This window comes from Heterocephalus glaber, unplaced genomic scaffold, assembly GCF_053883595.1.
Source record: "Heterocephalus glaber isolate CG9 unplaced genomic scaffold, H.glaber_assembly_v1.0 deba00001608, whole genome shotgun sequence".
NCBI lineage: Eukaryota > Metazoa > Chordata > Mammalia > Rodentia > Bathyergidae > Heterocephalus > Heterocephalus glaber.
In genome coordinates this window covers 21,373,405-21,517,583 of record NW_028258379.1, presented here as the reverse complement: position 1 = coordinate 21,517,583, position 144,179 = coordinate 21,373,405, and the positions used below count along the sequence as shown (strand labels likewise).

The following is a 144,179-nucleotide window of genomic DNA, read 5'->3' as shown; positions in this document are numbered from 1 at the left end:
AGACTTCTCAATGCAAAGCCTCAAGGCAAGAAGAGCTTGGAGTGATGTATTTCAAGCCCTAAAGGAAAACAGCCTCCAACCTAGATTGATGTACCCTCCAAAACTATCTTTCAAAATTGATGGAGAAATAAGATACTTTCATGACAAAGAGCACCCTAGGAACTTCATGGATACCAAACTAGCATTCCAGAAAATTTGAGACAATACCCTAGGAAAAGACAATGAGGATCACAATCCCAGGAAACCCAGCAGAGTGAATCCATTGGGCATGACAAATTAAACGCAAAGGGGGAGAATCCAACAAAAAGAAAAAGTCATGACAAGGCTTTTAAAACTTTTGACTTCATCTCCCTAATGAGTGTATAATTCAATCTTGTTATTGTGCTGATTAGTATTTTTCTGATTCTAGAATTGCACACCATTCCTTGTGCTATACTGGCTATTTATCATCTTCTTATGTTTACATTTTAATTGGGTTGTCTATTAATGAGCTCTAAGAATTCTTTATATATTCTGCTCATAGGTTCTATGCATTGTAAACATGGTCTGTTTAAGGACTACTTTTCATTTTAACGATGTCATTTAAAGTTCTAAATTTTGATGGAATCTCATTTATCAATTTTTTTTCTTTTATACATCATGTTTTTTGTATCCTAGGTAGTTCTTGCCTACCCTGAATTCATACATATTTTCCCTTATAATTTCTTCTTAAAGTTTTATACTTTTAGGTTTTCTTATTTAGGTTCATAGATCCCTTCAAGTTATTTTCATGTATGGAAAAAAAGGGTTGAGGTTAATTTTTTATGTACAGATACCAGGTGTTCTAGTGCCATTTGCTGAAGACACTATCTCTTCCTCGGTTCTTGAATCGAGTTTATATTCTATAAAATGCTAATGTTAAATAATCTTTCAAAACTCAGTGGACCATATATGTGTGGTTTTATTTCTAGAGTCTCTGTTTTATTCAAATGATCTGTATGTCTTTCCTTACACCAACACTGCCTTGATTACTGTAGCTTTAAAAGAAGTCTTAAAATTGGGTGCTAAATGTCTTCCAACACTGTTTTTGTTTTTGTTTTTGGCTTTTCTGGGTCCTTTGTACTCCTACATAACTTTTAAATTTCAATATCCAGTTCTTCATTTATAGCAAGTATACACAGACCTGAATTTTTATATATACATTGTGTTTTCTAATCCTGCTAAATTCAAGAACAAGTTCTAGGGGCTTCTAGAGATTTCTTAGTATTTTCTCTGTAGATGATCATTTCATCTACATATAAAGATTTTGCTTCTGCTGTGCCAATCCTATCCTAGTTGTGTCATTTTATTGCCAGACTATTTTGGTTTATACCTATGTTTCAAAGTCTAATGGACAGATGAAGAGTAGGCATATATGCCCTTGCTCCCCGCTTTAGGGAGAAAGCATTGTATCGTCTCCATTCATAGAAGGAGTTTTTGTTGAAAGTATGGAGTACACGTCTTTGATCTGTTCAGAAGGTTCTGTTCTATTTCTTGTCTCCTGATAGCTTTTACCATGAACAGCTGTAGAATTTAGTCCAATACTCTTTCTCCAACTAGTGACAGGATCATATAACTTTCTCTTTTCCTCTGTTAAAATGATTACTTTTGGGGGTGGATCTTTCAATGCTGAACCAACACTGCCATCCCTATAATAAAACCACTTTCTAATACTGCCAGATCTGACTTCTAAGAGTTTGTTTTGTTAAACAAATTTCTATCTATGTTCATACTTTTTTCTTCTATTATCTTTATCCAGTTTTAGGATTAGCACAATGTTGATTTCCTAAAATGAGGGGAGAAGTGTTCCTTCTTTTTTCTGCTTTAAATGTTTGATATAATTTATCAGTTAAAATGTTTATGAGCCTGCTGTTGTCATATAGGTAGGTTTTCAAGCTAGGAATATACTTTCTTTAATAGGTGCTATTCAAATTTTGTATTTCCTCCAGAGTTACTTTCATTAATGTGTCTTCTAAATTACTTCTTAGAAGTTGTCAAATTTACTTCAAAAATGATTTTTGTAATATGCTTTCTATATCCTTTTAAATTCTGTAAAATCTGTGGTAATGTCTCCTAGATCTTAATATTGTAATTTAAAAAATGTATAACTGATATTGTGTAACAGGAAGAAAAGGTCTAAAAGAGTAGGGGAATTGGGAGGGATAGGGGAAGGGAAAAAAGGGAAAGGAAAAAATATGAGAAGAGGAAAAAAATGGAAACAAGTACTTTCCAAATAGGGAAGGGTGGAGGGGGTGAAGGGAGGGCAAGGGAAGGGGAAAAAAATAAGAACCAAGATACTCATGTAAAGGTACAAGATCCCAATGATGAATGTAACTGCATTTTATACCTAAAATGTACCAATAAAGTTAATGGGGAATAAAAAAAAAAGAAAAAAGAAATGTTTGCTGACTATTGACACTCTCTCCAGTTTTCACAAAGAGTAGGGTAGTGGAACCTAAATATGTTTATTAAAATATCCACATCCATGTGGAGGGAGACAAACTTAAGGATCTGGTTCTTTGTTCTATCCAGTTTAATAGCTTTACTTAAAGCTTAAATTTAGATAGAAATATAAAACTTATCAAATGGAAGATGACAGAAATTTTCACTGGAGAATAGACTCAAACCATCAGGAATCCCTAAAGGATCGGGGGGGGGGGGGTACAAAACTGAACATGATGAAATTTAGCAGGAATAAAAGTCAAGTACTCCATTTAGTATTTGAGGTTATTTCATCAAATACTTTGTATACCACAGTAAGTGAGGTTCAGGAAGTCAAGTCCTGAAGGTCCTAGCTGACTGCACTCTAAGTCATTAGTTCCAGCTTCATTTTATTCAACAGATTTTGATTTGAAGCTGCCTTTAAAGAACTATACTGGCATGTTCAATAAAAATTTATTCCCTATTTACAAAGTGTTTGTAAATAGGGAGGGATTGTGGGATTGAAGAGAGGGCAGGGGAAGGGGAAAAAAATAAGAACCAAGAGAGATTATGCAAAGGTGCAAATTTCCATTGATGAATGTCATCATATTGTATACCTAAAATGTACCAATAAAATAAAATTTAAAAAGAAGAAAAATTTAGTCACTCCAAATTCTCTAGAGTTCGTGCAAAAGGAGAGCCAGAGTCTTACAGTCTAGCAAGGAAGAAAAGAGAGGCAGCCACAGAAAGAGGTTGGATAACATGAACCAATCTATAGTTACTTACAAGGAATGTTGCAATGTTCTATGTCACATTAGGGTTACTGTAGATAAAAAAAATATAGTATGTTTTTGTGAAGAACTATAAAAGAGGAACTTGAAGGTTTTAACACAAGGAAGTGATACATTTTTTAAGGAGATGGAAAGGCTAATTACTCTTATTTGATGATCATACATTGAGTACATGTGAACCATCATATTGATCATAAATATGTATGATTATTATGTGTCATTTTTTTTAAAAAGGGAGAATATTGTACAAATAACATGTCAATTTAAGAAAAAGAGAAAATGACTCTCTTCCTGTCCCTTTCTCTTTGAGAACTTATGTTTAAAGGAAACATTGAATACCTAAGGTTGATTTTGAAGATGGCCAAAAGAATAAGGTGGGGGGAGGGGGAATCCTCATTTCAATTCAGCACAAGGCAAAAAGGAAGGAAGAGAAGACAAATACACATAAATTATATGCTAATTGGCACAATATGAATTCTAAATGGAAGATGAAAATAAAGTACTTTGGAATTGTTTCTGTGAGGAATGGAGATTTCTGTTTAGCCTCGAGGAAAGACTGATAGAGGACATGATAGTGAGAATCAGTTATTTCAAGGACAGCAGTTGTAAGAAAGATGAATTGAACCCATTCTGTGTTACTCAAGAGGATAGAATGAGGACCATTGGGTACAAGTTATGGGAAGCATATTTAAATTCAATAGAAAGAAGGATTTCCTAATAATTAGCTCTGTTCTAAAGTGAGATGAGACCCCTCCATAGAGCAATCATCTCTCTCGGTGAGATGTTAGACAGAAGCCGTATGTCCATAGCACTTAAGAAGTTCTCCAGCCAAGGGGGCAAGATTGAACCAGATAACCTCTAACAACCTTTCCCCTTCTGAAATTCTATGACTGCTTTCCTCTTCCTCTCACCTGCACTAATCCTACTTTGTGAATAACTCAAGAGCAGCCAGTTGACTCAACAGAGGGTCCTAAATCAGACTTTCCACTGTTCTTCACCCTCTCCCTGTCTCCAGGCGAGATAATGTGTCTGCCTTCGCAAAGCCTGCAATATGTAGGAGTTTGTGATGTGTTGGACTATTTGTTTCTTAGATTTATTTGGCTTTTGTATGAACAATTTAATTTCTCTCACTTTCCCTCGTCTCTTGGACACAACACATCACGGGGTTGTTTAACCCTTTTTTAAATGTTAAATGTAAGCTGAAAGCACAAGAAAACCTTCCAGTACAAAATGTAATGCAAACTAAGGCATGTGTTGCAATTTGGAACTTTAACTGTTTGATTAAATGAATATTTATAGGGTACTTGCTTGAGTATGTTCTGTTACATGTAAAATATCTTAACTTTTTAAACTGGCACCTAATTAAGAACCTAGCCAAAGGACCAAAGTTCTTACCAAGGGGCTTTGAGATTCTAGTACATCAAAAATAATTATTAACACCTTCTATTTATAAGATTCTTTACTAATCACTAAAGAAAACATAAATGTGAGTAATACAGAGACCTTTCCATGAAGACACTTTCTGTCTAATGGTATACAAATTATTGAAGCAAGACAGAATCTGAGTGCCTGAATAGAGCTATATAGATCTCTCTAGAGAAAGTTCATATCTGGCCATGGAAAATCAAAACCAAGTTCATCAAAAAGGAGAACAAAGTATGAAAGGCCATAATTCTGGAATCATCTATTTCCCCATGGAAGGGGAAGTCAATAAAAGAGATTCTCATAATAAGAATTATATTTAGGAAACATTTATGTATCAGCAATGTACAAATTATTTAGAGAGTAGAGGGATAAATTTGTTGGTCCTTATTGAGAAAAAGTAAGGAGACCTACAAATTACATGATAGAATTAAGACTACAAGGGAGTGGCTAAACTGGACACTATGTCACTTAATAACATTTGGAAATTAATAGGAAGGAGTGGAGAAGATTATGAACTCAAAATAGAGAGGACTGATTGATAGAATTTCTAGGTATCCTGGGCTTGAATAAACATGGATACCTTGTTGGCTGGAGTAAATAAATGGAAGTTGAAGGATAATAAAATGTAGGCACGTAGAAAGGGAAACTTTGGAATACCAATTCCAGACTGATATGCAGCATGTTAATCTAATTGTCTTAGTTACTTTTCTCATTGCTGAGACAAAATATCCAACACCCAGAGTTAAAGGAGGAAATGTTTATTTGGCTTACAGTTTGTAGAAGTTTCAGTCCATAATTGGCTGGCTTCAAGGCAGGGTGTCATGGCAGGAGAGAATCACGGGGAGAAATAATTCATGGTCAGCAGAAGACAGCAAAAACAAGTGACCAGTAACAAACGACCATAGCAGGTTCTTTCTCCCCCTTTTATATTCTATCTAGACTACCCATTTTAGGTAGGGTACCAAACCAAACAGTGGACTAATATAGTAATCACAAACCCTTAATCCTAGTATTGCACACATTCTAGATCCAGCCACCTGTAAAAAGCCCCCCTTCCGTGACTGCATGAGACTTTGGGTGGAACATCTAAATACAAGCCATAACACTAATATAGTTCTTCATCTGGTAATTTAAGCAAACGTGGTCATCACTGGACTAGGGTAGAGTAGAGGTTTGGGGATGAGCTGAAAGTTAAACTCACAAGTATGAAAACAGAAAATCAAGAATCAAGTTAACTGAGTAGAAATGGGAAGGATATGGTTAAGTGAGGAGTAAGACAAGCAGACCAGTAAGACAAGAAGCAGATCATTAAGAGATCTGGAGAAAATCTAGGATCATTCTTAATTTTTATTTTTTCTGATGGTTAGCATTTAGACCTTATTGATCTTTAAGAGACCTCCCCTCCTCTGGCCAAACAACTTCTAGAGAAGTAAAAGACTCCTACTAACCTAATTTTCACATGCAAACAAAATCCAATCCAAAGCCCATATCCCTTAACTATTGGTCTTATTTAACTCTTATGATCCATGCATGCCACTATCTGTAAGCTCTAATCACCTTAGGGTGAAGTACTAGACCAATAGGATCACCCCTGTCCTTCAGAGCCTGCTGAAATAATTCAAACCGGGCGATTCTCTACCTGCTTCCTTTGCTTCACCCATTCCTTCCATAGAAAGAATAATAATAACACTTGCTCATGTTTTTCCCTCCTCCTTCTGTCTCTTGACTGACTTTAGTGCTTCTACATGTAGCTTTACCTGCTGTAGCATGTCCGTCTTCTTAGGAACTGCACATCATAAGCTAATGGCCATCTTCTTATCTATGGGCCTTGTCAAACCTGAATAATAATCAAGCCTACATTTTAAAACATGAGAGATCAGCAAAATGAGGAGAGAGAGAGGTAAGTTAGTGGATAGCAAGGGTATCAAAATGGGGTATAGTATTGTATGAAAACATTAAATCAAAGGCAGAGAGTACAGCCTGTTGGGAAGATTTGGAAGGCCTTTGTAAATGAATTGTCACTTGGGAAATACAAGGAAGGTAAAAATCTGTGTGTTGTGAGAAATATATCAAACCCTAACTTGGTCCCTAATGTTCTGGGGAAAGCCAAGGGATTGTCAGAGAATGAAGTTACCAGATATTTATCTGGTATTTATTTGGTGTCTGGGGGCAATTTGAAGTTTAGATTAAACCTCAATAGATGTCTGCAGATTAAATAAGATTTAACCCCAGAGAGGCTTGCCAAGAGCAGAGTACTACTGAAGGAAAATTCAATTGTAGTTATGATGGTCAGACAGAAGAGCTGTTGAAATTAGGTTTCCAAATGATACAGTGGTAGAGTGAAATAATGTGGCAGATACTGTTGCATTAGTCGAATAAGAGTAAGAAAGAGATAAGTGTATGGAAAGAAATGGAGGAAGAAGGGTTGATATCTGTGGTTTAACTATCAGTAAGAAGAATTATAGAAAAAAGAATTCATAGTGCGGCAAGGAGAATGCCAGGTGAACAGAGCTTCAATCCTAGAAGAATTTATAGGGCCATCGGAATCTCTATGGTTTTGAACAGGCTTCTCCAAAAGACAGGCTAAGACAAGGAGGCATACTTGCTGACATCTTTAATTCAAAAGAAAAAAACCAAAACTACTCATTCATAATGTGGCTATAATCTGTCCTTAGGGATAATCATAGTTAGGAATAAAGAAATTGAACTTGCAGGAAAACATAAAAGATATTAAAAAGTCATTAGATATTTATCTGGTAATTATCACGTGGGCGTGAACTGCTCAGTAGAAAATATTCAACCATGATAATGTAGGAATGTCTGCAGCTTAGACGTTTTCAGTTTTTAATTTTGGGGAGAAAAAAACACGATTTTCGTGAAAAGCAGCTTTCTCCCCATTTCAGCATCTATTTTATTACCACCATAGAACCTATATTTTAAAACAACTGTAATATATCAGACTATTACATATGTCCCATAGAATAAAAAAGAGCAAAGCAGACAGGTCAGGAGTGTCAATTCAGTCATGAGATGGGGAGCAGGCTGGAGTATTGTGGGAAGCTTCACTGTTAAGGTGTAACAATAGGTGAGGGCAGACGCCAAGCGTATACATGGGAGACACATGTTCTGGGTGCCAGGCACTGTGCTGAGTGCATCACAGGCATTTCATTTTTACCCCTGTGAAACATTTATTACCATTATGATCCATTCAACACGTGAGCCACTGGAGCAAATAGATGAGAACTAGCTTTGCCAGGCACAGCTAGTAAGGGTCAGTCTGAATGTAGACCTAGGTGTAGTCTGAGTGTTAAAACCCAAATGCCTTTTAAAATTCCTGCTTCTTGCTTAAGCTCAAACTTCAATTGGATTCCAACTCAGTTGTCTCACCCTGGGAGGAAAAAACCCCAGGAAGAGTGTTAGAAAGTTGGTTACTTACCAGGGTGCTGTCCCTGCACCGGTTTACAACTCACCACAGCAAATGCAAAGAAAGTCCTGAGCACCAGCAGGAGAGCACCACACTCCAGCTACAACTCCTACTGCAGTGAGCTCCAGGACTTTGATTGGGTCCTTCAGCTCTCCAGTGTGCAGACAGACCCTCTGCACTCCTCCACACCTGACGCTGTGGGTGGCCATTGAAAGCCAATCTGTAAATTCTTACGTATTTGTATATCTTGCATTAAATCTGATTCTCTACTAAGCCCTTTTACCTGATGTTTTTCTCATGCTTGGACTGGAGTTGTGGGTTTGGGGGAGGAAGATCACAGAGATGAAGTGCTATTTTCATTACATCATATTGAGAGTGAATATGATCAATATGATTTATGACTGTTGATATAGACTTTCATACTCTGGCTAAAGTAGACTTTGTCTGATTTCTTAGCTTTAAAGTCATTCTTTTCTCCCTTTTTCATAACGTACTCTTTGGAAGGAAGTCACTGTGAAGTTCACACTTTAAAAAGTAAGGAGTTATGTTCCACTTTGAGGATACAACTAACCATATAAACTTCTTTGAATTTTTCTCAAGAGATTTAATTAATAACTTTTAATATACTTAACTTTTTTTAGTTACCAAAGCCCTCCAAATTCTGATTTTGTGTCATCTTCTGCCCTTTGATTACAAACCAAAACAGTGCCATGAGAAACTCATTCCACGGGAAAAGTATAATAGAAATCAAGAAAAAATCATAATGCAAAAGTTATCATTTCAGGGAAAGAATTCATCAGTTCTGTCAAGAATTGAGCAGCCATTTTCAGATGACCTCAATTCTAGTCATTTTTCCCAACAAAGGTATATTTGATTCAGCTCAAGGTTTTGAGAGCAAGTCACACAATTCTGTCTCACCTCTTACTAAGCCTGTTCCCCTTGTCCAGATGTCAGGAACTGGGTGACAATCTTCAGTTTTGAACACCAAAATCTCCAGAGTGCTTCAAACTTGCACAATTTTTGACATGAGCAGCAAGACTAAGAACATCTGCAGCATTTAATTTTCTTTTTGTATTACTAGTGTAGTCTACAGTGACAATATTTGGCACAGCTTTACTAACCTGGAGGAAAAAAATAAAATGAAATTTCAAGTTGGATGGACAGAAGAAATCAACCTCCCAACTTCAGTGCAATATGGAGTACTGACTGACCTTGCTTCAGTGTCAAGCTGCAAATCCAAGCCACTAGTCAGGAAGAAAAAATGAAGAAATTCCACCAGGCCTGCTGCCTCTGCAGGATTTTCAGTTCTATCTGGAGGCAGAAGGGCCAGAAATGCTGAGAGACTCTGCCTACCTATGAAGTGGAGAGGCTTGATCAGCTTCAGCAATGTCTTAGAGGAACATCTGCACTTCAAAGGTTCAGCTGAGAAGGCCCTAGCCCTTCCTTTGGTGCCTTACTAGTTACCCACTGATTGTGAATGAGACAACAGTGAGAGCAATAGGGAGTGTTGACATCCTCTTAGGTTTTCCCACTAGAACAGGAAAATGAAATTAAGCTATGGATACAGGATAGGAAACAGAAGAGAAGAGCCAAATAATTTTTAAGAGCATGTAATATAAAAAATCCAAAATCCAGGTATAATAAGACCTAAATCAAGTGTTTGCTTTATGCATGAAAATTCATTCATGAAAGAGAAAAGGATTCCAAATTCTAAGGATTAACATCACCAGTTTTTCCCCAGAATAATCTAGTCAACTGTCCTTTTTCTTATTTCCAAGATGTACCAAAAAAATCTTCAAAGGTTAGCTATACTTGTCATCACTCAGTATTTGGCTCTGATTTAGCCTATGAATACATTATCAGTACTAGGGCTTCCTCTGCAGTACTTGTATAACTTTATGTCCTGGGATAAATTAACAGACAAAGGCAGGTCTGGCTTACTGGCTGATGGTTATTATCTTAGGTTAAGGTAAGTAAGAGGCAGCAAAGCACATGAGAAACAGGATTTGGGCATGTCATGCCTACCTCAAATGTCTACAAAAATTTTTCTCACAGTATACACACTACAAGAAACCTCCAGAACCATATCATGCAATTGTCTTCTAATTCCAGCCTTCTCTCAAAAAAGGCAGTGTGATTACCTACCGCTTATAACATGTTGTAAAGAGAATGGGGAAATAAGTACTCTTGCTATGCTATAGCACTCAATAACAATAATGATAATAATAAAAAGCTTTAAATGACTATACCTCAGTGCTATTCCAATCATTGCATGCATTAATTCACGTTGCCTTTATAGAACAATGGATTGAAAAGGAATTGCTATTATTGTTCTTGTTTGACAAGTAAAAAAGTTAGACACAAATGGTTAGGTGACTTGGTCAAGTTTTCAATACTAGCAAGTGAGGGACTAGGTTTCATCTTTGGAAATTTGTCACAAAAGTTCGTATTCTTAGCTAGTAAACCATTCTCCCTCATAAACTAGTCTAATTGTTATCTGATTTGACAGTCTCTCCTAGGACTCTGTACCTTGATTAGGAGAAAAGAAAATCAGTAGATAACTACATGAGTGAACCAACAGAAAGACTATGCTGACAATTCAATGCTTAAGTGTAGAACCTAGAATTTCACCTGGAAATACTTTAAGACACCAGAGAAAAATAAATGATTATTAACCAACCATCTGACTTGATCTCAGCCACTTGTCAACATGGTCATTTGGATTAGTCAGGTTTCTAAAGATTATTCAGTTTGGGCAATTTATAAAGCAAAAGGGATTATTTAACTTGTAGTTTTGGAGGCTGAAAAACCAAAAAGTACAGTGCTGTCTTTGTCCAGGGCTTCGTGTGACAGAATACCATAGTGACTGAGAGGTCAGGCTAATTCTAACACCTCACTCACTAGAACTAACCAACATTATACAAGAACTACATCAATTCCTTCCTAAAGCAACACCATCAATGACCTAATTACATCTCACTGAGCTCCACCTCTGAAAGTTCCATTCTACCTCTCACATCACAAAACCAAGGGCCAAGTTCCCAACACATGAATCTTTTGGGGACACACTCCATATCCAAATCATAACACTGTTCTAAATATTATCCTTCAAATTCTATTTTGTCATTCGTGCACATGCCATTTGTTGTGGTCTCAAAATCTGACTCGGTGCTATATATAAGTATCCAGCAGACAGGAAATATTCTTCTAGACTACATATGGCTGAGAGAGGCAATCTTATCTGTAAGGTAGAAAATACAGATTATACACCAGAATCATTAAATCAGAGGAGTTTGCAGATAGCGGCTGAGGTTTCTGGATAAACCGATGTCCTACCTACAAGGTCGCTTTCTGAGGGTTATTAAAACCTGTGCACAGGCTCAAGAGTCTGGAAATGGGAAATTAGATCATCACTTGAACAAAGGAAAAATATGAAAGAGAAATATGAGAGAAGGTATAAGATTGTCTTATCTGTTCCTTTTTTCCCAGTGTTGCAAGTCAGGATATTGCTGTGCTTTCACTTGTCTCTAAAACTAGAAGTCCTATCATTCCAATGGATCTTTTCAGTCTTGCCTCCAGTCTTCTGTTCTTGCCCTTCTCTATGATGTGTCCTTCCATAAACTGACTCCAAGATCAAATATAACTTCTAACTTTTAGCAGATTTCACTTCTCTTTCTCACAATGTTAGTAGAGCAATGGGGCAGAAGTCTACCATATACTATTTGGGTTTGGTGACACTAGGAGAATTAATACAGTTTGTAGAGATGGGCTTTCTCACAAGCAAAGCCAATTTCCAAAAAGAGGAAAGCTGAGCTTCATATGTTTGATGAGAGGGAGTTCAAAAAAGCAATCAAGGAAGGAACGGAAGACAATGCAGGGGACTACAGAAAAAGAAGGGTTAATCTGCTGAAGGAAAAGGTGAGATTATTACAATCTTCAGGTAAAGGCTCACAAGGGATTAAACATGTTTGAGAAACTTAGATACCCATTTACCTCCCAGGGCCACTTCCAAGAAAATGGTACTTTCTCACCTTCATAATGGGAATGGATATGTGCAGTTGAGAAGAAAACATGTGTTCTTGCCTCCTGGGTATAAAGATGAAAATTATACTGAATTAAATCACTTTGTGGAAAATGCACATATGTAAGGAAAATGCTCATATGAAAGGGTTTCATTTGCTTGATTTGAAATGCCCAATGTGCTCCCTAAAAATGAAAATATAACTGCACACACTACAAAGATAAATATGCTGCAGGTACTGTTATATATGACCCAAGGGAAGGAAAGATACAAAGAAGAAGCATAGATTTTTAAGCACCTCATTCATTCATTTTCTAGATGGGTCAGAAAATCTGTGAATTGCCCCTGTAGACCTGTGAATATTTTCAAGTACTGTCAAGTCAGGGAAGCAAGTAGTTGAGATTTTTTTAAAAAGCATGTACCCTAAGCACACAATATTTCTTGAAGAATAAAACTGCACAATTTCACAGGAAGGAAAATTCTGACCTTAGCAATATGTGATGTCCCAGTGGATACGAGGATTGAGTGTCTGAACAAGCTGTTGTAATACAGCAGGGAACTTACAACAACCACTGAGGCATGAAATGTGAGAGGAATAACAAAGTGTGTTCAGGTTATAAAAGGCAGCATTAAATGTTTGCTGATCTAATTGTAAGAGCTGAAGGTTTAGCATAATACACTCTATATACATTTTTTTTTAAAAAGTAAAGATGAGATTTTTTTCAGTGAGTATGAACACTGAAATATGAGCCAAAGAGACCACGGGGACAGAGGCAGAATATGGTGAATTTAAAAAAAAAAAAAAAAGGCAACACTGGTAAGATCTACTTGATTGCAGTAGGAGAGAACACAGATGGCAATTTGAGGATTTGTAAGGCTCTAAAAGAGCCAAATGAAACTGTCAAAGGGGAATGTTTTCATCTGCCAACACAAAGTGTAACAGTGGAGCAGTGGCAAGAGGGTATGGCTTTCTCAAACAGATGCTGCTGCTGGTTCCTGGCCCATGTTCCTGACTGGACTCAGGTCTAGAATACAACATGGAATTCACCAGTGTTGGAGTCTGCCTGGGGGAACAACCTAGAGCATTCTATGAGCTAAACAGGTCAGTAAGAAAGCGAGAGGGAGAGAGACCAATCCTACCTGGATGTCCATGTTGTTAAAGTTAATACAGGAGAGAAATTTGAGTTAAGTTCCTGGATTGTCTTCCATATTGTGAAGTCTCTATCTAGTCATTTGGTCACCTCTGGCTTTTGCTTATCAGAGATGGAGAGACTTGGTGTTATCGTTTAGGTCTAGAATGTCCCCCCAAAAGCCTTGTGTATTCAGAGGTAGGGCTTTTGGAAGTTGATTGGCTCATGGGGGCACTATACTTACTCATCACTGGATTAATTCTCCGATGAGGTCATAGCTGAATGTGCTATTAAGAGGTAGGCTTGGTGGGATGAGGTAGGTCACTGGGAGAGTGACCTGGAAGGGTGTATCTCCCTCTGTAGCACTTCCCTTCTCTCTCACTTCCTGACTGCCATGGAATGGGCAACTTTACTCCTCCCAGGCCCTTCCACTAAGCTGTTTTTGGAGCCAGTCTACTATGGACTGAAGCCTTTAAAACCTATGAGCCAAAATAAATCTCTCCTCCCTTAAATTGAGGGTGTCGGGTATTGTGTCTCAGCAACGAGAAAGTGACAGAAACACTCGGTAATGAGTTCTTAGTGCACAGAAACGCTACAAGGGTAGGAGAAAAAGTGCTGTAAAATCAGTCACTTAAACCCTTGTTAAAGTACACAACCTATATTGTTGAATAATGGCAGGAATCCCACTTAAAAAGTGAGTATTATAAGAAGATTTTAAGATTAAGCAAAAATAATGCTTTGGTCTGGTCTCAGGATGTGGGAACTGTGTGAGTCAAAGGAAGCCAAACTTGACAGTGCAAAAATGAAAGCACTTCAAAAACAGGTTTGCTACAAAATTCTCAGTGGCAGTTCAGGCTTTAGATGAATGCTTAATCTTTTGGGAAATACATGCTAGTGGCAAATCTAGATCAGGTAAGTTTCATCTCTGCTAGGATTAGATACAAAAGGGTGGGAAATCACATAGTGCTTTTATACATAAGAATGTCCTTTCATTGCAAACGACAGTAAAGATGTAGAAGATGGAGGTGAAAGGGAAATGTATCCCATGGATGTAGATGGAAAGGTAAAGTCAAAATTTAAAACTTGGCAGTTTGGGTGTCTAAGCAGTAGGAAATATCTGAAGAGCTTCTACTACTGAAATGATTGCACCCAATCATTTTTCCTGCCTTATGTCCCTCTGCTCAAGATTTCTAGTCCCAGGAAGGATCCTATGAGGTTAGTTTGAATTATATGTCAGCCCTCAGGAAGAGAAAAGTAAGGCACCTTTACTTACAGTTCCCTTAAAGAGCAAGCAGTTCCAGAGTGGTAATTCCATAATAGGTTATGAGGAATCAGTAAAAACAAAAAGGAGAATGAATATTGAGTGATGTAAAACAAACAAAAGCAAACATCTGCCTCCATTTTTAAGGAATTATGTTGGGTGTGGTGTGGCAAACTTGTAATACCAGACCTCAGGAGGCTGAGCCAGGAGGATTTTGACTTGCCTGGACTACATGGTGAAACTCTGCCAAAAGGAAGGTGGGAGAGCGGGAGAGAGAGAAAAAGAGAGAAATAGAGAAAAAGAGATTGACTGCCCAGACATTTGGTCAAGTACGAGACTGTCTGTGAAGGTGTTTTTTGAATGAAATTATCATTTGAATCCAAAGATTGAGTAAAGGCCCAGCATCCTGGTGCATGGTCTGTAAACCCAGGACTCAGGAACCGAGGCAGGAGGATCACCATGAGTTCAAGACCAGCCTGAACTACACTGCAAGACCCTGTCAAACAACAACAACAACAAAGACAGAGTAAAGTAAATTTCCCTTCCTAGTGTGAATGTGCCTCATTCAGTCGGTTGAGAGCCTAAATAAAACAAAAAGGATTATCTGCCCACAAACAAGAAAACTCGACCTTCAGCTGAGGCATCAGTTCTTTGCTGCCTTCATACTCGAACTGAGACCACTAGCACTGAGACTGACCTCTTCTGGCCTCTTCCAGGTCGCCAGCTTGCTAACTGCAAATCTTGTGACATCTCAGCCTCTGGAATCATGTGGCCAATTTTTTATGATAGGTATCTCTAAGTTCAATAGATAGATGATAGATAGATAGATAGATAGATAGATAGATAGATAGATAGATGGAAGAGGGTAAGATAGAATGAATGCATACTTAGGAGATAGATGTATGTGGTTCTATTTCTCTGGAGTACCCTAACCCATTCACTTCCTCAAAAGTAGAGATATGGAAGTATATGTTTCTCCTCTTCTACTATATTTAGAGTAACTTGCCCTGTTCTATAATCATTTCATTCATCTTTTGCATCATTTGTTTTCCTGTGGTCTAGTAATATAGACGCTAGACTTGAGATGAGAAGCTCCAGTTTAATATGTAAGGAAATCTCAGAGAAATTACAAGAACTTCCAACCCTCAGTTTTCTCATCTGGTAGATTTGCTCAGTAACACCTTTAAAGCATGATGGGTTTGAAGAATAAATGGCACAAATAAAGGAAAAGTGTCCAGCCTAGTAAACATTAGGTGCCGAATTAATGTTTATTACATCTAATGTACAGTGTAAATTGGGGCAGGGTCCATGTTGTTTGTTCTCTACATTAGTCAAATTATTGGGAATAGAAGATTCTTAATAAATATCTGTGAGTGACAATGAAGGGTGCTGATATAAATACTTTCTTGGCTTCCAAAATTATATACTGTGTTACCTGCATAGAAAGAAGAGTGTGAATGAATCGATTCAACCAAAATGATATCAACAACCACCACACAGTATGGGATTGTAACACAGGAATGGGCAACTGGACAAGGTAACTACTATCTTCTAGAAAGAGAAATTCAACATCCTGCTGATAACGGTGTGCTCCGCAAAATAAATGACAGAGCCGATATTGTGTGTTGGAAATGTATGTTAGGAGAAGAAGTTTTCTATCATCCTCAAAATACCAAAATTGAGGTCAAAGCTGGTCTTTAAAACAAATATTACTGACATAAACTCCAAGGAACATGCCATAGTTCATTATCTCCACTAAGGAGATAATGGAAAATAATCTGCTGAAAATTGAGAAAATTAATATTTGTATCTCATATCCCAATATTTTAAGCCTCAACTATTCCAGTTTAATCTTGAACTATTCATTTGAATTGTGTTTCCACAATCTGAAAATAAGCATACTTTTTGTGATGTCAATTACATAAAGAAAGATGCAGAGTACTAACTCCTGATCCCAATATTATGATACTTTTTGTATGGAACAAAGTTTGAAGCTAGTGGAGAGAAAAATCTGAATCAAATCAAAAAATTTAAGTATACCAGTTAAGATTTCAATCCCTTCATTTTATGAAAACTGACCCCAAGAAAGAATATGAAAATTTCCCCTTTTTACAGAAGTAGTTTTGAACATGATCCAGACTACCTGCATCATTCTTTAATCTGTTCTCTTACCAAATACTACTTAAGCATCACTTTCTGTCTGGCATTGATCTAAAAGCTAAGAACACAGACACTTTTCATTTCACAAGGCACAAATAAAAAATAAAATACATGAGAGAGTCTTGGATAATGAAGAGATACAAAATAATGTATCAGAGGGTGAGGTGGGTGTCTCTTTACAAGGAGTTGTCTGCACAAAAACAAAAAACAAAAAACACTTCCAAGAAAGCAACATTTGAACTAAAGCAGTGATCACAAAGAACCAGTCTTGTGAAGATGTGGTGAAAGAAATGTGCCAGACAAGGGAACAAAAAGGACAAAGACCCTGGAATGGCACACACTTGAGGGACAGAGAAAGCCAGTGTGCCTAGAAGTGTGCATGAGAGAGAAAGTACCATGAGAATGAGGTGCTTAGAGCACGAAGAAATTGGGATTTTATTTGTAAAGGAGGGGATGCTCCCAGTCCAGTGCTCTCTAAGCCCAGTGTTTTCCATCCCTACAATGCTGACCTTTTTCTAGCAACAAAGGGCTACACTGCTTGGAAAATAACTAAAAAGCTCCTTTGCTGGGAGATTTTATTTATCTGTAACAGGAGGCTGTTCAGTAAGCTAAATGATTCCAGAAAATAAATTCCCTTGCATGGCCCGATCCATTTAATCTACTGAAAGGGGGCCATTTGTTTCCCCTGGGCTGATGCAGAGTTCTATGTACAACTTGGATGCTATGTAGTCGTCTGGAAAGGGAAAGCCCAGCAAGTGAGTAATGATGGATGGCTTGCCTCTGAGGAGCACACTTCCTCAATACATCTGCATCAGCAGCACGGGTCCTTCCAGCTTCTTCTCTGGAACAAAGGCCACCTCCACAGACTCCTTACAGACAGGAAAAAAATTTGGTCACATTTTTTTTCTGACAGAGGAACACAGAGAGACAGCTGTGTTTTAAATCAAGTCCCCGTTTCAAGTCTTACTTGGATCCCATACTGGGAAGTAAATGCAACAAGTGAAAATCGTTTCAACTTGCAATGGAGCTAGAAACTCACTCAGGCATTCAGTGAATTCATTCAGTGGATTCAGTCATGATCACACAACTGAACAGGTGAAGATGTTATCTTAGGTCAGTCTCATTTTCCTCCCCTGGCAAATCTTTTGTTAGAGGAAATAGGAACCCTTTGTATGTCAGAATTTTCTACCAGACTCACATCTTGTTAAATTCCTCCACAATATCAATTCTCTCTATAGATGAGGGCCTGTTTGATAAATCTTAATTCTGTCTATCTCTGCTGAGCAAGAGAAAGGGAGAAACAAATCCAGAAACATGTGTTGTTTTGTTTTGTTTTTTCGAGGCAGTTTTGCTCTGTAGCCCAGGCTGGACTTGAACTCACAGTGATCCTCCTGCCTCAGACTCTCTAGTGCTAGGATCACAGCCATGAGCCACCACATCCTGCCAGAAGCATGTGTTCTGATCTGGGGTCAACTTGATGTAAGAAAACACACCTTTTTAAATTCCAGTCATATCTAGTCTATAAAACTTAATTATCAATCTCATAACATCTCAGAATAAATTAGACACTAAATAAAAAACAGATAATGTCAAGGAAGTGACTATAAAACAATATTCCATGGGAAATAACAACGAAGTACTTAGACAATTACTAAGGGCTAGTTATAGCATTACAAATGCATTCAATACCTTTTCGTATTTAGTCCTTGAAATAGCCTAGAAAGTAGCAAAAGTGAAATTTTGGTCTTTATAACTGCAAAGCTTATATTCTTAAACAAAATTAGAAAATACATTATTGATAAGATTTTTATCAGAAATTAAAAATTAAGGTTATTTTAGGAAGATAAATTAGAAACATTGATTATTTTTCTCTGTTTTATCCTTTATATTGGAGGTAAGAAGACTATAGCCTGAGGCCAAATCTAGTTACCCAACTGATTTTTGTCTGTAAAATTTTATTGAAACAGAACCTTTTCCATTAGCTTATATGCTGTCTTTAGACTGTTATAGGGCTGTTTTAATTCTACAACAGCAGAGCTGATGAGTTTCAACAAAGACCACCTGGTCCACAAAGTGTAACATATTTGTTATCTAGCCCCTTAGGGTAAATTTTGCAGGTTCCTGCTCTCTATCCCCAATAATTCTCTTCACACAAAGATTTAGCTTATTATAGTAGGTCCTGGGGTACCCCTGTCATGAACAAATCACTAGACAAGATGGGTGTTTTGCATGGTGTAAGGGACACTCCTCAGGCTCATATTGGCAAGATTGGTTTTAACTAATAGTGCCTCCATCCCCTTCCATGTTTCCAGTTTAGCTGTTCACAGTGCATGGGTTCATTGATCCCATGAGAATTGCCTTCAGGAGCCAGCCTAGAGCCACCTCCCGAGGAGAGTTTAAATTTCTGGTCTCCTTCCAGGGGCAGCCCATACCCAGTGGCTGACTAATGTTAGAATATAAAATGCTTCCTTGCTTTAAGGTAGGACAAACATGCCATGCCATGGTCCAGATCCAGGGTTCCCTTAGTTGAACTCCCATGTGGTTCTTTCTCATGCTCTCCTGCTTCCTCCCTTCTTTCCAGGTTTCACCTGGGAGCTGTCTCTCAAATCCCTTGCAGAGGAACCCCAATCTTAGGCTCTGCTTCTTAGTTAACCTCCTTGGCACATGGTGATGATAATGGGGAATATTTTTTTTGCCCAAACACAAGTTCAATGAAATGTATGGCAATATGCTGTTATTACGTGACGACCCTGGGAAGTTGAGAAGGAAGAAGTGGGGGGATGTGTGCCATCTAGTGCTATCCTATGCTAAATTAGTGTAAGACCCTGGGCAGGTGATAAATCTAAAGGACTCTCCATATTCTTGGTTTCCCCACCAGAAACACTGATGACCACCAGCTCATTTTCTGGCTCCAGCTTTTGAGACTGCTTGACATCTTTTCATCATTTGACTCCATGGACTGATGCTGAAGACTTTGTCAATCTGCTCCCATTCGGCCAAGGACTCAGAAAGCAGCAAATAAGAATTGAACAGAAAAGAAATGGTCCGTTTAAAAATTTTAGTATTTAGTATCCAGATCCTAGCCTGACACCTTCCCTGCCATGTGAACTTCAGAAGCCTACTGGAGGGAAGAAAATAAGTACAGTTTTCTTCTTTAAATCACTCCACAATTTGTCATACACCTTCTAGCTAAATTGTGTTCTTTGCACTGGTGATTTGCTTAGAGTTCTAAGAGGCTTGAAAAAAATAACTAACTTTCTTGGGGTCCCTCCATTCTGCAACAATCACCCCTCCCCCACGGCACCCCGTGGATCCTCTGCTCTCCTCTCACCCCATTCACACACCCCAGAATCCACAGCCCACTGCAATGTCTGTTAATAAACGCCCTGAGGCGTTCTCTTTAGCTGAACGATTAAGAAAGATTTCTAAGAGACTGAACCATGTGTGACCTAAATTGGCTTTAAAAATGCTTTTCAGAGCCGAGGGAGCAGCATTTGCTGCATAATCACCTTCCACCTTGACATTAATTATGCACCATGGTGTTCTGAGAGCAACTTTGAGCCAGGAATATAAGTGTTTGTAAAGCAAACATGTCAAGCAAACCAGAACATTGTAAAATGAAGGAAATTTTAAATCCAACGCTGTTATGATCCATTTCTCTACTCTTTTTTTCCTTCATAAATCTTCTATATTCAACCTACAAAAGGATGGCATTTCCCTCTTTAATGAGAGATTAGGTGACTTAACAATACTTATATGGATTTCTTGAAAGAGAAAAAGTGAAAAGGAGTTGCTTTTTTCCACTTTGTGATTGAAAATAAAAAGGGCTTGCTGATTTAAAGAGCTGCACAGCTTTGGGGGACCTTTAGAAAGCATTCTCTATACGAACAATGCTGTTTCTATACAGCCATGTGAACTGTAATTTCATTCCCCTTTCTTCATTATCAAGGACATTTGCATGGCAGCAGGATCCTAGCAGTTCCTGGGTTTACCTATTCCTAATTCTCACTTCTTCAATTAGTGTCATTAGCCCTTGTAGGTGGCATCTTTATTCATTGTTGTACATAAAATTCCATGTCACAAAGGATCCCAGTTTTAACAAAAAGATTAATGAAAATATTCCACTATTTCTAAGGAAAGTTTTTGAAAGTTTCCAATGGTTTTTTAAATAAATTTAGCATATTTTCAACTAGACCTTATGACAAAAGTGAATTTGCAAAAAAAAAAAAGGTGAAAATAGCCTCAATTGAAGTAGGTGTTGACCCTTGTACCCGCATCCTCCATCATGGTTGTGTGTTTAACTGCAAGGAACTCTTAGGGCTCCTGCCAAGCTCAGTTTGTAAACCATTGATTTAACCTACTCATAATACATCATTGTCTTCTGGATAAAGTATTCATGCTCACTGACAGTGGAACCATTAACTTTCCCTTTAAAGCCATCCTACAGAAACCATCCCCATCCAGTAAGATTTCACTCACTGAAACACAGTTGAAACACATTTTTCCAGGAACCATTGCTTTTACATCTTTAGAGAACCCATTGATAAGACATCTCTGCCAGGACTCTCAAGTTGGTGGAGTTTGTGAACATATTAGAAGATCATACCATTGAACAGAAGAGGAGATATCAAGGAATACCTTACTGCAGGTGAAACAGAGCACTTAAGGTCAGAGCTCTCTATGGGTCATGTGTATCTAAAATGTACCGATAAACTTAATAAACAAAAAAAAATGAGAGGGGTGAAGGGCATTATTGAATAGATCTGGTGCTTGGGTTCAAAACTTTACAACTCCTTGTTAATGGCATGTACACACACACAATTTTATAAAGTACTAGCAGAAATTAAAACATCATCTATCAAATGTCAATATCAAGAATCCTCTAAGCTTTCAATTGAATGGATGTTACAAAATCCTACATAAAACATAGTTAAGGAAATATCAGGAGTATCTTTGATAACCTAAAATGACAGTAAAGTTTCTCCCTCAATATTGAAAGCACTCATATCTGGTCATAGTACATCTTATAAACAAGGATAATAATCATATCTGTCACTCTTTTCTAACGTAAACACATAAGTGAAGTTGTTTCTCCAACTGAAAGTATACCTTGAGGGTTAGGGGACACGGACGGACACACACACACACACACACACACACACACACACAAAGGGAGAAAATAGCATTAAATCATAAAACCCCTGAATTGTGTTTTCCCCCACACTCTAAATATGTGTTTTAAAAATCCTTATCATATTGTTTTGTTTTAATTGGGTTCCATTTCACCTCCTGTTGGAAACAACAACTTCCTCCTCTGTAGGCACCCTCTTCTATTCAGATCCCAAACCAAATATATCCTCCTTGGAGAGGTGCTTCTTAACCACTGAAGATAAAGAAGCACTCTCTTTCATTTATTAATGTGTTCTTGTCTTATTCTTTGCCTAAATAATTGATTTCTTTGCTTAATCTCTGAGTCTGGACTAGATTAAAAGTTCTATATTTGTTTTTCCCATAACTGTAAGTTCAATATGAAAACCAAAGAATTATTAATAAATATTTACTGAGAGAATAAACAAGTTTAAATTATGCAGAAAACTTTAGTAAGGGCAATTACTGAAAATCTCTTTTTAAACTTTTTAAAACTTACAACCATTTATTTTCAAGTATTGTGGGTTAACTTCAGTTATTATTATTTTAAAAATTTAATTATGATTAAGTAATTGAATAATTATAATGTGCTGATGTTAGGTGTTGAGTGGAATATTAGTGAATGTTCTGGATAATATGTACTTAAAACAGATTCTATTTGGATTTATAATATATTAGACAACTTGTGGTGAAATCAGGCAGCAAATGATATCATAGAGACAGGAAGCATGGTACTGTGGTACCACAGGACAAAGATGAGAGGCATCCAACAAGTTTCTAGGTTTTCTATTTTTTTCATCTGATATATACCATATAACATACTTATGCATATATATATTGTGTGAGTGTGTGTGTGTGCATATATGCATGGATCTGTAGAGAGACAGATATGATAGGTATGTAAAAGACTAATAGTGCAGTGGGGTACATAACCCAGGATATATGACCATTATAAAATAATTTGATTTTATATATAAATTTCAATGGATCAGCAGTCTTCAACTTATTAAATAATTAGACTTATTTAAGGAAAATTTTCAAAAGAGAAGCACAGATTGATGCATATATCAAATTAATCCAGTGAGAGCCTCTATTTCTTGTTTTTATATCTCCAGTATGGTTACTGTGAGAGAATGTCATATGAAATCCAGAAGTGACCTTCACTCGGTTAAAAGGAGGATCCTTAAAAGTTAAGGACTTGCCTGTCAAAGGACAGCTGAAATGATAGTAAGATTTTTTGTTTACAGAAATTCACAATATTTGTCAATGTTCATCAATGGAAATGAACCCTACAAAAATTGTAAGAAAGGAATCGGACACCCAGACACGCACTTTTGTTTATTGAATATCTTTCTTACATAAGCATCTATCTATTGATATTGCTAGATCATGTATACCTTCTGACTGAGCCCTGGTCTTCTGTGACCAATAGAAAACGTCTAAAGGCCACCATGTAACACTCTTTCACTTCAAGTAAAATCTCATGTTCTGAACAAGCAAGGTAACACATGACCAGTGCTTTTCCATGATACTTTGCTTCTGAACTTTTAAGTATAAGCCAAATGTACAACAGAGTATGGTTTTTGCCTGGGGTTAGAGAGCTTATCCCATGCACCATGAACCAGGCTCATTACTTGAGGCTCCCTCCCTTTCTCTGCAACAAATTTAGATCTGTGCACCATATTGTGAAGATTATATACCCTTTTTTCAAAAGCATTATTAGGAACTTTGCAGTATTTACTTGTAAAATCACTCAAATATTAAGAAGTACTCAAATCATCTATGCCATTTTAAGGTCATGTCTACCAACAGGAAATGATTTAAAAAATTAAAGAATTATATGGACAAGCAGCTGGGAGTGACTCTATCAGATCTTTTACGTTGTCTTACTCCCTCAAAAATGGTGACTGCAACACTGATACAACATTGTCAATACACTACTTACATGACAGTGTAGAAGCTTTGCAAAGCTAACGAACCTCTATTGGCTTGGAACTATGGTTTCTGAAAGAATCAGGCTTTGTAGGAAACCACCGCTGAGTCTGAAATTTGCAAAAAAAAAAAAAAAAACCCATTTTATACTCTATTGGCATGTGGTTCTCTCTAAACTTCCAAGAAAGGAACCCAGGTGTTGACAGCTACTTGGTTGTAGTCATATTCATTTTCATCAATTGCAGAGTTTCCAGTGTGGTTAAGGGGTACCATATGAAATTAATGCAAACATTTTCCCCAGTGTCTCTAGCACTGAAAGCAAAGAAATCACAATATCAAAGATTTACCATTTTCTGGAAACATAATGATTTTGCAATACTCCAAATGAAATAAGGTTTTTCTAAATGGTTTTGCCAGTGTTACAGGGGAAAAATGCTGTGCCAGACTTACTTAAAATAGAAACAGAAATTTAAGAGTTCTTTGAAGAGTGCAAGGATTGAGGCCCTATTCTTTTTTAAAATTAATTTAATTGGTACATTTTAGGTATACAATATAATGACATTCATCATTGGAAATTTGCACCTTATATAATTCATCTTGGTTCTTACTTTTCCCCCTTCCCCTGCCCTCCCTTCAACTCCTCCACACCTCCCTATCTACAAAGACTTTGTTTCCATTTTTTCTTTTTCTCATATTAATTCCATTCCCTTCTTTCCTTTCCCTACCCCTCCCACTTCACCTTCCCCTCTGCATCTTTTCTTCCTTTTTCATGCTATCTATTATACCTTTTAGTCTTTATTTACACTTTCAGTTTCTCACACTAGAGAAGCTATTCGGTATTTACACATGTGTCCTATTTATTTCATTTAAAAGTATGGCCTCAATGTGCATCCATTTAGCTATAAATGTCTCTAGTTTCTCATTCTCCAAAACTGCTATATAGATTCAATGCAATCCCAATTGAAATCCCAGCAGCATACTTCACAGACCTGGAGAAAATAATCTAAAAATTCATTTGGAACAAGAAGAGACCTAGACTAGCAAAAGCAATACTAGACAATGAAGACAGTGTAAGGGGTATCACAATCCCCAACTTGAAACTATACCACAAAGCTACTGTGAGGCCCTATTCTTATAATCATCTTACCTACAAACCTACATCTTCCTTAGCTTTGTCTTGGTGGAGAAATACAGCTGGCTGAGGTGACCTAAGCAATTACACTTTCCAAAATAGTGTGGTTTACATACACTTGCTTTTACATAGGGTTTTTTTCCTCCTTTTCTTTCCATAAGTGACAGTGTCCATTGTGTCTTCCACCCATTGCTACAAGAAATTATCATCAAAAATACTTTAAAATTAATGATTGAGAGGTCTGTGACACCTAGTATCAAGAGAATGTAAATAATCTTGCTACATTTATTTTGCTTTTTCCAGTGCTATTAAAAGCTCTTCAAATATATTTATTATGAATATACTATTGTGTACCTAAATATTTGCTTACTATTGGCTGTTTTCATTTCCAATGATTCACAATTATTTTTAAAAACCTACAGGGAATTCATAATCACCAAAAACAGAAGCAATAAAGATGTCCTTTAATAATTAAATGGATAAGTGTGGTATGTCCATATAAAGTCACAATATTTAGCAATAAAAGGAAGCACTATATAGACACAAATGAATTTTCAATTCACAATGCATATTACTAAAATGTTGGGGCAAGATTTTAACCTAAATAACTTTAGAAATGAGTGAAGTATGTAAGACTAAAGGCAAAAGGAAATATATATAATGTATCAATCAGTGCTTAACAAGAAAAACAGATTTAATGCAAGATATACAAATGTATAAGAATTTACAAGATTAGCTTACAATGGTCACCCACAAAATCAGGTGTGGAAGAGTGGAAAAGGTCTGTCTGCACACTAGAAATATGAAGGATCCAGTTTAAGGCCTGGAGCTCCCTATAGTGTCCCTTGCAAATCCATTATCAGGAGGCCGAAGGGTCTGTGCTGGAACCAGGAGACAATGTCCAAGGTGAAGGCTGGAGCTCCTTCAAAGATACAGAAGCAATCCTTCCTTCTTCATTTCCCCTTATACCATTCAAGTGACAAGCCACCCTTGGGTGGGTCTGCTACCTTCAGTAAATTCTCTCAGCCACACTCAGAACTATGCTGATCCAAATTTAGCTGGACATATCTTACTCAAGTTGACACAACCAGTTAACCATCATACATGAGCTTTACATTCTCAATAAAACTGTCTCCACTGGAGTATGGATTGACAATTCTGAAATCCCTATACATGTATACTGGAACTGAATTCTAGATAAATTGATGGTGAGTAGTGAGTGTTAGGTTATAGAAAAGTAAGAGATGGAGTCTAAAATGAACCATGAGATAATAGAGTTGAAAACATCAGTATGAACTCATATTTAGCTTAATATAGGCATAGATGTTACATCTAGAAATATTTACAGTGTGTATATACATAAGTTAGTATGTATTCACCTATTTTGCTATGCTGTCAGCTGAAAGGGCTTACCAGCACTGATACTCCAGTACCAACAAGCATACCTAGTACTTAAATCATGATTTCCCATGCCATTCATAAGCAAAAGGAATTAGGGCTCCTCAGAGGAATGGCTGATTATGGGATCGGAACAGGAAATATGCAAGGCAAGCCTGGAACATCTAGCAGTGCTGAAAAATAAGGAACTGACTGAAAAAACCAAAATGATGGGCTATGTCAAAGGGATCCAGAAATCAACCAAAAAAAAAAGCTAATGGTCAAAGCCAGAACAATTTGAGCAAGGAAAAAAAAGCAATATTGGATTAAAACCTAAAGTACAACATAAATATCTATGAGTCTACACTCTCATAAATTAGTCACATCTTGCACACAAAAACATTCCAAATAAATTGCAAACTCTGTCCTCAAGGTAGACACATTAATTCCCTGATCCTTTAAATATGTTCACATTCACTGGCACTGGAGAAAACTGACCACTCCTCGACTAGATCAAGGTTCACCTCAACATGATATCATAGTGACACTTATACCCTTGGTAAGATGTGAAGAGAAAGCACTTGACCTCTGTGATTTTCCTCCCCCAAGCCCTTAACGTCAACCTAAATATATGGAAAATATTCAGAAACATTACAGGACAGGATCATCCCACAAAACCTGGGATCCATATTGCTCAAAACTGTCAAGGTGATCAAAAACAAGGCAAGACTCAGAGACAGCTTAAAAGAGCCTAAAACGACAGGATGAATAAATGTACTAATATCCTGGATAGATACCCAGAACAGTAAAAAGGCATTAGGTAAAAAATGAGGAAATCTGAATAAAGCATCCATTTGAATTAATATTAATGTATCAGTATTGTTTTTTCATTGTGATAAATGTACCATAATAATACAAAATGTTCACACTAGAGGAAAAGGGATGAAGTATATATGAAAACTCTCCTATCTTTACAATTTTCTAAAAGTTAAAATTATTCTAAAGTTATTTTTCAAACATTAGATATATTTTGGCTCCAAAATGTCCATATGTCTGATTATTTCTAAGAACTGGAGTTACTCATTGAAAGTAAATGTATATTTTGGCACCACATTGTCAATTGTTTATCATTAATTTTGTACTAATTTAATGTGACTGTTTTAAGTGTATCCCTTGATAGTAGCCCTGAATAAAAAATTTGTTTTGTTTCGTTTGTTTTGTATCATTCTGTTTTGTTCTTGAGTCAAAACCTTATTTTGCAGTTCAGGCTGGTCTTAAACTCACCATGTAGTCCAGGCTGGCCTTGAACTCAGAGTGATCCTCCTACCTCAGCCTCCCCAGTGCTTAGATTACAGGCAAGCTCCACCGAATAAAAGTGACTTTGATCTTGAATCTTCCCCATAGAAGCCAACACTGCAACTACTGCTACTTTTAATCAATCTGAAAGGAATATAAGTCAGTATAAGGTAGAAAATAAGAGTTCAAGGAAGAGTAATGCTACATAAATTTGTATATGATTGCATACCTTCTCATGTGATTTTGATCAAGTTGCTTAACTACCCTAAGCCTCCATTTTTCTAATCTGTAAAATGATGGTAATTAAATATTACTACCATAGAGTTTTTAGGAAAATTAAATAGGGTAATGCATATAAACCAATTAGTATGGTAAGTACTCACTGCCAGTTATAATTACTCTTTTTAACTGTTCACTCATTTACTCAACAATATTTGTTGAAGAACTGCTGTGTGAGAAGCTTTCTGCAAGGTTCTGGAAAGACAATGATGAACAAGACACACAGTCCCTACCATTAACAGACTTAACAGTCTAGCAGCACTCAGAGACTTGCATAGGAAGTCATATGGAAAAGCATACAAGCAGGCAAAGAAATCTCAGCAATGGAACTACCTAGCATGCTGGAGAAAGCAGCCTTGGAGAAGGTGTATGCTGAACCAGAATCTGAAAGATCTGTAGAATTTAGCCCAATAGTGCTGCAGCCAACAGGCACCCACTCTTCTCTAGAGCCTATTGTGCCCATTTCTTTCCAGTTCCATGTTCAATGGCATCACGTGGGCAGCTTTACATTAGCCAAGGTAAAAGTATTTACATCGTGAAAATCATCAAGCTAATCAAAGCTCTTCCCTTGCACCACCTCCAAAAGGCAGTTGTTACATAGTTGACAGCACAACACAGCTGTAGTCAATCAGATTAAAAGGGAAGAATGCAGAGGGTAAGAACATGGCGAATTTGAGAAACTAAAAGAAACTAACTAAACTAAACTTAGCCAAACAGCTAAGCTAAGGGGTGAAGGGTTTGTGAGGACAGCAGTAAATGGAGACCACATCACATAGCTCTTTATAAGCCGAATAAGACATTTAGAGCTTATCCCAAGGCAGTGGGGAGGAGCCACTGAAAAGTGCAGAACATTTTTCAATATGGAGCAGGTTTTGTGGATTAGAAAGATTCCCTGTGCCTTCAGGAAGCACAGTAAAAATGAAAATAGACATGGTGTGCTCAAAATTTATCTGACATATAGATAATTTGGATTTGATCATTGTCTTTTTCTCCACAGGATAGTGTAATTGAAGTGTCATTATCGGTTGACATTTCAAAATGTTTACATTGTTTCCCCTTTGTATTTTCTACCTGGATATTTTTAAGTTATTTTTTTTAAAAAACTATCAGAAAACAGTAAGTTGAAACTTAGCACTTTTGAAAGCTTTATTACATTTCTAACTGTTCCTAGAAAGTTTTCTTCTTCCCAACCCTATAGTTATAAAAGGAGACTGAAATAAATGAAGAGATCGTTGGGAAATAACAGTGTGAGAAATAATAGTGCTCTGAACTTATGCAGTAGTTGTGATGATCATGGTAAATGGCTTTGAAAAATACTTAGGAGGTAGCTCACGGTGATGGAATGAATGAGGACAGTGAGAGACAAGGAAAAGTGATCAAAGATCTTCCAATATCTAGCTGCTCAGTGGTTACTTATACAACAAAATAGGAACCAGAAGAGAAATAGTAACTTAGGGCACCAGATAAGTTGTCCAGAAAACTAGTGGACATAGCAGTGGTAAGGGGGAAAAGAACATGTTCAATTTATTGTGTTTGAAATGTCTTTACAAGTTCTAAGAGGAGATGTGTAGAAATCAGTTATGTACATGATTCTGGAGCTAAAGAAAAGAGAAAAGAAAAACTCACTTTAAAGAAGGAAGGAAAGGGCCGGGAATGTAGCTCAGCAGTGCAGCATCTGCCTGGCAAGTGTGAGGTCCTGAGTTCAATTCTGATACCAAAAAAAGGCAGGAAAGGTATTTTAAAAGGCAGGAAAGGTCTTCGTCCAGAGGCTGGAGACACAGAAAGAGACTAAAGCCTTACAGAGTAAAGGAAGCAAACACATCTTCAAGAAAAAATGGCCAGGTAGCAGTGCCCAACAACATGCTTTTATCAATAAAAATAAGGACTGAGACATTCTCTCTTTGTTGCATCTACTGTGAGAATAAAGACCGTTCCCGTGAATCAGACTTTAAACATTCTAGACAACAACAATAAAGAATAAAACATCAGTGTAAAATTATCTGCTTGGAAAGAAAAAGGAGAAGCTTCAAGTTGACAAATGGTGGGGAAACAGACAGGAATTGGTTCTGATTAACATGCTGTGGTCATGTACTGAACACAATAAAGGGCCTTACACAGAGCTTCTGTTATGACACGAGGTCAGCGTAGGCTTGGTTCCCCATCAATGTCATTTTTCAGAAGAACGATTCTCTGGTTGAAACCAGAAATTTCTTATGTGAAAAATGCATCTTCAGAGTTCTGCTGAAGCCACGTATTGCTTGTGTAGCTTCTCAAGTTCAGAGAGATAGAGTTAATTCTCAATGGAATGGTTGCATTTGTATCAAATCCAACTTCTTTGATTCATCAAGTCACAGGAGTTAAAAGCAAGAATATCAGAAAAGTTTCAATGGTATCTATATCTCTGAAAAAAGAACAGTTTAGCAGTCTGAGCAATAAGATCCAAGATTTATCCATCTATGGAAACAAAATGACGATTGATGATTCCTGAGACCTATCTGTGATATTTTAAAGATGCAGTAAAGCCCTATAATAATAGGAAAGGGTAGGCACCGATGGAAGGAGGGGAGAATTAACCATCAGATTCTCCACTAAGGCTCTCTTTAGCAGCCACTTACAGAACATTTTTTTTCCTATGGAGTAGCTGGGGCAAAGATCAGGTTGTAGAAGCAAAAAAAATAGCAAAGGTAGACTATTTTTGGCTTTAACTTATGGTTTCTCCATAGAAAGATAAATCACAGATGTCCTTTGTAACAAAAGTATGACCTAATCCAGTACTTCTGACTCTTGCATATATATTTTTTTATCTTAGTAATGCTTCAAATTTATACTTGTTATAATATAAGAAGTCATTTTTCTTAACCCTTCCCCCAAAAAACTTTTGAAAAAAACTTAAAATCTCAGGAAAAAGTAAGATAATTTACTATAAAGGTAGAATAAAATAAAGATCATAGATAAAGATACAAGCCACATGCACAAGGGACAACTGGGTTTGACTGGGATCTTTTGATGGAGAAGATGATATTCTTTGGATAGTCCTACAGAAGAGTTTGTTTACAACTGGCACAAAAGAAATAAGGATCTCTTATGATGGAACAATTGAAACAAAGAAAATGAAACCTGAATGTACATACTATTAAGAAACAGTGAATAATACGTGCAACAAGTCCACATATTTAAATGCTCTTAAATAAACAATTAATTTATGACCCCGTGAAATTTATCTTTATGTTTACTAGAATGATGTTGAGGGTATTGGTCATAGCGACTCTCTTTAAGGACTTCAGGGAGAAAGTTCTGTCTACTCAGCATCAGGGACAGCTATGTGTTTTCTAGGTATGCCATCATTCTAAAGCATATATAAAATCCAAATTATCCAATGAACCAAATTTACTTTGGGGATTGCTTACTTAAAAGCAGAACCCTCAGACTCAAATTGCCTGGAATCAAATACAAAATTTTTTATGGTATGAATATGCTTTCCATAACAAAGTATAAATTGGTAAACATTTATAAACTACTTTTAGAATTTTCAAGACTGTCATATTCACCTTATTAAAACTTTATAACAGTTAGTCTCTTTATTTTAATAGATGAAATATTGAGGGTTAGAACAACTAAATGATTTGCCTGTTATCACTCAATCATTGGAAATCTAGAATTTTACACACACATTCTAACTCTAAATCTAGTCCTCTTTCATTCTCAAGTTATGAATATATATATATTCCAGAAATACATTAAATTTTATTTAATCTTTATAACAATTTCAAGAAAGAGTTTATGTTACTTACCCAAAGGTTTCACAGATCTGAGACTTTCAGATGTGTCAGAATTTACCTAAAATCAGTCAGCTCAAATAATGAGGGTAAGACTCAAACCCAACATTTATAATGTCTAATTCTGAGTTTTCCCTTAAACTCTTCACACATTTTGCAGTGCTCTAGGGTAATCTTATAATCTCCCTCCCTAGGAAGAAGTTCAGAATTTAAATTCCTAATTTCTTCTACTAAATAATTTAATATTTATTATATTTATTAAAATAAAAAACAATAACCCAGGCTTTAGGAAATCATAGCCATCTCATACAATATAGTGTTATTAAATGAATGTCCACTGAACACCTTCACCATCTGGCTAAGGAAGGACTTGAAATGAAGCAAGAATTCTACTATGCCTGTTCCCTTTCCCTCTTTTCTGTGAAATGAGAAAAAAAAAAAAAAAGCTAGTTGATTTGCCAATGGTGTTGCTTTGTCAAGAGCCTAACTAGTCCCTTTCTAGTATTTTATTGTTCTTAAAATAATGATCTGGGAAAGATGAAATTCACCAAATAATTTTTAGTTTTTAACAGAGCATTCCCACAAGATGTGTGTATGTGTGGGCTTTTAGTCTCCCCGTCCTAGCTTATTGGCACTGCAAGTCATGTTTCCAAGCAGACTGTCCGGATGACTCATAAAAGATTGCACTAGGGTATGAATGTGGACTAAGTAGAAATGCAGGGCTAACCTGTCAGGTCCAACAAAGATAAATATCCCAGCGGCACTGCCATATTTCACAGTGTATAGTATTCACTATAGATCTCTTGACATGATAAATTTTATGGCCAAATGTGGTGGCATTTAGCAACCCCAGGTCTTCTAATGATGGTTGGTCCTCCTCTGATGGGGTCAATTGTGATAAATCGCCCTGTTGAACTCCCCATGAAATATGACATTTCATGTTAGTCAAATTCTCTTTGATGTGCATGCCCCAGTTAGCCTGAAAACATTTGCCAAAGGAGTTTTCTAGTTAGAAGGATGAAATGGTACCAGGTATGACCTTCTGGATTCCCTTATTATTTTGTCAGTAACTACAAGGAAGGTTGCAGAATCTGTTTCCTGGGAACAATGTGGACAGGTTATCTTCTAGCATGGAGAGAGATGGAGACCACTGCCCATAAGGAGAGGGAGAAATAAGGTAGTTTCTTTGATATCCTGCTTCTTTTGTGAATTCCCTTAGTATAAAGCCATCACTCCACTTCTCTTTGGTTTATCTTCCCACATACATAAGACACCTGAGCAGCCATGTATTTCTGATGCCATATATTTCCTCCAAGGAAACTGGAACTCACAGAGCTTGAAAGAATGATGTTTCCATTCACAGAATTACTTAATTGTCCTGTATAAGGAAAGAAAGCTAAATACTTGTGTTATGGTTTATATCTAGATGTCCCACCAAAGCTCACGCTCTCATAACTGGGGCTTTTGGGAGGTGATTGGACCATGGGTGCGTGATACTTGCCACTAGATTAGTCCGCTGATAAGTTTATAGGTGGTTTTGATGTTGGGAGGTAAAGCCTGGAGGGAAGAGGTATGTCACTAGGGCATGGCCTAAAAGAGTATTTATCCCTTTTCCTCCCTTGATCCCTTTCTGCTTCCTGCCTGCCATGCCATGAGCAAGCCTCCTTTCCAGGCCCTTCTGCCATGCTGTCCTGCCTCAGAGCCAGGCAGCTATGTACTGAAACCTCTACAAACTGTGAACAAAAAAATTAACCTTTCCTCCTTTATCTTCAGAGTGTTGGGTATTTTGTCCCAGTGATGAAAGATTAGCTAAGACAACTTGTATAGGTCACCCCATTTCCCCAGCTTTTCAAGAATTACTTATGAATGAGAACAATAATGAAAATACACTGTACCTGCAGGGGACTATCACCATGACTTGGCTGCAAATAATTCAGTCTTTCACACAAGAACACAGTGTCATAGTTCAAACACTGTCATGAAATAATTATGAGACCCTAGACAAGTCACTAGTCTTCTCTGAACTTGAGGTTTCTCCCCTGTACAATAAAGGTTTTTATACTGCATTCCTAGATTTCTTTCTACAGCAGAGCTTCTGGTGGCTAGCACAACAGTGCACCTAAAACCACAGCCTTGAGATCAGACTGCCTGAGTTTAGGTCCCCCACATACTAGCTGAGTGATCTTGAGCAATTTAATCTATTCTGTGAAATAGAAATAATCAAAATAGCAGAGACCTATGTAATGAAGGTAAAATTATTAAAAGTACATAAATCATATAATCACAAATGGAAGACAGTAAATTTTCAATAAATGTTAGTTATTATTATCCTAGCTTTCTCTATTATTGATATTGAAAAATTGTGGCAGGTATAAGGCATGGACTGTTATACCATAAAATAATTAATATTTTTCACCACCTCATTTTCACCTATAACTGGACTCCTACATGTTGGCAAACTATTATCTGAGCCAAAAGGCAAAAAGCAGCAGGCAAATTATTATCAACAAATAATAGGATAGAACTATCTAGAGTTAGTATTGATTACTATTACTTCCATTTTCTTTATATGTCAGCACCATGTTTGTAAGTGGTAATGCCTTACATTCCTTCCTTCTTTTATTTAGGCACAAATCCATTTCCTTCTTTGGTAGACACACATATATACATACAATCAAACTTCAATTATTACACAAATTTCTTTTAATTTCAAAAGTCCAATACTCTTCACCATAGGTATTCTTTTCCATCATATTACAAATATCTATGGGATAAATTTAATAAACTTCATTGAGGATGGCACTGACATGAGTATGAGGATAGTGGTCTTAGGTTAATAAATTGTTTATTTTCAAAGTATATACGTAAGTCATCCATCTCTTCATTCAGAAAATATTTTAGGAACCTATAATATATTAGGCCCTGCAAAAGCTCTATTGGGCCCCAAGTGATAATATGTCAGTCTCGTCTACATTTAAATTCAGACAAAATTCCAATTATAATCCTATAGCCGACCCAATCAATGTTCATTTTATAAGTAAATAATTATTTGTGGAAAATAATTCACTAAATTACTGTTTTCCATTGTTAGGACTTTTTTTTCATCTCCAGAAATGGCCTCCTCTGAATACTAAAAAGGGTAGACCACGTAGTCTCAAAGGTCATTTCCTTTTCTAATGTTTTGTGAAATAAAATCAAAAGCAACTCCTCCATGACTTATAAGGCTTAAGGAAATAAGAACAGGCAGGAAACAGTGCATTCTTGTATAGTGACTACAAGGATATGCAAAAAATGAAGGGTAGTTGATAAATCTTATTACTACCTTAAAATAATCTTGTTTGTCTCTTCTTTATTCTTTTCCTGTTCAATTGCACCATTTTTATATGGATTCTAAAATGAGTCAAATGTGGCTAGCTTTTCTGAAACACTAAGTCTGGAGAAATTCTGAGAGGGTATTCCTGACTTCCACTTGACTAATGGCTCAACTGAGTAAAAACTGATATAAAATGGAAAAATCATAGTCTTTAGAGTTCAAAGACTTTAAGTCCTACTTTTTCTTTTGGTTCTATATTCAACCACAAACAGCTCATGTGTCCTCTCTAAGGTTTAGGTTCAGCATCTATCAAATGCAGAACTTCACAACTGACAGTATAATCTTTGGCTGGCTGGCTGGCTAGATATCTATATTTATCAATGCAAGAGAGTTATTGTTATACCTTGTTTTCCAGGAGAGAAAGTGGAGACTCAGTGAGGATAAAAGAACAGCACAGGTGAAAGTGTGTTGTAAGTCCCAAAATTTATACATATATGTTGTTTTACTGTTAGATAACCTCATCTAAATATTAGGGGTTTATGCCTAGGTGATTACAGTAATAGAGACAAAATCAATTTTGATGATATATAGATATACTCTCTTTAATTTCAGATATAAAGAAAAATCACACTCGTTCTTTCTACCAATCTTTTGGCAATGACAGGAATGGTCTATGTTTATCTTATTCACCAGTGGTCATCTCTAGCATGTAGCCCATTGCTTGAAGAGAGAAGTTCAATAAGCTTAGTAAGACCCTTCCAGTGAGTGATGCGAGTCCAGCTATTCACAAGATGCCTGGTTACTTTATCGCTTTACTGCAGGATGAATGAAAAGGCTATTCAGTTTGCCTGCTGTCAACAACAGGGTGTGCAATCCCAAGCTATGGCTTGGTTTCACCTCATTATGATTTTTTTGGCTTAAATACTGATTCTGGATCTCCTGGCTGGATGTGTTTCCAGGAGAGGAGGAAGAATTGCTGTCATTGCTTTGTGCCTTTTTTGTCTCTAATCTGAGTAAGAGTAAAGAATATCAGAAATACGAAGACCGGATATCTTAGTTACTTTTCTCTCATTGCTGAGACAAAATACACAACACCCAAAGTTAAAGGGGAAAATGTTCATTTAGCTCACAGATTTTAGAGGTTTCAGTCCATAATCAGCTAGCTCCAAGGCAGGGTGGCATGGCAGATAGGTATCACAGAGGAGAATCAGTTCATGGTGGGCAGAAGTTAACAAAGCAAGAAAGAGACAAAACAAGCTTGTTTCTGTCCCTTATATTGTATCCATGCTACTGGGATTAAGGTGGTGCCAAACCAATCAATGGACTGATTTAGTAATCACTCACCCTTAATCCTAGCATCCTTAATCCTAGCATTGCACCATGAATCAATCCCACACTCAGGATCCAGCTACCTCTGAAAAAGCCCCCACCTATGACCACATGAGGCCTTGGGAGGACATCTAAGTACAAGCGATAAGACCCGGCCTCTACTGTCTGCTTTCCCAAGACAACTGTTCTCTGCTATTTTTTACCTGATCTCATCCACTTCTTCCTACACAATTGCCTCTGCTGACCTCCCTTAAAATGTGGAAACTTCCAGTGAAGTATCATCAATTACCAATCACCAATTACTATTCCTTACTGTGTTTTATTTTTGGTAAACTAATTGAGTATATAGCCAAAAGGATGACCTAAATAAATGGAGACATTCTTGGGCATATTGAATATTTAATAAAATATATGAAACTGGTATATATTGGAGCAAAGAATACTCTCAATAAGATATGGATTATTGTTTCTTTTTTGTAAAGTGAGAGATGAAAAATCAAAGGAGAGGCTTAAGGAAAAAAAAAACATAAACAGAGACATCCATACTAATGACTGACCCAATTGTATCAATACAGAATGACCACATTTTAAGAAACAAGCTGACTCATAGACATAAATTTTCCCAACTATGTTTTTTTAAGTCTTTGGTTTCATCTATGAAATCAATAATGTTTCCAGAACAGTACACTTACCCTCCCCCACCACTCTTAAAATTTATCTCAGAGTTTATTTTTGAGGCAAGTTAATTTGATCAGCTCACTTTTCATAATAAGGCATGTGAATTTCACAATGTTTTACACTTTAAATCCGAAGGAAACTGGCATACCTCTCCCATCAAATTGTAGTTGACTACCATCTTAGTTTAGGAAATTTATGATGTGTGAGTTTCCATGACCACTAACAGCTGTCTTGATTTTCCCTGGGTCTGCACAATGATGGTTGAGAAGAAATTCATAAGTATTTGGTTTTAAAATGTTGTTAGTCTACTGAGACTAGAAGAAGAAAAAAGAAAAAGTTTCTGTTTCCTTCAGATTTGATTTTAACAACACCCAAAACTGACAAATTTCCAACCAAATGGGATCACTTTAAATGCCAGGATATGGTGATTTTTTTCTCTTATTACTTGATTTTAATGTTGCATTTTTAACTGGAAGCCATAAAATATCATGCGATAAATATGTAATGTGTTGTTATAATATGGAATGTACTACTCTAGGTCCTGCTGAAGACAGAGAAAAATAAGACATGACTTGCTTCCAATCCAGTTATGCCTTTATAGATAGATACATACATACATACATGCATACATACATATGACAGGGATATATATATATATATAAATTTACAGAGTATGCACAGAGTCTGCAAAAAAATGCATACACACTTGAGGAAAAGAAAAATAGTATGATTTTTTTTTTTTGTCAACAAATAGTGTAACCCTCATATGAGGGACCCTAGAGGATGTTGTATATTGCAGAAAACCCATTACATTGCCAGCCTTTAGAGAAGAAATTAAAAATGCATGTGCAACAACCTCAATAACAAGGGTTACCCAAGCAGGAATTCACCATACTAATAAATGTCTGGAAGCTAATGTTCACCACTTTGAGTACCTCTTGTAGTTATAGAGGCCAAAAGTAACTTTTATTGACCTCAGGATGTTTCAATAAATTTAGTGTTAAAATATTTGTGTAAGTTTTTCTTTCCCTGAAGGGTGTATACATTTTTAGTGGACTCTGTATATTATATACTAGTCAACTGAACTGGAACAACAACTCTCTCTGTATCCCTCTCTATATATATAGATAGATAGATAGATATAGATAGATATATCATATATATATATATATATATATCTCAAAGATAAAAGCTCTGATTTTTCCCTCTCCCTAAATGGAGGTAGATTTCTACTGATGGAGAGGGAGAATTGGCAGACATGAGCTAAACCAGTCAACTTGAGAAATATTTAAAAAATCATATTGAAATGATTACTTAAGTGCCAAAATATAAAAGCCCTTATAAATCAGGCTAAAGAATTTGGTCTTCATGTTACAGTTAAGAAAAAGTAATTCAAAGATTCTGAATTCAAACTTAACCTCAAGGAACCAATATTTAGGATTTATCAAACAGTATTAGGTAGACTAATTTAAGGAAAGTAGCTTGAAGGGAGGGAAACACCTGGAATGAAACCTAAGAAGATGGAATGAGTGAAAATGCCCTTTGATATCGAACTGACTTGTCTTCAGGTTTCATTCATTTGTTCTATGGCCTAGGGCAAGTCAGCTTTTCTTTGGTTTCATAGCACCTCTTACAAAATGAGAATTTTAAAAAAAGAAAAAGAGAAAAGACCGCCTTGTGGCCAAAATTAAATCAAATACTGTATGCAAACCGCCTAACAAGGCATTTTTTTGTTTGTTTGTTTACTGCAGTGTTTTCATTTTACTTTCACTTTTGAAAGATAATTCTGCTGATGATGCAGGTCATGATCCACAGATCTTTTTCTTTAAGCATTTCTATTCCACCGCTTTTGGACCTCCATTGTTTCTGATGAGTTGTATGTCATTTATCATATCATTGTTCCCCCATATATATTGCATTGTTTTTCTCTGCTGCTTTTATGTTTCTCTTTCTTTGGCCTTAGAAGTTTGACTATAATATATACAGCCCAAATATTTTTGCATTTTTCTTCCTTGGAGTTCTCTGAATTCCTCATCCTCCCATTTTGGAAGTCACTGGATAAGTTCCTGCCTTTTAAGTAATGTTTAAATGAAAACAAATATGTAAAATTTCTTCATGTTTAGAGTTTAGCTTATTTAGTTTAGCACCATTATGTGCAGGTGCTTTGACATTTTGTTCTGCTTACCACTTTTTGAGTTACTTTACCCTACTATATTTTACTTCCTCTTAAGAAATCAGAGTACATGTACTAATTTCTATGCTATAAGGAAATAATTTGTAAAATCTTCAGTAGCATTTAATAAGACCTAATATTTATAGACCAATCCTTACTAATCACCAAGCCCTTTTCTATTTTAATATCATTAGTATCATGTAACTTTTCTCACAGGCCTATGAGCAATATACTAATTTTATCCTGTTTTATAGATGGGAAGACTAAGCCTCAGTGGGTTAAATAACTTGTCCTAGATTGTACACTAGTAATAAGAGGCTGAGCCCAGATCCAATCAGCAGTCTAGCTCTTAAGCACTGTGTGTCGCTATCTCAATAAAAGCATGCTTATTTAATTTTGTATTTATCCAAATGCATACATTTTAGTCTCCACTCTTCATTACAACTTTAATACAATGAGGATGTGCTTTACATTGCTGTGTTTTATGCTCCTGCCTTTGGTTAATAGATTATCTGCACTCCAATATAAGTTCCCCTCTTTGCTTCTTGTGTGAACTTGAACTGATTACTTAAAATTTCTGTGTCTTGATTTCCTTGTTTTAATCAATATACTAAAAGTAACTGCCACATAGGATTCTACAAAATAAAATGACACAGTGCATGCAAAATGATGGGAAAATGTCTAGCATAAATCAAGCTCTCAATACATATTGGATCATATCATTTCTTTGTATATGTTACATTATACTTATCAGATTATATGCTAATATTCTGTTTGCCTGTCTATTCTATTTGACTATTAACCCCAAAAGAAAGGAACAATATTGTTTGTAGCCCTGATATTTAGCTGTGTCTGAAACTTAGTAAGAATATGTTAAATATGTAAAGAGTAGTTGGATGAGCAAATCCTTTTCAGTGGATATGCTAACAACATTTCACATCAGCTGAGGCTTTCAGTCTTGAAAGATAGCCAGGTGCTCTCTGTCAGTCTTCAGAATGTGATAAGTGCATTGCATAGACAGCAGTAAACTGCAAAGGACAAAGGAATCAAGATCCTCCTGCAAATAGAGAGAAACTGGTGCCTGTGGCCCTAGCTCCTCACACAGCAGCAACAAATCTAATTTATGTAACTCTACAGAAGCAAAGGAGAAGCAAGGGGGACTAATGGCCCTGGCAGTTCTGTTGATTTCAGAATAATCCACACCATTCTTATTGTGGATCAAAACATAAGTGCATTTGGGTAGCTGTCTTCACTCATAGGTGTTGCTTTGTTCATTTTATCTTGTGATTAATCATCTGATTACTTTGTCCACAATATTTCCTCTTCTCTTGCTCACATGGTCTGCAGGAGAGGAATATCTGTATTCATGCGCCATATTAGTTTCTTGAGAAGACCTTACCTTTGAAGTTTTTTAGTCCCAAGAGCAAAATATGAACTAGAGTTGGTCTATTAGTATCTGTAGGAAATCAACACAGCAAACTCTGCCTGATCTTAGCTGAACAATAAAGAAGTTGAACACTGGAGTGGTACAGTTTGGGTTTGAGGCTCAGCTCCATTATTTGCTACCTGCCTTTCTTTTCTTCATAAGTCATTTTTCTGAGTATTTATTTCTTTCTCATTGACTGGTTGTTAAGATTAAATGAGATAATAAGGTAAAGCATTTTCACAAAATCTGGCATAAAGAGCTGGTAATTAATGTTATTAATCTACCATGTATCAGGTCTTGAGAATACACAGTTTTATAATGGAAATGCAAGGTACTTTAATGGAAATATACACATAATACAAGAGAAAAACAAAAGAACAAAGGAACCAGGCAATATTATTATTCTGATTTTACAGAAATGGCAAATGAGGGTTACTGATATTAGCAACTGATAGTAAGTTAGTATCCTAAAAATCAATTCAGCAAAATTTAACTTTCTAAGTGTCTAATATATTTCACTTATTAAGCTTATTGGCTCAGTGAAAGTGCTATTTACAGCTTTAATTGATGAGGAAACATAAAATGAAATAAATATTTTAAGAACTTAAAAAGAAGATTGAGTTTTGGTTTCTGCTAACAAAACAATTTTTAGCAAAACAGAAATGTAAGTGTTTATTTTGGGAATTTTTCAGTCTCTTCTGATTTCCAAACCCATTTTAACAATATTTCTGTTTTGTCAGATTTTAGTAATTTTAGGATATTTTTGTTCACTTGTAAAGTTCTTCCTTTTATTTTCTGATTTATAGCCCAGAAATATTAGAGGTACTGATTATATAATCTATCATAGTGAAATGTTCTGAACAGCCTCACTTTCTTTACTCATCTTGAACTTTTTTTATACACTCTCTTATATCCCACATTTCAATAAACATAAAACATATTGGCAAATCTCAGTTGCCTCTTAACAGCAAAAAGAATTTATGTATTTCCTATGTGGTGAGACTTTTTCAAGTTATTTTTATTTAAGATGCTTTTGGATTTAAGTTTAAATTCTTAATTTAATTTAAATACTTAATGCAATTATATCTTTAATTAAAATAGCTGAAAATTGGACTTAATTTAAAATAAAGATTTAATTTCATTTAAAATTGGAATTCAATATAATTTAAAATTAAAATTTAATTTAATTTAAATTTGTGATTATTTCACATGCTTTTGAATGTAATTTAAATTTTAAATGGCTACAGATACAAACTGAAAGCTCATATGTCATTTGAGATATTGGCAACAGAATATCAAAAGTGCTTGATGTTTAAAAAAATACAAAGTGACATTCAAAGGCATCCAAGTTCACATCCAAAAGAAATTAACTGAAACAATGCTAATATGAATAAAAGTCAAAATATTGACTATATTACACCATTTCTTATGGAAGCTTTTTATCCTTTTTAAATTATTTGACCATTCTCTCAGCTAGCACATCAACCTCAGTGTAATTCATATCCCTGTTAAACTTACCAACAATTTTGTTAATGCTCTTAGAAGTAAATTTGGCCCCGCCAAAATAGTTATGGTATTTGGTTAACAGGTTATCAGGAAAACTGGTCCATTACTCATGTAACTTTACCAAGGTGACATACTGAGGGCTGGTACATGAGCCACCACCTGCCTGAAGTGCTGATGATCCTCTTTTCTATGCACCATTTCAGAGAATGTAAACCAAAGATCCTCAAATGGAAAAATTCAATGTAGTCTATGTTAACAAGTTTTATGTGATCATAGATGACCAGGTGCCAGGCCAAGTGAAACTAAAACACAAGTTAAAAAAAAAGCAATATGAAATGAACTTGACCCAGACATTTCACATTATAGGATAAAACATTCTTTTAGTGTCCTCTTTGGTCTCAGATAAATATTATTTCCCAATCATCCTCTTGATCAAACAAGGAGGAAGTTCCTCTTATGGTTTATATCTAGATGTCCCTTTAAAGCCTCATGCATTCATAGGCGGAGTTTTAAAAAAAATCATTGACTCCTGGGAGTGCCAAGGCTAAATACAAGGTTTAGAGCCAGGACCTGGACAAAAAGGACAGATCACTGGGGGCATGACCTGGTAGGATGTATCACCCTTCCCGGAGACCCCTCCCCACAACTTGCTTCCTGACTGCCATGATGTGAGCACCTTTCTTCTGACAGTCCCTTGTACCATGCTTTCCTGCCTTGGAGCTGACCAACTATGGAATGAAAACATGAGAAAAAATAAATCTCTCTTACTTTAAGTTGTGGGCATTGAGTATTTTGTTTCAGCAATGGGAAAGTGACTAAGACGTTATCATTTATTAGTTACCTGTTTCAACACACAGACTTTGAGACATGCAATATTTTTATTGTTACTTTTACTCTTTAAAGGAGTTGGTAAAATCTCTTTTATAAAATCAAGAGGAAACACTATGAAGAAAAAAATATATTTTGATAGGTACCCAAAGAAACAGAAAAACAAGCAATAGTTGTCTCTGTCATTTCCAAACATTTAACATTTTGTCTCATTATTTTAAGTATATGCTCACTGTTTAAGAAACTACTGTCACCCGATGTTTACGATAACGTTACTAAAATATATATTTACACTATCTCTTTTCAAAAGTTATAAAAACCCTTATTTACTTAAAAAAAGTCAACTTTTCAGTGATTTTATTTCCTTTCTGTAATAGAAGACATTTTAGAAAAAGCAAAGAAAATTAAAGAAAAACAAGGAATGGAACCACACATTGCGTAGGTGTTCAGTAAGTGGTATTTTATGTTGATGAGAAGGAAGAGAAAATGGAGGGGGAAGTATAATTTTAAGTACATTAGTTTTCTTAATTTATGCCACAAGACAGAATTATTTAGTCACACCTCTATATTTAAAGTAAAATCAGTGATGAGGCAATCACTAAAATGTAAATCAGGCAGAAAAGAATAAGAAGTAAGTAAGATCTACTTTTTAACCATTTTCTGGATGAGTAGAGAAGAAAACCCTGTTTCACATTCCATGATGTTTGTAGCTTTGAAATTCAGAGGACTTGGGACTTACTCTAAGCACTGAGACACATCAACCTGATTGTCATTTAGTTACCAATTATAGTGCCTACTATTTTTAGTAGTATACTTAATGATTTAGTCTTTCAGGCAATACCATCACCACTATTTTATAGACAAGGAAACAAAATCAGAGGTTAAGAATTTTGTCCAATATCCATTGACTTATAACAAAAGAGTCAAGTTGATAGCTGCAATCCTGGAGCTTGAGTGAAGTTGATTTTTTTTTTGAGACAGGGTCTCACTATGTAGTTCAGGCTGTCCTTGAACACACTACATAACCCAGGCTGGCCTCAAACTTCCAACAATCCTTCTGCCTCAGCCTCCCCAGTGCTGGGATGAAGTAGACTTTTGTAATCCCAAAAGGCAAAGTTGCCTAGTGATTTAGAGAAAATGAACTCCAGCACCAAAAATGCTTGCCACTTACTAACATGCATAACTTCAGACAAGTTACTTCTCTGTGTTTCAGTTTTCTTAATTGAAGAGTGGATTATTTTAATGTTTAAAAAAACAAAATATACATAAAGTCATTAAGACCCTGGCAAACTACTGTGCACTAAATAATTTCCAGCTATTATCAATTCTTGCTCTGAATCTATTCCCTCTTTAAGAAAAAAAATTTCCTTGGAGAATCACAACTTTAACTCTCTTAATTCATGTAATTTGACTGGTATAACTTCACTCAGGCTCCAGATGTAAACATATGTCACATGCCTCCTTGAGCAGAGCAGTGAATCCTGCTATGGTTTGAACACACTCCCCAAAGTTTGTGTATTGGAAACTTGATCTTCAATGCAGCAGTGACAAGAAGTAGGTCTAATGGGAGGTATTTGGATGGTGTGGGCACCATCCTCATGAATGGATTAAAGCCATTATCCCAGGAATGGTTTTCTTATAAAAAGATGAGTTCAATTCCTTTTGTCTTTCTCTCTCACCATCACCTTGCCCTTCTGTCATGGGATGGTACAGCTACAAAACCTTCACCAGATAGCTTCCCCACAATTTCAGAATCTTAACCTACAGAATTGTGATAAATTTCTGTTCATTATAAATTATCCAGTATGTGATATCCGGTAATTCCAGCAGGAAATGGACAAAGATAAATTCTCAATGTCATAGTCCCTGATTCAAGAATGAGTTTAGGACATAAGCTGTTCCAAAGATACTTAGTTTGCAGACTTGAGAAAAACTGATAGGAGTTAAAAAAACCTCTTTTTCAGTTGAAGTGGGAATCATAGAATGTTAAGTATGGAGTTTCCAGCCACACTAGCTTTTCAAAAGAATGCTTGCAAGTGAACTCTGTGTGGGACAAAGCATAAATAAATGGTAAAGAAAGAGAGTATCAAATCTAAATCCATCATGTGAGGTCTTCCACCCAGCCAGTTCTGAATGAAAAGATTTACACATAAATTTTAATGATAAAGGACCAATGTTCCTTTTCGATTATGTCAATTTCAGTTGTGTTTCAACAACTTGCTAGCAAGATTAGCCAATATATTACTGTACTATTCTCTTTTAAAAAGTTAAGTACATATCCATTTTGTGAAACTATTCCTACTTACCTTTGCAAAATTAGTTTTGCCAAAATCATGAGCAGTGTTAAATGGGATTGGATACTTTACATGCAATGTTATCATTTGGTTTCCACTTATCTCCATTTCATAGAAAAAGAAACTGAGGCTTAACAAATTAAGTATATTTTCCAAGTTTATATACTCTTATGGTCTAGATCCATAATGCCTCCCCAAAGTCTCATGTAGGTATTATACTCATCAGTGGACTCACTCATTGATGAGTTCAATAGCTGAATGTGCTATTAGAAAATGGAGCTGTTTGGAAGTACACCACTGGGGTGTGACCTGAAAGGGTTTATTCTTGTCTGCCTTGGAACTGAACAAACATGGAGTGAAACCACTGAAACTGTGAGCCAAAATAAACCTCTCCTCTTTAAATTTCAGGTATCAGATATCTTGTCCCAGTGATGGGAAAGCCAATATATAAATTGGTACCAAGACTGGGGTTGTGTGACTATATCTATGTGGTTCAGAAGCCTTGGTACTGGGTTGCTGAAGAAGTTTGAAAAGTTTTGGAAATGTTGACCAGAAAAGCATTAGAGTGCTGTAAGCAGAGTAAGCAGAGATTTATGGGAGAATCTTGTTTAGAGCCCAAAAACCCAGAATGCTGATAGAAATGCAGACAGTAAAGTCCAGGCCCAGGATGTTTCAGCTGGGAACAAAGATTCCACTGGCCGTTGGACTAGAGGTTATATGGAAGAAAATTTGTTTGTATTTTGCCTATGTCCTAAGACTGCTAAACTAAGATTAAGGGTGGTGGATTAATTAATCTGGCAGAGGAAATTTCAAAGCAGCCCAACACATAGTCTGTGTTGTGAGTACTTCTAACTGCTTTAAGCCAGATCAACAGTGAGAATCAGGACCAAACACAGAGCTGAAAATTTGAAAAATTTTACTGGCACCCAGAAAGGACAGACTGAGTTGGGGCTTTAAAAAGCTTAATTCTTGCAAAGATTAGAATTAAAAAGAAGCCAAGTACTTTGCCTCAGGATAATGAGAAGGATAGTTGGAAAGCATCTCAGGAATCGTGAAGGCCCCACCTTTACAAACTCAAGGGTGAAAAATTGTAAAGCTTTCATTTGAAAAGACAAATCTTGACCCCCACCCCACCCCTCCACCCTCACTTGAGATAAGCCAGCTAGGGAAATGGTATAATCAGATTGATTTCACTATGTTCAGACATCCAGGCACTCAGGCTCCTACAACCATGATCTAAGAGGACCTGGCTCCAACTGGCAGCAAGCCTTGCCATCATCCACGTGGTGCTAGTTTTCAGGCAGGCAGAATGCAACAGTTCTGGAATAAGAGAAGCTTCCACATAGATTTCAAAGGAAGGCTGGGAGATCAGGCAAGCAGTCCCTGAGAGGGCAGTGCATGAAGCTCTGAGATGTGCAGTGCAGAACACAGGAAGCTAGAAATGCCAGGAATGTAGAAAGTCAGCTGAGAAAAGCAATGGGCCATGAATAAAGCCATCCTAAGAGAGAGGCCATGTGGAGTGCAACCAAGTTCTTTGAAATTTGCATCTTATCACAATTTTCTCAGGTGGTGAACAATAAAATACATTAAAATTTTCCTTTCTAGGTTTCCATCTTGTGTTGGTCTGATTTCTTTTTATCCCCCTATTTCTTCTTTTGGAATGAAAATGTTTATCCTGAGCCCTTGTATGTTGGAAGTACTTAACTTTCTATTTTTACCATGGCTCACAGCTAAGAGATTGTCTTGAATCTCAGAGGAGACTTCGAACTTGCAATTTTCTGCGATGCTGGAACTGTTAAAACATTATCAACTCTTAGAGAGAGATTAAATGCATTTGACATAATGAGATGGACATTTTGAGGGCCAGGAGTAGAATGTTATGGTTTAGATCTACACTATCTCTCAAAAGTCTCATGTATTTGGAAGGTGATTTTATCATAGGAGCATTATACTCATCAGTGGATTCATCCATTCATAAGTTCAGCTGCTGAACGTGCTACTGTGAGGTGGGCTCTAATTAGATGTAGACCATTGTGGGTGTGACCTAGAATATTTATTTTTGTCTCTAGCTCCTCCCTTCTCCTTCTGCTTCCTGACTGCCATTAGAAGAGCAGCTTTCTGCTGTCGTGCCCTTCCACCATACATTTCTGCCTTGGAGCAAGGCAACTTTGGACAGACCCTGCAGGAAACCTTGAGCCAAATGAACCTTCCCTCCTTTAAGATGCAGGCAGTGGCTATTTTGTCCCAGCAAAGGAAAAGCAGCTAATACTTATAGCTTTTTAATTTTACTTTTAAAAACTACTTAAGATGGCTTATTCAATTAGAAATAGAGTTAAAAATTTCCTGGACTTTGTTTGAGTTTTCTTGCTGTGCTAAATGGTCACATCACTATCCTTCTCAAGAAAGAAAGAAAGAAAGAAAGAAAGAAAGAAAGAAAGAAAGAAAGAAAGAAAGAAAGAAAGAAAGAAAGAAAAAGAAAGAAAAGAAAGAAAGAGAAAGACTGTCCTGACACAAGATTTGACCTCTCATCAAACGTTATCATAAAATTCAAGATATCTTTACTTCCTACCTTTCCTAGAAGCTGACATGAAATTCATCTCTCTCTTCCTATATCATATCCATTAAATAAAAACAGATCATAGGGCAGAAAGAGAATTACAGCCAAAGGCTAAGCACACACTTAGCAATTGGCCTTCACATCGAAACTCTCTGACTCCATAAAGATGAGGCTTTTGGACACATGATTTTAGATGCCAATTTAAAACTGCAAATGCTACTGAAGCAAAAAATAATTTTTACTATTATTCCTTAGTATAAGTAGATGTAAGAAAGAAAAATTAAATGTGGACTCTAATTCCTGACCAGACTGCAAGTCTACAACATGCCGTAAAAGTTTTTTGTGATTTCACTATCTCCACCAGTAAAGTTATTTCTGACACAATTTGGGGATAATATTCAAGTCCACAACCTAAGAAAATCACCTTTTTTCATCTGAAAATACCTTACATAATCCATGCTGCAATGCACATTCTAGGTATCACTATGAAAAATCATTCCCCATTGCTTCAGAATAAGGCAACCAATATTTTTTAATTTCTTAATATCCTCTACATTTAACTATGTCACAAGCCATATTAGTCCCTGCAACAAAAATGCTGGAAAAGGAGCAAAGCGAAGAGAGATGATAAACTAAGAGACATATGAAGGATATTTATAGCTTCAAAATTAGACAGTCTTGCTAAATGAAAAGGATGGAGGTGGCAGTTGCATAATTGCTTCTGATTGATTGATATGACAAATGTAACAATAGCAGACAATGTACAGCAGAGCTCCAAACAGCAATAAGTCACATCCATCAAAACACAGTGGCAGACAATCATTTTTATTATTTTAATTTAGATTTAATCTTTAAAAGTTGCCTGGTTCACTGACTCCAGTGTTTCATTTTTCTTCTCTGGAGAGTGGGGTTTATTTGGAGCCATTAGAATTTTACAAGGCCTGGGCTGGTGGAAAAAGGGTCTCTTGCCCAGAGGAATGAGTGCTGTCATTACCAAGAATCTCAGAATCAATAGTCAAAATATAAGTAGCGAACCAAAGATAATGAGCTGGGATGAAGAAACTGTATTAGTCAGTTTTCTGTCGCTATAAAATAGCTGAGGCAATTAATTTACAAATGGGAAAGGTTTTATTTTGTCTCGTGGTTCTGGAGTTTCTAGACCAAGATCAGGTAGCTGAATTGCTTTGGGCCCTGGAGAAAATAGGGTAACATGGTAGGAAAGGTTAGCAAACTGCCCTCTTCTTCTCCAGGAAGCACAGAAAGAGAGGACAGGTTGGATCCCCTAACCCTTCGGGGACGTGTCCCCAGTAATGAAAGGACCTCTAACAAAATCCTACATCCTAAAGCTTCCACAACCTCTCACCCTGGAAACTGTGCCATTAGCAAGAACTTTTAGAAACATTGTTGATATGCAAACCACATCATAAACCAGATGAGGTAGTATCTCCATAGGAAATGTGAAACAGAAGCTGAAGCTTGAGATGTAGAATCAAGGATAGGAGCAAAGAGGTAAGAGCAGGGAATCATGAATAAAGGTCAGCCAGGAGTCTGTAACTGAATTCTGAAGTAGGAGCCATCACCTCCTGCTGTCCAAAGACCTGAGGCCATTGTGGAAGGGCAGTTCTGATTAAAGACCAAAGAGACAGAGAATACAAATTGGGATTAATGATATTCTGCAATTCCCAAGCCAAAGCCAACAATAGAAGATGTTTCAGAAAAGAGAAACTTTACAATAACTACAAAATTAATTTCTCAGTTATTCATCCATGGACTATAAAGCTGTGGTGGAGAATGAACTAATACATCCTCTCACAGCGAAGTCACACAGGACACACTTAATTCCTCGACTGATAAATTATGACAATATATATATGAAACATTACTTACAAGAAAGTGTATTAGAGACTTGGTGTCTGTGGTTATCATTAAGGAGTGAGCCACATACACAGACTTGCCCAGCACCTTCCAAAATTCCAGACTCCTCAAAGGAAAGCAGGTGTACAGCATAAACACTATTGTTTCCACAAACAGGTTAGGCACACCAAGCCATTCTTACAAATTCAGGAAACTGTAGCACTCTCTCAAAATCCAAGTTCCTGAATGCTAGTCAAGAACTTGTCTTTTAGTGTGGTCTAAAAGACCACAAACTGCTGCTTCCCACCATCACTAGAGTGCAATATACCCCTGCAAAATCACAGTTCAGAGTCCATGGCCTCAGCTGTTCACGGATTTTTTCCTTAGAACCTAACTCCCCTGCAATTTTGTGGAAAGAGCAAATATCCTCTGCAATTATTTTTTTTGGAGGGGAGAGGTTTGCACGTAGCCAATCCAACAGTGTTATTCAGTTCTCCTTGCTGCTGACTGGTTGCTGCCCTGAAACCGATCTCCAGCAGATGCCCCAGCATTCCAGCTTCATAACAGGTTGCTGTAACACACGTAGTTATCTCGAGTGTTCTTCTTCCATATTCTATCTTAGTTTTGTTCTTCTTAAAACCCTAAGATCCCTAAAAAGCCACCAAGGCACCCTGCACCTTCTAAGACTATATTAATACAGTATTTTATTAAATTAAATTATGTAACTGCAGGAAACAGCATATTTAGGGTTTAAACTATAAAAGGAATTTATAGGCATTTTTCTGACCACAGATGAAATTTGTAATTTTTGACAATTCACAGATACTCTAGGAATGTAACCACAATGTGAATTTCTGGGGTCTTCTGTATCAGGGTATTTATTATACTGCACATTGAAAACTATCCAAATTTAAACATGATTTCTGCTGAATACATATTGCTTTCACATCACTGCAAATTTGGAAAAGTTTAAAGTGAAGCATTATAAGTTGGTGACTGTTTCCATGTAAATTATTTTTTAAAATTATAATATTAAAAGATATGTTAATAATAAATAGTTCTGTTTTTGTAAATAAAAGAATAGCAGTCTTGGGTCTACTATGTTAACTCTTTTCTGAATATTTACTCAAGTTGTTGAATGTATAAATAGTCCACTCTTTATATCGTTGAGCAACATTCCAATGTATGCATGTACAGCACTTTGTTTAATTGTTCACCTATTCATGAATAGATGTGTTTTCAGTTCTAGTTATTGCAGTTGAGACTACTGTAATCCTCCACATTCACTCTTTGCATGGATATATGTTTTTGTTTCTCCTAAGAAAGTGCCTAAAATTGGAATAGTGGGGTCACTTGGTACCTAAATGTAGAATTACGAAAGAAACAGCTTGCTTTCCAAACTAGCTATACCATTGTGCATCCCTACTGGCAATGTACAAAACTTCCATTTGCTTTACCTCTCACTAAAAACTGATATCTTCATTCTTCTTTTAGATGTCTTAAATGATGTATATTGATATCTCATTGTGATTTTAATTGGCTAGCTTCAAACACACTTATTTCATTGTTCTTGCCACTTTCTGAAGCAGTTCTGGAAGTCCTCTTTTGTGAGTATCTCTAATCGCACTATCACGGCAGCCTTGATATCCTGAATCCACTCAAAATGTTTACCTTTCCTGGTCACTTTGACTTTAGGGAAGAGCTAGAAGTTTCATACTGCCACATCTGGTGAATAAGGTGGATGAGGACACACTGTTATGTTTTCACATAGCTGCCTTTCTGTTCGATGGCACTCAGCAGCAGTATTCACTTTACTTCGCACCTCTTAAAGACACTCATGAAAGAAGACTTCCAGAATTGCTTCAGAAAATGGCAAGAATGATAGGATAACTGTGTTCAGAGAGAGGGGGAATATTTTGAAGGAGATTAATGACAATGTGTCTTTCACAGTAAATTTTTTTGAGATTTTTTTATTAGTACAGTTAGCAGTACATAATGTTTACATTCCTTGTGTAGAATTGGTGCATGTACATAACATAACAATTTCTTTTTTCATCCCCTTTCCCTCCCTCCATCTCTTTTTTGTTCACTTGTTTAAATTCTTTTATTGGTACATTTTAGGTACACAAAACATTTACATTTATCATTGGGTGCTTGTACCTGTACATGATGCATCTTGGTTCTTATTTTTCCCCATTACCTATGTGCCCTTCACTCCCTCCACTCTTCCCTATTTACATAGACTTCATTTCCGTTTTTTTCTTTTCTCATAATTTTTCCTTTCTCTCCTTTCCTTTCCCCTTCCCCTCCCACCACCCTTACCCCTTTGGACCTTTTCTTCCTGTGCAACCTCCCCCCTTCTCTTGATCCTCTTTCATTTGAGAAAAAAAATATGTATCTCCCTGTATCCTATTATCTATCTTTTATTTTGTTCTTTATTTATAATTTGGGTTTCTCATATAAGGCAAACTATGTGATACTTAAACTCATGTGTCTGATTTATTTCACTTAACAAGATGGTCTCAAGTGCATCCATTTTCCTAAAAATGATTCAAAATTATCTTTCTTTATGGAAGAGTAGTATTCCATTGCATATAAATACCACACTTTCTTTATCCATTCATCTGTTGATGGGCATATAGGCTACTTTCAAGATTTAGCTAATATAAATTGTGTTGCTATAAACATAGGTATGCATGTATCACTGTAATACAATGTCTTTAACCCTTTGGGGAAGATACCTAGATGGGACATACCTGGGTCAAATGCAATTTCTAGTTTTAGTTTTTTGAGGAATCTCCATACTTATTTCCATAGTGGTTGCATCATTTTACATTCCCACCAGCAATTTAAAAGGGTTGTTTTTTCCCAGTAGTCACACCAGTATTTATTTGATGATGCCCATTCTTTCTAGGATAAGATGGAATCTCAGTATTATTTTAATTTACATTCTTCAATAGCCAGCTATGTTGAACATTTCTTTATGTATTTATTGATCATTTATACTTCTGTGATGTGGCTATTTATTTCCCTTGCCCATTATTTGATTGAGTCTTTTATTTTAGGGGCTCTAAATTTTTTAGTACTTCATCTATTCTAGATATCAGTTCTGTCTGAAGAATATCTACCAAAAACTTTTCTGACTCTGTAGGTTGTCTTTTCACTTTGTTGGTTGTTTCTTTTGCTGTGCAAAAGGTTTTTAATTTGAAATGATCACATCTGTTGGTTCTTAGTATTATTTCCTGTGCAAAAGGGGTTCTGTTGAGAAAGTATTGTACTTGCCTATACCTACAATTTCAAGAATTTTATCGATTTTATCATCCAATAGGTTAAATGTATCTCTTTTAACAATTAGTTCTTTATCCATTTTGATTTTGATTTATTTAGCACATGGTAAGAAATGTAGGCCTAGATTCAATCTTCTGCATGTGATAGCCAGTTGTCCTAGCACCATCTATTAAATGAGCTATCTTTCCTCCAGTATATGGTTTTGACCCCTTTGTCAAAATCAAATAGTTGAATATGCTTAGGGTTGTATCTGCCTCCTCTATTCTTTTTTATTTTTACTTAAATTCTTTTATTGGTACACTTTAGGTATACAATATGGATACATTTATCATTGGATACCTGTACATGATGGATCGTGGTTCTTATTTTTCTCCATTCTCTGTCCTCCCTTTACCCCCTCTAACTTTCCCTATTTACAAACACTTTATTTCCATTTTTTCCTTTTCTCATAAATTTTCCTTCCCCTTCTTACCTTTCCCCTTCCCCTCCCCCTTTGGACCTTTTTTTCCTATTTCAAATTATCAATTATTCATATTAATCATTTTAATCCTTATTTACACTTTCAGTTGCTCACACCAGAGAAGCTATTCGGTATTTACACGAGTGTCCTATTTATTTCACTTCAGAGTATGGCCTCAATATGCATCCATTTGGCTATAAATGTCTCTAGTTTCTCATTCTTTATGGCTAAGTAGTGCTCCATTTTATAAAAAAAAAACAAAAAACCCACATCTTCTTTGTCCAGTTTCCAGTTGATAGGCAATTGGGCTGTTTCTAAGCTTTAGCTATTACAAACTCTGCCACTACAAACATGGGTGCACATATATCCCTGTGGTATGATTCCTTTAATTCTTCAGGGAAGATAGCCAGCAGGGGAATACCTGGGTCAAATGGGACCTATACTCCTAGTTCTTTGAGGTATCTCCATACTGATTTCCACAGTGGTTGCACCAGTCTGCCCTCCCACCAACAGTAGAGAAGGGTTCCTTTCTCCCCACACCCCTGCCAGCATTTGTTATTGGTTGATTTCATGATAGGAGCTATTCTTTGAGGGGTGAGATGGAATCTCAGTGTTGGTTTTGTCTGCATCTCTCAGATGGCCAGAGATGTTGAACATTTTTTCATATGTTTATTTGCTGCTTTTACTTCTTTGTCTGAGAAATGTCTGTTCATTTCAAATGCCCATTTTAGAATTGGGTTTTTGAATTTGGGGGATCTGATTTTTTTCAGTTCTTTATATATTCTAGATAGTAGTCCTTTGTCTGAGGTACAGCTGCTAAAACTTTTTCCCACATTGAAGGTTGTCTCTTAGTTCTGTTGGTGGTTTCTCTTGCAGTATAGAAGCTTTTTATTAGGATGAGATGTCAGTTGTTGATTGTTTCTGCTAGTTCCTGTGCTACTGAGGTTTTGTTCATGAAGTCTTTTCCTATGCCAGTGTCTTCAAGAGTTTTACCTAAATTCTGGCAAGTTTAGCGTTTCTGTCTTAATATTTATATCTTTAATCCACTTTGATCTTAGTTTAGTGAATGATGATAGATATGGATCTAATTTTAATCTTTGGCACATTGAAATCCAGTTTTTTTTAACACCATTTATTAAACAGGCTATCTTTCCTCCAATGAGGGTGGTTGGCTCCTTTGTCAAAGGAGAGATAGATGAGTATATCTGGAGTTGTTTCTGCATCTTCTAATCCATTCCACTGATCCTCAAATCTGTTTCTTTGCCAGTACCATGCTGTTTTTATCATAGTAGCTTTGTAGTATAGTTTCAAGTTGGGGATTGTGATACCCCCAGCCATGTCTCCGTTGCCTAGAATTGCCTGTGCTATTCTAGGTTTCTTCTGGTTCCAAACAAATTTTTGGATTGTTTTCTCTAGTTCTGTGAAGTGTATTGTTGGAATTTCAATCAGCATTGCATCAAATCTATATAACAGTTTTGGAAGTATGGCCATTTTCACTATATTGGTTCTTCCTACCCAGGAACAAGGGATGTCTTTCCATTTTCTTATATCCTCTTTGATCTCTTTTATCAGAGTGCTGTAGTTTTCTGTGTAGAGGTCTTTTGCCTCCTTTGTTAGATTGATTCCTAGATATATCATTTTGGGGGATGCTATTGTAAAAGGAATTATTTCCCGAACTTCTCTCTCAGTGAGTCTGTTATTTATGTACAAGAAGGCTATTTTTTTTTTGAGTGTTGACCTTGTATCCAGCTACTCTACTGACTCTGTCAGTTAACTCCAGAAGTCTGTTGGTGAAGTTTTTTGGGTCTTCTATGTAAAGTATCATATTGTCAGCAAATAATGACACTTTAACTTCTTCCTTTCCTATCTTTATTCCTTTTATTTCTTTCTCTTTTCTAATTGCTGTGGCTAATGTTTCCAAAATTATATTGAACAGGAGTGGCAATAGTTGGCATCCTTGTCTTGTTCCTGATTTTAGCATGAAAGTTGCCATTTTTTGACCATTTCATATAATGTTGACTCTTGGTTTTTGATAGATAGCTCTTGGTTTTTGATAGATAGCCTTAATCAGATAAAGACCTTCTATTCCAATTCTCTGAAGGGTTTGTTTTGTTTTGTTTTGTTTTGTTTTGTTTTTTTGGTATTAGGATTGAACTCAGGTCCTTCCACTTGTGCAGCAGGTGGCAAAACCACTGAGCTAAATCCCAGGCACTTTGTAGGGTTTTTAATCATGAATGGGTGTTGGATTTTGTCAAATGCTTTTTCTGCATCTATTGGCATGACCATATGGTTTTTGTCCTTGGCTCTGTTAATATAGTGTGTTACATTTATTGATTTTTGTATGTGGAACCATCCTTGCATCCCTGGGATTAATCTGACTTGGTCAGGGTGTATGATCTTCTTGATGACCCTCTGTATTCTGTTTGCCAGTATCTTATGAGGATTTTTGCATCTATGTTCATTAGGGAGATTGGCCTGGAGTTCTCTTTTTGGGTTGGGTCTTTCCCTGGTTTTGGAATCAAAGTAACACTTGCTTCCAGGAATAAATTTGGAAGCCTTGATTCCCTTTCAATTTCCTTGATGAGTTTAAAGAGTAATGGGGACAGTTCTTTAAATATCTTGTAGAATTCAACAGAGAAGCCATCTGGACCTGGGCTTTTCTTTGTTGGTAAATATTTTATTACATTTTCAATTTCACACATTGTCATTGGGGTGTTTAGAATTTCTATATCTTCTTCATTTAACTTTGGCAATTCATATGTATCTAGGAATCTGTCCATTTCTTCTGTGTTTTCCATTTTACTAGAGTACAGGTCCTTGCAGTAGGTAGTGATGATCCTCTGGATTTCTGCTGAATCTGTTGTGACTTCACCTTTTTCATTCTTAATTGCATGTATTTGAGCTTTTTGTTTCCTTTTTTTGATCAGGTTGCTAAAGGTTTATCAGTTTTATTTATTCTTTTGAAAAACCAACTCTTTGATTCATTGATTTTTTTATAGCATTCTCTTAGTCTCCATTGCATTGATTTCTGCTCTGATCTTTATAATTTCCTCTCTTGTACAAGCATTGTGTTTGTCATGCTCTTCTTTTTCTAAGAGCTTCAGGTTCAGCCTTAAGTTGTTTATTTGAGCTCTCCCTGTTTTCCTAATATGGACATTCACTGCTATGAATTTCCCACATAGAACTGCTTTCATTGTGTCCCATAGATTCCTGTATGTTGTACTGGCATTATCATTTACTTGTAGAAACTGTCTAATTTCTTCTTTAATTTCCTCTGTGACCCATTGGTTGTTCAGGAGAGTGCTATTCAATTGCCATGTGTTTGTGGGGATTTTGCAGTTTCTTATGCTATTGGTCTCCAATTTTATTGCACTATGGTCTGATCATATACAGGAGGTAACTTCAAATCTTTTACATTTACTTAAAAATGTCCTACGAGCTAACATGTAGTCTATTTTGGAGAATAACCTGTGTGGAGCCAAAAAGAATGTATATTGTGATTTTGTGGGGTGGAACACTCTCTAAACATCTATTAAATCCATTTGTTCAATAGCTTGGTTCAATTCTAGAATTTTGTTGTTAATTTTTTGTCTAGATGATCTGTGTATTTGTGATAGTGGGGTACTGAGGTCCCCCACTACAACTGTATTAGTGCTTATTTGTTTTTCCATGTCCATTAATATTTGTTTTGTATAGTTGGCGGCATTCATATTGGGTGCATATATACTTATGATTGTCATCTCTTCCTCTTGGATTGTTCCCTTCACAAGGATGTAGTGACCATCTTTGCCTCTCTTAATTAGTTTTGATTTGAAATCTACTTTGTCTGCAAATAAGATTGCTACCCTTGCATTTTTCCAGGTTCCTGTCACATGGAGAACTGTTTTCCATCCTTTTATTTTCGGTCTATGAATTTCTTTTTGAGTAAGATGTGTTTCTTGTATGCAGCATATGGTTGGATTTTGCTTCTTGATCCATTCTGCCAGTCTATTTCTTTTGATTGGTGAATTGAGGCCATTAACATTAAGAGTAATAATTGATAGATATTGGCTAATCCCTGTTGTGATGTTTTACTGTTGTTGGCTCTTTTATTTTTGATTTTTCCCCCTTTTCCTTTAGTTTTTTTGCCTTGCCTTGTGACGTCCCTCTGTTGGCCCTCATGGATTTGTGACCTTCATTGTCTTTTTCTAGGATATTGTTTAGAATTGTTGGAGTGTTGGTTTGGTGTTCATGAAATTTCTCGGGTGTTCTTTGTCGTGGAAGTATCTAATTTCCCCATTTATTTTGAAAGATAATTTTGTAGAATACAACAGTCTAGGTTGGAAGTTATTTTCTTTTAGGGTTTGAAATATTTTACTCCAAGCTCTCCTTGACTTGAGGGTTTGTGTTGAGAAGTCTGCTGTGATTCTGATGGGCTTTCCTTTGTAGGTGATTTGTTTCTTTTCTCTATCTGCTTGTAGGATTTTGTTCTTCTGTTGGGTTTCTGGGATCTTGACTATTATACACCTAGACAGGTGTAGATTTTTTTTTTTATTGTGGCTAGTTGGAGTTCTATATGACTCACTTATCTGTATGTCCAATTCTCTACCTCTGTCTGGGAAGTTTTCCACTATTACTTCTGTGAACAGTTTTTTAATGTCTATTGTACTTTCTCCTGTTTTTTCATGGACTTCTAACAGTCTTATGTTATTCTTCTTTGCATCATCTAGCAGCTGCGGGATTGATTTCTTGTGATCCCTTACTATTTTGAAGAAATCTCTGTTTCCATGGTCACTAACTGCAATCCTGTCTTCTATATCTGATATTCTATCTTCACATTCCCTTAATCTGCTGTGCATACTTTCAATGGAGTTTTTAATCTCCTGGATATCTGTTTGAATCTGTTTCATGGTTTCCATTTCTTTCTTATTCTGGACATTCATGGCTTCCAACATGGTTCTGAGCTCGTCTATTTTTTTATCTGTTTCTGTTCTAGAGCCTCTAATCATGTCTTTCACACTGCTCACCATCTCTGTAGTTAACTGGGAAATTATTTCTGTTTTGATTTTTCTAGGCCCTCATTCATCTGTTTTGTTACTTCCTGTGCTAACAGTTCAGGGTGTCTAGGTGGTTGATTATCATATTTTTCCACCTCATTTCCCCCAGAATTTGCCTTTGGTGGGGTGGAAGTCCAAGTTCGTGCCTTGCTTAAATGTCTTCTCATTTTTGTTTTTGGTACTGTCCTTGGTTTAATTCCTGGGTTGATACTTTGAAATTGCTTATTGTAAGTATCTTTGTTGCTTGTATTTCTAACCCTTATGAAATGATTGCTTCTCAGAGATGTCTTCCAGATATAGCTGGTCTTTAGGTTTTGAGTCTCTAATAACTCTGAGGCTATCTCATTTTCATTATACCAAGAAGGCAATCACAATGCCTTAGCCCAAATGATACAATCAGCAACACCATAGCATCAAGAACAGCTTAGAAAATGACAATTTGTGGTAGTTATTAATCTATCACCTTTAACTGTGTGAATTAAATCAAAATCGAGGACCAACCCAACATATATTTATAGGGAATAAATTTTTCAATATAGCAACTTTACCCTTTGGGATGGGGAGTTAGGAGTTGAGGAGAGAGGGATAGATAGGTAGAAGGATAGGGAGAGGTTAGCAGTGAGGCCAGAGGACACAAGAAGATCTCCCAAATTCTAAGAAACTGTTGAAGACAAGAGGAAAATGCAGAATGAAAGAACAAATGCAAGAACAGAACAACCTAACAGCAATAGGGAGGCTAGAAACTGTATTTACTTTCCTTTAAAACTAATGACAATTGAGAAAAGGGGAAAAAAGAAGAAAAGAAAAAGAGAGATCCAAATTAGGTCCAGAACAGGAACAAAAAGGGAGATGAAGAACAGTGTGAGACAGCAAGAGAAGAAGTGAGAGAGAGAAAGAAAAGAAAAAAGAAAGGAAAAAAGAAGAGACTAATAAAAGTTTCAAAAGAGTAGAAAAAAATTAAAAATAAGAGAAAAATATTTTGCAAATAAATAAAAATGAAGGGCCTCCTTCAAGGTATGTCTCTGCTGTCACAATAGACAACATGGGCAGCTAGCAGATATAAGTCAATGAGTCTGAGCAAGCTAGTAGCAGACCCATGATATTCAGGCAGATTTCTGGCTGCTAGTCTGAAGTTGAGCTCCCTGTCCTGCAGGGTTGAACTCTGCAAGGTTCTACCTCAGGTTCCAGCTGCCCTTCCCCTGAAGATAGTCCAGGTTCTGATGGGAGGTGATGATCCTTCCAATTTACCAAGTACAGTGGTCTGGTGTGCCTTTATTGCAGAGATTCTCTTCACTTTTCCAGTGGGCTACAGTTTTCATCAAGGAGCCTGAGAGAGGCCCTTTTTCTGTTGCTCACTTCTGCTCTATCTTCTGGAGCTCAGAACAATGGCCTTTATGACCCTGTGCCTCTGTAGTGTGGAACCAAGTAGCACAGCAGCCAGGAGGCTGGGGGGGGGGGTCTCTATAGCCCCCACATGGCTAAGCTGGTCACTGTGGGCAGAGCATGGGGATGGGGCAGGGGCTCCACACCACCAAGGTCCTCACTGTGCACCAGCTGGTTGCTATGGGCAGAGCCTTTGCCTCCTCTATTCTGTTCCATTGGCCCTTGTATCTGTTTTCATGCCAATACCATGCTGTTTGTATCAGTGTAGTTTTGTAATATAGCTTACAGACTAGGATTGTGATGCCTCCTGCTTTGCTCTTATTTCCTGGATTGCTTTTGCTATTCTGGGTCTCTTCTGGTTCCATATAAATTTTATGGTTGTTTACTTTAGTTCTGTTCAGAATGCTATTGGTATTTTTATTGGGATTGCATTAAATCTATATATCAATTTCAGAAGTATGACCATTTTGACCATATTTGTTCTGCCTATCCAGAAACAAGGGATATCTTTTTGTTTTCTGATGTACTCTGATTTCCTTATGCTGTTCACCCCTTGTATCTGTGTCCATGCATGTAGGTGTGAAGTGTCTTATCAAACATCTTGTCCATTTATTTTAAAATGATTATTTCCCATTATTGAATTTTAGGAACATTTATATGCTATGAATAAATGTCCTTTATTGTAATTATGACTTGCCATTGTTTTCTATTTTGTTTTAATTTTACAAAAAATCAACTCAAATTTTCTATAAGTAGAAAATTTGAATCTTTTCTAAGAAACGTTTGCCTAAATAAAAGCTATACAGATTTTCTCCCAAATATTCTTATACACATGTTATAATTTTGTTCTCAGATTTAAATCAATGATACATTTTTAGTTAATATTCGAATACTATGCAAAGTAGGAGGGAAGTATTTTTGCTTTGGTTTTGGTTTGGCTTGTTTTTGTTTAATTGTTTTGTTTTGCTTTGTTTTGTTTTGGCATATATGAATATCTCATTATTCCAGCCTCATTTGTTGAAAAACCTGTTCTGACTTCATTGAATTGTCTTTATATCTTTGACAAGAACAATGAAACATGTAGATGTCGGTCTATATGTAAATCTTTTGTTCTGTTTTATTGAACTGGTATTACTTTCCAAGACTTCTTTTCATGTTTCTCATAATCTCATTTGGTTGATTAATTATTTCAACTTTTTTAGAATTAAAATCTATTTTGCACTCATTTTTATAGATATTTGCTAGGTATATGCATGTCTTAGATACTTGGGGTTGCTATAAAAGAAGACTATAGAATGAGTGCTTTATTTTATTTTTTACAGTTCTAGAGGCTTGGAAGTCCATGACCAAGGCACTAGCAGAAATGATGTCTGGTGAGGGTTCACATCCTGGTCCATAAATGATCATCTTGCTGAATCCTCACATGGTGGATAGAGCCAAGGAACTTTCTGCGAGCTCATTAGTACGGGCCTTAATCTCCTTTCTGATTAAAAAGGCTAAACCTTTATGATCTTGTTATCTTCCAAGACATATTTTAAATATGTTACATTGGAGATTAGGTTTAAACATATACATTTTTGAGAGGATAAAAATATTCAGACTATCAGTCTATAGTAGTATAGTATTTTATATTAGTGTTTTCTTTCATTTATTTAAAAACATTAATTTATTGCATTTAGGTGTACATTATGGCTGATAAGAATTCAATTGTCTTTATTTCTTTGGATGTAATGCATCTCTTTCCTGGATGTTTTAAATTACTTCTTTATCAGAATTTTAAACATTTTAATTAGAATATGATTGGGAAAGAAGAAAAAAAAAAGGAAAAAAGAAGAAAGAAAGAAAAGAAGAAAAAGAAAGAAAAAAGGGGAAAAAAAGAATATACTTGGGATTTCTTGTATTTTGAATGTCTTATACCCATGAGTATACAGGGTTTTTTTCAGATTTTGGAAATTATCAGACATTATTTCATCAATAAATTTTCTGTCCTGGTTTTCTCTCTCTTCTCTCTTTTGAGGATTTCCATTATGTGTTGAGCCTCTTAAAGATGTCCTGCAATGCATTTTCTAGCCTTGTAGTGTCTCTCTGTCTCTCTCTCTCTCTCATTACCTTTCACCCTCCCTCCCTCCCCACACCTCTTCTTTTTTTCTCTCCCTCTCTATTTTGAGTTCTGTCTATTACTGTGTTTTCACATTTACTTATTTTCTTCTGCATCATCTAATTTCCTGTTAATGACATATAGGAAAGGTTTTCCATATCAGCCATTGTAATTTTCATGACTAAAAGTTTAATTTGGGTCTCTTTGTATCTTACATTACATCATTACTTCACATCTTCAATTTTACCCCCGGGTTCTTGAAAACATTGTCTTAGTTAATTTTTTCATTGCTGAGACAAGATACCCAAGACCCAAAGTTGAAGAAGGAAAGCTTATTGTAGTTCACAGTTTGTTGAGGTTTCATTTCATAATTGGCTGGCCCCAAGTCAGGGTGGCATGGCAGAGGGGCATCACAGAGGAGAAACAATTTATGCTGAGCAGAAAGCAGTGAAGCTGCATAGTGAAGAAGCAGCAGCCAGCCTGCCTGCCTTCTGTCCCTTTATATCCATCCAGGCTATCCTCCCTTTGGGTGGTGTCACCCATACCCAGTGTGTGCTTTCCCATTACCCACAACCAAAGCTAGGCCAAACCAATCAATGCACTAATTTGGTAACCACACACCCTTAATCCAAGCACCATACACTTAACCCCAACAAACTATAGATCCAACCACCTCTGAAAAGCCCCACCTATGACTTCATGGGGCTTTGAAGGGACATCTAGATACAAGCCACAACAAACATAAAATATGGTTAAATAAACACTTCAATATTATAATCTGCTAATTCCATCTTCTGTGACATTTCAGGGTAGGTTTTGATATATTAATTTTTCTTCTCATTATGGATTATATTTTTCTTATACTTTCCATGCTTTATAATTTTTTATAAAATGTCAAACATTGTAAATTTTACTATGTTGAGTCCTAGATGCATTGGTATTCTTGTAACTATTCCTAAACTTTATTCTGTGGCAGTTAGGTTACTGTGAATCAATTTTTCAGGCCCTGTGTGGAAGATTTGTTATGGGATAATATAGTAGCATTTAGGCTGGGTCTAACTTTACCCCAGCACTGAAGCAAAATCCTTCCCAAGTAGTTTAATCAATATTCCAGAATTATGAAGTTTTCTAATCTGGCTAATGGGATAGGAAATGTTTCTGGCTTTCACCAGTTCAGAGCACTCTTCCTTCTAATGATTGTGAATTGTTATTTCCCAGACTTGGGTTGTTTTCTCAAATATGCACTGCTCTACGCTCAGATGAAGGCTTTCTAGAGATTCTTTATTGATCTCTGAAGCTGTTTTCTCTGACACTCACCCTTTCTATTGCTTTAGACCCTAGTCTCCTCCAACTCTGGCTCCTCAATTCAGGGAACTCATTATGTTAAAGATCCTTTCAACAGATAATAATCTTGGGTAATTTTAGGGCACATTTCGTTTGTTCCCCATGCTCAAAGGTCACTCTTCCTATTGTCCAATGTTTCAAAAGAGTTTAAAAATTTTGTGGTTTTAATTCTTTCAAGTGGGAAAAAAGATTTGATTCTTGTTTCTTTATCTTGGCTGGAAACCTTACATAATTTTCTGAAGCCCTACATAATGTATGAATTCATTAATATCAACATCTTTTATTATTGGGTTATGTAGACTTATCTGTAACTATATACCTATATTATCTTCATTTAATTGAAAATAGTGCCTATATTTTTGCATGTATATCTATATGTTTATGTTTTAAAATGAAGAAAGATCCTAGAGAATCTTCAATCTAAAGGCTACAAAAGTTGTTGTTGTTTGTTGAAACTGTAGGCTACATGATCAGAAGTCCATGTATATATGCTATGTTAAGCTTATTTTATCGATAAAATCAATAAATAAAGAAAATTCACACTTAATATAAAAGAAAAAGACATATGTGAATTAGCACACATAATAGTTTTATTTGTAACATTTTTTCTCTTTGCCAAGCATCTTTTCATAGTGTCCCAGTTTCTTGTTATAATTTTGGTGAAATTAACCTGGCTAGCTCAAAATTATATAATTAAATATATTCAGCTTCAATTAAAATTATAATTGATTCAAGCTGTTAACATGATATCTTGTATAACGGGGAAAAAACAGCTCATTAGTTGATGTGTGCCAGATAATTGTTGAAAAATGGGGAAAAGATATTGAGTAAAATATTTTCATAGAATTTTTCAAACAGAAAAATTTAGAGATATCTTATATGGTGTATAATGTCATCCTTTTATACATGATGAAAATGAAACAAAAATTAAATGACGCCCAGAGTCACATGATTGAACCCAAATGTGTTACTCCCAATATTAATTATTAATTTACCTACTTTCCCAACATGGAGATTTCTTTTTCAGCGCGGAATCATTTTGCCATATCAGAATATCTGATGCAAAGAGAAGCCAACTGTTAAGTCTCAATTCACTTGTTACACCATAATAAGACATCTCATTTGTGATAAATGTTCTTTTGGTAACGTGAAAACTCACAATTCATTAAATAATTCAATTAATGTGCTGCCAAACAGCCTGGGGTTCTTTTATTTAATTCAGAAGGAAATCATGAATCAGCAAAGTGCAGATCTGCTATAGAAGTCCTGATGTTACCAGATGACACTGTATAACACTGAATGCCAACAGCTGGTGAAGCCCACTACTGGTCACTGCCACTGATGACCACTGTCTTCTGGGGCCAGCTTGTGCCAGGCACTCTAGGATGACTCTACCAGGTGCTGGTCTCTACCACTGGTCTTTGTTGGCTGCTGGTCTCTGGAGCTCCTTGGTGCTAGCTGTTCAGAGTCTTAATTGCTATTTTTTTTGAAATGTCTGCTCTGTCACATGACTCAAGATAAGAATCCCAAGTATATCTACAGTACTGTTGAAACCCACACTACCCAAGATATAAATCACAGACAAGTTTACAGGAACACCAATGCGAGGCTTTATTTTAACAAGGTCTGTGCTGCAGCACAGTGGGTGTCGGTACACTGGAGGGAGCCCTCCTGGAGTAGAACAAGACCAGACATGGCTGGGGAGTATTATTTATATAGTAGCTACAGGCTTATCTGTGAGGGGCAGGTCTGAAGCCAGGAAATCTTCAGGAAGGCTAGCTATGAGGTTGGGTATGTGAATAAGGGGCCCAGATCCCTCCCTTCCCATCTTACCCACACCAAGGTGCCCCCTCCCTTCTTCAAAAAGCCAACAGCAGCATCTGAAGTGGCAGGAGAAGGGAGGGGTGCCACACTGACATTCTGGCTGCACTTATGTTGGGGTGAAGAGTGGCAGTTTGATAGCCAGGGAGCACACTGAAGCAACTTGTCCCACTCCATTGAGGGGGTGAGAGGGAGAAATGAAGTGAGAGAGAGGAGCAAAACATCCACCTGCCAGGCTACATACCCTCTCCAGCTGGCACAGGAAAAAATGAGTTAGGCACTTCTCCTCTGTCTTACATGTATTTTAAGCACATTCTCACACCATTTATTATCCTAGGGTCTAGATTAGAGTTATTTGAACAGGAAAGATAAGATCCTGCTCTGAGGGATTTTAGCTTAGTGGAGACAAGAAGGAGTAGGGAGTGAAGACAAAAAAGCAAACATAGAAAGATAACTTTAATGGGTGATGCATATATAACCAATATAGCACAATAATAGAAGCCATTTGTTATGAATAATGATATCAATAGATGGATTTGTAATATACAAACCTACTGGATGTAGATCTATTAAAGGTAGCTATCACAGGACTTTGATGGACTGTAGAGGAAAGTAAATAGAATGAAATAAATGGTGGGGGTAGGAAGAACCCCCAGGAAAGAACTTGACAAAAGAAGAGTGAAAAATTGTCTGGGAGATTTAAAATGGTAGGATAAAGACCACACCAAAATATAGCCTCTCCTGGTCCTAGAATCAAAATATTTGAAAAAAAATAATGTGAAGTAAGAGTGTCAAGAAGATAGAGGTGACACAGGTGCCCATATACTCAGAGATACCTTAAACACAAGAAAACATAAATACTGGATAAAAAAATTTCTAAAGGATGCAAAGATTAATCTAAAATAAATTAGAATTAGTGAAACATCAGAAGACAGCACAAATGCCATACACAAACCTCCTTACAAAAATAGTAGCAGAAAAATTTCAAAATATAAGGAAAGAATTTAATATACAAATAATAGAGGCATACAATATCCCAAATACCCAAAAATCAAAAAAGAACTTCTGGCCACAGCTCCCAGTGCAGAGCAGGCTTCTGAGTCAGCATGCCACAGCTCCCAGCACAGAGGAGGGTTCCAGGTGGGCATGCTACAGTGCCCAGTGCAGAGGAGACTTCTGGGTCAATGTGCCACAGCTCCCAGTACAGAGTAGGAGGCTTCCAGGCCAACTTACCACCACTCCCAGCACAGAGGAGGTGAGCCATGCAGGTGCCAGCATCACCACTCACCCACATAGAAATGAGAAGACACATAAACAAGCCTCAAAACCAGACTTTAAGATCATTTATACCAACCCCAAAGACAAATGAGATGGAAGACTCTGATACTCAACCACCAGGACTCCCTGAACTAGCAAAGAAGGAGGATCTGGAAAAACTGAAATCAGAAATAATTTCTCAGAAAACAGCAGAGATTGTACCCATAGAACAAAACATGATTAATAAATATAGAGAGGACACAGATTAAAAAAGATAGATGAGCTGAGGAACATGATGGAATCCCAACATAGGAAACAAATGGAATCCATAAAACAGATGCAAACAGATTTCCAGGAAATTAAAAACTCCATTGAAAGCCTAGGCAGCAGTATGAGCCAATGTGATGACAGAACTTCAGATATAGAAGATAAGATTACAATTAATGACCAGGAAAAGAAAAATTTCTCAAAAATTGTAAGGGACCATGAGAAATCAATCAAGCAGCTGCTAGATGATGCAAAGAAGAATAACATAAGACTGACTGGAGTCAATGAAGAAACAGGACAGAGTGCAGACAACATAAAAAAAAACCCTTCACAGAAGTAAAGGCAGAAAACTTCCCAAGCAGGGGAAAAGAACTTGACATACAGATAAGTGAGGCATATAGGACTCCAAGTAGCCTTGATCAAAAAAAATCTACACATAGGCATATAATTGTTAAGACTCCAGAATACAACAGAAGAACAATGTTCTACAAGCAGTTAGAGAAAAGAAACAAATCACATACAAAGGAAAGCCCATCAGATTCATAGCAGACGTCTCAACACAAACCCTCAAGGCAAGAAGAGCTTGGAGTGATGTACTTCAAGACCTAAAGGAAAACAGCCTCCAACCCAGATTGATGTACCCTACAAAGCTATCTTTCAAAATTGATGGAGAAATAAGATACTCTCCTGAGAAAGATCACCTTAGGAACTTCATGAATATGAAACTAGCACTCCAAAAAATTTTAGACAATATCCTAGGAAAAGACAGTGAGGATCACAACCCCAGGGATTCCAGCAGAATGAATCCATTGGGCACAACAATAAATTAAATGCAAAAGGGAAGAATCCAACAAAAAGAAAATGTCATGACAATGATAAGTCAATACATATCAGTTATAACCATCAATGTTAATGGTCTAAACTCACCAATCAAAAGAAATAGACTGGCAGAATGGGTCAAGAAGCAAGATTCAACAATAGGCTGCATACAAGAAACACACTTAATTCAAAAACAAACTGATAGACTGAAAGTTCAAGGGTGGAAAACAATACTCAATGAGATGGGAACCCCAAAAAAAGCAGGAGTAGCTATCCTCTTTGCAGATCAAGTAGATTTCAAACAAACACTGATTAAGAGAGACAAAGAAGGACACTACATCCTTGTAAAGGGAACAATCTAAGGGGAAGAGATGAAAATCATAAATATCAATGCACCAAACACTAGTGTGTCCCACTATATAAAACAAATACTAATGGACATGAAAAATCATATAAGCACTAATACAATAGTAGTGATTGACCTCAATACCACATTGTCACAAATAGATAGATCAACTAGACAAAAAACAAGCAACAAAATATTAGAACTCAATCAAACTCTTGAACAAATGAACTTAACAGATGTTTACAGAGTGTTCCACCCCACAAAAATCAGAATACACATTCTATTCAGCTACACGTAGGCCATTCTCCAAAATAGACCACATACTCACTCACAGAACATATTTAGGTAAGTGCAAAGGAATTGAAGTTATCCCCTGTATATTGTCAGACCATAGAGTGATGAAATTGGAGATCCATAGCAAAAGAAACCACAAAATTTCATAAACACGTGGAAATTGAACAACACACTTCTGAATAACCAAAGGGTCACAGAGGAAATTAAAGAAGAAATCAGACAGTTCCTACAATTAAATGACAATGACAATACAACATGTCGGAATATATCAGACACAATGAAAGCAGTCTTATGAGGGAAATTCATAGCAGTGAATGCTCATATTAGGAAAATAGAGCGAGCCCAATTAAACAACCTGATGCTAAACCTCAAGCTTCTAGAAAAAGAAGAGTAGAACAAACCCAAAGCCCATAGAAAGGAGGAAATTATGAAGATCAGAGGAGAAATCAATGCAATGGATACTGAGATAACGATAAAAAAAAATCAATGAAGCAAAGAATTGGTTCTTTGAAAGAATCAACAAAATTGACAAACCCTTAGCCAACCTTATCAGAAAAAGGAAAGAAAAGGCCCAAATCCATGCAATTAGGAATGAAAAGGATGAAATTACAATGGACCCAGCAGAAATCCAGTGGATCATCAATATCTGCTTCGAGAACCTTTACACCAATAAAATGGAAAACACAGAAGTAATGGCAACATTCCTAGATACATATGAATTACCAAAGTTGAAACAAGAAGACCTAAAAATTTTAAACAACCCAATATCAATCAATGAAATTGAAAACGTAATTAAAAACTTACTAAACCAACTAAGAAAAGCCTGGGTCCTGATGGCTTCCTGCTGAATTCTACAAGACATTTAGAGAGGGCCTACAGTCCTCTGTTTAAACTCTTCAGTGAAATTGAAAGGGAAGCAATACTCCCAAATTCATTTCTGGAAGCAAGCATCACCTTGATCCCCAAAGCAGAGAAAGACCCAACTGAAAAAGAAAAACATAGGCCAATCTCAGTAATGAACACAGAAGCAAAAATCCTTACTAAGATACTGGCAAGTACAATGCAGAAGATCATCAAAAAGATCATATACCCTGAACAATTGGGATTCATACCACGGATGCAGGGATGGTTCAACATAAACAAATCAATCAATGTAATACACTATATCAACATTGCCAAGGACAAAAACCATATGATCATTTCAATAGATGCAGAAAAAGCATGTGACAAAATCCAACATACATTTATGATAAAAACCCTACAAAACATTGAAATAGATGGTCTCTACCTCAATCCGATCAAAGCCACCTATGAAACACCAACAGCCAATATCATACTAAATAGTCAAAAACTGAAATCCTTCACACTAAAATCAGGAACAAGACAAGGATGTCCACTATCACCAATCCTGTTCAATATAGTTTTGGAAACATTAGCCATGGCAATTTGACAAGAGAAAGAAATAAAAGGAATAAAGATAGGAAATGAAGCAGTCAAATTGTCATTATTTGCAGATGACATGATACTCTTTATAGAAGACCCCAAGAACTCCACCAAAAGTCTTCTAGACTTAATAAGCAAATTCACTCAAGTAGCTGGTTACAAGGTCAACACACAAAAATCAATAGCTTTCCTCTACACAAATGACAGACTCACTGAGAGAGAAAGAGGGGAAACAATTCCTTTCACAATAGCATCCAAAATACTGAAATACCTAGGAATCAACCTAACAAAAGAAATCAAAGACCTCTTCTCTAAAAACTATAGCACTTTGAAAAGGAAGATTGAAGACGATATCAGAAAATGGAAAGACATCCCTTGCTCCTGGGTAGAAAGGATCAACATAGTGAAAATGACCGTACTTCCAAAACTGCTATATAGAGTCAATGCAATTCCAATTGAGATCCCAGAAGCATATTTCATGGACCTTGAGAAAAAAATCCAAAAATTCATTTGGAACAAGAAGAGACCCAGAATAGCAAAAGCAATTCTAGGTAACAGAGACATGGCAGGGGGTATTACAAGCCCCAACGTGAAACTCTACTACAAAACTACTGTGATAAAAACAGCAAGATAGTGGCAAAGAAACAGACATGAGGACTAGCAGAACTGATTAGAAGATGCAGAAACAATGCCAGACGCACTCAGCCACCTCATCTTTGACAAAAGAGACAAACACCTTCACTGGAGGAAGGATAGCCTCTTTAATAAATGGTGCTGGAGAAATTGGGTTTAAACTTGCCAAAGATTAAATCTAGGCATATATCTCTCACCATGCATGCAACTAAAATCGAAATGGATTAAAGATCTAAACAAAACACTGAACCGGCTAGAACAGAGCTTGGGTAGAACTCTTGAAGATATTGGTGTAGGAAAAGATTTTATGAACAAAACCTCAGTTCCCCATGAACTAGCACAAACAATCAACAAGTGAGATCTGTTCTTACTAAAAATCTTCTGCACAGAAAGAGAAATCACCAGCAGTGTGAAGAGACAACCCACAATGTGGGAAAAAGTTTTCACCAATGGTCCCTCAGACAAAGGTCTACTATCTCAAATCTATAAAGAACTTTAAAAAACAGACCTCCCAAATTTAAAGACCTAGTCCAAAAGTGGGCATCTGAAATGAACAGACTTTTCTCAGACCAAGAAGTAAAAGCAGCAAATAAACATATGAAAAACTGTTCAACATCACTGGTCATTAGAGAGATGCAAATGAAAACAACACAGAGATTCCTCCTCACCCCAGAAAGAATGGCTGCTATCATGAAATCACCCCATAACAAATGCTGGCAGGGCTGTGGAGAAAGAGGAACCCTGCTCCACTGCTGGTGGGAGTGTAGACTGGTGCAACCACTGTGGAAATCAGTATGGAGATATCTCAAAGAGCTAGGACTGGAAGTCCCATTTGACCCCGCTATTCCCCTACTGGGTATCTTCCCCAAAGAATTAAAAGAATCATACCACAGTGATATATGTGCACCCATATTCATAGTAGAACAGTTTGTAACAGCTAAAACTTGGAAACAGCCCAAATGCTCATCAACTGGAGATTGGATAAAGAAAATGTGAGGTTTTTTATAAAATGGAGTACTACTCAGCCATAAAAAATGAGAAATTAGAGCCAGGGATTTAGCTCAGTGGTTCCACCAGCCGCCTTGCAAGCGCAAAGACCCAAGTTCGAACTCTGGTACCAAAAAAACTCCAAGAAATTAGAGACATTTATTTCTAAATGGATGCACATTTAGGCGATACTCAAGTGAAATAAATAGAACACACATGTGTAAATACTGAATAGTTTCTGTAGTGTGAGAAACTGAAAGTGTAAAGAAGGACTAAAAGGTATAATAGATAATGTGAAATAGGAGGAAAAGGGGCAAAGGGCAAGGGCAAGTGCGAGGGGTAGGGGAAAGGAAAGAAGGGAATGGAATTATTATGAGAAAATGAAAAAATGGAAACAAAGTCTTTGTAATTAGGGAGGGAGGGAGGGTTTGAAGGGAGGGCAAGGGAAGGGGGAAGAAATGAGAACCAAGAGAGATTATGTAAAGGTGCAAATTTCCAACGATGAATGTCATTATATTGTACACCTAATGTGTACCAATACATTTTATTCCTTATTTACACTTTCAGTTTCTTACACTAGAGAAACTATTCGGTATTTGCACATGTGTGTTCTATTTATTTCACTTGAGTATCACCCAAATGTACATCCATTTAGAAATAAATGTCTCTAATTTCTTGGAGTTTTTTTTTGGTACCAGAATTCGGACTCGGGTCTTTGCGCTTGCGAGGCAGGTAGTGGAACCACTGAGCTAAATCCCTGGCCCTAATTTCTCATTTTTTATGGCTGAGTAGTACTCCATTTTATTAAAAAACACATTTTCTTTATCCAATCTCCAGTTGATGGACATTTGGGTTGTTTCCAAGTTTTAGTTATCACAAACTGTGCTGCTATGAACATGGGTGCACATATATCACTGTGGTATGATTCTTTTAATTCTTTGGGGAAGATCCCCAGCAGTGGAATAGTGGGGTCAAATGGGACTTCCAGTCCTAGTTCTTTGAGATATCTCCATACTGATTTCCACAGTGGTTGCACCAGTCTACACTCCCACCAGCAGTGGAGCAGGGTTCCTCTTTCTCCACAGCCCTGCCAGCATTTGTTATGGGGTGATTTCATGATAGCAGCCATTCTTTCTTGTGTGAGGTGGAAACTCAGCATTGTTCTCATTTGCATCTCCTAAATGACCACTGATGTTGAACATTTTTTCATGTATTTATTTGCTATTTCTAGTTTCTTGTCTGAGAAATGTCTGTTCATTTCAGCTGCCCATTTTTCAATTGGGTCTTTAAATTTGGGAGGTCTGAACTTTTTAAGTTCTTTATAGATTTGAGATAGTAGACCTTTGTCTGAGGAAAAGCAGGTGAAGATTTTTTCCCACATTATGGGTTGTCTCTTCACACTGCTGGTGGTTTTTCTTGCTGTGCAGAAGCTTTTTAATAAGAAGAGATCCCACTTGTTGATTGCTTGTGCTAGTTCACCGGCAACTGAGGTTTTGTTCATAAAATCTTTTCCTATGCCAATGTCTTCAAGAGTTCTACCTATCCTCTGTTCCAACTGGTTCAGAGTTTCTATTTTAATATTTAGATCTTTAACCCATTTCGATTTTAGTTGAGTGCATGGTGAGAGATATAGATCTAGTTTTAATCTTTGGCAACTTGAAATCTAGTTTTTCAGCACCATTTATTAAAGAGGCTATCTTTCCCCCAGTGAGGGTATTTGGCTCCTTTATCGAAGATAAGATGGCTGAGTGTGTCTGGCATTGTTCTGCATCTTCTAATCTGTCCCACTGGTCCTCAAGTCTGTTTCTTTGCCAGTACCATGCTGTTCTTATCACAGTAGCTTTGTAGTAGAGTTGCAGGTTGGGGATTGTGATACCCCCTGCCATGTCTCTGTTACCTAGAATTGCTTTTGCTATTCTGGGTCTCTTCTTGTTCCAAATGAATTTTTTGATTGCTTTCTCAAGGTCTGTGAAGTATGCTGCTGGATCTCAATTGGAATTGCATTGAATCTATATAGCAGTTTTGGAAGTATGGCCATTTTCACTATATTAATCCTTCTTCCTACCCAAGAGCAGGGGATGTCTGTCCATTTTCTGATATTATCTTCAATCTCTCTTTTCAGAGTGCTATAGTTTTCAGAGAAGAGGTCTTTGATTTCTAAGATGTATAATAGGTAATGTGAAATAGGAAGAAAAGGTGCAAAGGGGAAGGAAGTGAGAGGGGTAGGGGAAAGAAAAGAAGGGTATGGAATTAGTATGAGAAAATGGAAAAATAGGAACAAAATCTTTGTAAATAGGGAGGAATGGAGGGGTTGAAGGGAGGGCTGGGCAAAGGTGAAAAATAAGAACCAAGAGAGACTATGTAAAGGTGCAAATTTCCAATGATGAATGTCATTATATTGTATACCTAAAATGTACCAATGATTAGAATGAATAATCGATAATGCAAAATAGGAAGAAAAGGTCCAAAAGGGTAGGGGTAGTGGGAGGGGCAGGGGAAAGAAAAGAAGGGAAAGGAAAAATGCTGAGAAATGGAAAAAATGGAAATAAAGTCTTTGTAAATAGGGAAGGGTGGAGGGGGTGAAGGGAGGGCTAGGAATGGGGAAAAAATAAGAACCAAGATGCATCATGTAAAGGTACAATTCCCAATGAGAAATGTAATTGTGTTGTATACCTAAAATGTACCAATAAAAGAATTTTTTAAAAAAATGTACCAATAAAAGGATATACAGTTTAAAAAAAAAGAACTTCTGCATGACACAACATGGTGAAACTCCTAGAAGTCTAACATAAGCACTGAATCTTAGAGAAAAGCAATGAATCATTTATAAAGGTAAACCTATTACAATTAGAACAGATGTGGCAACACAAACCTGAAAGTCCAGGAAATTTTGACGTGAAGAGTTTCAAGCACTAAAAGAAATGAACTTCCAACCCAGACTAATATATCCTGCAAAACTAGCTTTCAAAACTGATGAATAAATAGGATCTTTCCATGACAAAGAGCAACTTTAAAAATTCATGACTACCAAACCAATACTCAAAAAAAAATCTGAAGAAAAAGACAATTAAGTCAACAATGCCAAAAAGTCTAATGGAATGCAGACACAAGGCAAAATGAGAAGTTAAACAGTAGGGGGAACAAAGTGTCAAAAAGAGGAAAATAATACAATGAGAGAAATAAATCAAAACCTCTTAGTAATAATTCTCAATGTGAATGGTCTTAACTAGCTGATCAAATGACATAGATTGGCAAGTTGTATCAAAAAATAAACCTGAATGTATGCTACATATAAGAAACCCAAAACAAATTCATAGACTAAAATCAAAGTGTGGAAAACATTATTCCATGTAAAAAGACCCCCAAAACAACCAGGAGTAGCTATCTTATTTTCAGACAAAGTGAAATTCAAGCCAAAACTGATAAGAAGTGGCAAAGAAGATCATTACATATTTTGTGTATCAGTTGAGGTTCACTAGAGGAACAGATATAATACAAAAAATGTACATAATGTAGGCTTACAATGGCCACCTACAAAAGGGCTGTCTACGCACTAGAAAGGAGGATCCAATTAAAAGTCTAGGGCCTGGAGCTCACTGCAGAGATCCCTAAAAGTCCATATTGGGAGACCAAAAGGTCTACATTTGAACGCTGAAGACTCTGTTGCAAGGTTGAAGATTCTGCACTGGAAGGTTGAAGAGTCTGAACTGAAAGCCTGGAGACAGAGGTTCAGAGGCAATGGTGAAGAATGTAGCTCCTCAAAAGAAGCAAAAAGTGAAACTTCCTTATTATTTTCTCTTTTATTTCATCCAGGCTACAAGCCTATTGTTTGGTGCCACTCACACCCAGGGCTGGATTTCACACTTCAGTAAGTCAATCAAGCAGACACAGTCAGAACTGCTAATTAATCCACTAGGCATTTCCTATTCAAGTTGATACCACAATTAACTTCACATTGGTTAAAGGACAAATTCAACAGGAAAAGATGACAATTATAATATATATGCACCAAACACTGGCACATCCAACTGCATAAACAAACATTACTACACGCAAAATATGTAATAAACATCAACACAACTATAGTAGAAGACCTCAAAGCTCCAATAGCAAAAATAGATCAATTAGACAAAAAAAAAAAATCAACACAGAAATATCAGAGTTGAACCATACCTTTGAGCAAATGGAAATAATAAACATCTACAGAGAGGCAGGTCAGTGCACATCCTACCTAGGTCCCTAGTCCCGCAGAAAACGCCGAATCACCCTGCTGCAGACAGCCAGCCACCTGGTTCCACACTGCAAAGACACAGAGGACACCAGACCACCAGACCAAGGTACTGAGTCCCACTGCTCCCTGCCCAGAGGTAGGGACTTCTGAGCTGCCGTCCCACTGCTCCTGGTCTAGAGGAAGGGGCTTCCCAGTCATCATCCCTCCTGCTGTACCCAGCACAGAGGAAAGGGCTTTTGGGCCACCTTCTGTCCCACTGCTCCTGGCCCAGAGGAAGGGGCTTCAGGGCCACCATCCCTCCCACCACTCCCGGCCCAGAGGTAGGGGTTTCTGAGGTGACATCCCACTGCTCCTGGTCCAGAGGAAGGGGCTTCCCGGCCACCATCCCTCCCCCTGCTCCCAGCCCACAGGAAAGGGCTTTTGGGTCACCATCCCTACCGCTGCTCCCAGCCCCTGCCCCACCTCTCCCAGCTCAGAGGAGGTAATTCATGCAGGCAATAACAGCCCCCCGCCCCAGTTGAAATGAGAAAACATGTAAATAAGTCTCAAAACCAGACTTCCAGATCACCTACAGCAACCCCAAAGGGAAATGAGATGGAACACTCTGATACGCAACCACCTGGACACACTGAACTGGCAACAAAAGGGGATCTGGAAAAAATGAAATCAGAAATAATTTCTCAGATAACAGGAGAAATTGTGCACCTAGTCCAAGACATGATTAATAAATCTAGAGAGGACCTCAGGAACATGATGGAATCCCAACATAAGAAATAACTGGAATCCACAAAACAGATGCAAATAGATTTCCAGGAGATGAAAAACTCCACTGAAAGTCTGCACAGCAGAATGAGCCAATGTGAGGACAGAATCTCAGATATAGAAGATAAGACTGCAATTAGTGACCAGGAAAAGAAAAATTGCTTCAAAATTATAAGGGAACATGAGAAGTCAATCCAGCAGCTGCTAGATGATGCAAAGAAGAATAACATAAGACTGATTGGAGTCAATGAAGAAAGAGGAGAGAGTGCAGATGACATAAAAAAATCTCTTCACAGAAATAATGGCAGAAAACTTCACAAGGATGGGAAAAGAACTTGACATACAGATAAGTGAGGCATATAGGACTCCAAATAGCCTTGATCAAAAAAAATCTACACATAGGCATATAATTGTTAAGATTCCAGAAACACAACAGAAGAACAAAGTTCTCCAAGCAGTCAGAGGAAAGAAACAAATCACATACAAAGGAAAGCCCATCAGAATCACAGCAGACTTCTCAATACAAACCATCAAGGCAAGAAGAGCTTGGAGGGACATATTCCAAGCCCTAAAAGAAAACAGCCTCCAACCCAGATTGATGTACCCTGCAAAACTATCTTTCAAAATGGATGGAGAAATAAGATACTTTCATGACAAAGAGCACCTTAGGAACTGCATGAATACCAAACCAGCACTCCAAAGAATTTTACACAATATCCTAGGAACAGACCTTGAGGATCACAACCCCAGGAAGCAAAGCAGAATGAACCCATCTGGCATGACAAGAAATTCAATGTAAAGGGGGAGAACCCAACAAAAAGAAAAAGTCATGGCAATGACAAGTCAATACGTTTCAATTATAACCATCAATATTAATGGTCTCAATTCACCAATCAAAAGAAATAGACTGGCAGAATGGGTCAAGAAGCAAAATCCAACAGAATGCTACATACAAGAAACATACTTAATTCAAAAGGAAACTCATAGACTGAAAGTTAAAGGGTGGAAAACAATACTGCATGCGACAGGAACCCGAAAAAAAGCAGGAGAAGCTATCCTCTTGGCAGATCAAGTAGATTTCAAACCAACACTGATTAAGAGAGATGAAGGACACTACATCCTTGTAAAGGGAAGAGTCCAAGAGGAAGAGATGAGAATCATAAATATCTATGCACCAAACACTAGTGCACCCAACTATATAAAACAAATACTAACGGACATGAAAAGCCATATATGCACTAATACAATTGTAGTGGGGGACCTCAACACCCCACTGTCACAAATAGATAGATCAACTAGACTAAAAGTAAGTAATGAAATACTAGAACTCAATCGAACTCTTGAACAAATGAACTTAACAGATGTTTACAGAGTCTTCCACCCCACAAAATCAGAATACACATTCTTCTCAGCTGCACATGGGTCATTCTCCAAAAGAGACCACATACTCACACATAGAACATGTTTAAGTAAGTGCAAAGGAATATAAGTAATCTCCTGTATATTATCAGACAATAGTGCAATGAAATTGGGGATCCATAGCAAAAGAATCTCAAAAAATTTCATAAACACATGGAAATTGAACAACACACTTCTGAATAACCAATGAGTCACAGAGGAAATTAAAGAAGAAATCAGACAGTTCCTTCAATTAAATGACAATGACAATACAACATATCGGAATCTATGGGAAACAATGAAAGCAGTCTTATGAGGGAAATTCATAGCAGTGAATATGTATATTAGGAAAACAGAACGAGCCCAATTAAACAACCTGATGCTGAACCTCAAGCTTCTAGAAAAAGAAGAGCAGGACAACCCCAAAGCTCATACAGGGGAGGAAATTATAAAGATCAGAGGAGAAATCAATGCAATGGAGACTAAGAGAATGATACAAAAAAATCAATGAAGCCAAGAGTTAGTTCTTTGAAAGAATCAACAAAATTGACAAACCTTTAGACAACCTTGTCAGAAAAAGAAAAGAAAAGGCCCAAATCCATGCAGTTAGGAAGGAAAAGGGTGAAATTATAACAGACCCAGGAGAAATCGAGAGGATCATCAATACCTACTTCCATAAACTATATGCCAATAAGATGGACAACACAGAAGAAATGGACAGACTCCTCGATACATATGAATTACCAAATTTGAATGAAGAAGACCTAAAAATTCTGAACAACCCAATATCAACCAATGAAATTGAAAATGTAATTAAAAACTTATCAACTAAGAAAAGCCCAGTCCCTGATGGCTTCACTGCTGAATTCTACAAGACATTTAGAGAGGAACTACTGCCACTACTGTTTAAACTCTTCAATGAAATGGAAAGGGAAGCAGTACTCCCAAATTCATTCCTGGAAGCAAGCATCACTTTGATCCCCAAAGCAGAGAAAGACCCAACCGAAAAAGAGAACTATAGGTCAATCTCACTAATGAACATAGATGCAGAAATCCTTAATAAGAAAATGGCAAACAGAATGCAGAAGTTCATCAAGAAGATCATACACCCGGATCAAGTGAAGGGATGCAGGGATGGTTCAATATGTGCAAATCAATCAATGTAATACACTATATCAATAGAGCCAAGGAAAAAAACCATATGATTATCTCCATAGATGCAGAAAAAGCATTTGACAAAATCCAACATGCATTTATGATAAAAACCCTACAAAAAATTGGAAAAGATGGTCTCTACCTTAAACTGATAGAAGCCATCTATGGAAAGCCAACAGTCAATATCATACTAAATGGTCAAAAATTGAAATCCTTCACACTACAATCAGGAATAAGACAAGGATGTCCACTATCACTACTCTTGTTCAATAAAGTTCTGGAAACATTAGCCATGGCAATTAGACAAGAGAAAGAAATAAAAGGAATAAAGATAGGAAATGAAGAAGTCAAATTGTCATTATTTGCAGATGACATGATACTCTATACAGAAGACCCCAAGAACTCCACCAAAAGTCTTCTAGACTTAATAAGCAAATTCACTCAAGTAGCTGGTTACAAGGTCAACACACAAAAATCAATAGCTTTCCTCTACACAAATGACAGACTCACTGAGAGAGAAATAGGGCAAACAATTCCTTTCACAATAGCATCCAAAATACTGAAATATCTAGGAATCATACTAACAAAAGAAATCAACGACCTCTTCTCTGAAAACTATGGCACTCTGAAAAGAGAGATTGAAGAGGATATCAGAAAATGGACAGACATCCCCTGCTCCTGGGTTGGAAGGATTAATAGAGTGAAAATGGCCATACTTCCAAGACTGCTATATAGATTTAATGCAATTCCAATTGAGATCCCAGCAGCATACTTCATAGACCTAGAGAAAACAATCCAAAAATTCATTTGGAACAAGAAGAGACCCAGAATAGCAAAAGCAATTCTAGGTAACAGAGACATGGCAGGGGGTACCACAATCCCCAACCTGCAACTCTACTACAAAGCTACTGTGATAAGAACAGTATGGTACTGGCAAAGAAACAGACTTGAGGAACAGTGGAACAGATTAGAAGATGCAGAAACAATGCCAGACACACTCACCCATCTCATCTTTGATAAAGGAGCCAAACACCCTCCCTGGAGGAAAGATAGCCTCTTTAATAAATGGTTCTGGAAACATTGGGCCTCAACTTGCCAAAGATTAAAACTAGACCTTTATCTCTCACCATGCACTAAACTAAAATCAAAATGGATTAAAGATCTAAATAGTAAAATTGAAACTCTGAACCAGTTGGAACAGAGGTTAGGTAGAACCCTTGAAGACATTGGTGTAGGAAAAGATTTTATGAACAAAACCTCAGTTGCTCATGAACTAGCACAAACAATCAATAAATGGGATGTCTTCTTATTAAAAGGCTTCTGCACAGCAAGAGAAACCACCAGCAGTGTGAAGAGACAACCCACAATGTGGGAAAAAATCTTCACCTGCTCTTCCTCAGAAAAAGGTCTACTATCTTGAATCTATAAAGAATTTAAAAAGATCAGACCTCCCAAATTTAAGACCCAATCAAAAAATGGGCACCTGAAATGAGCAGACATTTCTCAGATAAAGAAGTAGAAATAGCAAATAAATACATGAAAAAATGTTCAACATCACTGGTCATTCGAGAGATGCAAATGAAAACAACGCTGAGATTCCACTTCACTCCAGAAAGAATGGCTGCTATCATGAAATCAACCAATAACAAATGCTGGCAGAGCTGTGGAGAAAGAGGAACCCTGCTCCACTGCTGGTGGGAGTGTAGACTGGTGCAAGCACTGTGGAAATCAGTATGGAGATACCGCAAAGAACTAGGACTGGAAGTCCCATTTGACCCCGCTATTCCACTGCTGGTGATCTTCCCCAAAGAATTAAAAGAATCATACCACAGTGATATATGTGCACCCATGTTCATAGCAGCACAGTTTATAATAGCTAAAACTTGGAAACAGCCCAAATGCCCATCAACTGGAGACTGGATCAAGAAAATGTGGGGGTTTTTATAAAATGGAGTACTACTAAGCCATAAAAAAGAGAAATTAGAGACATTTATAGCTAAGTGGATGCACATTGAGGCGATACTCTTAAGTGAAATAAATAGGACACACATATATAAATACCAAATAGTTTCTCTGATGTGAGAAACTGAAAGTGTAAATAAGGACTAAAATGTATAATAGGTAATGTGAAATAGGAAGAAAAGAGGCAAAGGGGAAGGAAGTGGGAGGGCTAGGGGAAAAGATAGAAGGGAATGGGATTAATATGAGAAAATGGAAAAATAGGAACAAAATCTTTGTAAATAGGGAAGAATAGAGGGGTTGAAAGGAGGGCTGGGCAAGGGTGAAAAATAAGAACCAAGAGAGACTATGTAAAGGTGCAAATTTCCAATGATGAATGTCATTATATTGTATACCTAAAATGTACCAATGATTAGAATGAATAATCGATAATGCAAAATAGGAAGAAAAGGTCCAAAGGGGTAGGGGTAGTGGGAGGGGCAGGGGAAAGGAAAGAAGGGAAAGGAGAAATGCTGAGAAATGGAAAAAATGGAAATAAAGTCTTTGTAAATAGGGAAGGGTGGAGGGCATGAAGGGAGGGCTAGGAATGGGGAAAAAATAAAAACCAAGATGCATTATGTAAAGGTACAATTCCCAATGAGAAATGTAATTGTGTTGTATACCTACAATGTACCAATAAAAGAATGTAATAAAAAAAAGAAAATAAATAAATAAAATAAAATAATTTAACTTCACATCACTACCAAAAAAAATAAATATCTACAGATTGTTGCACTCAACAATAATAGAATATACATTATTTTCAGCAAGACATAGAAATTTCTCCAAAATAAACCACATACTAGTCCATAAAGTATGCTTACATAAATAAATAAATCAGAAGTATCATGTTCATATTATCAGATCATATTGTGATGAAACTAGAAATCAGTGGCAAAAGAAACCCCAGAAATTATGCAAACACATGGAGATTAGACAATACTCTCTTGCATAACCAGTGTGTCACAGAAGACTTCAAGGAAGAAATTAGAGAGTTCTTAGAATCACAACAATGCCAGTACAACATAACAGAGTTTATGGGACACAATGAAAGCAGTCTGAATAGGGCAGTTTATAGCTGTGAACAGAAAACCAGAGCAGCTCCAAATAAAAAATCTAAGGATACACCTCAAGTTCCTAGAAAAGCAAGAATAATCCAAATCCAGTGATAGTAAAAGAAAGGAAATTATAAAGATCAGAGAAGAAGAAAAAAAAAGACTTGATGAATCAAAGAGCTGGTTCTTCAAAAGGATAAACAAAGTAGACAATGTTTTAGTCAATTTTATGTAAAAAAGGAAAGAAAAGACCCATATCAATGCAATTGGAAAGCAAAAGCACAAAAACACTACCAGAATCCAGATTACTAGTAACTACTTTGAAAACCTGTACTCCAATAAATTGGAGAATCTAGAATAAATGAATAGTTTCCTAAATACACATGATTTACCAAAGCTGCACCAGGAAGATATAAAAACCTTGAGTAATCCAATAACAGACAATGAAAATTCAGCAGTAGTTAAAAAAGAAAAGAAAAGAAAGAAAAACTACCAAGACCCAGTGGATTCACTGCTGAATTCTACAAGAACTTCAGAGAAGACTTAATGCCAATACTCCTCAAACTGTTTAATTGGATTGAAAGAGAAGGAATACTGCCAAATTCATTCTGGGAAGCTAGCATTACCTTGATTGAAAAAGCACACAAGGACACAGCTAAAACAGAAAACTGCAGGTCATTCTCTTTAATGAACACAGATGCAAAGATTCTCAACAACATACACAAATCAATAAATGTAACACACCACAGAAACAGAAGCAAAGACATAAATCACATGATCATCTCTGATGCAGAAAAAGCCTTTTACAAAAATCCATCCATTCATGGCTTAAAAAAGGACCGCATCACAATCTGTTAAAGCCATTAATGACAAAGTTACTCCCTACATCATATTAAATAGGGAAAAAATGAAAACTTTCCTTCTAAAATCAGGAACAAGATAAGGATTCCCACTGTCACCACTCTTGTTTAATATAGTACTTGAAAATTTAGTGATAGCAATCAGGCAAGAGAAAGAAATAGAAGGGATACATACAAGAAAAGCAGAAGTCGAACTATCCATATGTGTAGATGACATGATGATTTATATAGAAAACACAAAATAAATCCACCAATCACACCTAGAAGTAATAAATTCAGCAAGGTAGCAGGTTACAAAATCAATATACAAAAATCAATAACATTCTTACACACAAATAATTAAACCACCAAGAAAGAAATTAAGAAAATGATACCATTCTCAACACCTTCAAGAAAAATTAAATATTTAGGAACTATGCTAATGGAAGGAAAAACCTCTATAACAATATCTAGGGGGGTGGGGATTTAGCTCAGTGGTTTTGCCACCTGCTGCACAAGCGCAAGGACCCAAGTTCAATCCCCAATACCAAAAAAAAAAAAAAACAATATCTATAGTACTCAGTAAAAGCAAATTGAAGAGGATATCAGAAAATAGAAAGATATCTTCTGTTCCTGGGTAGACAGAACCAATATAGTCAAAATGGATAAACTTCCACAGATGATGTATAATTTTAATATAGTCCCAATAAAATTATCAACAGCATTCCTTAGAGAACTAGAGAAGACAATATCAAAATGCACATGGAACCAGAAGAGACCCACAAGAGCAAAAACAATCCTGGGCAACAAGAACAAAGGAAGAAATTTCATAATCCCAGATTTCATGTTATATTACAAAGCTATAGTAATAAAACCAGCATGGGACTGGCACAAATAGACATGGTGATTAATGAAACAGAATAGAAGATGGAGAAAACAACCTCAGGCATATTCAACCATCCAGTCTTTGTCAAAGGGGCAAAAAACATGCAGGAAAAAAGAGGGGCCCTCTAACAAATGGTGCTGGGAAGAAGGGCTATCCACATTCAGAAGATGAAATCTAGGTCCATACATTTCACAATATACTAAACTAAAATAAAAATGGATTAAATATTTAAATATTAAAATAGAAACACAATCTGCTGGAAGACAAAATAGGTAAAACTCTTTCTTTTTTTACAGGGCCTTCCTGTGTTTATTTCAGTTTCCTCATTGTTAACTATAAACCTGGGCTAGTAATATCAACTCATAGGGTTTTTATATGGGTTTGTATGAAATAATGTGTATATAGTGCTTAGAAAAATACCTGGCACCTGATCTATGCTACTGACCTGTGAGTACCATAATTAGGGTAAGAATTTTATTCCAAGTGGGTGGCAAGGGTTGTGATGGTTTTCAGAGGTCACTGTAACTGGATCTCCACTGAGGCCCTAGGTCTGGGCTGAATGTGAATGGGGGTTTCTCCACTCCTTTTTGGTGAAATCTCAACAACAAAAGAAAATGTTCACATCATCACACTGTTTCCACTCATCACAATACATGCTTTTGGGGGGGTTTGTTGTTGTTGTTGTTGTTTGCTTGTTTTGAAACAAGGTTGCAGGCTGGCCTAGAACTTACTATGTAATCCAGGCTGGTCTCAAACTAGAAGCAATGCTCCTGCCTCAGACTCCTGAATGCTGGGATTACAGGCATGTGCCACAATGCCCGGCTCATGATTTATTTTTTTTAATTCTTTGATTTCTAAATTTTATTTTACTGGTACATTTTAGGTATACAATATAATGACATTGCTCATTGAAAATTTGTACTTTTACATAATTTCCCTTGGTTCTTATTTTTTCCCCCTTCCCCTGCCCTCCCTTCAACCGCTCCATGCCTCCCTATTTACAAACACTTTGTTTCCATTTTTTCATTTTCTCATATTAATTGCATTCCCTTCTTTCCTTTCCCCTACCCCTCCTACTTCCCCTTCACCTTTGCCCCTTTTCTTCCTATTTCACATTATCTATTATGCTTTGTGTTCTTATTTACACATTCAGTCTCTCCAATTAGAGAAAGCATTCAGTATTTACACGGGTGTGTCCTATTTATTTCACTTAAGAGAACTGCCTCATTGTGCATCCATTTAGCTATAAATATCTCTAATTTTTCCATTTTTATGGCTGGGTAGTACTCCATTATATTAAAAAACTACATCTTTATCCAGTCTCCAGTTGATAGGCATTTGGGCTGTTTCCAAGTTTTAGATATTACAAACTGTGCTGCTATGAACATGGGTGCACATATATCACTGTGGTATGATTCTTTTAATTCTTTGGGGAAGATCCCCAGCAGGGGAATAGCTAGGTCAAATGAGACTTCCAGTCCCAGTTCTTTGACATATTTCCATACTGATTTCCACAGTGGCTGCACCAGTCTACACTTCCACCAGCAGTGGAGCATTGTTCCTTTTTCCCCACAGCCCTGCCAGCATTTGTTATTGGTTGATCTCTTGATAGCAGCCATTCTTTCTGGGGTGAGGTGGAATCTCAGTGTTGTTTTCATCTGCATCTCTAGAATGACCAGTGATGTTGAACACTTTTGCATATGTTTATTTGCTGCTTTTACTTCTTTGTCTGAGAAATGTCTGTTCATTTCAGATGCCCATTTTGGAATTGGGTTTTAGAATTTGAGGGGTCTGATTTTTTTCAGTTCTTTATATATTTTAGATAGTAGTCCTTTGTCTGAGGTACAGCTGCTAAAAATTTTTCCCACATTGGAGGTTGTCTCTTAGCTCTGTTGGTGGTTTCTCTTGTAGTACAGAAGCTTTTTATTAAGATGAGATTCCAGTTGTTGATTGTTTGTGCTAGTTCCTGTGCTACTGAGGTTTTGTTCATAAAGTCTTTTCCTATGCCAGTGTCTTCAAGAGTTCTACCTAACTTCTAGCAAGTTTAGTGTTTCTCTTTTAACATTTAGATCTTTAATCCACTTTGATTTTGTTTAGTGAATGGTGAGAGATATGGGTCTAATTTTAATCTTTGGCACATTGAAATCCAGGTTTTTTGATGCCATTTATTAAATAGGCTATCATTCCTCCAGTGAGGGTATTTGGCTCCTTTGTCAAAGATGAGGTGACTGAGTATGTCTGGAGTTGTTTCTGCATCTTCTAATCCATTCCACTGCTCCTCAAGTCTGTTTCTTTGTCAGTACCATGCTGTTTTATCACAGTAGCTTTGTAGTATAGTTTCAAGTCAGGGATTGTAATCCCCCCTGCCATGTCTCTGTTACCTAGAATTGCTTTTCCTATTCTGGGTCTCTCCTTGTTCCATATGAATTTTTGGATTGTTTTCTCAAGGTTCATGAAGTATGGTGCTGAGATTTCAATTGAGATTGCATTGAATCTATATAGCAGTTTTGGAAGTATGGCCATTTTCAGTATGTTGATCCTTCCTATCCAGGAACAAAGGATGTCTTTCCATTTTCTGATATCGTCTTCAATCTCTTTTCAAAGTGCTATAGTTTTCAGAGAAGAGGTCTTTGATTTCTTTTGTTAGGTTGATTCCTAGGTATTTCAGTAGTTTGGATGCTATTGTGAAAGGAATTGTTTGCCCTATTTTTCTCTCAGTGAGTCTGTCATTTGTGTAGAGGAAAGCTATTGATTTTTGTGTGTTGACCTTGTATCCATGTACTTTTCTGAATTTGCTTATTAAGTCTAGAAGACTTTTGGTGGAGTTCTTGGGGTCTTCTATAAAGAGTATCATGTCATCTGCAAATAATGACAATTTGACTGCTTCATTTCCTATCTTTATTCCTTTTATTTCTTTCTCTTGTCAAATTGCCATGGCTAATGTTTCCAAAACTATATTGAACAGGATTGGTGATAGTGGACATCCTTGTCTTGTTCCTGATTTTAGTGTGAAGGATTTCAGTTTTTGACTATTTAGTATGATATTGGCTGTTGGTGTTTCATAGGTGGCTTTGATCAGATTGAGGTAGAGACCATCTATTCCAATTTTTTGTAGGGTTTTTATCATAAATGTATGTTGGATTTTGTCACATGCTTTTTCTGCATCTATTGAAATGATCATATGGTTTTTGTCCTTGGCAATATTGATATAGTGTATTACATTGATTGATTTGTTTATGTTGAACCATCCCTGCATCCGTGGTATGAATCCCAATTGTTCAGGGTATATGATCTTTTTGATGATCTTCTGCATTGTACTTGCCAGTATCTTAGTAAGGATTTTTGCCTCTGTGTTCGTTACTGAGATTGGCCTATGTTTTTCTTTTTCAGTTGGGTCTTTCTCTGCTTTGGGGATCAACGTGATGCTTGCTTCCAGAAATGAATTTGGGAGTATTGCTTCCCTTTCAATTTCACTGAAGAGTTTAAACAGAGGACTGTAGGCCCTCTCTAAATGTCTTGTAGAATTCAGCAGGAAGCCATCAGGACCCAGGCTTTTCTTAGTTGGTTTAGTAAGTTTTTAATTACGTTTTCAATTTCATTGATTGATATTGGGTTGTTTAAAATTTTTAGGTCTTCTTGTTTCAACTTTGGTAATTCATATGTATCTAGGAATGTTGCCATTACTTCTGTGTTTTCCATCTTATTGGTGTAAAGGTTCTCAAAGAAGATATTGATGATCCACTGGATTTCTGCTGGGTCCATTGTAATTTCATCCTTTTCATTCCTAATTGCATGGATTTGGGCCTTTTCTTTCCTTTTTCTGATAAGGTTGGCTAAGGGTTTGTCAATTTTGTTGATTCTTTCAAAGAACCAATTCTTTGCTTCATTGATTTTTTTTATCGTTCTCTTAGTCTCCATTGCATTGATTTCTCCTCTGATCTTTATAATTTCCTCCTTTCTATGGGCTTTGGGTTTGTTCTACTCTTCTTTTTCTAGAAGCTTGAGGTTTAGCAATCAGGTTGTTTAATTGGGCTCACTCTATTTTCCTAATATGAGCATTCACTGCTATGAATTTCCCTCATAAGACTGCTTTCATTGTGTCTGATATATTCCAACATGTTGTATTGTCATTGTCATTTAATTGTAGGAACTGTCTGATTTCTTCTTTAATTTCCTCTGTGACCCTTTGGTTATTCAGAAGTGTGTTGTTCAATTTCCACGTGTTTATGAAATTTTGTGGTTTCTTTTGCTATGGATCTCCAATTTCATCACTCTATGGTCTGACAATATACAGGGGATAACTTCAATTCCTTTGCACTTACCTAAATATGTTCTGTGAATGAGTATGTGGTCTATTTTGGAGAATGGCCTACGTGTAGCTGAATAGAATGTGTATTCTGATTTTTGTGGGGTGGAACACTCTGTAAACATCTGTTAAGTTCATTTGTTCAAGAGTTTGATTGAGTTCTAATATTTTGTTGCTTGTTTTTTGTCTAGTTGATCTATCTATTTGTGACAATGTGGTATTGAGGTCAATCACTACTATTGTATTAGTGCTTATATGATTTTTCATGTCCATTAGTATTTGTTTTATATAGTGGGACACACTAGTGTTTGGTACATTGATATTTATGATTTTCATCTCTTCCCCTTAGATTGTTCCCTTTACAAGGATGTAGTGTCCTTCTTTGTCTCTCTTAATCAGTGTTTGCTTGAAATCCACTTGATCTGCAAAGAGGATAGCTACTCCTTCTTTTTTGGGGGGTTCCCATCTCATTGAGTATTGTTTTCCACCCTTGAACTTTCAGTCTATCAGTTTGTTTTTGAATTAAGTGTGTTTCTTGTATGCAGCCTATTGTTGAATCTTGCTTCTTGACCCATTCTGCCAGTCTATTTCTTTTGATTGGTGAGTCTAGACCATTAACATTGATGGTTATAACTGATATGTACTGACTTATCATTGTCATGACATTTTCTTTTTGTTGGATTCTTCCCCTTTGTATGTAATTTCTTGTCATGCCCAGTGGATTCATTTTACTGGGCTCCCTGGGGTTGTGATCCTCGCTGTCTTTTCCTAGGATATTGTCTAAAATTTTTTGGAGTGCTAGTTTCATATTCATGAAGTTCCTAAGGTGATCTTTCTCAGGAGAGTATCTTATTTCTCCATCAATTTTGAAAGATAGTTTTGCAGGGTACATCAATCTGAGTTGGAGGCTGTTTTCCTCTAGGTCTTGAAATATATCACTCCAAGCTCTTCTTGCCTTCAGGGTTTGTATTGAGACATCTACTATGATTCTGATGGGCTTTCCCTTGTATGTGATTTGTTTCTTTTCTCTAACTGCTTGTAGAACTTTGTTCTTCTGTTGGGTTTCTGGAATCTTAACAATTATATGCCTATGTGTAGATTTTTTTTTATCACAGCTACTTGGTGTCCTATGTGCCTCACTTATCTGTATGTCAAGTTCTTTTCCCCTGCTTGGGAAATTTTCTGCCATTACTTCCGTGAATAGTTATTTCTTATGTTGTCTGCACTCTCTCCTGTTTCTTCATTGACTCCAGTCAGTCTTATGTTATTCTTCTTTGCTTCATCTAGGAGCTGCTTGATTGATTTCTCATGGACCCTTACAATTTTGGAGAATTTTTTCTTTTCCTGGTCACTAATTGTAATCTTATCTTCTATATCTGAAGTTCTGTCTTCACATTGGCTCATTCTGCTGCATAGACTTTCAATGGAGTTTTTACATCTCCTGGAAATCTGTTTGCATCTGTTTTATGGATTCCATTTGTTTCCTATGTTGGGATTCCATCATGTTCCTCAGGTCCTCTCCAAATTTATTAATCATATCTTGCACCATGGGCACAATCTCTGCTGTTATCTGAGAAATTATTTCTGATTTCATTTTTTCCAGATCCTCTTTTGTTGCCAGTTCAGGAGTCCTGGTGGTTGAGTATCAGAGGGTTCCATCTCATTTCCCTTTGGGGTTGCTGTAAGTGATCTGGAAGTCTGGTTTTGAGGCTTGTTTATGTGTCTTCTCATTTGGATGGGGTTTGGAAGGGGAGCTGCTGGTGCCCATGTGGCTCATGTCCTCTTTTCTGGGAGCCATGGCTCGTTGACCTGGAAGGCTCCTCTTCTGTGCTGGGAATGGTGGTGCTTTGGCCTCAAAGCCTCCTCTTTACACTGGGAGAGGTGGCAGTCAACCCAGAAGCCTCCTTCTCTGTGCCGGAAGTTGTGGCATGTCGTAAAATAGGTAATACTTTTGAAAGCATAGCCAAAGGCAAGTACTTTGTGAAGTGAACCCCAATTGCACAAGAAATAATATTAGAAATCAGCAGATGGGATTATACCCAATTAAAAATCTTCTATATAGCAAAGATAATAAATAACCAATAGAATGAAAGACAACCTACAGAATTCAAAAAAAAATTCTGCTAGCTTTTCCTCATACAGAAGACTAATGACTAGAATATATAAAGAAGTCAAAAAAATAGACCTCCCCAAATATAAGATTCAATCAAAAAAGGGCAGGTGAAATGAATAGACACTTCACAAAAGTACAAATGGCCAATAAATTCATGAAGAAATGCTCAAAATCACTGGCCATTAGAGAAATGCAAATTAAAACAACACTGAGATTTCATCTTATCCCAGAAAGAAGAGCCATCATCAAGAAATCAAATAATAACAAATGCTGATGAAGGTGCAGGGAAAAACAAACCCTTCTACATTGTTGTGGCAATATAAACTAGTACAACTACTATGGAAATAAGTATGGATATTCCTCAAAAAACTGAAACTAGAAATTTCATTTGACCCAGCTATTCCCCTTCTATCCATCTTTCTGAATGAGTTAAAGATATTAAATTACAACGATATATGCATACCCATGTTAATAATAGCACAACTTATAATATCTAAATCTTGGACATGGCTTAAATATTATATGGCTTTTCTTATATGAGAAACCCAAAGTATAAATAAATTAGGGAGCAAAATACAGGACAGACAATAGGAAACAGGGAGGTAGATCTTTTGCAAATTGGAATGTGACCAAGAGATGAAGGTAGGTGGAAGATGAAGTAAAAAGAATTAAGATGTGTTATGTACATGTACCAACTTCCCCCAGTGATTGTAATCTTTCTGTAATGCACACATGTACTAAGAAAAATGAAAATTTAAAAAATAGCCTCATGAAATACGAGATGTCTATTAGAAAAATATACTAAAAAATTTTTAATGCAGATGTTATTAAAATGCAAGCTCTGCTTCATTAAGTCTGGGGTGCACCCAAACTTCAGTATTTCTAATGTCATTTCTAAAACAATGTCAAGTTTGCCAATACACAAGCCATGTTTTAAGTTGCAAGTTCTCTGGAGCTGTATAGGATAGAGGATTGAGTTATAGCATGTGGCAAATATATATATTTTTTTTCTTTCAGTACCGGGGATTGAACTCAGGACTTTGCACTTGCCAAATAGGCATGGTGCCACTGAGCTACACTGATATATATATATATATATCTTTTAAAGGTTGCATTAAGAATATGTAGAAGAATTCTCAAAAGAGTTTAGAGACAAGTTCTATAAAATTTAGTAGAGAATAAATATGAATCTAATGTTTATGTGTTGCACAAAGTGAGTGTAAAAGTAATTAGAAAACAAAAATAGAGATAAATGTAGGATTCAGGAATCAGAATAGGATGTGGACTGGGTATTGCACCATATGCTGAGAAGGTAAGATGAAAAATGCTCCTCACTAATACAATTTTTACTAATCGTATATTCTGACTCATCCTATAAGAATCATTTGGAATTTAAAATTTTTTTAAAGGCAAAACCAGTAAGTCATTGTTGTACCAAGTGATGGATTTTAAATAAAAAATAGCTTGAAAATTAATCCTCACACTAATGATTAACTGAGCCTTTTCTGGGAAAAAGAGAGAAATATAAGCACATCTAGGGACTGAAAAAGTTAAAAGTATGACTGAATTTTGACTGAACAGCAAGCTTTTCAAAAGAAGGAAGATCCCCTAAAGGGCCATTCAAAACATTTAGATCCATGCTCACCAAAGCATGTACTGATGTTTTAACAGCTGGAATGGTTAAGCATTCTTCTGTTTTAGCAGTTTTAATAGCCAATGACAAGAGAGCAAGGTTAGACACCCCAAGAGCTCAGCAGCCTTGCAGGCAACACCTGAAGTGAACGAGTCTGTTTTGATAAGATGGAACAGTGTCTTCTGAAGAACAAAATGTTTAATAGTCTGTTCCATATATTTAAATTAGAGTGGGTTTGCCTTTCACTTAAACTTGACCAACAGAACTTACAAAAGCTCTAAGCAATAGGGCTGCAACTGCTAGGATACAAGAAGGAAGTGCACCATTATAAATGAACACACGACTACTGTGTGAGAGCTCCTCTTTTCTGTCCTCAGGCAGGAACCACAAAAATACTCAGTCCTTTCAGTTGAAAAAAGCACACTGGACAATTGAGGAAATGGATTAGAATCTTATTCCTTTGTCTTTTTATTATGCAAACTCTAAGCCCTATTATATGTACCCATCTACAGACTTGCAGACTTCTAATCTTTTATGGGTACCTAAAAAGCAAATGTGACAGGAAGATGATCCTCCCAGGAGCACGTATGTAGTGGGATTGATGTAATACATTTTCTGTGTAAGCATGGAACTGAATACTAAGCTCTAGAGAGGTGGTACTCAACTTCTGGGTGCGACAAATCTCTTATAGGACTTGTTAAACCACAGACTGCTGAGCCCCCCACCTCCACCCTGAGTGTCTGACTCAGTGGTCTAGGAGAGAACCCAAAAACTTACATCTCTACCAAGTATCTGCATATTGTTGGCACCACTGTTCCAGAGACCACACTTTAAGAACAACTGTTTTAGAAAATGGCAGATACAGAAAGCACTTTCAGCCCAGGCTCTCAGAGACAGCTTTATTGAAAGAGTTAAGCACAAGTTGGTTCTTGACTAATGATTGCAACTGGGGAAATAAGAAAAAGAGGGTGTTAGAAATGGAAGTAAATTACTAAGTAAAACTTCAAGGACCATTCCCTGTTCCCATGCTAGCATACTCCTTAGTGATACAAGAATAAAGTGCAAGAAATAAAAATATTCTCATTTTTATATTGCTTGAAAAATTTTAAAAAACAAATTTTTAAAAGAATTCCTCCATATCCCAGTTTTGCAATATCTTCTTTGAATCTCCTGCTTTTTTTTTTTTTTTTTTTTTTTTTTTTTTTTTGCTTCACAATGATAACATCCACTCAAAATGGACAACAGGTATCTTTACCAAAATGTAGAGAAAATGTTTGTGACTCTTGTACTGGGCCTGAGCTTGTACTTAGATAGCCTAGGTCACAGAAATGAGATCTACTCCAGTCTTCTTTGAAACATAAAAATTTGCATGTCTTTTGTTATTATCCAGGATACTTACATTGAAAAATGAGGGCATAAAAATATTTTGCAAAGCAATTAACTAGAAACCAATAATTTTGGTTAGATGGGAACAATGTAAAACATAACTAATTTTCTGGAAAGATAACTGAAACAAAAACCACATAACAAAAAAGTCATTCAGGGTTATTAAATTTAGGAATCAAAATCTAACTTTTAGTTCAATTTCAGAAATAAAGAGATAGAAGAGATTTTAACAAATTTTAGTGTTTATTCGTGAAAGCACAGTTCAACCTAGTTTTGATAACCTAGAGCCCTCAAAACAAAGCCATGGAAAAGGAAATATTTGAAGAATAATGGCTAGTCATATTTAGTTAGAGCTTAGAGGTGAATCTTGTAATAATAGAAAGTAAACCAGAAAAGCAAGTTGAGGTAAGATTATGTATAGGATTTAGTATGTCTAGAAAGAACCAAGCTATATCCCTACCAAGAGAATGCTATCCCCTCTCAGAATGAGAGCTACCTAAAAGACAGACTATCAGGACAGCAAAGTAGTAAAATATCATGCTATTCATCTATTCAGCACTGTTCTTTCCTTTTGAAAACTGCTTGTTCCTATTCTATGTGATTCCTGCAAGACTATGAGTCATGGGGTCTCACCTACCGCTGGCTGTAAGAATGGACACAGAATCTACCCTATCATCATTTAACAATCCATAAGCTTCACTGGGAGTGTTACCTAGTCAGACCATCAACTTTCTTCCAAAAGAATGCTACATAAGTTTGGGGAAAGAGCACTTCCTATGCATTCTTTTTACTGAGAAATAAGAGATTGGTGTTGGTGACAGCGTTCTGTCATGAAGAACATGAAGAGAAGCATAATGTAGAGATGGTAGCAGAGAGAAAGCCCTGATACTATTCTTTGAGGCCCTCCAGAGCTACCCTTGAACTTCTCAGTTTTGTAGGCTAATAGTTCTCCTTTTGTTTTCCTTCACTCAGTTTGAGCTGTTTTTTGTCATTGAGAATTACAATTACTGAGTAATAAGAAATGTATGCCTGTTTTGCAAATGGTCCAAAAATAAAAGCTTTATTACTTTTGATTCTGTGGGAGTCTCAATTTGGGGGCAAGTCATTTCTCAGGCTGAACTGTGGGATGCATTAGGACATTTGGGGTATTCTTAGAAGACATCATTCCTTCTCATATGGTTTGAAGGGTCTACTCAAATTACAAGTAAATAGAGAGAGAAGGGAAGGAAAGATGGAAGAACTGAGAAGTGGGGGAGGGAAGGAGGAAAGAAAAAGACTAAATAGAAATCTAAGTTTAAAGCAGAATTACAGGCAGGAGCTGCCACAGTGCCTTTTGTCTGAGTCTGATTTTCTACAGAAATTAACTCTTACATGGAAAGAATGTGCCACCAAATCTGTTTCTATGTTTACCAACATATGCTTCAAATTCAAAGGCCTATAACTCAGAATCAAAGCTGAGCCACAAATTGGCCCCTTGTTCACAAATTAAACTTCACCCAAAAGGGTCTTCAGGCCAACTTCAGAACATTATCTCCTATCTCATCCCCAAACTACCCACAATCCTGTTCTCTCCCTCCTGAGACTGACCTTATATCAATTACAGTTCAAATTAATTTCCCTTCCTAGTTCTCTCCCAGTTCCCTGCAAGTCCAGTAAACACCAAGATTCCTCAGTTGCAAAATACTTCAGCAAGAAAGTGTGGCTCCATCAAGGCCTGATAAGCTTTTTCATTGCAAGAATAATAGAATGGTGGCCTTCGTGGGCCACTTCCATCAATTTCTATTAAATTTATCCTCCAAAGCTGTCAGGCCACTCATTTCTCCTTCCTCCTATAGAGAGTGCCACTGGATTGGGGTCAGCAGGGAAGAGGTGGGGTAGACAGGAAAGAACTGCAGGTACAGGCTGACTCGGGAGGGGGAGCATCCAATACTTCATGATCTGTGTGCAGCAACACAGTCACAGACACTTCCCTTAATCTCACCAAGGCTATTAGGACCTGCGTTTCCAGGTTGCATCTAGCTGCTCAGAAAGATAACTGCCTTCCAGACTTCAATATACTTGAGAGAATTAGATTTTTCTGAGTCAAAGATTGAATTCCTCCTCCTCCCCTACCCTCCCCCACCACACACACACCCTCCCGTACTGTAACTAAGGCCTCATGCATGCAATTTTATTTTCCTTGTGCGCTGGGCAGATGATATCCTGCTAAGTCTGTCAGAAGCAGGGAAGACTGAGATACTAGGATCTATGACGTTGCTTGCTAGCTAGCTTGCTTTGCTTACCTATTTCCTCCAAAAGAACTGCCAGAAAAAGCTTTAGTCAGAAAATTATAAAATGAAGTGCTCTCTTTAGCTTCTAGGAGCTAACCCAAGTCAGCAAAGGATAGCTTTTACTTTAAACCTTAAATAATTTGTCTTGATGCATTTCAGCTGATTCTAATTGTTTGCTGCATAGCAGCAGGGACAGAGAATGGGAAAAGATTTGTTGCTAAGCTCTTAAGCAATCAAATGTCATCTCAAGGTTAGAGAAATAATGTGCAAATCAAGTTTTGCCCTCCACCATCTGCAGATAGTATGTCTCCCATAAAATCTCAGCCAATTTTCCAAACCCAGCCTGCTTCACCTTCCTATATGTTTTCCATAACACTATTGCCACTAAATAATCTTTCGTGGCTTTGTATTACAATTACCTCTTTGCATGTCTTTCTCCTCTCCACTACACTTCAAGTTCCTTAAGAGCAGGGGCTATACGTTTTGTTTTTATCTCCATCTCCTGAATAATGTCTACATATGGCTGATGCTCCACACAACTGGGTTAAATGAATGAGGAGAACTAAATCAATTTCTCACGTATTCCTTCCTGAAAGACTATCAATTTGTTAGCAAAGATCCCCCCTTCCCAACTTAATAAAATGCATGTATGCATGTGCATGCACATTTGAAATTCAGATCAGCATTGACAGCTCAGAGGTTTAAAAAGTGTTGCAGAAAAACCCCAAACATCCCTTTAGGCCAGGCCTACCGGCTGCTCACCTCTCCAGGGGCCAACATACAGTGGAAACATACATAGTGCCTGCCTTTGAAGGTCTGAGGATTGGCTTGAAATAGAGTGTCAAGTGCTGCTGAGGCTGTTCCCCAAATTCAAGAACAGCACAGATGGGGTAAAGGGCTCAGACTAGGGAGGAGACCACCAGCCAAGGCAAAATGGACATGGCTCAGTCTTCCAGAGGCCAACACAAGATGTAACTTGCTCTTTGATAGCTTAGATCCCTTTCTATAAGCCTTTCGAACAAAAGGAACCTAAAAAGAAGCAACCTGTCACTTTACAGATTAGGAAGTAAGAACCAGGAAGGGTGCAGCCCTCTCCTTCTTATCTGAAGTCCACACAAGGCAGCTGGTGCTCAGGGCCTGGACCGGTTCCCTCCACCTAACCCTGGAAGGCCCAGCACTGCTCAGAAGCCATTGATCTTCCATTCTGTTGCTGGGACCTCTCACTTCATTGGCCTCTGTTTTTCTTCTCTCCCCACCCCTCTTAGACTCTGGGCATTCAGGACTAGAGAATGGTTCATGATCTGTCACTGACATTAATGTGCAAAGGTCTGAAAACATAAAATGTTAACCTAAGTCCTGATGATTTGGCTCTAAAATTCCCAGGAGATAAAGAGGAGTGAGAGTTAATGGGGCTTTCTCAGAATCCCTGAAATAGTGGCTCAGGGCTTCCGAGAAGGTGCTGACCTTGGTCCTCCGGGCAGATTCCAATAGATAAGAGTAAAAACGGAAATTTAGTGGAACTGTGGGGCATTTCCAATAACACAGAGGTCAGGAGTAAAGAAAAGCTGAAAGGAGGCAGGGGGATTAGGGATGCCAAGGAAAGGCCAGCGGCTCCCAGATAGGAAATATCTGTTCTGCTAGACATTTCTTCTTGGTATTACACAGTGTGTGACTTCGTATCAAGACGACTTAGGCCTTTTCATTTATTTCTCCGTTCATTAAGCAAATATTCCTCAAGTGCCTACTATTTACCAGACACTATGTTAAGTTTGACTTCTGATTTTTATTTGGTAAGATAATTTAATTTTAGGGATGTATAAATCTTTGGAGAAAGAGTAAATCAGAACTTTTGAGTGGTAGAATCAATATATGCTATGGTTAATGTTCATATTCTGAAATGACCTAACTATGGGTTCAGGTCTAGGTTCTGATACATAGCGACTGACTTGATTTCTTTCTGACTCAGACTGCTCTTCTATAAAGTGGAGATTATGATTATCATAATCTCACACCGTTGCTAAGTGGTATAAAAGAGGAAATGAATCCAAAAAACTTAGCTCACTTTGGGGAGCAGAAAAAATATGGAGTACATACCAACTGTTAGTCATTCAACAGAAGGAAGCAAAATCTGAACTGATGGCCCTCATCTACTAAAAGACAAGAATGGAACACAAGTGAAAAACTGTAATAACATTTCATTTTAAAACCACAGAAAGCACCTGTAAAGTTTCGTGGAGAGAAAAGAGAGAAGAGAAATCAATACATATTATGAACATTTGGGGTTATCTTTGGGCTTTGAATAACTATACTTCATTATCATAGAAATCAAGGACAGTGATTCTCAAATTTAATGTATATAGATTATCTGAGGACATTCCTTGGATACGGGTTCTGATTCAGTGGATTTGGAGTGAGGCCTGAGATCCTGCATCCTTAACAAGCTGGTGGTGATGGCACAGGTAGTGGCTCCCAGACCACATCTGGAGTAGTAGGAGGTTGGATAAAATGAGAATGCAAGCTATGTTCACATACATATATGTAAGTGAATAGTATAGTGCTAACATGTGGGAATATAGCGTGATTATAGGGATATACACATGTATATTGGACATTTACATACATTACATTAGTTAGCAATAAAGCTAGTTCCTGGGATTTCTGGTTCGTGTTCAGGTTTGGCCTCCAACCTAGTGGCATGGCTTAGTTTCTGTATTTTGGAAAATGAAAGTATTAAACATTAAGTGTTCTAAGTTTCCTTCCATCACTAGATTCCCATTTGAATTTTTTTTCCATTTGGATGGAAAAGAATTTTACTTACATTTGCATGGGATTTAAAAGACATAGAGAATTATTTTTGATCCTCATCAAATTTGTTCACCCAGCCAGCCCTCAGGAACATTTCATGGAGACTACTGCTCTGGTGTCATTCGAAATGTAGGAAATGTAACAGTGTTTCTCATAACTAAAACATGAATGCCAATGAAGAGACATTGTTATAACTTAGAAAAACAGCATTAGACTTTCATTTAAAAGAATTCAGTTCTGCTCAATGTCATAAACAAAGGCAAAAGCATTCAGCTTCATATTTAATTCCAAGGAAATGTGCGGGTGGTGGAGGAAAAGGTGTGAAGTATGGCTAGGGCTTTTCAAAGCACTATGGAGTGAAAAGTCACCTTGGCAAATACTCCAGTTCTGAGCATCCTGCTAGCCAGTGTAAACACTCAGTCATGGAAATTCCTGCAACACAAGCTATGCAAATTGTTTGCATTTTCTTACAAGTCTTGTTAAGTTTGCATTATTTATGAGCTGAACAACTTCATAGCTAGCCAGTCTTTCACCTTGCCATTTTTTCTGCACTTTAAGAGTTAATCCAATCTGCCTAGCATCTTTTCCGCATTGTACAACATGAAACTGAAGCCATTCAAAAGTCTTTGAAAGGAAAGAATCCATAACTAAGCAGAAGGGTTTTGTTAATGCTGGGGAATCAAGTTTGTTCTTAAATCCACTCACCATCCTATTTATTTTCCTTACTAAAAAAATAACTTTTCTTTTTCAGATATTGTGCAAAGAATCTAGATCTATCTATAAAAATATTTTTAAATGATTTGAATATTTTGACTAGTTTGTTACTGTTGTCACTATTGTGTAGCCAGGATCAAAAGACATAAGAAACATGTCAATTGACCTGACCTAGGTTGTCTGCACGCTCCCTTCCCCAGGCACAGTGCTAGTCTGAGCTAGGCTTTGAATGACCAGCCAGATCCATGGTCCTGGGTAATGCTGCATGGAGATGGAATATTTATTCATTTCAGATGTTGTGCTAGGAGTCAACATTCCCATCATTATGTTAAGTATAATTAGTACTGTGTGTAAGTAAGGATTGAATTTTTTCTTTTCCATGACATCAATGGTAGATATTTATTCCAAATTTTAGATGAGTTCTTCTTTAAGCATGTTGAGCTATACCCATGCTCAAAATTTGAGTCATTAAAAAGCCTAATGATAAATGGGGCTAAATGAAATGTGTGGCTAAATTAAGCACATCTATACATGTGCACATAATTACACAGATTAGGTAGGTATAATTTGCCTTTAACGGTTTTTCCACCCATAACCGAAATTCCCAGGTGTTCTCAGACAAGGACAGTTTTGTGATGTCATCCCATTAATGGAGCCCTGTTACCATGGGGATATCAGAGCTTCTTCTCAGAGTAACATTTAGATCTGACAACTAAAGCTGGAGAATTTCAATTAAGCCACAAACAGTTCCAAGACCTACAAATTTGCAAGTTATCAAGTCCTGAGGTACTGCCATTTGGCCTTAGAAGGTGGTGACTTCCAGCCATATTTCTGAGAACTGTACACATATAAGTAAATATCTATTCAATTATTTGTCTTCCTATAACCTGTAATGTGGAAAGTCCTTGCCATTCAAGAGTACTGACTATAATCCATTAATTCACTCATTGGTTTTATATTTTTATATATACATATATGGGGGCTTCTAACTATCTCTAGTATCTAGCATAAATTATGGCATCTACTAGAATAAATATGTCTCTACATATAATTCTTTTTTTTTTTTTGGTACAGGGAATTGAACCCAAGCCCTTGCGCTTGGGAGGCAGGCAGCAGCACCACTGAGCTAAATCCCTGGCCCTCTACATAAAATTCTTATGCTGAGTGACCTTGACATTCCAAAGATAATAATTATTTGTTAAAATATGGAAACATAAGGACATAATGTAGAGAAAAATAGGAAGTGGAGAAACAAATAGTTACAAAGAAGGGATCCTAGAAATTCAGGTGCCTCTAGAAATTCAGATGTCTCCAGCAAGACTTCAAAAGCAACAGCATGGTCTATCATACAACAAAGCAATTACATCCCCCTTCCTTTGCCACACTAATGAGAATTTGCATATATAATGGTCTCAGGTCAAGGATATATTAAATATTCAACAGATATGTGGCCTCCAGCTTCCCAAAAGGTGAGACATGTAGAAAACACAGTTTAAACAAATAGAGAATCAAGGCTGCAGCCAGCAGAAAAACAAATGTACAGGGCAGAGCAAGTGGTCAGCCTGAAACAATGAAAAAAAGAACTTCCTGTTTATTTCCAATATGTAGTATTTTCCATAGAGGTTAAGAAACTACACAGTCAGGCATCTCTCGGTGCCTTAAAAAACCTATCTAGATCTCACTGCCTAATAGGATGAAGTAAAATGAGTTTTAGTAGGCTGAGGTCATCGTGGAATTCTCGATGCCCATGGGCCTCACCTAACATTTGCTATGTAGCATTTTCTATTGCTAAGTTTTCCTGTATATGTTATGATAAGACTGTATTTGGACATTTCCAAGGATTCCTGGGACTAGGGAAAGCAAGTCAAAATTCTGCTGAGGAGGAAGAGAATTTTTTTTTAATCCCTTCTCTGCCTGCTATCCAAAGCTATGGTGATTTCAGCAGGATAAAGTGATTCAAAGTGCCACCAGACCCCTGCCCCAAAAATGCAGTCAGCAAATTTCAATATGTCAATTGTTTATTCTTAGTCTACTTTAAAAATATTTTAACTGGATTTCTCCCTTGACTGTCCTTTGCCTATGAGTCATTTTAGTATAAAGTTTAAGACTTCGGTTTCTGCAAATAAAGAAGCTGGCTACAATAATGGTTCTTCCTAGCTTAATAGTTTAATATCTGAGTGACTTTGATCTCTAACTGCCATAAGCCCTGGTTTCTTCATCTGAAAATTGGACTAATAAAAATAACTTATTTTTCAAGTATATCAAGTGTTGTCTCTGAGTCACTGTAATATGTTTAAACATTAACTCATTTAACCTCTCCACACCCAGTGAGGTAATTACAATTATTACTGGAATTTTGCAGATGAAACAATTTAATGAACATAGAGATTGACAGAGTCATACAAGTAGTAAGGGATTGTCCTGGGAGTTGAAGTCAGGCAATTGGAATTTAAAACCTATAGTGTACAAAATTCCTAAAATAATACCACTTTCTTCATTAGGAAGCTTACTGGAATTAATGATATATATTAGCCCACTATTTTTCTACACCAAGATGGCCATGAAGAGCATCTGTCTGTGGGAATGGATAAATGCATCTGAAATCCAGTCAGGGCTTGCTCACCAACTTGTGCATCCTGGTTTAAGGTTGCATCTATCTGGGAGGAAAAAAAGTCACATTTTCTAGTTTATGAAACTATACCATACAGTTGGAAGAGACCCTGATCTAACCTTACATGTGTATGAATTTAGAGGTTTGTTCATCCATTTTTCAATTTGTTTTAACGACCATCCTATTATACAATGATTTAATGAGTATCATTATGTGCTATAGTCAAAATCCCTCATACTTCCTGAAAAATGTGAAATCATTAGTGCTATTTAGGACCTCTGATTCCAAGGCATCATTCCAAGCTAAATACAGAATAATGATTCCTGTACCTGTGGCCTAAGGGAATGAGAACAGTTCACAGCATTAAATATTGTTGAGTCATCAAAGTATGTTTTTAAATCTGAACCAAGGAACATTTAGAGATCTGAACCTTCACACATTATGACATTGTATGCCTTTATCACATATTTTGAGTTCTCCCAGCTATGTTTCTTACCTAAGTACTGTAGTTTTAAAGTAGCCACTCAGTGTGGAATGAGAACACCTGCAATCAAGCATTTCACTTTACAAATTGACTCACTTTTTGACCTTGAATGCAAGTCACTTCAGTTCTCAGTGCATTGCCTTTCCACTGAGTAGCATGGACAGTGAAAGAAAAACTGGCCTCTGGCTCCACAGGAATATTGTGAAAATAAATGAGATGTAGGTCTATAGTTACTTTAAGCTCTTAGGAATGAAAGAGCTTAAAGAGACATAAGGTGCCAGTAGTTATTTTTTTTCAGCCTTACAAGTGAGAAAGATTAATTCCACCTTGGTCAGTTTTGAAGAAAAGGCCTACCTGATTATTTTCCTGATCGGTAGCCTTGCCTCACAAAGTCTGTTGTAATTCTGATGGTGGACTCAGTGAAATTAATAAGAATCTGCCATATTTCAGGCAGCAGCGAAAGTGGGGCAAATTATCTGCCACCTGTTGGGCATCACACAATACATGTTCCTACAGAGGCTGTGAAAAAATATCTCTAATGAAACAAAGAAAGTGTTACATTGCATAAAAGAAGAAGTTGCTAGGATAAAGTCCCCAGCTAGGATATTGATCTAACAGACTCTAACAATCCAGAGGCTGAAAACTTCCAGCTCTTTCTTTTAGAGCTAATACCACATTTTGCTTTTGTCACTCTCGCCTAATGCCAAGGCAGTTCTGAAAGAGAATCTCAAATGGTAGCTCTCCCCTGCCTCAAGACGCTGAGTCCCTGACAGGTGATATAGATAAGTACTGTATAACCTGTCACTTTATCTTCCTTAAGAGGGCAGCATAATCCATGGGGTTCACATAAACTCTTCTGTGGCTTCGATCCCATTCTGACATTCAGAAGAAAAGTTGACAGCCACAGATTAAAAGAGAATATTATAGCAAAGAGATACTTACAATGGGTATCTCTGACTAAAGATGTATTTTAGCAAGAATTAGCTGGAAAGACACACTGGCGTATTGACATGTTTTTCTAAGCTTGAGGATAAAGCTAACAACTTTGTCTTAGTCTCCTTGGGAACCTCATTTGCTTACAGGCTTTGATTTTCCTTATTTACTCACTCTATAAATATTCATTGAGCATTGTAATGGAAATCGCTGGTAGTGCCCCAAATCTCTTCTCTCCTTCCTGAGCAAGTAACTGTCCAATTATTGCCTACATTTTTTTAGCTGATCATAAAGGCTGGAGTGGTAGACCTAAATCTGCTCTACCAGAAACTAAATAAAAACGACATGGACAATTTGAGCATCACTTACATTAAATAGAATCTTTGACTGGATTTCTGCCCTCTCTATTGGTTTACTGAAAATGACAGAGTTGAGCTTACCTACTTGCCATGGACTTCAATGTGAGAGAAAAATAAACATCTGTGCATTTGAGGCTTCTTGATATATCAGTTTAGCCTGTACCTTCACAAATGTAAGTGCTTTCTGGGTACTAGATGCAATATGCTGAGGATTCAGCTCAGCAAATACATGTGGTATATGTCCCCATGGAAAGTATAATCTAATGTCTACTCTAGACTTCTGTATAGGAATCAAAATCTTTAGGATGAGTACCTACTATATTCTTTAGGATCAAAAGAAAACAGAGCAAGAAGCAAGATTGTAAAAGCAGGTAAAGATCTGGGCTTCAGTGCAACATAGAACTAAGTTCAAGCTCTTGCTCTACACTATATTAACCAGATCTTTGGAAAAATTATTTAACTTCTATAAATCTCATTTCATCCTTGTGAATCAGGGATATATATATATATATATATATATATATATATATATATATATATACCTGTTAGAGTTATGGTCAATATATAAAGGATTAGGCATGTAAAGAGTTTAAATTGAGGTTTGAGTTTACAAAGTGTGATTCCAAAGTTCAGTCCTCCATTGCTGTTCTGATCTCTGAAATCCACAGAAAGGAGCTTAAAGAAGGTACATCATTATCTTTTTTGTTTTGTTTTGTTTTTGCAGTACTGGGAATCAAACTCAGGACCTTGCGCTTGCTAGGCAGGTGCAGCGCCACTGAGCCAGCGAAAGTACATCATTATCTTATTAAAGTCACATTATGTGAGACTGGTATTATCATTATCATTTTGTAGATGAGAAAACTGAACCTCAGAGGGACTCCTAGTAAATTGCTGAGCCAGAATTTGTTTCCGGACATCTGATTCCAAATAGCCCACTACAAAACCAGATGTATCACAATCAGGGTCAGCAGTCACTGTTCAACTCTGAGTCCAGGAAGAATAATTCTTCAAGGTCACATCACAGACATCAGTTTCTTCCTACCACAGAGGTAAAATTCTTATAAGAGAAATTCCCAGGTTCGGACTCCAATGGATAAATTGATATCTTTTCCTACGTTCTCAGGATACTTTGTATCTGTACTGTAATCTAGTTAATACTGTTTTATAATCCTGTTTGCTCAACTAGTATCCTACACTAAAACATAAGCACTTGCAATAAGAAATATCTCTATCCCAGGACTTAGTATGACATCTGATACATACTTGGAATTCTATGAATAATTGTCCTGAATAATTTTTCTATAAATAAATGAAGGAATATTAAAAACTGGAGTGTAAAGAAAACTAAGGTGACTATTTGCTTGATATAAAGGAAGTGTAGGCATTCAGTTTTAAAAATAAATAAATGCCAATGAAATATTTAATAAAAACCCATCAAGCATGAGAAATTAATAAATAATAGCACCATGATGAAATTAAGTGTTTTCCAAAAGTTATATGGCAATTGCTTTGACCTCAAAGGCATAATGAAATGTTAGACATCGTTTGTAAGGGTCCAGTTCACAAAAGCTATTTTCAACCTCAGTGGAAACTGAAATATTATATAATTATGTTAGAAAAATTGCAGGAAACAAGATGGTTGAAACACCAAAAAGAAAAACAAAACAAAAAAATCTCATTTTGGCTTTTAGTGAAAGTAGATTTAATTAGAGAAAGAGAAGTAAAGATTGACTTTTAAAGGCCCTGAATGCATTTGCTGTGCATTTTCAGTGAATTTAGAGGTTGAAGTCACCAACCAGTTCTTTATTCTCCTTAATTCCACATCAAAGCTTCCAGCTTTCACTCTCTTTGCTATGAAGATATTACCAGAAATACTCTATACAGAATAGTCCAGATTAGACCCTTTTTTTTCTCACAAATGGAATAAAGACCATGAAGCAAGTCTTTCAAAGATAACTGGAAAGGAACTGAAAGCAAACAAAAAAAAGCTCTGAGTTGCATAAAGAAGGTGAAAGGAGAAGAAAATAAACTTCTCGGAAAGTTCCTGGTGCCAAATGTACTGACCTACAATCAGTGAAATGTTAAGAAAATACAGCAGTAGGCAAAACTGCATAATACTTTTTTAAAAGATAAGAGAAAATTAACAGGAAAGATAAAGACTCAAAGTATTCATCCATGCTAACCAAAAAATAATTTCATCAGCCGAAGATATTTGGGTCATTATAAAAAACAAACAAGAGGAACAGATACTTTTGCAGAGAAGAAAAGAGACAGGTAGAAGATGTTCCACTTACATAAATAGGTTAATTGCAATTTGATAGACTGTTAAATTCAAAGAAGCTAAACTAATGTGCTCTGTGCTTATGGAGAGGAAAGTACAAAGGAATAATGTAAGACATTTAAATTTTCTGGAATTATAAGGAATAAATTCCCAACATGGTATAAATACAGAAGTTATTGTAGCAAACTAAGAAGTCAATGTGAAAAATGCAAAAGTAATAAGGAAATCACTGAATACCTTATCAAAAAATTCAGTCATTATTTAAAAGTCTGAAATTACTAATAGAAGACATTCAGAATAATAATTATTTAAGGTATCTACATGGGTTTGATAGAGTAAAATCAATGCTTACTGGTCAAATGAGTAAGAGATGAGAATTTTTCTGTATCTGGGGTAATGCTCAGTCACATACACACACATTACATACACACACACACACACACACACACACACACACTCCTCTCTCTCCTCCTGTAAAAAATCAACAGCAGCACTAAGGACAGCAACTTTCAGTTTCACACAACTATCTGGCAACCAATAGAATTCAGAATACCAGTCCTTGGACTTCATCTCAAAGTTGTTTAAACACGTAACCTATGATACTATTTTTCCTATTCTGGATATGATTAATTATATTGATTAAAACAATAGTTCACCAAGTTCTCAGAGTAAATCACTAAAATATCTGAGGATCAGAGATTACATGAACTGTAGAGAATTTTTTCAATGTTCAGCCTAACCTTCTCTTCATAAACATGTGAAAAATGAGGACAGACGGTCACACAGATTTCTCCTAAATACACACATACATGTACACACACACACACACACGCACGCACACACGCACAGGTTTAATGGAACTTGAGTCTGGATATTATGGAAATGATAGTGATTTCCTGTTCCTACTTTTTTTAAAATCTGAGGGGGTTTTATTCTGATTCATATTACTCAAATACTTGGAGTTTTTATTCATCCATGCACCAGTTTTTATTTGTAACTTGAAAAATGCCAAAACCAAGATGAGAAAATTAAGCCTTGATTCTAACATGTTACAATTTCTCAACAGTAATTTGACAATGTTCCTGTATTTTTGTGAAAACATGACCAATAACACCATAGTCCATCTGCCACATGCTAAATTTTTCAAAAGTATGATGAAAATTTGTCCTTAAATTTTTGTCACAGAGAGGAATATATAGTATTACCTTATTTATGCCTAGATACAAATTTAGGGGAGATGCACTGAAATAGTCAGTGTATTCATATTAATTTAGGGATCACTTGTTCAGGGAAGCTACCACTTGCAGTCTGGGCTATGTGCACCTCCTCTTTATTCTTAGAGGGTCCTAAGCCTACCTAAAATAACGCATCTATCACATGGAATTGAAACTATCTTTCTCTGAGCTGAGCATGGGAGCTGTGTGGCATAGTAGTCCCAACTACTTGGAAGGCTGAGGAAAGAGTTCACGGCTATCCCGGGCAACACAAGACTTCATAACAAAAATATATTTTTCCCTTTCAGGCATCCTCCCTCCAGTTCTACAAACAATTTAAGATGAAATGCAAAGTCCACCCAACTCATTCATTCTGTATATTCTCAAAATGTGCTGTAGGGAAAGCAGAGTACCATACACTGAAGACTTGACTATGGTTAAGATTTTAACCCTCCAGCATCCCGGCCATGAGCTCCTTCACTCTCCTGGGTGGAGGCACTTCCCCCTGCTCTCCACAGAACCATGGTGCACTCTGGCCTCCTGAGACATTGTGAGCTTCCACCTGGACCACACTCGGCAACACTACAACCTGCCTTAGAGTGACTCTAAATGCCCTAGCTCATTTATAACAGCTTAGCTGAGCGCCTAGTCAAGAGACAGAGTAGTATAAAGAATTGCTCACTGTGACCCCAGAGGATTTCAGTTGCAAGGATTCATTGTTGAATCTGGAAGATGGGGCCTTCAATAAACTTGCAGATAATAGCACCATGTACAAGGCAAGCCCTGGTACCAAGATGATGGTTCCAGAGACACTGCCAGAGGCATATGGAAAGGAGTGGAAGTACTTTGTGTCTGACATGGCATGCCTTGTCACAAGGAAAGCTATCATTCTTGTGATAATTATTTTGACCTACCAGGAACTTTTCTGTGTGCCAGAGCAATGTATTCATTAACAAACAACAGTAGTAACAAAATATTTTATTTGGGAAGAAGATAATTGTTGGTACACAATACAATTTTAAAGGTCAGCTTTTAAGAAAAACTGTGGACTATGTTTTCCAGAAATAAAGAGATCCAGGCAAATATTTACACAAGTGTCCTGAATCTATAAGAAAGTGGCTTTCACTGCTAAAGAATGCTGGGAAAATTCCTTTGGTAATTACCAGTTCTCACAGAGATTACTGTAAATTCTGCAAATATATCCTTGGGAATGATTTTGCAGACCTTTTTGACATTGTGATTACAAACACACTAAACTCTAGTTTCTTCTCCCATTTACCAAGTCAGAGGCCCTTCCCTCTTGGATAAACCTGTTGGTACTCCCGAGGGAACACCATTCACCTCTATGACTGGCAGACAGACACTCAAGGTGATTTACTTTGGTGACGTATTGTGTATTCAGATACTTTCCCAGCCAGTCACTACACACACTGAGACCCAGTCTTCATCCTCCAGCAGCTCAGAATGAAGGATGGCTAGAAGCCTGAGGCTTCAAAACCTTTAGAGAAGAGAGGAGAATATGAAGGACCAAACGCAAAGCCTCTAAAGCCCTTAACTAAAAAACAGCTTTTTAAAATTCCATTTTAGGACTGGAAAATACAGAAACAGCTCATAGCAGCCCAAATATTTTCTATTCCACGTGCTTAGCACATCACTAGGCACAACATTTATTGAACTAAAAAGAACACACTATAGTGGGAAAGACTCAGCATCTCTGCTGCCTACACAAGTCTTCTGCGTCTTATACGGCTCTACAAAATTAAAAATTTTGGGAGCCATTTCCAAGAGGAAGGTAGGTTGATAAAATAAGAAAAATGTGATTACAAAGTATAATCACTTTATATTACCAGTGTTTAACAGGATTAACACACACTTTTATGCTAATTGCAGTGTCTTAGATTTTATATGTGCACATAATTTATATTTCTTGCGACATGATCTGACTTACAATCTACCCAAATTCATGTACTAGTAGAATATATTAATGTGTATATACTCTACCTATCGATACTAGTGCAAACACATATACACACTTCTACATCCAGCTTTGTACCGCACATCTAATTTTAAAAGAAAAAGCTACAATATATTGCATACAATGTATTGATTTGTTAGATAATCTACCCCTTTCATGATGTCTATTTCTGTCTCCATAAACCTTTTTTCCCCTTCACTGTTCAATTTGTTCAGATTAGTGCTTCATGTAGTGTTCTCGGTGCTCGCAACCACACCCAAATACATCCACAAAGGGCATCCCCTCCTTGTCCAATCTAGTACGATTCCAAAGGACTTACAAAGGGCCCTGTGGCTTCCCAAAGGTTCTGTGTATCTAATTTCCTCCTGGACCCCATTTCTTGGCATCTGTGTTAGAACAGGTGTATGCAGACACAGGCAGGTCCATGGAGCCCACAGTCCAGGATTGGCACAGGGTAAGGGTTATCTTCCTGCAGTAGATGAGAGTGATAATGTCTTCCAGGATGCCACCTTGCAATTAGTGTCATCTTTTGCTCCATATCCCAAGGCAGAAGTCCAGTTGACAATGTATAGACTCGAGGTGCTCTCAGAGACATGCACTAATGCCAGGAAAGAGAGGCATGTCGGCTTCTTTCCCATAGTCAAGGAAGACAGGTCAGTCAACTGAAGACGCAGTTACCATTTTCCAGTGTGAGGTCAACCCATTGTTCATGGACAGGGATGATGATTTACTTTCTAACACTGAAGCCAAATGTGCCTCCAGATGTTGAGCTATGAAGCAACTGTGATTGCCACAAGCAATGGAATAAAAAAAAGGAAATCCCACAATTAAAATTCATAAATTGTCCTAGGGATGAATATGTTGATATAAACAGAAAAGCAAAATCTTTGATCAACTAGACTCTCAGTGGTGAGATAACTAACTAATAACCAACTGATTGTTATAGTAAAACAATTAGGTATATAAAAAAATTTCCCATAGACCTTTGACTCTTTGTAACAGCATGTAGAAAAAAAGTAAGGGAGGATTATTTTCATAAGATTGTGTTCACAAAACCATAACACAGGGGCCGGGGATTTGGCTCAGTGGTTTCGCTGCCTGCTGCACAAGCACAAGGACCCGAGTTCAATCCCCGGTACCAAAAAAAAAAACCATAACACAAATGGTTGGGTCAAATAAATAGCAAATATTTTTACTTTTTGTTTTGTTGATGGTTGTGGTTTTTGTTGTTGGTGTTTGTTTGTTGTTTTTCTTGAATAAATGGGGCACGTAATCACCAGACAGGTCACCTGTACAGGTAGAGCGCTTTCACAGGGGCCTCTTTTTAAAATCCCTGGAAATCCTGGGCACATGAGTTCAGTAGAAGAATCTAATCCAGGAGCAAAGCAAAGACACTCCTGCTTGCTCTATGTCCTTGTGCAGGCCTGGTGCATGTATCCAGAAGCCCATTTTAAGCAACAGCTCCATGAATATTTTTTAGTCCATGCCATAGGCCAACTTTGGTCTACTCTTTCACATCTTCAGATTTAACTCCAAAAATACTTTTTCTGCTTATTTGCTATTAACCCTTGGTGAACTCTCTCATATGTAATGTTGTACACACATTAGATTCTATATGCCATCAGCTTTAACTTAGACACACAGTTCTCCATTCTTCCCAGTCCTTCTGTAATAGCCCCATCATCACCCCATTCTGCCTGCTCCAGTGGAAGAAAAAAGAATAGATATTAGCAGTCCACTCATATGCAAAGACTAATAGGGAGTCACTTTAGGCCTTGAAATGTTTGTCAGCTCCTCTTACTATGTCCCCACCTAAAATCTTGTCTGAAGTCTACCCTCTTTCTGTTAGGACTAAGACATAGAACAAGAGTCAGGGAGTGGATAGTAAAAGCAGCATGCACTTTGGAACAAGGCAGTCTTTTTTTTAAAATTCTTTTATTGGTACATTTTAGGTATACAATACACTTACATTTATCATTGGGTGCTTGTACCTGTACATGACGTATCTTCGTTCTTATTTTTTCCCCCATTACCTGTGCGCCCTTCACCCCTCCACCCTCCCCTATTTACATAGATATCATTTCCATTTTTCTCTTTTCTCATAATTTTTCCTTTCCCTTCTTTCCTTTCCCTTTCAGCTCCCACCACCCCTACACCTTTGGACCTTTTCCTATTTCAAATTATCAATTATTCATTTTAATCATTTTAATCCTTATTTACACTTTCAGTTTTTCACACTAGAGAAACTATTTGGCATTTACACATGTGTGTCCTATTTATTTCACTTAAGAGATGGCCTCAATATACATCCATTTAGCTATAAATGTCTCTAGTTTCTTGTTCTTTATGGATGAATAGTTCTCCATTTTATATATAAAAAAAACAACACATCTTCTTTATCCAGTTTCCAGCTGATGGGCACCTGGGCTGTTTCCAAGCTTTAGCTATTACAAACTGTGCCGCTATAAACATGGGTGCACATATATCACTGTGGTATGATTCTTTTAATTCCTTGGGGAAGATACCCAGCAAGGGAATAGCTGGGTCAAATGGGACCTCTAGTCCTAGTTCTTTGAGATATCTCCATACTGATTGGAACAAGGCAGTCTTGATTCTGAGATGCATCATCTTACTCACTGTCTAATCTTTGGCACAAAATACCCACCACCCATGACTTAAAGGAAGAGAGGTTTATTTTGTCTCTTGGATTTTAGAATTTTTAAAGCATAGCTAGCTAACTCCAAGTCAAGAAAGCCATGGTGGGAGGGTCTCTCGCCCATGCAAGCTGTTCATGCTATGCCAGCCAGGAAGCAACAAAGAAAGGGAGGGGTCAGGGAGGGAGGGAAATCCTTCCAGGTCACCATCCCCATGGCACACCTCATAATGACATGTCAGCTACAGCAGCCCCATGATCCAACCACCTTCCAAAAGCCCCACCTCTGAACACAGGAGGCTTTGAAGGAACATTCTAGATCTAAAACACGATATCCACCTTCCCATTGTGCCTTCACTTGCTCTGATGACCTACACAAATTGCTTGAACTCTTCTTGCCTTAGTTTCATCTGTAAAAAAACGATTAACTTAGATAAGTTATATCAGGACATCAAGCAGAGACTTTGAGATATAGAATCACTCAACTCTTTAAATTGTTGATGAGGAAGCTGAGTTATTAAGCATTTATAATAGTCCATGAAGATATAAGCATTTGTTATTATCTGAATGTGACAAATTATATTCTCCAAAAAATGGCCACAGCAATAGCTACAGTTCCATTTGCTTCCCTAGCACCTTGCCATTCTCATCAAGAGGTGGGATCTGGTTTTGTTCCCCCTAATCTGAGCAGATCTCTGTGACTTCCTGGACAAATAGTACATGGTAGGAGAGACTCCACATGATTTCTAAGACTAGCTCATAAAAAGCAATGCCACATTGCCCTGGCTCTATCTAGATGCTTTCCTTGGAATTCAGCCACTGTTTGTATGTTCTAGCTGCTGGTCCCATCTAAGGTTCTAGCTAACAGCAAACATCAGCTACCAAGTATATGTGTGAACAATCATTCAGATGATTCCAGCCCCCAGGCTTCATGTTGCCTTAGCTAGTTCTAACTAGAGTAGGGATGACTGTCCTCACAGATTCCAGCACAAAGTGCAGATTTGTAAGCAAAATATATGTTGCCATTGTTTTAAGTCACAAATTTTGGAAGTGGTTTGCCATGCAATTGAAACTAGAACACTAAATCTCAGTAAATTAACTGTACTGCTACTAAGTTTAGTGTCAAAAAGAATTTTCAAACGATGTCACTTGAGATTTTTAAAATATAAAGATGAAAAGGTCCCCAAAATCTCCCCAATCGATTTCTCTTGTTTTGAAGGGGAAAAATAAAACAAATAAACCTTGCACAAGATCCTGTAAGTAGTTCAGAATCAAATCCAGTTCATTATTACCCTTTGCACAATATGACTATGGATGCCACATAAGTCTGTCCAGTTGAAGATGCAAGGGATCGCCTTAATGCCACTATTCTTCAACTCCACCACAGTTGGGGATGATGTTTCTATGCTCTTTTCTACTTATTTCTTTCTTCCTGCTTAACAGACTAATCTGAATGTGGTTGATTTAGCATATAAGGTTAGGAGGCTGGATGGCATCCAACAGGCTCAATTGAGCTAACAAGAATTTTTTTAAATGTGTCAAACCATGAAATCAGCCAGTATGACTCCAAAAGAGAGAAAGAGGGATGGCAAATATGCTGAATGTGAAGCTGCTGTTCTGCAGTCGCTTTTGTGAGGATAAATGCCTGTATACTCCATAATATGGATCAGATGGTTTGGCAGAAGCTCGTATTTGGCAGACAGAGAGTTCCACGTGATGGTTTTATCTCGTTAGAAGTTAATCTATTATGATACACTTACATACACATATAGCATACCAATTAGAAAATGCTATGTCAAATAATTGATTGCAGACTCTTTAGTCATAGAAATGGCAAGAAGAAAGAGTGTTGAAATGAATATCTGTCTTTCTTCATTGCTGCTAGACATGTAACCTCTTTAAATTTGCCAACAAAAACTTTTTAAATGCTATTTTTAAAGCCTCTTTTTTAAATGAAAGTCAAGCCATGACAAAATGTTGACTGCCTTAGCCCAAGCACTTTCATGGATGCATTTATGAATGTGACATATAAAAAAGCCTTTAAAAAGTGGGAAACAATAAAGGAAAAAACTGAAATGACAAGGAAAAGAGGAAAGTCCAAAAAGAAGAAAGATCTAAAGAAAAGATCAAAGGAATAAGCTAACTGCATTCATCATAACTGTGGTTTGATGCCTTTCTCCTATCCCAAAAGATATTATGTCTCAAGCCAAGAAGAGATTACAGGTTCTGCTAATCAGAGGGTTAACCATTTTTTTCCTGGAGTTATAACTAATCTCTCACAGTTGTTCAAAAATCTTTTCTCCCTATTGTTCCTAAATGTTTGATATTAATGTTTAAATCATGGGTTAGCAAACTACAACCCTCAATTTCTACCTGTTTTATGTGCAAATTTTTCTTGGAGCACAACCAGATGCAATTGTTTACTTTCCTCTGTGATTTTTGTTGGGCTGCAAAGCCAAAGTTGCAACAGAAACCTTAAGGCCACAAAGTTGAAAATATTTGCTTTCTGGCCCTTAGACATATTTTGCAGACCCCTGGTTTAAGTACTGCCAGGCATCCCAAGTTTGTGGTGCTTGTTCTTACTTTATGGAGATTTTTATTTTAAGTATAGTTCCCTTTTTCTGCTACCTGGGAGGAGTAGAAGCGCTGATTTTTAAAACACAACAAATAGGACCACTGGAATTATTTCAATGAAGCTGAGATTTTGCTTTGTGAAAAGTTTCCAGACTCACTATGGAATCTATAGAATTGAAAACACAAGTAAGATTTTTCATAATTTTACTTTCTTCATTTTGAGCCATTTGCAGTATTTTATTAAAACTTTGTTAAACAAAAAGTAAACAGGGGCCGGGGATTTAGCTCAGTGGTTTCTCCTGCTGCGCAAGCGCAAGGACTGGAGTTCGATCCCCGGTACAAAAAACAAAAAAAGTAAACAGAACAGCCTCTGTGAACTTGACTATCTCCAGCCATTAACTACAGACAAAAAGCTGCTGCTTCTACGTGATTGAATTCCTTTTCAGTAACAAAGTGAGATTTCTTTCTCATTTAACCACAAACCACTGATTTTCTTGTTTTAGGAAGGGAAAGATAAGAAAAGATGAAATGCATGGCTCCTATGTAGTTTAGTAGTAGATATTTTTAGCTATAAAAATCCTGGAGAAACTGAAAGAGGCAGAAATCAGGGGGAATGAGAAAAGAATGTGAATAAGAATCACTGTAGAGGACCGTTAATCACTTTTATTGTTCTTACCTGGGCTCTTCTAAAGAGTCAAATTAAATGGTTATCTAAGCAAAATGAATTATTTTTTTAGGTTTAAAACAGAATGGAATGTTGATGCTGGCTAATGTTATAGGACATCTGAAATTGCCCTTAGAATGATAAAATGCACCTCAGCAGACCCCAGAGTAGCAGCAGCAGTACTGGTATTTGACACCAACACACAAAAGAAAATGGCTTTACAAAAAGGATAAAGCCAGAAAATGAAAACAGTGTGTTGAAACATGAAGGAGGAGGCAAGAGGAAGCTTAGAATGGCTGAATTTTTTGTTTTGCTTTGTCTGAATTTATAGTGTGGCTTTATCCATTGCTCTGAAAGAATAATAAATTGGAAAAATGTTTGAAAACATCTCCACACATACTTCAGTGTCCCAGTGGCTTTCCAACTCAGCAAGCTGGGTGCTAATGGCCCATTATAGCATGCAAGATACATGTATGTTCTCATAATTCACAGTCAGTTACTCTGTACTGTCTATAACTGGTGAACTTCCACCACATTTAATCACCAGTTTTGTCAACCCTGGGTGGTTACATTCCCAGATGTTGACTGTCAGAACTGATGGCCTTCCAGGTGTGTTTGGATTTCACACATCTCTGTCAATTCTAAGAGAGTTTGTGAATGCTTACCTGAATCAGATGAGTCTCTCCTGTCTTTCTCAAAATTGTCCTGTCTTTCTCAAAATTGTCTTGTTTTTCTGGGGAAATCAAGTTGAGCAATGGTTTCTATAAACATTAAAACACCACCATTGTCATCAGTTAGTTCTAGAAAAATGAAAAAGAGATGAGAATTAGCAACAAGTGATGACCTCATCCCAACATTTCAGTATCTTACATAAATAATGACTTGATACTATTATAAACTGAAAAATGATAAGGCCTCAGACTCAAATCTAAATGAATTAATACTGGCATCAAAGATAAACATAATGAACTGAATAAACTAAGCTTCTCAAAATTGCAAAGTTGGGCATGGAGGTACATGCCTATAGTCCCAACAACTCACCAGGCTGAGGCAGGAGGATCACCTGAGCTCACAAATTCAAGGCCACCCTGAGAAATATATAGAGACTTCGTATTAAAACTAAAAAGCCAAACTATGTAGATGTGGCGTGGATCTAGAAATTTCACAAAATGTTGAGCATATTTTAATAATCTTTATTTCTATTTTTCTTGAATTTATTGATTATAGGCAAAGATACCAAAGGCCTTAATACATGAAACTTTCAAAGTCCCAAGCCTGATAAGAAATTTGGACACGTTTCAGCTAAGCACACAAGTTTCTGAGTTTGTATTGAAATTTGTTAGAACTCTGGATGTGTGCAAATCCCCCATATTTTTTGATAAATATAATATCCTCATCAAGAAAATATAGTCTAAGAATAAAGCAAATTTTGGTATTGTTCCAAAGCAAGCTATCAAGAGTGTTTCTTTTCCATTGTGGAAAGGCATTTGTCTTTTCCCTTGTAGTATTGTTTCAATGATGAAAATGAAGTCATGGAAGCTTATTTGGTAATTACAGTTACAGATCATTAATATGGACTCACAGAATTATTCTATGAGTTTTCCACCTTAACAAATGAAGTAGGCTTACTCTGTGATGCAAAACATCTGGATGGGCCATGGACACCTCAATCAATTACTAAGTCTCTCTTAACAATCATCTCTGGATGATTGATCAATTTTTCCTTTTTTCTTTCCAGAGACAGGATCTCACTAAGTTGTCCAAGTTGCTCTTAAACTTGCAATTTTCCTGCCTCAGTTACCCAAGTAGCTAAGATTGCAGGTATGTGGCACCATGCCCAGGGGAATGAGAAGGAGAAGAGAGAGGAAATTACAGAATTGTGGAACTAGATTTTGTTCTGGAGTTGTGATTTCCATAAAGGCATCTCGGAAGCCATCACTGGGGAGAGTATAGGCCAGGGAGAGCTCATACATTCCCTGCAACTGTCTCTGCTTCACATGTGAATATTCCATATATTAGTTCACATAGAAACGGGGGTGTCTTCAGTGAAAAACATTTTGAAAATTGTCCTTCAAGTATCATTTCAGGACTGACAGCACAGGATCACTTGGGAATTTATTAGAAAGCATTTTCCTTGGAGGAACTGGGGATTGAATGGAGGGCCTTTTCACTGAGCTACCTCACCAGTCCTTTTTTATTCTTTATTTAAGACAGGGTCTCACTAAGTCAGTTGCCCAGGCTGGACATGAACTTGCAATCATTGTTCCTCAGCCTCCCAGAGTACTGTGATTGCAGGCGTGTGCCACTGCACCCAGCTTCGTCTGTACTTACTATGGATTGTAGCACTCAGTGGTCACTGCTCACCACTGTTAGGCCTTCCCAATAATTATCTGACCTGCAGGCCTCATGTGAATGGAGATGATGCACCGCAGTGTACATGGGGATGCTTGTTTCATTCGTTGTAATAACTTCAAAAAGGAAGGGCTGAGGTCCTTACTTTTTAAAAAATGGCTATGTGAGGGCCAGTGTTATTAAGGAAATTCCTTTTGTGCTTTTCATACTCTTTTCATCCTAGCTCATAGTAAAATAATAATTCCCCCTCTCACCTCAATATCTAGATATGTAGGCATATACATACTTGTTTTCAGAAGCTGCTCATCCTTGTGTCATAATATACCCATGGTATTTTCTATTCTATGTTAGTAAATTTCACTCATATTAAAGTGTTTAAGATATACTAAATAAATTTTATGACCCATCATTTCCTTACAAACTATACTTTAAAAAGTACTAGACTTATAAAGTATCAGATAATTTTAATGCAATTAAATGGAACTTGTTTTTCTGTTTGTTCTAACTAAATGAGAAATTTTTCAGATTACCTCTTCTGGAACCTAACTGACCCTTCATCTTTCAAAAGTAGAGAACACTAATGTAATCCTCGACCAACAACCCTGCAGTTGAATTTTCTAGACATCTTAGTTCTATAATTTAGTTATGTGACTTAGGGCAAGTTACTTTTCCAGGCTGAGTATTGCTTTCCTTAACTATAAAACAGAGTCCTAATCTACCTCTTGTGTGATCAGGATGAAGACTGGAGAAAATGAGCACAAACACCTGGCCATAGGTGCTCCACCAATAACTGCGCTATCATCCCAGACCTCTGAGAATACCATGCATTAATATTTCAAGCTACCTTCAGATGTCTGTGTAAAAAAGACATCAAAATTTTATGGTATAAATTAAACTAAAATTCCTACCCAAATCATGATTACAAAATTCCTATCCAAACCATGATTACTTCCCTTAAAAATGACCCTGCAACCCAAAAGCAAGTCACATTTGAAGCAGGCAGATTCTCTTTTGTGATGAATGGGATTTAGGCCTCTTTAGTCTTTCCAGCTATCACCTTGTCCTATCAATAAATGTACGATCCCCTTCCTCTTGAGAGATTATTTGGATTTTAAAATCCATATGCTGCCTAATCATTTCCTTCAACTACTGCTGCAAATTCCATCTCCTTATTGAGAGGATCAAACCTGGTGCCTGAAGATTACTGTTATATTTCATTTACAGAAAGATAGCTCTGAAAAAAATTAATAAAAATTTTGAGGTTATATCTGCTTGTGTGATCCTGAGATATTGGATATTTAAATAACCGAGCAGAATTTAAAATGTCTCCTGTTAGAGCAGAAGGAAATAAACAGGAAACAGTCTTCAGTACAGGCAGACCCTCTGCTTAAAAACTCAGAATCTGTATCACTTAAAATTAGACACCCACCACCACTCCAGGCAAGTGCTAGATACTCCCTCCCTCCCTGGCTTCTTGTGTATTTGGAGACACTTTCACAATACTGAAATAGAAAGAAATGTATGTCAAAAATTGAAAGGAATAGAAAAGGCTAAAAGCAAGAATAATGTAGAGCAACCTACTGCAGGCACTTCCCCCTTAGGCAAAAATATACCCAATAACCCAGGAAGCATATTGCCCAAATATACTTCCCTATGCATCTGGTCATATCTATCTTCCTTTGCTGTTCTTCAAATTTCACCATTTAGAAATTTTATTAGTTTAATGAGCAACATTTACAAAGAGATTGAGGGTTGCTAACCTATTTAATAGACACACATTGGAGTGAATAAATTAAACAAAATTATTTTCCTTGTAACATCAGGCTAACATCAAGAAATGCATGTAGGAAATGATGGGGCATGGCATTCATAAGGAGTTTCTAGCACTAAAATCCCCACAACACTGAAACCCTTAAAGTGACCCTACCTTTCCTATGTTCTCAAAGCTGGACTTGGGATATGGTGATAGTCTTATGACAGGTTGAACAAATTTACTCTCTAGAGCTCAGGTAAGGAGAGAGGGTGCTATCCTATGGGAATTGGTTTTCAGGAAAACCAAAACTCTCCAAACCAAAACCAAGACTAAATTGAGTTCTGAGTACACACTGGTTTGTGGAGACCTTCTAATTCTCCACCTATATCCTTTCCCAGTTTTCTCCTAGTAATAATATCAACAAACACAATAGCCAGCCTTTTATTCAACATATTGTGTGCAAGGCTTACTACTAAGAAAATGACATTCCTCCTTTACCCGTTATAAGTTGAATATATGGAAATAGTTAATTCTACACAAACTGAGCTTGTAGTGTCATGAAATTGAAAAACGGAGTCAAGGACAAAAGGAGGATGTAAGGAAAGTATTTACTGGAAATAAGAAGAAGGGAAATACTGTAGCTCCTGCCACCAGGAATGATTCCAAATAGAAGTCTTCTTTCTTCTGCCTTTATATGAATAAGCAGACCACAGGAAAAAAGTTAATTACTCTGATCAATTCAAAGAAAACAAGTTCAAAGCAAACAGGTTATTTTGGGTTTCTAATGTTCCTTGAAGTCCAGTCTGGAGGTAGGCAGAAACTGTCAACTAACTTAACACATTCTGTATAAGAAATTTCTACCTGGGAGTTCCATTCTTAATTTTTTATCTTTTTTCTTGTGTTTTCTTTTATATCTTTAAGCTTAACTAGCTGTATGACTTGAATTACCTCTTAACTCTACATATGTGTTGTCTTTGTATTTAGCTGACTCTATCCCAGGCCCCTCCTTGTTACAATACATGTGTTTAATAAATGTCTTTAATAAACCTAGCCTTCCAAGTAACATAGCTCAGAAGATGGTTGTACACTGTAGAATATGGTTGTTTCCCTTCATGGTCGTGTGCATAACTGTGGCTATCCAATGTAGCAAGAGAGTATCATACTGAATATCACTCACTAGTCAGAAAGAGATCAAACTTCAAAGTATGGTTTCTACTGAATGCATACTGCAAACCATCCTAAGTCAGGGACTGAGTACAAAGTCGTCCGTACTCCAATATGGTAAACATTTGCTACTCTTCTCCAACAGTCCTCACACTTACATTTTCAAGTCTCACTGTATTCCATTCTGTATAAGAAACCAAGCCCACAAAGCCCTGAATTATAATACTTGTAGTGGTAAGAAATCAACCAAACAAGGTTTGTGCTGTCCTTTTGGTATAGGACCTTTAAATGACATAGGGGAAATAATGTAACCCTCAACCTGTTAGATGTCAGCTATGCCAAGACTGTGTTCCCCAAAGTCAAAGAATGAATTTTAAGGAACAAGAGAGGTTAAGAGTAGGAAATATTTATTGAGAGGAGAGATTTTAGCTTCTGAGAGGCAGGAGAAGTCCCAAAAGAGTTCACAGGGTAAGTTTTATAGAGCAAAATCAGGAGGTGGGTACAACGTGGGACAAAACCAGTAAGATTACAAGTATAGCCACTTAAGTAATATTGATCCAATGGGGAGACAGATGACATAGAGAGTGTATATGGAAAGACCAAAGACCTTTTCTGGTAAACTATGGATCCAGACGTCTTGGTCACCCACTGGAGTGACTGATGTCTATCTAGATTTTATTAGGCCAGGGTTACCACTTATCTTATCTCTTGGGGAAGTATGCAGGCCTTGGCATTTCATCTTTATCTTAAGGCCTGACCTCCAACAGAGGCATCTCCAGCCATAGTTGTAATGTGTTGTTTTGTTTGTTTGGGTTTTTTTAGTTCTTTTATTGGTACATTTTAGGTATACAATTCATTTACATTTATCATTGGGTGTTTGTACCTGTACATGATATATCTTGATTCTTATTTTTTTCCCCATTACCTGTGTACCCTTCACCCCCTCCGCCCTTCCCTATTTACATAAATTTCATTTCCTTTTTTTTTTCCTTTTCTCATAGTTTTTCTTTTCCCTCTTTTCCTTTCCCCTTCCCCTCCCTTCACTCCTTTGTCTTTGGACCTTTTTTCCTATTTCAAATTATCAATTATTTATTTTAATCATATTAACCCCTGTTTACACTCTCAGTTTCTCACACTAGAGAAACTATTCGGTATTTACATGTGTGTCCTATTTATTTCACTTAAGAGCATGGCCTCGATATGCATTCATTTAGCTATAAATGTCTCTAGTTTTTTGTTCTTTATGGCTGAGTAGTACTCCATTTTATAAAAAAAAACCACATTTTCTTTATCCAGTTTCCAGTTGATGGGCACTTGGGCTACTTCCGAGCTTTAGCTATTACACACTGTGCCACTATGAACATGGGTGCACATATATCACTGTGGTATGATTCTTTTAATTTTGGGGGGAAGATACACAGCAGGGGAATAGCTGGGTCAAATGGGACCTATACTCCTAGTTCTTTGAGGTATCTCCATACTGACTTCTACAGTGGTTGCACCAGTCTGCACTCCCACTAACAATGGAGAAGGGTTCCTTTCTCTCCACAACCCTACCAGCATTTGTTATTTGTTGATTTCTAGATAGCAGCCAATCTTTCTGGGGTAAGGTGGAATCTCAGTGTTGTTTTCAATTGCATCTCTCGAATGACCAGTGATGTTGAACATTTTTTCATATGTTTGTTTGCTGCTTTTACTTCTTTGTCTGAGAAATGTCTGTTCATCTCAAATGCCCATTTTGGAATTCGGTCTTTGATTTGGGGGATCTGATATTTTTCAGTTCTTTATATATTCTAGATGGTAGTCCTTTGTCTGAGGTACACCTGCTAAAAAATTTTTCCCATATTGTACGTTGTCTGTTAGCTCTGTTGGTGGTTTCTTTTGCAATGCAGAAGCTTTTTAATAAGATGAGATCCCAGTTGTTGATTTTTTCTGCTAGTTCCCATGCTGCTGAGGTTTTGTTCATGAAGTTTTTTCCTATGTCAATGTCTTCAAGAGTTCTACCTAACTTATCTTCCAGCAAGTTTAGTGTTTCTGTCTTAATATTTAGATCTTTAATCCACTTCAATCTTAGTTTAGTGCATGGTGATAGGTATGGGTCTAGTTTTAATCTTTAGCAGGTTGAAATCCAGTTTTTCCAACACCATTTATCAAATAGGCTATCTTTCCTCCAATGAGGGTGGTTGGCTCCTTTGTCAAAGATGAGGTAGCTGAGCACGTCTGGAGTTGTTTCTGCATCTTCTAATCTATTCCACTGATCCTCAGGTCTGTTCCTTTGCCAGTACCATGCTGATTTTATCACAGTAGCTTTGCAGTATAGTTTCAAGTTGGGGTTTGTGATATGCCCAGCCATGTCTCTGTTGCTTAGAATTGCTTTTGCTATTCTAGGTCTCTTATGGTTCCAAATGAAGTTTTGGATTGTTTTCTCTAGTTCTGTGAAGTATATTGTTGGAATTTCAATTGGCATTGCATTGAATCTATATAGTAGTTTTGGAAGTATGGCCATTTTGACTATATTGGTTCTTCCTATCCAGGAACAAGGGATGTTTTTCCATTTTCTTGTATTCTCTTCAATCTCTTTTTTCAGAGTGCTATAGTTTCCAGTGTAGCGGTCTTTTGCTTCCTTTGTTAGACTGATTCCTAGATATTTCATTTTTTGGATGCTATTGTAAAAGGAATTGTTTCTCTAATTACTCTCTCAGTGAGTCTGTTATTTGTGTACAAGACGGCTATTGTTTTTTGAGTGTTGACCTTGTATCCAGCTACTCTACTGAATCTGTCAATTAAGTCTAGAAGTCTTCTGGTGGAGTTTTTTGGGTCTTCCATGTAAAGTATCATATCATCAGCAAATAATGACAGTTTCACTTCTTCCTTTCCTATCTTTATTCCTTTTATTTCTTTCTCTTGTCTAATTGTTGTGGCTAATGTTTCCAGAACAATATTGAACAGGAGTGGTGATAGTGGGCATCCTTGTCTTGTTCCTGATTTTAGCATGAAAGTTTTCAGTTTTTGACCATTTAGGATGATGTTGGCTGTTGGCTTTTCATACATAGCCTTAATTAGATTAAGATAAAGACCTTCTATTCCAATTTTCTGTAGGGTTTTTATCATGAATGGGTGCTGGATTTTGTCGAATGCTTTTTCTGCATCTATTGAGATGATCATATGGTTTTTGTCCTTGACTCTGTTAATATAGTGTATTACATTTATTGATTTATGAATGTTTAAACATCCTTGCATCCCTGGGATAAATCTGACTTGGTCAGGGTGTATGATCTTCTTGATGACCCTCTGTATTCTGTTTGCCAGTATCTTGTTGAGGATTTTTGCATCTATGTTCACTGGGGAGATTTGGGCCTATAGTTCTCTTTTTGGGTTGGGTCTTTCCCTGGTTTTGGAATCAAAGTAACACTTGCTTCCAGGAATGAATTTGGAAGTATTGCTTCCCTTTCAATTTCCTTGATGAGTTTATAGAGTAATGACATTAGTTCTTCTTCAAATGTCTTGTAAAATTCAGCAGTGAAGCCATCCAGACCTGGGCTTTTCTTTGTTGGTAAATATTTTATTACATTTTCAATTTCACTCATTGTAATTGGGGTGTTTAGAATTTCTATATCTTCTTCATTTAACTTTGGCAATTTGTATGTATCTAGGAATCTGTCCATTTCTTCTGTGTTTTCCATTTTATTGGAGTAGAGGTTCTCAAAGTAAGTATTGATGATCCTCTGGCTTTCTATTGGATCTGTTGTGACTTCACCATTTTCATTCTTAATTGCATGTATTTGTGCCTTTTCTTTCCTTTTTTTGATAAGGTTGGCTAAAGGTTTATCGATTTTATTTATTCTTTCATAAAACCAACTCTTTGATTCATTGATTTTTTTTGTATTGTTCTCTTAGTCTCCATTGCATTGATTTCTGCTCTGATCTTTATAATTTCCTCTCTTATACAAGCTTTGGATTCATTATGCTCTTCTTCTTCTAGGAGCTTGAGGTTCTGCATTAGATTATTTATCTGAGTTTTTTCTGTTTTCCTAATATGGGCATTCACTGCTATGAATTTCTCACATAGAACTGCTTTCATTGTGTCCCATAGATTCCTGTATGTTGTACTGGCATTTTCATTTACTTGTAGAAACTGTTTAATTTCTTCTTTAATTACTTCTGTGGCCCACTGGTTGTTCAAGAGGGTGTTATTCAGTTCCCATGTGTTTGTTGGGGTTTTGCGGTTTCTTATGTTATTGATCTCCAATTTTATTGCACTATGGTCTGATAATATACAGGGGGTAACTTCAATTCTTTTACATTTACTTAGACATGTCCTGTGAGCTAGCATGTGATCTATTCTGGAGAATGACCCATGTGCAGCTGAAAAGAATGTGTATTCTGATTTTGTGGGGTGGAACACTCTGTAAACATCTATTAAGTCCATTTGTTCAATAGCTTGATTCAGTTCTAGAATTTCCTTGTTAACTTTTTGTCTAGATGATCTGTCTATTTGTGATAGTGGGGTATTGAGGTCCCCCACTACAATTGCATTAGTGTTTATTTGGTTTTTCATGTCTACTAATATTTGTTTTGTATAGTTGGGGGCATTCGTATTTGGTGCATATATATTTAGGATTGTCATCTCTTCCTCTTGGATTGTTCCCTTCACAAGGATGTAGTGACCATCTTTATCTCTCTTAATTAGTTTTGGTTTGAAATCTACTTTGTCTGCAATTAAGATTGCTACCCCTGCTTTCTTCTGGGTTCCTGTGGCATGGAGAACTGTTTTTCACCCTTTTACTTTCAGTCTATGAGTTTCTTTTTGAGTTAGGTGTGTTTCTTGTATACAACATATTGTTGCATTTTCCTTTTTAATTCATTCTGCCAGTCTATTTCTTTTGATTGGTGAATTGAGGCCATTAACATTGAGGGTTATAATTGATAGATATTGATTTATTCTTGTCATGATGTTTTACTTTTGTTGGCTCTTTTATTTCTTATTTTTCCCCCTTTCACTTTAGTGTCTTACCTTGCCTGGTGGCCTCCCTCTGTTGGGCCTCATGGAGTTGTGGCCTTCATTGCTTTTTTCTAGGATATTGTATAGAATTGCTTGTAGTGCTGGTTTGGTGTTCATGAAATTTCTCAAGTGTTCTTTGTCATGGAAGTATCTAATTTCCCCATCGATTTTGAAATATAATTTTGCAGGATACAACTGTCTAGGTTGGAAGTTATTTTCTTTTAGGGCTTGAAATACTTCACTCCAGGCTCTCCTTGATTTGAGGGTTTGTGTTGAGAAGTCTGCTGTGATTCTGATGAGCTTTCCTTTGTAGGTGATTTGTTTCCTTTCTCTGCTTGTAGGATTTTGTTTTTTTGTTGAGTTTCTGGGATCTTGACTATTATATGTCTAGATGTAGATTTTTTTTGATCATGGCTAATTGGAGTTCTATATGCCTCACTTATCTGTATGTCCAATTCTCTACCTCTGTCTGGGAAGTTTTCCACTATTAATTCTATGAACAGTTTTTTTATGTTAATTGTGCTTTCTCCTGTTTTTTCATGGACTCTTATCAGTCTTATGTTATTCTTCTTTGCATCATCTAGCAGTTGTTGGATTGATTTCTCGTGGTCCCTTACTATTTTTAAGAAATCTCTATTTTCATGGTCTCTAACCACGATCCTGTCTTCCATATCTGATATTCTATCTTCAGATTCCCTTAATCTGCTGTGGATACTTTCAATGGAGTTTTTGATCTCCTGAATATCTGTTTGAATCTGTTTCATGGATTCCATTTCTTTCTTATGCTGGGTATTCATGGCTTTCAGCATGTTTCTGAGCTCATCTATTTTTTTTTATCTGTTTCTGTTCTAGATCCTCTAATCATATCTTTCACTCTGCTCACCATCTCTGCAGATATCCGGGAGATTATTTCTGCTTTGAATTTTTCTAGAGCCTCATTCATCTGTTTTGTTACTTCCTCTGCTATCAGTTATACAGGTGGTTGGTTATGGGACTTTTCCATCTCATTTCCCCCAGGATTTACCCTTGGTGGGGTGGAAGTCTGAGTTTGTGCCTTGCTTAAATGTCTTCTCATTTTTTTTTTGGTACTGTCCTTGGTTTAACTCCTGGGTTGATAGTTTGAAATTGCTTATTATAGGTATCTTTGTTGCTTTTAATTAGAACCCTCATGGAATGATTGCTTCTCAGAGGTGTCTTCCAGATATAGCTGGTCTTTAAGTTTTGAGTCTCTAATGACTCTAAGGCTATCTCATTTTCCTTATACTAGGAAGGTTCATTGACTAGATCGATAACAACACCTTAGCCCAAGTGATATAATCAGCAACACCATTGCATCAAGTACATCTTCAAAAATGACATTTTGTGGTAGTTATTAATCTATCACCTTTAGCTGTGTGAATTACATCAAGATCGAGGACTACCTCAACATATAGTGAATAAACTCTTCAATATAACAACTTTACTCTCTGGGATGGGGAGTTAGAAGGGGTTGGGGAGGGAGGGACAGATGGGAAGAAGGATAGGGGAAGGTTAGCAGTGTGGCCAGAAGACACAGGTGAGAAGGAAAAAGAGAATAATAGGAAAATAAAGAAGAACTCCAAATGAGGACCAAAGCAGGGACAAAAAGGGAAGATGAACAATGTGGGAGAGCAAGAGAGTGAGTGTAAGAGAGAGAGAAAGGAAAGAGAAAAGAAAGAAGAAAAGAAAAGAAAAGGAGAGAAAAACCAATATTTGCAAAGAGTAGGAAAAAAATTAAAGATAAGAGGAGCAAAAGAAAAGAGAAAAAAACAAGCTAATAACACTAATTTGGGGAATAAAAAATAACAATGAAGATGAAGGGCCTCTTTCAGGGTATGTCTCTGCTGTCACAATAGACAACGTGGGTAGCAGTGTGCAGATATAAGTCAATGAGTCTCAGCAAGCTAGTTGCAGACCCATGAGATTCAGGCAGATTTCTGGCTGCAAGTCCCAAGTTGAGCTCCCTGTCCTCCTGTAGGGTTGAACTCTGCAGAGTTGTATTGCAGGTTCCAGCTGCCCTTCCCCTGAAGATAGCCCCGGTCCTGATGGGAGGTGAAGATGACTCCAATTTACCCAGTACAGTGGTCTGGTGGTCTGATGTCCTCTGAATCTTTGTAGTGTGGAACCAGGTGGCTGTACAGAGGAGCAGAGGGTGGGGGACGGCACAGGTGTCCAGTGGATTGCTGCTGGGGCGCAGGCTGATTCGGCGTGTTTTGAGATTCACAACCTTGGTACGGTGTCCTGTAATTTTTATCTTCTGTACTGATGCTCTCAAGAGCCCAGCCCTGTCTGGCTGCCTATAATATTTCTACCTAACTTAGCTGTCTATAATACTTTTGTCTAAGCTTTCAAATTGATTTATACATCCAGAATCCAACAGGAATTGGCCTTGTGTCTAGCCATTTAAGATAAATCTTCCATTTTCTGTGGCAAATATTTACTGCATTTCCACCCAAAGAAACCCCAACTTTTCAGAACACTTTTTTGTTACACTTAACAAAAGTAAATCTTCCATCATTGTGCATATTTTCGTAATGCCTTCATGGTCTTACTCAATACAAAAAATATCCCTTTATTAGCTGATAGACATCTCTCAAAGAGACTTCTGCATGTCAGGAACTATATTAGACTCTGAAGACACAAGTTTCAAGATGTGAGTTTGTCTCACACAGAGTTGAGAAAAAGCAAGAAAGAGGTTTTTATTGTTTCTTTATATCACCCACCACTATGCCATGCATAGAGAAATTGAACAATGTATTTGTGTTCATTGATTGAATTCTTGAACAAAACAAATAATAAGAGGTCTAATCATAGATATATCTACCTTACAGTTTGGCTGGAACCTCAGGGATTACACATTATCTAGCCCAAATCTTTGGTTATATGGATAAAGAGAGTGAGATACAAATAAAGTTATATGGCAAATTGTATGAGTAGGGATACAACTAAGTTTATAGCCCATCTTGTGCATCCTAATCTGGTATGTCTTCTACGTGGACCCAGAGGCCACAGCTGAACTAAATTCTAGGGACAGCTCAACTTGACTCAGTGTGAACTTGCTACAAATGCCCAGGCCTGCTAAGCTGGACACATTTCTATTACCACAGTGCAGTTCTCATTCTCTCTCTACAGTACAATGCTGCACCTGTTACCAGTGACCTTCAGGGTCACTGGGAAGCAATTTATGTCATTTTATGAAAAATAAAGGAAGTGTTAATATCACAAGATCTATGTCTCAAATGCCCCTGGGCAAGTTCCATCTCTGACTTCATTCTCTCTCATTTTCAATTCCTCTCCTTTTTTCCTCTCTCCATGTCAAGCTGTCAAGATGACTTCCATCTCAGAGACATGCTGCTGCTCCTTGCCTGACTCCTACCTGCCCTCAGGAGACCATTGCACAGAACCCCATTAATTCTTCTAAGTCTAAGATCAGTTCCTATGCTCTGTCCACTGAGGCAGAGAGGTCCCCAGTACAGAAGATAGATCTAACTTGAAAGGAAATTGTTAATGCATCTGAATATCAGTGGGCTTATAAAACCTAAAGCAGTTTGTCTTTATTGAATGTGGAAATGACAGTTTCCCAGGCTTTCGATGTTAGGGGACCTCTGGGAATCAACTTTTATATCATACTGAAAACATATAGTAAACAGCACTCTTTGTGTGATATTCAGAACAGTGACTGTACATCTGAACTGTGGCCCAATTACTTCTAGCTGATAAGAATTGCATTTCAAACAGAGGAAAGATGCTGTCTTCGGCTTAAGAATCACTTTGGTTACAGTGAAACAGAACTTGCAGAGAAACCGTCTCTTTCTGCCTTCCATTTTTGTAAGCATTATAGTTAAGTCTGGGTAATAGAAGTATGAAGTTTAATCAATGACAAACTTTTTCTTTCCATCTTAGTTTTTACCTCTCTCCCACCCAACAAGTCTGTTCCAGAGGACAGATGAGGACAAAAGAAAAGGGAGAGATACAAATTTAGAAAGAGAACTAAAGGAAATGGATGATTGCCTTATGAATAATAAACTATTTGTAAATTACCTACTTTTTGAGAAAATTCCACTCATTTAAAATGTTTAATAGATGTGAAATGCTCTGAGTTCTACAGAATAAAAGTAACTAAGTCAAAACATCTTTGAAAACAAGACATGGGAAACATCTATCACATCCTCACCCTATCTTCCAAGAAGCAGCAATCTTGGGCCCTGGGAGGGGAACCGTAATTTTTATTTGAAATCCTCTCAGGGCAGTCCTTTTGTATTTCCCTTTCTTTCTTCAAAGATCACAGCAGCAATTTCCTTTTATCATCAGCTATTTATAGTTTTCTTTTCTCAAATCTCAGGCCAGAAAGAAACTGGGCAAAAAGCATTTCAACAGCCACATTATTTTGTAGCATTCTTCAAAACTATTAAATACAATCAAAAGAGGCCCCCAAAATATCCCCCAAACTTGTTCAATTCATTATTTTCTCCACTTTGTCTGTTCTTAAAGCAGTGAAAGCTAAATAAATATTCTTCTGGTCCCAGCATGGTTGGAGATGTGGGAGAGAAGAGCCACTCAAATGCTCTCGTTCTTATTCAGAAATGAAAACAGCCCCTAAGGAAGACACTTGGTATAATGGAGCTGGGGCAAACCTCAGTCCTGCCTGCCACACTGGAGCTATTTCACAGGAGCATCAACATATTCTGAAGAAGTTGAGGTGTACACACTCAAATTTAAAGACCTGTCAGTCACCAACAGCCTCCTGGAAATTAGTGGTTTCTCTACCTAGAGAGTGGTTTACACATGATTTACATGAGTCCAAATTCTGCCTCTATCACTTGTTAATCTTCTGACATTTGAGAAAAAAGTGCATGGCTTCTCTAAGCCTGTTTTCCATTCATAAAACAAGGATGGCATAGCAGTTAGCAAATAGATAGGATCTGACGTGTGGGTGACCACTTGAGGCAAAAGAACCTTAGTCCCCCACTGTATTGCTTTGTCCAGGACACATAAGAAGATGACACTTCACAGGCTACTGTGAATCAGAACCGTGTGACTGAATTGTTGGACAATATGACATGTGTAGAGGTCATGTAAGTGACTTCCATACTTAACTGTAAAAACTCTAGTCTCCTCATATCTCTTCATGGGAAAGCTTGAAGTCAGGTGTAGGCCTGGGCACCTGCAGCTTGGGGACCTATAATGAATAGACCCTGCTTTGAATATGGAGCCTGGGAGAAAGCACTCTTTGCATTTGCTTATTGTGCTTTGAGATTAATTTTGTTATGCAATATAACTAAGCATATCCTGACTAATGCTCCCCAGGTCAGCTCAAGTATTCTCAGAAAAATACAACAAGACCAGAATCCAGTATAAGACTTATTGAAGGAAATCTCTGCAATAGATAAAAAAAGAGAGGGAGTGGGAGTAAGCAGGGAGAAACTTCTGTCTATGATGCTGGTCCCATGGGCACCAAAGGTAAAGGAGAGGCGGGCATACTGGGTTGCAGGAGTCCCAAACAGTGGAGGCCTGAAAAGGTCTAGGCCAGGAAATGGGGAGCTCCTAAGAAAGAGTGCTCATGAGGGGAGTGCCATACAGGGCAGAAATGTCCATTGTAGCATTCCAACTGCCCTCTGTCACTGATGGAATAACTTGGGGAGAATCTGCCCTCGATGTGAACAACACTGCAGGCTGCAAGGATGATGGTAGAGCCTGTCAGCTGAGTAGGCTTCTTATCTGGTGTCCTTTTTGAAGGAAGGTCTATGCATTTGATCAGTGCATTTCCAATGGGTGCACACACACTCAGTAAATTTTTTATCATCCCAGTGCGCTCGCTCTCTCCCGCTCTCTCTCTCTCTCTTTCTCTCTCTCCCTTTCTCCCTCCCTCCCTCCCTCCTCCCTTTTAGGCAGCATTAATCAAGGGTGTATGTCTCACTAGAAAGTGAGCTCCCCAGGGGTCCTTCAATGGCTGACTCCCCGCTGTACTTCAGTATGGGTTGGTATGTGTTAAGAACTTAATTAATGCCAGTGGATGCAGTGAGTGAAAAAAGAGAGTCACTGGAGGAGCAGAGTTAACTCCGAGGAGGACTTTGTCGAGAGGAACTAATCCTGAGCACAGTAGGCTACTTTGTCCAGGCAGAAGTTACTTTTCATGCCGAAAGTCATCATTTCAGAGCTGGGTCCCAAGACCCAGTTTGTATCTTCCAATGTACCCCAGAAACAAAGCACGGCAAATAAGAGTTTCTATCTCCTCATTCTAAGAAGCCCTACACAGCTCTGCAGGAGCTTTAGATTAGCTGCATTGGGATAAGGAAGATGGAGTGAAGTCAGAGAGACAAGAAAAGGGAAAATGAAGACTTCAAAGGGTGGGGTCACAGGATAAAATGGCAGAGCACAGAAGAGGAGTGAAGAAGACTACAGGGCCTTCCAATGACCACCATCCTGGTCAGAAGTGTGGAGAATATTTGAGGACTGTATTGATGCCATAAAAGAATGTAGCCCTTTTTGGGGGAGGCCTCAGTACAAACCTCCAATCTTGTGTAGCTGTGAGACCTTGGACAATCTATTTAACCACTCTACCAATTCAATATACCTTTCATAAGTTAGGGATTCGGTCTTCTTTGTCTTCTCTCTGCCCCACTGCCCAGGATGGTTTCAGAAACCTGCTCAACCCTCACTGTAGCATGGTGAAAGTCTAGAAATTGGAGTCAAACTCTGAAGTTGGACCATGGTCTGACATATCCTGACTACATAACTAAGGAGAGTTACATAGAATTATTCTTCTTGGCTTCTTCATCTGCAAAGTTGTTATGCAAATACCTGTTTCATAGAGCTGTTATAAAGATTGAAATGAAATAACCCTCGTTGTAAGTACTTACAACAGTATCTGGCAAATAGCATATGACCAACATATGCGAGCTCTTGTTGTAATTGTTCTTATTTGTTGGATGAGTGAATCTCTCAGAACTTCGGTTTTCTCATGCATAGACATGGACTAAATATCTATGCCATACATTTCTTTTGAGGGTTCAATGTGATAATGTAAGTAAAATGCATAGTTCAATGCCTGGCACAACACTTCTCTTAACAAGCAGTGATTATTCCCAGCCCTGTTACCCTACAGTTTAACCCAAGCATCACCCTCAGTCTAATTCTTCCCTTCAAATTTCTTGGTCAAAACCTGGAATACCTATCTGGGTCTCCCTGTTCCCCAGCAGTTGGGGAAATGTTAGGTTGCAATCCAGGATGCCCAGAGCTCAGCATAAGTCTCACTGCTTTATTCTACTTACTGGCCACTCTGAGCCCCATCCAGCCACCAGTACTTCCTCTCTCCTACAATTCTCACATAGGAGCTTCTGCTATCAGTACTTCAGTTGCCCAAAGGAGGTGGTGGGGTTCTTAGCAAACACATTTCTCTCCTTGGCTCAGTCCCCTCCATTATGCTCTTCAGTCCCCACCCTCTATAAATTCCAGCATCAAGCTGCCTTCTACGCTGCATTCTCCACTGAATCCCTACTTACAGCTAAAGTACTTTTGTGACATTGTGCAAAGAACATTATGCAAGCTAATGTTGCATTCTAACATATTCTAAATCTCTAACCTCAGGACATTCTTCTAGAAGGTTAGAAATCCCAAAGTCAATGGAAATCACAGCAAACCAAACTTTCATCATCTGTTTTCCATTGCAGAGGATGCAAACCCTGCTGATACAGCACTTCCATTGTAAATGAGTTTATGGTTAATGTTTCAGTAGATGCCAGAGAAAAAGGGGAAAGATTAGGTGAGAGCTACATGGCTCAAATCACTATCATCCAAGATAGCAAGACATCGAGATTATAAACCCTAAATCTAAGGCAAGAAATCCTACTGTCTCTTTATGGGAATCATATTATACAATGGCACCACCAGGACACACACCCAGACAGGTACAAACTTATACAACAGAAACAATGGGACTGAATCAGCCTCACAAAAACATCCCTATCTCTGGATCTGTCTGGTAATAAAGGACACAGTGAGAACCATAAATGACTCTAAAATTCTTTACATTCTTTTATTGATTAATGTTTTTTTTCTCACATGTACAAGGGATGATTGGAAAATACAATGAATGTTCAAAATTTTTAAAATCTATTACTGTAAAAAAACCTGTTACCATTAATCCCCCTCAAAATGCTCCCCCTCACTTTGAACACACTGATTGCATCATTCTTGCCACTTCCTGAACCAGTTCTGGAAGTCCTCTTCTGTGAATATCTTTACCATGTATAATCAAAAATACAGTGAATGTTGCTGCCAGGTGCCATTCAATAGAAAGGCAAGTTCATAAAAAACATTATGGTACGTCTTCAACCTTCTTCACCAGATCTGTGATTACTGACTCTTTTCCAAAGTCAAAAGTGACCATGAAAAGTAAACATTTCTAATTGATTTCGGACATCAAGGCAGCAACAACAGTTATGACTACAAACATGAAAGAGGGAGGAATTTAGAGACTAATAGGAAGATTTTTGTCTTTTCTAAGTCTAATGAGATGAACAATTTTTTTTTTAAAAAAAAGGTAAAATTGAAAATGACCAAGAAAGCAAGACTAGTGACTGGGTATTGTCTATTATACACATATGGGTTTAGGGTCAAGGGTGTTATATCAAATAGCCAAAACTTGGTTCTAAAGCTGGAGGAGAAGGTCCAAGGCCACAATGAAGCTATCCCACTCAGGAACTTGAAGGCATATTTTTTTGTTGCTTTTTTTAAAAAATAAGAGTATAAAATGTAGTTCAAAGAAAAAGCAATGAGTATAAGCCATAAACTTTCCTTTGCTAAAACTGCTTTGAGTTTTGTATTGTACACCATGAATCAGTAATTTTTATTTCCCTCATCTATAAAACTGGGAGAATAGTAATAGTAATATCTACTCAACATTTTATAAGGAATAAATGAAACCTCCCTCTTTCTACTTGAAGCCAAAATTCTTGTAACTTAAATTTACACTTACAGTCTCCCCTTTTTTATGTTCAACTTACCCAACAACGATCTCCAAAGAAGCCACTTCTCACTTTGCTCCATGAGCAGAACACCTTCTAAAGAGACCAACTGCCTCCTCTTCTGAAATCCAGCACACACTGTGAGCTCCAAATGGTACTCTTTTCTCCCTACTCTCCACCATCCTCCTCATGAGTTCAAACACTGTAGATGACAGTCCCAGCCCATGCTTCTCCCTCAAGTTCAGACCTATTTAGCCCTCACCTGGGTCAAAGGCACGTCATGTCCATTGTGACCTGTACTGTACCCATGATCTTCATGTTGCTGCCCCTACCCAGCCTCATTCTCCTTCCACCCCCCAACGGGCTGCATGAGCTGTAGACTTGATATTAGAAGTCTTATTGGTGCCAGTATCACAGTTCCAGGCACATAGTAGGTTTTTTATCGATATTCCCTGAAACATAAGCAAATGAAATTATATAAGCAAAACACCCAGCATAAGTATGCCACTACCCAGTAGTTCTTCCCCTCCTCCAGACTCAATGATTCACACTAAAGGAAAATTCAGGAGCATAGATGGTAAACAACAATTTAAAAACCTCATAATAATTTACATTTAGTTGTGGAATATTTTTCCATAAAATCTGAGAACTCTTTTCAAAGACAGCAGTGAAGTCACACCCTGAACATGTGTGTTAGGACCCCAACACTTACTCCCCATTGGAACAAGACAGTGTTGTGTTTCCAAATCCAAGCAAATCCCCCTATTCTAATTTTGATGCAAATTGTCTTCAGTTCTCTGTGTTCTCAGCTACTCTGTGGTCTGTGTTCCCCTGTGCTAGGAAACTTTGAAGGACATAAACCCTTTTCAGAGAAAACACTTACTGTATGAAATTGCTCAAAATCCAGACTTTATACAGTCACTATTTTTACCAAAAAAGGGTGAAAATCTACATAGTTAACATTGTCCTGCTAGTGAGACACTGTCCTCTTTGCCCTTTGCCTGTGTTGTCAATGAAATGCTCCAATCAGCCGTGGCGCATCAGTCTTTGGAATTTAACTGTTTTGTTCCCGATAGTCTCTGCTGTAGCATCTCTCAAACATTTTTTAAGGTTCTGTCTTTAGCTTCACTACAGTTTGGAGTTACTTTTACAAGCTTATAACACAGACCTTGAATTTAGCATTGACTCAAGACAGGGGGAAACGTTTTTGGTTTGACCCAAGTCTCATTTTGCTTCAAAAGCAAAGAGAAGAATGCAAAGTGAAGCATGCAAACAGAACTAAAGATGACTTTTTTATCCCCAATTCCTTTAAGCCCAGGCACCTGACCCCCAAATGTGGTTCAGGGTTCATCCCACTCACATACTTCCCATGCTCAGAGTCCTACTATGTCTTTGATGATTACTGTTTGCAAAATAAATCTGAGAGAAGTGTGATTCTTATTCTTAGGGTGGTCTCATCGCCTCTGATATGCATTGCTTCTTTCCTTCCATTGTGTGAAGCCATTGACAAATTCAAGCACTGTTCACTCTTGGAACCCCTCAGTCCCTGCAGTGGGTCACCAAATATTATTTCAGGTGGTCTGAGGGTCATGTAGGAGCTCCTACATGTCGTAAATGAAATGGAAGGAACAAGCTCTGAAACTACAGATGCCTGGTGTTCACTAAACTAGGTGATCTTGCCTCAGAAAGCTCACAGATGTTGTTAACCTAACACAACATTTTTCTCCCTCTTTTTTATAGCCCAGCCAATCTCTATTTTAACCCTATGCATGCATGCCTTCCTCAACATTTTTTTCTTTAAGGGGTGAATAGAATTTCAGTTCAGACAAGATGAGATGCTTTGTGGAAAGAGGTGCAGGTAAATAGACTGCTGGAGTTGGATCCCAGGAACTAAATTTCAGGACTGGTTCTAACAGTAACTTATGCTAACTGGACAAGTACCTCTACAACTTTGAGTTTAATTAATCTTATCCCCAAATATAGGAAAAAAGTTTCCCTTCCCCATCTCCCATGTACATTGTGGGACTCAGTGGAAAAACAACAATAAAATCACATCATTATGAAATCTAAGGGTACAGGCCTCACTCTATCATCATCTGTACACCAATTATTACAATGTTTTTTGTGTTGTACTGCTGCCACCTAGTGACAGAATGAAAGAATTTAAACCTTTCTTACTGGTTTTGTATTTGCTTACATTTGTACTCACTTGGACTAAAGTCAGAAAATGTGCAAGCTCAAAAATAAAATAAAAATAAAATAAAATAAACAGAAATGATTGCATTTTGTTATACTTGGCAAGGAGAATTAGGCCCCAACCTTGAATAAATGGGGCAGAAATGAGCCCAAGGTCTGGATTAAGAGAAATCCCACCAGGTGGTCTTATCCATTTTTTATTAGTCCAAATGTGTTTTGCATGTAACAAACCATGCTCCTATTAACTTCCAGACATAAAATGGAAACACTTAGGGCACTCTTCAAACTGATGGTCAGAATTGACGAGAATATGGTATTTTGAAACTCTTGAGACAAAAAACTGGGTCTACTGGTGTAAGAAATTGCTAGCAGCAATTAGATACAGGGATTGTGCATATGGCCTGGCAGAACATCTTTCTAAGGAGTTTCAGACTTTACAGTCACTCCCAAAGGGATAAGAATTTTTCCCCATCAACTATATGAAAAGACAAATGCTCTTGCTCCTCTTTGGTCTCATTCTCAAAACATTCTAGTTGGATGTTCCATGGGTCAATAAAAACTAATAACTAACCATTTGCACTTTTCATTTCCGTGATAGCTTTCTATGGAGCTATTCCAAAATTCTTCCCAAAACAAGGAATGCTGATTGAACCACATCCAGGAAATGAGATGATGGTTTTATTCCAGGCCCATAAGCAGAAACCTGCCCGCTGCAAATTGAGTATTTGTCTGTAGAAAGTCAGTGGGGCTCCAAGTACAAAGACAATGCGCTGTACATGAGCAGAAATTCTTGCTAATAAAGGTGAGGGAAGCTGCTTAACCCAGGTTCCCCCCCAAAAACGAGAAAAACCTGACCTAGTATGGGGAAAGATCCCTGTATCACAGTAAAACTTAGAACTTTTGGAGGAGAGCAGAAGAATTTAGAGAATGACTGAATTTATTATCCTTTGGAGTAAGAACTAGATATATTTTAATGTACATTAAACTAAGAATAAATTTTCAATACAAGAGAGAGGCTTAGTGAAAAATGAAAACCCATACTTACAGAAAAGTAGAGTACAGAAATATAAATTGTTAAATTAAAAGACTTTACTTGAAATCATAATTTTAAACTAGACATATATTTCCAGCTCTGTCAATGATTCAAAAGCAGCAGCTTCACTTTTTCCCAACCCTCACGTATAATCCTGTATAACCAATCTGTCAGCAACTAACCTTCCATCTTGGCCAGCCTAGGAGGGCATTGTCTTTCAATTGAGTCTGGTAAGATTATCACAAGTCTAGGATAAAAATAGAGCACTGTATATGGTGTAAATTTAGTGTAAACCTAAAAGGGTAATGGATAAGAGTAGAAGCTAGAAGCAAGAATTAGAATAAAAATAGAAATAAGATTGGGAATAAGAATAAACATGAGACTAGAAGCATAAAAAATTTCAATTCACACTATTTGCATTATGGTAATAAGTTTTATTGTAAGTGAAATAACTTGTTTATCACTGAGATATTTTTTGTATCTTCTGTCTGCATCCTAACATATTTAAAACAATTTTAAAAACTTCTGGAAGCTTGTACTTTTAAATTGTCAGAAAAATTTTAGAAAGCAAGTTAAAATTTGAAGCTAAATATTTGAGAAAAATATTAAATTTATAAGCTGTGTATCATAATCTACTAATATGTGAATAATAGAAGAATATTTTTTATTTATTGCTTTAAAACCATTGATCATTTCACATTACCAATAATTTACAGATTAAGCAACTATCAAAGAGTTAATAAAGACTTTGCTACATAAAAAAGCCCTTGACATAGTAAGAATCTTTTCATAATTATACAATAGTCCAGTCATGCAAAAAGTTTTGTAAATGTTCAGTAACCCTTCTCAGTGGAATTGGTGGGAACATTTCTTATCCCCTGCACCTGAAAAACTAGTCCCCATTTCTATTAACCATCTGGAGAGGGATATTGTTTTCTATTTCCAGGCCTTTGTTATTTTTGTTATGTGATCTTAATTTTATATCAATGTGTCTAACTAGATCTTTATTTCACTTTCACTTTATTTCACTTTCTCTATCCTAATCAAAGTGTCAATGTTTTCTACTGTCTTTACTTCATGGGAACCCTTGACCCTAATGATACTTTGGTGTGAATTGCGGTTTATGATGGTACAGGAGCCCCTTGATTATTTGTCAGAAGTCTCCACTCAAACGACTTCAAAACAAACACAAAATATTGGCTCATATTCCCTGCACAGGTAAAGATGGCTGGGATGGCTATGTCAAACAGTCCAGTGCTGTGGGATTGCTTGTCTTTGCTTTTCTCTAAATACTAGTTTGTATTTTTTCTTATTGCAAGCAAATATCCTTCACACTATGGCAAGGGTAGCTTCCTGGGTCAATGGACTGGTATTCTACCAGTTATCTGACTCAAAAACAAGTAGTTCTCTCTCCCAGCTTGAGTTTTAAAACTCCCATTAAAGGACTAGGATGAACCAGACTATATAATGTCCTGTCTGTGGCTAGAAGAGACAGGGGATTATCATTGGCTCACTCTGCCTCATACATCAGTGTCTGTCATCTGTTGAGGTCTGTTTCCAAAAATAATAGAAGAAGCATGGGTAGAGGCACTGGGGAAACTGTTATTCTCTGAAAAGTCATCACAAACAACCCAATTCACATCAAAATAAAGGTGCACTGGAACCCAGAAGTACCTACGTGACTGACGTTAAGATCCCAACACTGACAGTATCAGTCAATACATTCTATCCAACAAATTAAGTTCCAGCTTTTTAAATGCTCAGCATATAAACACTTAAGAATATTCTGGTGGAAACATTAATAATAATGCCAATATTATACTTATTTTGAGCTCAGTATAAGACAATATACCCTTGAAAAGTATGTGACTCATTTAAAATGTTTTATGTGGGTATGAATGAATTTCTATATCTCAGTTATAACTTCTATTTCTATAGTCAAAGTCAGAAGTATCTGAAAGACTAAGAACAGACTTTTTGAGCTTCTAACACTGCCAAGGCCTAAGATGAATTTCAACAAATTAGACTGCTAAGTACTTTAGTTATGTGTGTGCCATGATGAAAACTTAAACTTACGCGTATATGTAATCACTCGAAGATAAAACTTTTGGGTTAAGTCTTCAGGCTCCTTTCTGGACTGAAACTAAGACAGACCATTAAAAGGAAACAAATTCATCAAAGAGGGTCAAGAGATGGAGGGAGGGGAAAAGGAGTGGGGAGGGGATAAAAAAATTAAGATGTGCTATATACATGTGCCAACTCTACACAGGGAATGTAGTTACTATGTGCTGCAAGCACGCACCAATAAAAACTGAAAAAGTATTCTGAATGAGTGGGAAAATCCACAGAAGTACCAATGAACTAACTGTAAAGACTTAGCAAACCACTTGAGGGAAGCTAAGTGGATGTCTTGCAGATATTTTTACATAGAGAGGTGAAAACCCTGTTAAAGCTAAAACAAAAAAGTTTTCTTCTTCATAACAGTATGAAGTGCTTAGCCCCATCAGTAAATGGGAATCTTTAAAATGTGCTCCTTGTCCTCTGAATTATTTTTCCAATGGAAGGAATAGATTCCCACTGAGCCTATGTTTTTTCCAATCTCTGCTTTTGAATAATATCACACATTTTTTTAAAAAACCACTGGCTAAAACTACTTGATTCCTTGTCACTCTAAACCCAACTCAGATGCTAAGGGAGAAATATCAGCAGTAAATATTTGCATTGACTTCTAGAAATCTATGCCCCAAAACCAGGAAGTTAAAAATCTAAATAGTCTCAAAATCTCAAATGACTACCTACATAATTCCTACAAACATCTTCATTCTGCCTCTAGTAGGACAGAAATAAATCAATACAAGATGACTCTTCATGAAAAGTTAATGTGGCCCAGTGTTTGGGGCCTAGACCAGACTCCTACAGATAATTTGCTTTGGGTTCAGGAGCAAAGACCCAGTCATGAGAAAATTATGTTTCAGATGATCTTACACACACACACACACACACACATTTAAATTTAGCTTTCCAAAGCCAAGTTGAGAGCTACAAAGTGTGATGCCACTGGTGAACCTCCCATCAGCTTGGCCTCTTGCTCAGATTCAACCATCCCGGAGGGCTGCCATGTAGGACAGGAGGCAGTTGACAATGTCAGTCCCAGCAGCAAAATGCAGGCCTACCATTGCATAATTCCTTCAGATTGCACTCTCTGGCTTGCATCTCACCTCCACCATTCATTCCCCCAAATATTTATTAAGCATGCTCTATGTCACATTGTTACAGTGCAGTGGGCCAAAATAGTCCAGGTTCTGGTATCCAACAAGAAAAGAACTGCCAGGGATACACCTCATAGTAAGTAGTAAGTAGTAAATAGATACCTTTATTGAGCTCACAGGACATTAGCAGGAACAGGCAGGACGGAGAGGAACCCAGGAAGCGGAACTCTCCAAAAGCTCCCTCACAACTCAGGCTTCCAGTATTTAAAGGGTCAGACAACCCTAACTCCAGGTGCCCCCACTGTGGTTTAGAGCCAGGTGCTTCTCATTTGTCTCATTTGTCACGTTGTTCAAGTAATGATCTGCTGCCTCAGGTATCAAGATCTCACCAGAGTTGTGCCTTGCCCACAGCTAAATGAAGGGAAAGGAGGGATCATTCAATTTCTCTGTTTCTGACTGTAACAACGTTGTGGATGCTCTAGTCATTGCGGATGTAGCAATGGACAAAGGCAGGCATGTTTCCTACTCTCGCGCCATTCACATCCAGATGGGGAGAGTCAGAAAATAAACATGTAAACCAATAAATCAATTGCTATTTGCAAATCATTTCTACAATGTAAATGAAACTAAATGGTTAAAAAAAATTTAAAAAAGACAGCAAACTGATAGGGCTACTTCAGATAGGAAGATGTTGAGAAAAGATTCCAAAGGCCAACCTTTAAGCTGAAGTCCAAATGATGAGAAAGAGATAGCAGGTAAGGACCTGAAAGAAGAGCTCCCATGCGGAAGAAAGGAGGGGAGAAAATGCAGAGACTGAGAAGAGCAGTTGGCTGGGTGGCTGGAGCACCTTGACCGTTGGAGAGGGAGAGAATGGGTTAGTGGGAGACAGAGAAGTGAGTGGGAAGGAACATGCACAGCCTCAGGGAGCACACCCCATTACCACCTCCTCCTTCCGTTATTATCCATATAACACTATATTATAAAAGTTAATTTACTCTTCCCTCTCTTTGAGTAGACGGTTAGTTCCTTAAGTACACTATATCTTATTCATGATAATAATTATAGCTCCCATTTATTGAGCTACACCAGGCACTAAGCTAGCTACTTTGCATACATTATCTTCAATCTTCACAACAACCCTGCAAGGTAAGTGTTATTAGCATAATTTTATAAATGAAAAAACCCAGTAAGTGATTTATCCATGGCCAAAAAGCTGGCACATGGTAAAGCAGACATTGGAATCTGCGTCTTGTCTGGTCCTGAAATCTGGCTTCTTTTCACCATCCCTCATTACTTCAACCTTGTTGTACTTCCTCATCTTGGTAGTGAGGGCTCCTAGCATAAGGCCTGGCACAGGAAGTAGACTCATGCTCAGTAAATGTTCCTGGTATTGATTTGGAGCAAACTGAGTGTCAGCCCGCACAAGAGGAAACTGAACTCACGGGGCTTCGGCTTGGGGGAGACTTTACAGAACCGTATGGGGTGGTGATGGTATCCTTCTGTCTCAGGACAAACTCAAAGCACAGTGGAAAGTAGCAGGGAGGAGACTGTACTTAATAAAACTAAATGAAAGCTATGGGGCTTCCTGAGAGCTAATGTATGACACACTGACACAGCTGCATATCGTGTTTGGAAAAAATTAATGGGATTTTAAAGAGAGAGGCTGCTCAATGTGCTTGCAAAATGGAGATACAGAAGAATGCACCCCAATGATGAGGAGAAAAGAGCAGTGAGAGAGGAGGATGGCACTGTTGTAATTGCCTGTAATTTCTCCCCCCCTTCCTGACTTTAATTAGGACACTTGCGAGACACACACATTTGTAAGAGTGACAGAGCTAATTGAAGAAAACCACATGTCTCATCAACAACCAAATCAGGAATAATAATCAAAGCAGCAGAAGCAAAATTGGAAGCCATGGAGCTGTCAAATGCAGGAGGAACTCAAATACAATGAGGCATGTAATTTAGAAAAAGCGACAGTGTTATATAAAAGCATTAAAAATGGGACATGAAATAAAACAGTTAACTTGTCTCAAACTGAAACTTTCACTCCCACAATCTGGTCACAATTAAATCTGGTCAAAATTCATCTAATCCTTTCAGTCTGTGTTCTGGGGATGCCTGCATTATTCCATTCCATTGCCTAGAATGGCCCAGTTAAGTGAAAAGACACCCACTCCCTCCCTGAACTCTTCATTAATCCACAGTGCTCTCCTGTCACCACATTGCTCAGCTCTGTCCCCAGTGTAGATGGAAAATGATAGGCTCTCGACCCCAATTTTCAATATTGCTAATATTCAGAGGTCATTATTAAGTTATTCCTCTATCCTCCCTTTGCAACCTTACAATAAAAGATGAACTAGCAAATTTGATTGGGGAAGAATTCTCCTAACTATTCAAGGTTTTCTACCCTAATCGTAGCAAACAGGGTCCAGGTGGGGCTGTAGGTCATGTTGAGCCCAGTTGATGCAGGTGGAATTTGTTTCAGGGGTGTGGAAGTAACCCAAGCTGACCAGTCAGAATCTGAACACATTTGGAGGCCCGGAGAGAGGAAGATGCTTGCTCATTCTCATGATGTGAGCCTTGGAAGTATTCAATCTTGCCACCACATGGAGATTGAGAATAAAGGTATTATAGCTCAAGAAAGAAGAAGGAAGAAACATATTTGTCATATAAATCCTGAGTCAACCATTCTTCAAGTTAAATCTATTACTGAACTTTTCAATTATACAATCTAATAAGCCTTTCTTTTGTTAAACCAAGGGAATTTTGATTTTCCATTTTTTACAGACAAGTATTGTAACAATAATTTATTAATGTAATAGTAAACAAAATAATAAGAGAAATAATAACAAGCTGGTAGTGTTAAGTACCCTTTAAGTGCTAGACAGGGCCCCCTTAGTTATTTTAACATGGTATTTATTATTATTCCCAATTTACCAACACAAAAATTGAAATTAGCATTTAAATAACTTTTTCATGCCAATTAGAGGTTAAATAAGAACCCAGAATTTTCTCTGGAAGCCCATTGGCTCTAAATCCATTGAAGTGGCAATCAAAGAAGGGAGTAAGCCATAGTTTCATTTAAATTTCTTGAGGTAATCAATGGCTAGAATAAAAATGGCAGGATTTCCTCCTTCCTTTTTCTAGGATACCTCTATATGTTCCTGATAAGTTCATCTGGGCTCTCTCATTGTGCCCCTTTCCTCACATAGCTCACCAGTTTGTCGGAAATAATTGAACAGGTTAAAAAAAAAAAACAAAGGAAATGTCCTGGTTGGAATACCTGAGTCTGTAAATGTAAAGGACTGAATTCCAGAGTGACAAGGAAGAGAAGGGAGGGAGGGAAGCGAGCCAGATTTACAAAAGGAAAAGAATAAAATTGTTAGGGTTGGAATTTTGTTCCTACAAAGTTCATACATTGAAGTCCTAAATATCAATACTTCAGAGTACTACTGTATTTGGAGATGGTGCTTTTAAAGAGATAAATAAGTTAAACAGAGCCATTGGGGTGGTCCTAAATCAATATAACTTATAACTTACTGTAAGGAAATTAGGGCTCAGACACACACAGGAAGAAGACTCATAAAGACAGGGGCAAGACAAACCTACAAACAAAGGAGAGGCCTCACATCAACCTTGTAGACACCCTGACCTCAGGCACCAAGTCTCCAGGTCTGTGAGAAAGTAAATCTCTAGATGTAACCCTCCCAGTCTGTGGGACTTCATTATCACAGCCTTAAAAAATACAAAAACTAGCATTAAATTTATTATTTGTAACACTAGATACTAGAAACAGAAGAGGAACTTCTATCAGCTAATGAGAAGAAATTATAACAAAATAGTCTAATACCTAGTGAGAAGAAGTATGTTTACAGATATATAAAAGATTCTGAAAACATGTCACTACAGAACGCAACTGAGGAAATACTTATAAAATCTATCAAGTAAACAGAACAGATGGCCTGGTGGGGGATGATGACAAGGACAGAAAACAGCAGAAGTTAAAAAAAATAGTTCATTAGGAATTTGTAATATTAAGGACACTTGAACTAGAAACATCATACAGCAAGGCTGAAACTAACAATGGTATGAAACTGAATTAAGAAGCTATCGATGGCTTGAAAGACCATAGAGAGTCACAGCCAAAATCATTGTGACA

At 37.1% G+C, this 144,179-nt stretch overlaps 1 long non-coding RNA gene and 1 pseudogene across 1 annotated transcript; one reads left to right on the top strand and one right to left on the bottom strand.

The window, feature by feature from the left end:
- Nucleotides 1-28,138: 28,138 nt before the first annotated feature.
- LOC101717920 (5'-nucleotidase domain-containing protein 1-like) lies at nt 28,139-108,045 on the top strand (annotated as a pseudogene).
- A 1,620-nt stretch (nt 108,046-109,665) lies between these two features.
- LOC147822782 (uncharacterized) lies at nt 109,666-140,882 on the bottom strand. The gene is made up of 4 exons (XR_015445078.1): nt 140,734-140,882; nt 140,180-140,428; nt 114,990-115,124; nt 109,666-111,496 (listed from the first exon to the last, which is right to left on the bottom strand). It is a non-coding gene; the product is annotated as an uncharacterized LOC147822782 (long non-coding RNA).
- Between the last annotated feature and the right edge of the window lie 3,297 nt (nt 140,883-144,179).